The sequence below is a fragment of the Patagioenas fasciata genome, chromosome 1 (assembly GCF_037038585.1).
Source record: "Patagioenas fasciata isolate bPatFas1 chromosome 1, bPatFas1.hap1, whole genome shotgun sequence".
NCBI classification, from domain to species: domain Eukaryota; kingdom Metazoa; phylum Chordata; class Aves; order Columbiformes; family Columbidae; genus Patagioenas; species Patagioenas fasciata.
Window position 1 is genome coordinate 198,620,004 of NC_092520.1, and position 125,376 is coordinate 198,745,379.

General features: G+C 43.0%; 2 protein-coding genes across 5 annotated transcripts; one reads left to right on the top strand and one right to left on the bottom strand.

Moving 5' to 3' along the window:
* Positions 1 to 23,324: 23,324 nt before the first annotated feature.
* GRAMD4 (GRAM domain containing 4) lies at positions 23,325 to 100,075 on the bottom strand. Its single transcript, XM_065843813.2, has 19 exons — positions 99,852 to 100,075; positions 73,727 to 73,937; positions 63,472 to 63,592; positions 50,348 to 50,468; positions 44,053 to 44,114; positions 41,958 to 42,090; positions 41,462 to 41,487; positions 39,427 to 39,518; positions 37,709 to 37,800; positions 36,676 to 36,724; positions 35,763 to 35,834; positions 33,432 to 33,475; positions 33,223 to 33,332; positions 31,833 to 31,987; positions 27,852 to 27,999; positions 27,291 to 27,384; positions 26,156 to 26,240; positions 24,749 to 24,817; positions 23,325 to 23,724 (listed from the first exon to the last, which is right to left on the bottom strand). The coding sequence occupies exons 1-19, from the start codon at positions 99,878 to 99,880 to the stop codon at positions 23,623 to 23,625; spliced, it is 1,815 nt and encodes a 604-aa protein (XP_065699885.2). The 5' UTR covers positions 99,881 to 100,075; the 3' UTR covers positions 23,325 to 23,622.
* Positions 100,076 to 100,214: 139 nt separating this feature from the next.
* On the top strand, positions 100,215 to 120,420 carry LOC136111169 (histone H2B 5-like). 4 transcript variants are annotated; one of them, XM_065855134.2, is made up of 2 exons: positions 100,215 to 100,420; positions 115,440 to 120,420. In XM_065855134.2, exon 2 carries the CDS (start codon positions 115,469 to 115,471, stop codon positions 115,847 to 115,849), a length of 381 nt encoding a protein of 126 aa, XP_065711206.1. In that variant the 5' UTR covers positions 100,215 to 100,420; positions 115,440 to 115,468; the 3' UTR covers positions 115,850 to 120,420. The 4 variants fall into 4 exon arrangements, with proteins under 4 accessions (XP_065711206.1, XP_065711224.1, XP_065711216.1 ...); XM_065855152.2 differs by lacking the exon at positions 100,215 to 100,420 and adding an exon at positions 100,519 to 103,389 and having other exon boundaries at positions 115,437 to 120,420; XM_065855144.2 differs by lacking the exon at positions 100,215 to 100,420 and adding an exon at positions 100,520 to 103,389.
* The last annotated feature ends 4,956 nt before the right edge of the window (positions 120,421 to 125,376 follow it).

A 125,376-nucleotide genomic window follows, 5' to 3' on the forward strand; every position in this document is an offset into this window, starting at 1 on the left:
GTGAAAAATTAGGAACATTGCAGTTTGTCTGCTGAAGGGCAGACAAAAATCTGCTCTTATTTATGCTTGAATAAATCTAAAACAACTGTTGACTTAAGTTGCTCATCTAGATACCCACTGCTGTACCAAAGGAGAAACTCATCCACAGAATGCTCATTTTTTTCCATCATGGCTGTCCCTGCATGGCTGAGCCCAGGGTCCTGATGGATGATGTACAAAGACTTCAAAAAAGCCATTGTCCTCCAGCCTAGACCTTCAGCCTTGCTCTGACCCTTCCTCCAGCCATTCTGTGCCACTTTACAGAGACTCCAAAACCTTTTCCTTGGGTGGGGGCTTACAGGCCATGACCAAGGCACTTAAAGTGCTTCTGCATAAATTATATTGAGGACTTGGCACTCTCTAAGCTTTTCCAGACTTCAAATCATTCTTGCAGTACTTTTCTGAATCCTTTCCAAATTATCAGCATACTCTTTAAACTGGGGATCCAAGAAGTGGTAAGTTTGTTCCAGCAATGCTCTTGCTAATGCCTCACAGAGTGATAATTTCTCTTCCCGCCTCTCATCAGTGTTTTCCTCCCACGCAGCCAAAGATTTCTTTAGCACTTTAGCCACTGGGCTAGACCGGGAGCCCATCAGCACTCAGCTATCCAACGTGAAACCATTTCTTGGCCATTAGTTGCTGAAATACAGTCCTGAGTCCTATCACTGGTTCTCGCATAAAAATATTCCAGCATACACAGTTCCACCCCCAGCAAATCAGCCCAAAATGAAATGGTGCATTATTCAAGGAAGCCCAGACTGCTGTGGCTTCTCTGAAGAGCTGCCCTTCATCACTTGCCACCCTGCTTTTTGCAGCCAGGTCCCCTGGGGTGTATTTGCGCCCTGGTTGCAGGGGATGTTGATGAGAATGGGACCATGAGCAGGCACTTTGTGAAATCCCAGCGAACACACTCCACCGGGAGACTGGTTTCTCAGATATAATTACTTTCTGAGATCCACCCATTAGCTGATTTCTGAGCCTTGTGATAGGGGTTTGTATTGTCTTGTGTACAGAAATGGTTATTTTTTTCAACAAAATGTCATGCGTTATCAAATGAAATGCATTACAGTGTTGGGTTTGGCAATGCTGTTACTTTTATCAGTCAAACTGCATCTCAAAGAAAAAGCAATATCAAATTTGACAGAAATACCGCTCTGCACTCATTTGCCTATGCATACAAAAAGGCAATCAATCTGCAAAACCTCAGCAAATAAGAAAATATATTCAGTTATTTAAATTTTCAAAGGGAAAATCTTCAGTTCATCCTTTGCAATATTCCTGAAAACAGAAAGGTTTTTACTCCTTCCTGATATTCAGCAACTCCCATAACATCTGAGACAGCTAATTTCACTCTCAAGCCATTTAAAGCAGATGGATTGTAGTCATGCACAAAACTCTCTAATGAATAAGTAAAACTACAGTTACTTATTATATTATATAATAGCCATTTGTAAAGAACTGATCATTGAAGCAGTTGAAGTTTTCAGTTTCTCTCTGCCTTGCTTTATTTAATTGCCTTTGTCTGCCTCGGTTTTGTTGTGCATTTACTGCCATCCAGTGCTTCTCTGAGATATGACTCCACCATCCGCTGTGAAGAGCAAACCCAAAGCAAGAGCATTTGGCTCTTAACGAATTCACTGACCTCATTTGCAGAAGTGCTACAGGTATTTTACAGCAATAAGCCACCGCATTGCTCCACTGTAGCAGTGTTTTGAAATTATGCGGTATCTGACTGTGCTGACAGCTACGTAATGATGGGACTCACATTTTCAGACCCTGCGGGTAGGGCTCTGTCTGCCCAACCTTGGAGGGGGCTGATTTGAGCTGCTGTTTTGCAGGTGTCAAAGAGAAGAGGTTTCATGATGAGTACTTTAAATAATGGTTTGCTTTGATTTGAAGATATTAATCGTTTGGTTGGTTCTTTTGATGGATTTTTTTTTCATTTCCTACACAGGATGTGATTTTGCATTTTGTAGCCTGCAAGTATTCAGAAAGTCTGCTACTTCTGCTTCCCTGAAAGATAAAGCTCAGTACTTGAAAAGCAGTCATTTTACCAGGATGATTTTTTTTCCTTTTTGGACAAAAATCACACTTCACAAGATCACATTTCATACAATGTCTAAGAAAGCTGAAGTGGTAAAGATTTTAATTTTAAAAGATTCAGATTTTTCATATTTTCGTGAAATATCAGGTGGGGTTCATAATGAGCAGTCTGTGTAGCACAAAAAAAATGGTAGTACCACATTATATCCATTTTAATAAGTCTGAATGTCTTCATTCTGTGAGGAATAAACTGTCTGGGGCTTCAGAAAGTCTAAAATTGTTATTCAAGATCTCTTGAGGAGGTACAGAGAGGATGGAACTGGTAAAATGAGGAGTGAGCTGTGAGCTGGAGAATCAGGCTCAACCCTGATCCTGGACAAGTCATTCAGAGCATGTTTTTGATGCTCTGTACGCACTCCTTGGTTTGGGTAGGTATGAGACACCTAAATAGCTTTATGTATCCATCTATCTTCTTTGTACTTCCGGGCTTTCCTGTCAGTAGCATTTTCCATATTGCAATGATATAATACATTGTGCTGAAAATTTACTTAAGTACTATTGTATACTTGTGTATTTAAACTGATGTCTATTTTGCCATTGCATGGTGATGTAAGGTAGCCAGAACTTGTAGTATATAGCACTTAAGCACTTCTGGTTTAGTGTGTGGGAAGTCAAACACTGCAATAGGTTGCCCAGAGAGGATATAGGGTCTCCATCCTTGGACATATTCAAAACCTGGCAGGACATGGTCCTGGGCAACCTGCTGTCACTGACCCTGCCCTGAGCATGGGGTGGACTAGATGGTCTCCAAAGGTATTTGCAGCCTCAGCAATTCTGTGGTTGCATGGGACAATATATAGATCTGCCCTGAAACAAATTATTATGTCTATGAAGGAAAATATTGTACACCAACTCTAGTCAAAATCATAGTTATCAGTTTAATTACGTTCATGAGCTAACTACTTTTCATTTTCTATTAAGATAATGAACCTCTAATGACACAGCATCTCATAATAGCATTCATAGATATTACGTAATTTAATTTCCAATATAGTAAAGTGTTCAAGAATGTGCTTAAGTATCAGAATAACCCTACTGTGATTCACACCCAGGCTAAGCACCTGTTAGATGAACACATAAGCTTTACCTTTTAACACATCCACTCCTCTGGTGTCTGTCTCCCAGACCATGGAGCTGGCTAATAAGGGGCAAAATGAAGGTTTTATGTATACTAGAAGTTGATATGTGTCCAGGTGAGATAAAAATGAGCTGGGAAACCTAGACCCCAGGGAAGGGAAAACCTGAAAACACTTTCTGGTACAACCATAAGTTCTCCGTGTAAAATTTCAAATGTATGCAGCTCAGCTGCTCCACATATCCCTGCTAAGTTTGGTCTCAGACTGGAAATATAGGGAATTTGTTCTTCTGAAACTGTATTTAAGCAGGAAGACTGGTAAATGTGAAGCCTCCCAGTTGTCCCGATGCAGTTTTCCTGATCATCTGGTCCTTGCCCAGCACAGCACCCCAGAGGTCACCCCATCACCAGGAGAACATATCCCGGCAGGCACAGTGCTCCATGAGCACCAAAGCCTTCATCTCCCCTTCCATGAACCCACCCTACATGTACAGTTCCCCCAGCCTTCCCTTTCGCCTTGAGCAGAAGAAAAAAGGCCTCCACAGCTTTCACCTGCATGGTATGAACCCCCACATCGCCGCACGCACCTGAACAGCAGTGCCGTACTGTCACTGATAACGTATGGGCTGTTAACGTAGCTCTTTGCTACGTTAACAGCCCATATCAGCAGGAGGCTACAAGAAACTGCTGAATGCCACATTTCAGTATTACATTTTGTGCTACAGCATCATATTTTACTTTAAAAATCATGTTAATTAAAAATCTTTGCCTCAATTAATCTCCATGGCTTAGAGAATTTTGACTGAAGCTTTAAAAAAACTCACTTCCTCTTTATCATTGTTTCTAATTTTGCATTTCTTTCAGAGTGATGATTCAAAGAGGTTTAATCTGATTCACTTTGGGTTTTCAATTGATTCCAATTCCAGTTTTACATCCTTCAAATGTCTCAATCAGCCATGGCAGGGAAATACAGATCCATTCTAATAACAAAAAAAATCCTGTCCTGAAGATTTCCATCCTCATCTAAAGCAAAGCACCAAAAGCACAGTCATGTCAAACAAGACTTTGTTGAGAACCTGTATAGGAGACTTGAACCCTGATGAGCAAATGGTAGGTTTTTAATCCTCAGCAGAAAACAGACCAACTTATTACTGGGATATTTTTTTTTTAATTATTATCTCTCTCTACGGCTTATAAAGTATCACAGACACATAAAACAAACAGCTTGAGGTTTGTGATTCACAGGAGCAGGGGAGGGACTGTTTATTGGACTCACTTTCTTTAACCAAAAGGTAGAGTCTGATCCTACGGCTGGTTCCCCCAGCAGCTCTTCCACCGCTGTTGGCCCATATGTGTCTGAACGATGCTCTCAATTCTCACCTGAGCCCAGATTGTCCTGAATGGAAGTGCTGAGATCTGAATGAGCTTTAACACTGCTCTGCCCAGGGCTCTAAATGGAAGACTGATCATTGAAGCCTATTTAAAAATACTGAAAAAGAATATGGAACACACTGAATGTTGAAATCACAGCTGAAGCACAGAAAATAGGTTTGCTTTTGAAGCAGCAGTAGAATGGGTTTGGTTCTTTTCACAAATATCTGTAAAATTGGTCCAAGAGAAACCACTTTGCCTTTTCTGGTCAGTGATATCTTTAGAAGACCATTTGATATGCCAGTTCTTACGAAGTTTTACCTAATCTTTTCCCAGATGCCTGCAATATTGTTGTCTCAGCTCCCTATTTCACTGTGGCCTAGCCTGTTATTCATACTGTGAGGTTTGTCACAGTATCTACCCTACCTGTTCTCACACTTTGTTTTTTCTCCTACAGTCTCTGAAGAACTTTTGACCTTATACACCTGTTGAAATGAAAGTATTTACAGGTTATGAGGCTATCCCATCAACATCCCTTCCTGTACTGCATCACACAGAGTTTCTTCAGGAGCTCCTTCTTATGTTGCCTAGATTTTAAATCCCCTTTGACTGGCACTTTTCCTATGCTTTTAGAAACTCTGCGAATCATGTCAGTCCTTCTCTCTGCATTTTTAATTTTGTTTCTGGATTTGAAATGAGCATCAGCAGGTAAACATGCAGTGGATGCTTCATAGCCTTGGGCATTTAAACATCTGAAGGAAAGGAAAAGAAAGGAAAGGAAAGGAAAGGAAAGGAAAGGAAAGGAAAGGAAAGGAAAGGAAAGGAAAGGAAAGGAAAGGAAAGGAAAGGAAAGGAAAGGAAAGGAAAGGAAAGGAAAGGAAAGGAAAGGAAAGGAAAGGAAAGGAAAGGAAAGGAAAGGAAAGGAAAGGAAAGGAAAGGAAAGGAAAGGAAAGGAAAGGAAAGGAAAGGAAACCTTGCTTTGACTTTAGCCATGAAGAACATTTGCTTGCTTCCTGTATGATTGTACCCAGAAATCTCTCTAGTCACTTTGTGGTGCCCAGTTAGACATAAAAACTGAAAAACCTAAAAATATTAATTGGGCTCTGTCTAACATGAGAGCAATTTGGAAGTCAACACAGCTTCTGAAGATGAGAAGTTCATCATACAGAAATGGGGTGGCTTGCATGATTCCTCTTTTTGAAGTGGTGAATTTGGGGCTAATACCAAGCAAGTTTACAAAGCTCACAAGAAGCTTTTCATCAAAATTATTTTTTTTATTTAGCATGATTGTGTGTAAACAGTGGGAGACATAGTTCCACCAAGGAGAGGATCCTCGGGGCCTCAGCTCTTCATATGTTCTCAGGAGGCTGACAACAGCCGCAGAGGTAAATGAGAGAAAGCAGAGCAGGTTGATGCCTAATTCCTTCCTCAGTATTTTTGGCTGCGACATAGAAAAGTCACAGGGGAAAATGGGAACAAGGAGGATCTAAAATCATACCCCTGCAGACTGCAGCTTCAGGGACATGTATGTGCTATAGGTTGCAGCTTGAAGCAAAAACATTTAGATGTTTCCAAATTAGATGGGGTTTTTTGAACAATTTGTTCAAACTTTCACGTGTGCTAACACAAATATTCCAGCCTGCATCAGAACAAAACAACAAATGTTGAAGAACTCATTTTCTCCCGGGGATGAAAAACCTAATTTCTGCTTGGCTGTGGAAAATAAACAATCCACAGTAGCTTAGAGGCTTAATTAAAAGCAGACTATACCTGTGGTAAGAACTGGCAAATATCGACTTTTTAATGGCTTCTGTGAGCAATCAGAAAAAGAAAACCAAAATCTTGTTTGACTTTGCAGCATAAGGAAAAAAGTAATTCTGAAGAGCAGCCAGGCTTTTGGACCCCGACCTTTGTTGGTGGTACCCTCAGAGATGAACAAGACTAAGGCAAGCACTTAAGTGATGCACAGAATAGAAAATATTACCTTAACAAGATGTATTTTATAGAGCTGTGTGTTTTTACTACAAGGCCGTGATTAAGTAGTAATGAAAAACAGAAATAGAAGTGCTTTTGAGATGATGGAAACAAAATTTATTACCACCACTGGTAGAAGGGTGAAGGGATCTAAGCAGGTTTCCCAGCACTTGCTGTGCAGACAGGGAGCCACTAAGAAGCGATGCAGCCGGCCACCTTGTGGAAAGTGCAGTAACACGCAGCAGAGATTACACAGGCAGGATTTAAAAAAAAATACACTAAAACCTGCAGAGTTCAATTTTATTTTATAGGATTGTTTACTGTGAACCTTCTAAGACCTTCACTTGCTCTAAAGGCAGGCTCACAAGTAAACAAAAAGCCGCCATTGCAGAGCTGAATAAGATTCAGCTGTCTTTAATACATGTAACAAGAAGAAATAATTAATAGCCTTGAACTGGATAGCAGATGAACTGAAAGTAGTTCCCATCAAACTCTCATCTTTGCCACCGTTCTGAAACACACCCCAAGACTCCTCCCATTTATGTGAATGGTTTCTAAATGGCCGATTTGTTTAAAAGTCCCTTTTTGCTGTGTCAAATCTCCCTCCTATAGTCAGACAGCCACATTTCACATCAATAGTAGTGCTGCAGCTAGCAGACCCCCTGCAAGCACACGGCTCATCGCTGCTGCGTTCACTGGCCTGCAATGAAGTTCATTCCACACTGATTCATTACTAGGATGAAGATGCAATAGCAAATTCTTTCAGTCTTGCTGACTTGTTCATCTGTTAGTCAAATAACAGAGGGAGAAGCTGGTTAAATTGGTAACAGGAAGACTTTCCTCATTGAAACATCACAGGCAGTAAATAACCATTCACTGAGTTTTCATTTGTTCCCTTGATTATTTCATGTCTGTAACAAAGAGAATTCATCAGGTTTTATGTTTAAATGAAGAAAATATATATATAGTTATTCGTACTGAAGTTGTATGTGGCACATATAAGATATTTGCAGAGAAAGCATATCATGGAAAATAAAACACACACAATTTACTACCAATTTTAATCCTTTTTCTTCTTTCTTTTGGACAAGCTCATTACAGAGGAGAACTGAATTTCTGCAGTAGCTGCCTTTGCTCACAGGCCTCTGATGAGCAATCAGCATTGTGCACTGAAGCATGAGCTTTATATCTGTACAGAAATTCACAGTTCAACAAATTCCCCAGATCAACCTGGAGACGGAATAACAACAGAATTAGATGTGTTATTACAGATAGTGACCCAACACCTTCATTCTTCATCTTTCATTTACCTTTCCCTTTGCCTGCATCCAAAATGACAAGCTGAGTCTGTCTTCGCTCAGTCACTTCTGTCATAAAGTGTTTGATGAAATCTCTGCAGGCCAAAAATATTATTCCTTTCTTTTTAATTTTGATGTTGTTTTTCTTATGTTGCTTTTCACATAGAAGCCACATATGGATGGAAGAGATAAAGGAAAATGTTACATTGTATAGGCTTTGAATTAAAATAAAGTACTTGCATTCCAATTTTTTCATGTAGGAAAACACATTGTCCTGGTTTGGCTGGGATAGAGTTGATTTTCTTCCTAGTAGCTAGTACAGTGCTGTGTTTTGGATTTAGTATGAGAATAATGTTGGCAGCAAACTGATGTTTTAGTTGTTGTTAAGTTGTGCTTGTACCAAGTCAAGCAATTTTCAGCTTCCCGTCCTCTGCCAGCAGGGAGGTGCACATGGAGCCGGGAGGGGGCACAGCCAGGACAGCTGACCCCAGCTGGCCAAAGGGATGTTCCTCAACATATGATGTCAGGATCAGTATATAAACTGAGGGGAGCTGGCCAGGGGGGCTGCAATTGCTGCTTGGGCACAGACTGGGTGTCAGTCAGAGGGTGGTGAACAATTCCATTCTTTTATCATCATTATTATTATTTTCTCTTTCTTTACTGTCCTATTAAACTGCATTTCTCTCAACCCACCATTTTTACTTCTTTTTCCATGCTCCTCCCTGTCCCACTGAGGGCAGACAGAGTGTTAAGCAAGCGGCTGTGTGGTGCCTAATCACCGGCTGGGGTCAAAGCACAACACACATGAAAGATCCTACATTTCTTCTACTTTTATAAGAGCAATCACTGGGTGATTTTGTCTTTGCCATTGAAACCAGCGGCAATTTCAAACTGCAACAGGTAGGATAATTTTAGTATCTATTGTTGACTACAAAGCAAACTTCTCATTTAATTGTACCTCCTTCCCACAAGCCTGCCACTGTGTCCCTGGTCATTGTGCTCTCCAAACGGCAGCTCCAGCTCCTCTGTGTGGCAGGAGCAGGAGCAGGAGCCACATCTCCACAACACTGAAAAGAGGAAGCCAAAACACCACTGTCTCTGGGCTGCCCCAGTGCCTATAGCCAGCACAGAGGACAGAAAACTGGCTTCTGTCAGGGCGGGCAGTGGTCTACTGGGATAGGTAGATACCACTGTTAAATTACAAGGATTTATTAGCATTTTTAAGGTATCTCGGCTCCCCTTCTTCAAACTAGTCTTGCAAAGGGATTAACGTCTTTCTGTGGACTGGGGAGAAGGACATCAGTGCTCTTACGGTTGTGGAAAGTGAGCCTGGAATCCATGGGAGCTTTTTTGAGAAGATCCATTCTTTTAATACAAGGCAAAGTATATTATACATATATATGTGTGTATATGTAATATTCTGAGGCAAATTCAAGTATATCTCTATGGAAGATGGACCCAGGAGCAAGTCTTGCATTAGTGAGGCATTGCCGGGCCACGAGTGACACTGGAGGGGTTTTCGGGAATGTGCTGCCCAACTCCCAGCTTAGCAGAGCCTGTTTTCTAGGGTGGCGCATCCCACTATGCTTCACATGCTGCCAACCAGGCTGTCAGCACTACATGTTCATGAATAACTAATATATTTAGCCACAAGTAAAGGGAGGAAAGTTGGGAAAAAGGAAAAAAAATCAATATCTAGCTTTTTTCATTTTCACATAATTTATTACAGCTGGGACCAGTGGCAGACAGAGCCTAAAGCCAGGTGCTGGAATAAGAGTATTTCCAGATGTACCTCTTGCCATGCAAAGGCCACTGCAGCAGCTGTAAGCAGCAGCCTCCTGCCTCTGATATCAGAGTTTCCTCACTTGTTGGGTGACCCACGGTATTACAAGATCCCCATTTTCAGAAATAAAAAAGGATTTGGCTTTGAATAGCAGGTAGTATTTTTATATTTCAGTTTAATTTTTTTTCTAAATAGGCAAATAGGAGGGGCTTTTAGATTTCAGGTGCCTCATAAAAATACTCATAGTAACTTTAATAACTGCTGTCTGTCATATCTGGGATTTCAGACTCCTCTTGCCTCAAACAAGTCTTAAGCTAAAGTAACATCAGTGACATCAGCAGCACAGCATCTACCATTTCATATTGATTTGTTTTGTTACATTAACTCTTCCCCTTCTTCCTTCCTCTCCCTGAGCTGGCCAATACTTTTAAGATTTGTGGTCATTAAAATCTCTTTTATGTAATACATATTCCATTAAACATGAGATTTTGGAGCCAAGTCCTTGATGTATGAGCTTAGTAAGGCTGAATTTGTGATGGCCCTGGTTTGTCAGGAAATGACACTGCAAGGTGCAGCCATCCCCAGATCAGATCTGCTTTCATGTCCCACTTGCTGCTGGTCTAGGGGTGATGACTGTCACCTGCCTGTGCCACCCAGATCTCACTGGTACTGCATACGGTAACATCTGTCCCCATCCAAAGCCTGTCAGCAGATTGAGAGCATCCTTCCAGCTGCTGGAGGACATCACAGCTCCTGCTGGCATCTATTACCATCCTTCATTCACTGAAAGGATAAATACATTATCATATTTTGAAACAGTCCCCAAAGGACTAAAAGAAATGTAGTTGTGTCTGGGCAGCACCGGCTTCCCCCACTGGCGTTGTCTGAAGGCTCCTCTCCTGCTTCTGTCCAAGTCACCTGCCTGGTGGATCAGCCTCCGTGCCCTCCTCCGCAGCCACCAGCCCTGGGGAGCTCACCGGGCCCTCGGCACCAGCATTAGCGATGCCTTTCACTCATTTAAGTCCCCTAGCACAGACGTATGTCCTGACAGGCAGAGAGGTGACCTGTAGAATATCAGGTTTTTCTCCTTGTCTGCTGCCGTTTCGAGCCCTGAGGTTATGGTCTCCTTCAGCTCTGCTTCAGGTCCCCCAGTTAGCTTCCTAATTCAAAGCTACTGGCCCACAAGCACAGCATCACTTCTGCAGTTCTTCAGTTGCAGTGCCAGGGGTGGTGGCACACAGAGTCCCACCACTCAGCTTTATGGCTGTGAGGTCTTGGGGGGTCCAAAAAGTTTGGGAACCAGGATAACAACTTCAGAGGTTTCCCTTCCCTGGTACTGCTGTGGTGGGGCCAGATTCCTCACTGAGTGTGTTTGATGTTGGATGTCCCTGAAGGTATTTTAATTAGTTCAAGCTGGCTTATTCTACCATGAGGGAACACAAAGGTCCCGTAGGTTTATCGTCACAGAGCTCTGAGCTGGTGCATCTGATAGCAGCCTGCATCAGATCTGTCTGCCATTAAATCATTAGCAGTCCATAAAAATTGAATATAAATCAGGCTACTATTCACCAGACTATTTTCTAATCTCATGAAACATATGAAAATAGCTATGCTAATGACATGGTTATGAATCCGGTTTTCTTGCTCATCATTACCATTTTAAAGTGGCTTTAATGGACTAGTAATTACCATAGCAACAAAGCAGCAGTCAGGAGGATTACTGTCAAGAGAATTTGGTGTCTTAAAAGGGAATGTGGGTTTTTTACATCTTTTCAATGAAACCTGGTTTCTTCTATTTTGAACCTGATAACAGGCCAGAAAGAAACAGGAAGAAAATAAAAACATTCCCATGAAAGCACTGAATATCCCCAAATATTCACTTCTTAGTTATTGATTCAAAATTAAAGAGGCATAAATAGAGAAGCAAGGAGGAATTAGTATATCAAGAAAGATCTAAGTATGCATTGGGGTAAATAAACCATTTCAGTAGCAAAAAGGCAATGTTGCACCTAGGAAAGCAAAGAACTGAGGTCTGGAGGAAGAACAGAGTGTCTTGCTGTACCTCAGGCTTCAGGGATTTTTTTTAGAATGATTTTTCCTGCTTCTGCCCCTTCCTTTACCAATGGGTAAACACTCACAGAACTTTAAAATGACTTACCACGGTACACATCACAGCCTAACATTGTTATTTTAGTTGTTCCTTAAACACTCACAACCACAGCTAATTGTATTAGAGATGAGATATAAGATTCTTTTTTTTTAAAGTGTCTACTACTGCCTGGCTTTAAAAGTTCAGATCTGTCTACCAAAAATAATGACAGTGAATTAGCTATCGTTGTCTATTGTCTCCCTGTTTCTGGAAGACTTGGTAGGTCTCAGAAAGAAGCAAATTCAGTCAGAGGGATGTAACAAAACTGTTTTAAACCCTCTTTTTTTTTTTTTTTTTTTTTTTTTATTATTGAATCATCTCTGCACAACGAGTCCAACGATGTCCAACGAACTCCCTGGATAAAAACTCCTTGCATGAAAACTGAGCCAGCTGATCTGAGGTCAGAGCGCTGGGATGTTCCTCTGCCACCAGCCCTTCACCAGCACAGGGTAGGGAGGCTGGAGGCTCTGGGTCCTGGGCTGGGAAGCTGGGATGAAGCCAGAGGCCAGTTTCTCATACCCCTTACTTACATGATCCTGCCAAACCACCAACCACAGCAGGGCTCTGGGCTTCCCAAACAGATAGCTCTTCCTCCCCAAAATGCCTGACAGTGGCTGTTCTATTTAGGCACTAAATAGGCAAAACAGAGAGCAGGTACAGGCAAGCTACCTGCCTGCATGCAGGTATCATTCAGCAGCCTTAGGGGATGGGGTTTTGCAGTGCATAGTCCTTTCTGACCTTATAAAAAGGCCATGGTGAGCATTTTCTGCCCTGGAGAGTGTCTCCCATGGCGCGCTGCCATGCCATACACCATGGGGATTGTGCCCTGACAGCCAAGGCATGGAATGGGTGTACCCTATGGGGTTTGGAGCTCAGGAGTGATACGCTGGGCAGCAGCAGACAGCTACCCCAGCCATGCTGGCCAGCTCTGGGTTGCTCACATTGTCAATTAAACACAGCAGACATCACACCCTGATAGGGAAAGACTTCTTCCCAGGTAATTCCAGTCTGTTTGCCTTGCTGGAGCCTGAGGAAGCCGCACTCATCCCGCTGGAGATGAAGCCTCTGCACCCCTCCCCACCCTGCCTAGAGCTGCCAAACTTGTGCATTGGGAGGTGTGAGAAATTAAGTTACTTCAGCCTTCAGTCTCCCCCTTGGCACAAAAGCATTTCAGTATTACAGAGCATGTGGATGAATTCTGTTGCTTCTCTTCTTGGAATCTGTAAACATTGTTTTCTTCTTATAAAGGGCTTGGGTGCGTGCCAAGAACTTGCATCCCGATGCCCCTGTAATCACGAGGTGTGGAGGCCTTTCCCAAGACCTGCACACTGATCTGTAGCTAGACGCTATTTTCACCTCACTGCTGATGAGCATGTCGAAACTGTTGATGAGGAGATCTAAAGCAGTACACTTCCTTCGAGTTCCTTTCCTTCATTATTAAACACCTGTAGACAGACTCAGCCTCAGGCTGTACCCAGCCGTGCCCAGGGCTCGAGGAGGATGTGGGTTGTCTTCAACTGTGAGCTGGATGCAGTGGGACACACCAGGTGAGAGCTCACAGGAAAACACTGGCTAAAATACCCATCCCAAAGGTCTCAGAGGTGCCCAGCTGAGTAATGCTCTGAGCAATGGAGACTTCCAGCTCCAGCACCGCAATCTTAGTACCCCATGGGGACAAGTGGCTGTTCCCCATCCTTCGCACAGCAGCACATCATCTCTGCAGCTCAACAGGCTCCTGCATGTTACCCACTGCAGCAGCCAGCTGTCCTGTGCTGGTGACAAAGGTGCCTGCTGCTCCTTAGAAACATAGCAAATCAGACAGATTACAATGTAACTCTTCCTAAAGAGACCATCAAGATCAATGTCTGGTAGATGTACCTCAGCTTCCTCGCCTGCAAGGGCTTCCTTTGAATTGGTTAAAAGTCTCACTCATCGACTGCATTTTAGCAACAAATTAAGAGAGGGAAAGGGTTTTTAGGTCACCTCAGTCACAACAATAGTGAAAGGAAACAGAAAGGGTCCCCCTGGCTCTGCTGTAGATGCTTCTCATCTACAGACTTGGCCTCCAAAAAGCAGAAACGAGGTAGTTCCCGCACTTCAGGAACTACACAAAACAGTATAAAACCAGAAAAAAAACAGTTACCCTAATAAAAGAGGATAAATGACACAGACAGGTGAAACTCTCCTCTGCAAGGGTACTCCTCTCTCCGCACCAGCTCTCTTCACCTTCCTCCTCTGCCCATCCAGCCCGGGGACTTGGGGACATACCACTTGCCAGAGGTGCAAAGCCCAGGCGCTTTGATCACTTGTCCCAGCTGGGACGAGCTTGGCTGTGAGGAGGGTGGCGAATTTCCCAGCCAAGAGGAGAAGAAAGCAGTGACTTGTACCCAGCCAGGAGCTGCAGAGGGACAGCACTTGGCTCCCACCGCTCTTTGTACTGGGGGGAAGTGAGCTGCTCCCTTCACCTCCCCGTACAACTGCAGAGGAGCCTGGAGCTTGGTACAGGCACCTCCAAACAGTTGCCAAAGCCAGAAGAGCAGCATAAGATGGGCTTGGAGGAGTCATCCAGCTTGCAGGAGCTGTAGGTGTCCTCCGGACCAAAAAGCTTCAGCCAGCTCTGTCCATTTGGATAACTGCAAGTCTGAGTGCTCACCAAAGAAGCTTTAAAGCACCTACATTTGAGATTAAATGCCTCTTGGAGATCCAGCCTTCCCAGAAATCATAGGTCTTAGTGAGTTTGTCACCACTATTCCCGCCTGTCAGTGTCCTGTTTGTGCAGCATGTGGCATCTGCCAACAGGTGCTCAGCTCTTCTCTCATCGCGTGACTTGTTTCTGAGCAACCTGATGCGATTGCCAAAATGACACTGCTGAAAGCAGGGGGAAAGTGTCTGTCAGCAGACAGGTCCTAAAACCAAGAATAAAGACTTAAAAATAACTGAAACCAGGCATATATTCTGGTTGTATATTCTCCAGCAAACATGTTAGCAGCAAGGAGGATTATAGTACAGTGCTATGAAGTATCTCAGCCATGGAATGAAATAGATAGCTTAGAAAGGAACTTTTGTGATGTGTTTCCACATGGAGCTCACAGGCCAGGCTCCCAGAGCTGTCACAGGAACCTCTCAACATCGCAGTCCCTCAGGCCAAGTGACCAGCCGGGCACGTCAGCCACAGCCCAATGGTCCCCACTCCAGTCTGGTGCTGGTGAGCTCCACGGCTCGGACTGCTGGTATATTCAAAAAGCAAGGGGGCAAAATCAGAAAGACAGCGGCAAATACAGCAAATGTTGAAATTGCTGGCACAGGTTCAGGAACACAGATCTGGGTGTGTTTAATAGAGACACTGTCTTCTTTGCAGACTAAGGGTACAACAGCATAACAGGAGCAGGACATACTGCATCTGAGAATGTGGGTTACTGCTGTCTAGGTTTTAAAAGCATTAAGTGTTAGAAACTGTACACCTGAGAAAAACGCTCAGGCAGATGTGGGCCGAGGGGGGCCTGGGACACCCAAGCTGTCCTGCAGCAACCACATCTGGCACAGCCAGTGCCACGTCTGCAGGCAGCTTATGAGTCATGGATCAGATTTGCAAAGATTCAGGACACCAGCACCACCAGCAGCTTCCTTGTCATGCAGGTTGACCATCTGATCCTGTATCTGCTTACATTTTATACCAAGTTGTGTCTGAACTTCTGTAACTGGGTCAAGTGTAAGTCTGCCCACGTTGCATTTTAAAGTGATAATGAGCACTGGGCATAGGGGAAAACAGGGACAGCATTGTGCTTCCTTCGTGGAGCTGCAAAAAATGAGATAAAAACTATTTCTGCCAGTTATTCTCCTGACTCCCTTTTGCTAAAGGGGGCACTGCAGCTTTCTTCTGCCAAAAAACCTCATCCCAGACCCAGCCCTCTAGAGGCCAAATTTCCCAGCAGATTTAACTGAGAGGTGATTAAGCAGGTAACGCAGCAGGAGAAATCCCTATCTTGCTGTATCACTGATTCCAGGTGATGCTCCAGCAACAGGAGCACCTGAGCGGTGCCACCACCTCCTGAGCCATGTGGTGGCCCTTGGCCCCTGCAGAAGGTGGCCAAAGGCAGCTTCAGGAACTGAAATGGTGAGAGCTGCAGGAGCATGATGGCTGAGTAGGGGCTAAGGGCCTGGATAAAGGAGGTCTACCTTCCTGCAAATGCATCTGTTGTAGTTTTTGTAAGGTTTTGGCCTGTTTCTCAGCATACACAGCTACATGCTCACAAACAGATGCAGAGAGGAGAAAGTAAGACTGGAGAGTGACGTGGGTTTCAAAAAAAGAAAAAAGAAAAAAAAATCCTTTTAAATTTCAATTTAACAACACCCAAGATCTTCAACTGTGGTTTTTAGGAGGAGAATGCACTGCCCCACAGATGACAATTCTTCTGTTCCTCCTGCACGGGGGCTCCCAGAGAGCTGCCCCCACCTGCCCCCAGCCTCAGGAGGGACCAGCCCGACTGGGCGCAGCGATTCCCCGTGTGCTCAGTGCGGCTGGCAGAGCCGCAGCCCCTTGGATAACACGCTCAAGTGGAAAGCCCATGACATCTCCTGGCCGTGCTTCCTGGTCCCCCACACCCACCCCTGCTCTGATGGCACTGACCAATAAACGTAGACAAGCAATGACTGCAAGTTTTGAGAGAAGGAGAAGGGGAAAAGTCAGTACTGGAAGGAACTGGACTGAGCAGATGAAATGTAGCCCTAACAACAGCACACCGACTGTCTAAATATTTGCACAATCAGCTTTTGTGCAGAGTTAACTTGCACACACAGACATTAGTGTTAGCGAAGTTTCTTTGCATTATTCGTTAATATTATAAACTCGGTACCAGCCTTCAATGTTTACCCAAATTATATTCAAAACTTACCTCTGAAATCTGATGAACATTACAAAACTGAAAAGGGGAACGTAAAGGCAATTGTATACATCAGCTCTGTTAAGGTCACCAAAAACATATCTGGGGCTACAGATCCAAGGGTGGCCAAGCCTGGAAAGGGAGGCACGCACTGCTCTTCTCATCATCCTCAGGTCCTCTGCTGGGTTTCTGCCATTTTAGGAAGGGCTGGTGAGCCCTCGTGCTGGCATAAAGGAGGTGGCAGGAGCTCTTAGTTTCCTGTGAAACCATTGTCAGCTTAAAATGCTCACTGAAGCACAGGCCAGAGTTCGGGCTTTTCAAGAAGGTGTTTCCCCAGCTGGACCTGCAGCCCAGCACACGTGCAGGCAGAGGCGTTAAAGGGTTCCCATCATTTACAGGTTAGGAGAAAGCCACATGGTGCACAGCAAGGCTCTGCTGAGCAGCCCATATTGCCAGGAATACAAACAAAGAGCTACTGAAATATTAGGAATAAATCTTAGACAGAAAAAAAAAAAAAAGCAACTTTTCTTTGGATGCAATTCAGTTTGAACTTCAGCTAGACTATAAGGTAAAGGCCAGCACAAATCACTAAAGGAAGTGGGGATGAAAAGAAATTTCTCATCTAGACACTGGTAGGATTTTATCCATTCACGAGATCACTCAGAGATGAAGTGAAGAGCAAGGGAAAAAGAAAAGGGATGCAGCAGGCTAAATGGGCCAAGTGGTTTTGGAGGAAAGTTTGTATGTACACATGAGGAGAAGCAGGAAGGAAGCACTAAGGAAAACATACAGAATTAGCAAAGGGTAAGGTATAAGGCAGAGTGTATAGAATAACAGAAGTTAGTAGTTAGCAAGAAAAAAACATAGTGAAAAAGGAAGAAGTCAGGTATTTAAACACAGGAGGTATTTATCTTCCCCTCCTCTTCCATGTCTGCCAACCAGATCCAACCCAGCCAAACACAGCATCAGCGCAGGCCGCATGCCACACCAAAGACACGTTCACAACTATTGATGCAGCCCTGAGGTGTCACATTAAGCTCACTGGACTTCTAGAGCATCCACAGCCCAGCGAGGACACTGTTGCTCCAAGGGACCGTTCCCTTTGCAACGCCCTGACTTCTCTGACACAGAAAAGGAACTCTTTGTATCTTTAGTCCCTTTTTTCTCCTGATGTAGGAAAAATATTTGAAGGTCTGGAAGGTGCCAGTACTTTGTGAATGAAACAATTAGCCTTTCCTAAAACTACTTAGAGAGGAATTTAGTGAATCCAGGGATTCGGTCGACGAACTTGGACTTGAAGATTACTTAAAAGTAACGGCAAAGAAACCCCCTCAGCTTTTCCGAGCAGAATGCTGTAACTGTCCCTCACTGTTAATCCTGGTCCCGCACAGGCCGTGCTTTTATCCGCTCGCCGGTGTCAGGCGGCGTGTGACACTGACAGGGCGCTGCCGGCATCGCCTCCTTTCCCAGCACAGGCATCAGTTACACACACAGCAGGTAAATTGCTCATTCAACTCAATTCTACTATTTTCATGGGCTGCTAAAGCAAGCTTGAGAAAGAAAGTGCTGTTTTCAGGAAGACTGTCCCCTCCTCCCCAGTGCCAGCAGTTCAAGGCCAAAACGAGCATTAGAGGCTCCGCACTCTCCTTCCACCAGGCTTCAGGCGGGTAGGGCTGAACGCAGCCTGAGTCCTGCTGCAGATGCAGCTCATCTTGTACAAATATTTAATGAGAAATGCATTAAAGTAGAACAAGTGAGAAGTTACATGTCCTCAGAACACATAAAATACCAGCTTAGAAGCACCATCGCATTGCCAGATGCATTCTGAGAATCGTAAATATTGAAAAAGAGAGCAGCATGCATTCAGGACTGGAGGGTCTGTCACAGACTGAACTATTTCAGCTGGGCCAAACACAGAAAGGAGCATTCTAGAGGCAAACAAATCAGTCTGCATTAGATGACCAGGCAGCTCACTCCTGGGATTATGTTCCTAATGGCAGACAAAGGCCAGTGCACCCCGTGAGGCCAGTGCTGGGGAGCGAGCCCCTGGCACAGCCCACAGAGAGAACAGATCTGCCATCAATCCCCAACAGGGTTACTTATGGGTTACACCGAAGCGCAACCAGAGGCTGAGCAATGACCTACGTGTCGGTGTGAGCCAGCAGCTGAAGTGATGGGCTACAAAGATGCTGAGGGGCCTAGAGCATCTTTCTTACGAGGAGAGACTGAGCGAGCTGGGTCAGTTCAGCCTGGAGAAGAGAAGCCGAGAGGGGATCTTATTTATGTTTATAAATATCTCAGGGATGGGTGTCAAGAGGAAGGATCAGACTCCTTTCAGTGGTGTCCAACGACAGGATGAGGGACAACAGGCACAGACTGAAGCACAGGAGGTTCCATCTGAATATGAGTTGAGACTTCCTTACTTTGAGGGTGCCAGAGCCCTGGAACAGGCTACCCAGAGAGGTTGTGGAGTCTCCTTCTCTGGAGACATTCAAACCCACCTGGACACATTCCTGTGTGATCTCCTCTGGTGAACCTGCTTTAGCAGGTGGGTTGGACTGGATGATCTCCAGAGGTCCCTCCCAACCCCAACCCTTCTGTGATTCTCTGTGATGGCAGACACTGCAGAAGCACAGCCATTGTACCAGGCTGTGAAATGCCACTGCTGAGCTCACCTCCTGCACAGCTCTGGGTGGGAAAGACGCATTCTTACCTTTGTGCCCACCAAGCACAGCCCACAGCTGTCTGTGCCGTGGAGGAGCTCTGGCAGACGGGGTTTGTACCCCGCAAACAGCCTTGGGTCACCCTGACCTCCTGCAGTGGCAGCAGCTTAGAAATCACTGGTTCCTTTTTCACCCCTTAAATTAACCATTTGGGTATAAAGTGACAGATGTACTTGCAGACAAAGATAAACCAAAAATATACGTGCTCTCCCCAATACATTAACAGGATTATTTAAAATAAAAGCCTTTTCCTTGGGCTCCAAAACAATGAGAAACAAAAGCCACCCGCCTCTCCCCAAGTGGGGGACCTGAGGTGGTGATGAATCTGCCGAAAAGCACTAACTCACCTCATTTCAGGAAATCAGGCGTGGTTTTGATAGATAAGTTATTAAAGTTTGTAAAAAGTGTTAGCACAAAGCATTTTTAGGTTTATTTAAATAAAAATTATAATTTATACAAGACTTTTTAAATAAACAAGATTTTCTTAAAAAATGTACAGGGCAAATCATTTCATTATTTCAATTCTTTATACAGTATAAGTCTTTTGTCATGTCAAACAAAAGTTACACTGATAATGAATTATTTACAACTTCAAAATATAGACTCAAACTTCAGACATAAAAATTTTAACATCCATTATATTTCAATGATTAGTAGAAATCAAACATTTGCCAAAATGTACAGAATTCAATAAAAACTACCAGTGTTTTTAATACAAGTTTAAGTAGCCAAAAAAAGTACATCCTTTCATTTCTTCACGATTGGGTAAAATCTCTTCTCTCTCTGCAGGAACAAGGGTAGGGGTTTGCTGCTGGCATCCTGTGTGATGTCGCTACTAATAAATAGCTTGTGCATTCAATCTTGCCTCACAAAAGCTACAGTGCACAGAAAGGCATGATTTCATATTTCTGCTTTTTTTTTGCCTTTTGAATTTAAACGGTCACCGATAACGAATTAAAGCAGTCAGTTTTCATCTCCCTTTTTTTATCTCTCTTTAAAAGGGACTCAAACTGACCAATGCACTTCTAAAGAAGTTAAATCCAATTACACGTGAATGATCCAGCAATGAACCACAGACATCAGAATTGCAAATATAAACAGCAAACAGACAGACAGAATGACAAGAACATCACTTTCTGCTATTAGAAAGTAGCACTTTACATGAAGTGGTACGACCCAGCCTGTTACTGAAGCACATCAGGGCACACTGCGAAACTACGTAGGAACATTGGAATTTATCAGGTAGATATTTACTCACTGCCCGTCCTCTCCTGCCCTCCAAAGCCACAAGGGAGCAGCAGGAGGAAAACCAGGAGAACCTGTGAGCAAACACACATGGGTTATCTCCGGGTGTCTGTGATGCTACGTGTGCCAGAGCAGCTACGCTGTGGGAACCTGGACAACCAAATGTAAAGTGAACTTTGCAACACGTGTACACACTTGTTTGTCAGTTATATTACAACTCTATTAAAAAAAAAAAAAAAATCCGATCTGTTTTCTACATATTAGAATGAAACAACGTTGCATTGCAGTTTGCACTACGTTTACTGTTTTAAGAATTGCTAATTTTTACCTTCACGCTGTGGATTCATGTCAAATGGCAGCACATTAGATTCTATAAGAAGTTTCTAATTTTTTCGTCCAGGAAAAAGAAAATCAAGTGCACGTTGTACACACAGGGCATTTCAGTCTAGTAAAAGGATAACGATTTCTTTCCTCCCTCTCGGAAGCCCAGGTACGGTTAATGGTCCCAGCACCATCAGCACAGGATCTGTAGCTCCTCCAGGAACCAGAACCTTGGACAACCCTGCAGACTGGGCTCAAACAGTGGAGGGTGGGACAGGGGAGAGATAATAAGTGCAACTCAACTGGTTTCCTGCTGAAACTGCTGTTATGATCAGAGTGAAGGTATAAATTACACTTGAAAAATGATACAAAAATAAGAAAAAAAGCATGCTCTCTGTAAAAAATATAGTTTTTTGTTTCTTCAAAAAAAAGGGATAACCTTAAACACACCCAAAAGATTTTTTTTGTTAAGACAAAATGAATCTGATTTATATTTATATAACATTAAGCTATTTTAATGCCTATTTGTTAGCCATTTTCTATTAAAGGAAGCTTCTAGAAAGGAAAGCTAAAGGATAATACACAGCAATTGCAAAAGATTAATAGAATTTAAAGTAGGTTCGATGAGAAAAATTTAAGATGAAGGATTTTTACTTAAACATAAAACCTACATGTGTAAAGCAAAGAAACCACAAACTGTCATCTAGTATGGACTAGATGGTGGCAAAATGGGTTTCCTATCAGCTTCACTTATATTTTTAGCTGTGAGGCCCCGATTTACACCGTACCTAAGGAGGTGTTAGAACTGCACCCCCTTTTCGCGTCCTGTAAAGACACGTTCAAGTGCTACTCTAAAGGGAGAACTCCAAAAGAAAAAAAAAAGCATTTTAGCCATTACGGTGGATTCTCCCCGGTTCCTGTTCACATCTCCACCCAGGGCACAGAGTTTTACCCTGTCAGGGTTTCACTTTACAATACCCAACCAAATTCACAGTATTCAACAGCATTTCTTCATATCAGGTTCATATTACATTCTTCATACCACACCTCTCCATGGCCAGACTGAAATAAGGTTTGTACAGTTCGACTGCCACCTTCTCCATCACTGCTGCATTTGCTGAGACTTAATTAAAACCCGTGTTAAGAGTTAAATACCCTTTAGTGTTTGTCTCCTCTCACCCTCCTTCATTTTACCCCTTTTCCTATAAATAAAGAAAATTATTGTTTTGGTTTTTTTAAAAATAATCCATGAATTTAAATTCCATTTTTAAATAGGAATTTGCATCTCCATTGGTTTTTCTGGGGACATTCATACAGTATCTGGAGATATCCATACTACTCAACCCAAAAGACACGGCAAAGGAAAAGACATACTGGAAGGCTTGGCATAACTCCTACTGTGCTTTCATGAAAACGCAAATAAAATTCTAAACCTCTCAGATGGGTGCTATTATATAGAATATAAAATCTCTCTAATATTAAAGACAAAGGTCAATATGTGCTTTGAGGCTAGAAAGGCCTGAGAGAGTTTAGAGAAGGAGCACAGCCTTCCTGTTTTACCTGGCAGTTGGGTTTAATTGTCACTAAATTTTAATTTTGCAACAGGAAAGACAGCAACATACCAACGCCCCCCAAACTATGCTTTGAAAAGGAATTAGTGCTTTCACCTGCTATATTACAGTGTTATTTAATTACAACGTAACTCAAGAGAAAAGCCAAATTAAAAAAAGAGTCCTGTCTCAGTTTAGGTTAATTATTCCCACCTCCCCCAACACAAAAAATCTGCAAGTCTTTTATGCATCAACATACAAACACCTTGTACATACAACATGTACAATAGTTGAGCCCTTCTATGGCAAGTATCTACAGGAATACAAATATACGATGCCTAACATTTTAGGAACAACATTTTGGTGCCCTCTTTTATAAAAAGTATCTGCCTGTCTTCCTTCCCCTTACTTTGGTTAATTAAGAAAGGAAGATATAGTTATAAACTTTCTCCTCCAATTCACTGTACAAGCAATTTAAGTGTCTACGCAGGAAAAATCAAACCTAACCAAACCAGTAAAATATCCTTCTGCAATGCAAGAATTAGCAAGGAGGAGTTATTTTAAGTGCAGTTATAAATATGGAAAGACTAAGATGACAATACTTCCTTGGTGTTGTGGTGTTGCTATCAGTTTTAACAAAGAACCCAATGAAAAACTCTGAGCTGAAGAAAGAGACTTCAGGTTGCTGCAGTCGTCATTCTCACATCTCAGGGAAAAATAACTAAGATAAAGGGACAAATCTACCCCTAGGGATATCAGTGGAGTTAAAGGGACCAATCTGTTTCACTTTGTTTACTCAGTCAAGTTCTCCAAGTATCTTCTCAGCTTTTAATGTCAGTAAATAAACATTAAAAGTGCTTAATGTGCAAGGCTAATAGTGATGATAGCACTTTCACTCTTTTGTTTCATTTTGTTTTTTGTTTTGTCTTTTTTTACAAAAACCTTAAAAACAAACATGAAGGCATATATAAAATACACTTGATTTATGTAACAGATAGAATATAAACCACCAGACAAGAAAAATTATTGCAAAATAGATGAGGATGTTCATTTTTTTCACTACCAAGTCGTAAAATAAGAAATTTTCCTTTAGGTCTTCTAAGATAAGATACTAGCTCTCACTGCTTGATGATGCAGAGGTTATTTTCACATATTGGTTGAAAATCGTCTCAAAAGCTTCATCTCTGTGTACCATGGCACCAAACACCAAAGGCTAAAAGGAAAAACAAAATCATGTCAGTCCAGAAAAGAAAAATCTTGCTCTAGATACGGTTTTGGTCAAATCAACAGGAACAGGAAATGAACTGTACTTTAAGTGCTTTAATAAAGACATAAAAATCCTTTTCTCTACTAAATCCTTGGATATATGGCAGAGTTTCTGAGAAAAAATTCACTTCTCCATCTTGTTCTTAAAACAAACATGGAGTAAAATGCATCTGCACAGAGCATTAGCAGCGGAGAACACTTCAGCTCTCTTTCCTCTCCATCCGCTCCGTGTATGATGTTTTCCTGATCGAACTCTGCCTCATTAAATATTTCTAAAAATCTTTATCAGTGCCTTTTTGTTTTGACTCATCTATATTCATTTAGGTAGATGAACATTTTCAACTTTGTAACTGAGAAGTGCTTCTCAGTATCAGTCAATGAGCAGAAAGCCTGGTACAACAGTCATGTGACTCAGAGAAAAGTTATTTACAAGTGATTAGTTTAAAATAAGGTTCAGTTGAATGTTAAGAAAAGCTTCAGTCACCCAGAGGGTATCTGAGGTTTAGAGAAGCTTAAATCTTTAGCACCATAAGACTGAAACATGAAAACTGCATCCAAGGGTCAGGCCCTTCCACCCCAAAGCCTCCTCACCCACAGACACTCTCAAGACATCAGCTTTTCGTTCCAGACTGCACTGCAGAGCAGCCCCGAGCTCCTGGGGAAAGACACTGAGGGAACCGTCAGTGGAGGTAACGAAATAATGGAGCAAAAACGATGGAGCAAACTTTCTTAAGTGTTATAGTCAAACAGTGCAGATGCAGTAGAACAACCTACATGTTTAAATCGTTAATATTCTGAAGGCAAATCTACAGAGTAATAGACATGTGGGTTAAAAGTTTAAGAAAAAAAAAAAGCCAAACACTGGAATAAGGGCAGGGGAGGGAAAGCCTTTAGGTTGGTGCCAGCCAGAGAAGGAAGACAAAAAGGGCATGAGGTCAAACACAGCAATACACATACAGCTAGGTACTTACTTTTTGTGTAGACGGTGTTGACACAGCAATACCCATCCCTGATCCCGGGAGAACAGAGAGCACTTTGTACTACAAAATAAAACAAAGACATAGACCAAAGATGTCCTGTGTACTGAACGACTGCAAAAGGTGCTGAGAAGGTGACAACACAGCTCGTCAGTGGTTCATCCTCCCAGCCACAATGGACGGCTGCCCCACATGTATATGCCTACCTGAGAGTGCCTGTGAGCATCACCTACAGGTGTCCCTACAAGTAACATTCACTAAAGGAGTAGCAAGCAGACCAGAAAAAGCTTATTTTTCAAAATTAAATAGATAACCCTTTTTTAAGAAGTCCGTAATGCTAAGAAGGAATACAACTTGCTGAACTGAGCAATATCCCCAAGGGGGAACAGACCCCAGGCCTGACCTGTGTTTCCCACCCCCAAATAAAACCAGGCATGGTACATTTTTACACTTGGCTGCACGATCCCTTTCCCATCTTCACTGAAAAAGCCACACAAAAGCAAAAGGACCTTTACGGCAGTAAATACCTACTAAACAATGAGCCAGCATTACTTCAAGTATGATGTTTAGAATTCATCAATGTGATTTATTAATTCCAGCAGGAATGTTCAAGTTGAGCAAAATTTGTCTGCTGTATGGACACATGATTTAAATAGAAGGAATTCATTTGGAAATCTGGAGGTGCTTAAGCAGCAGACACCAGGTTAAGGTATTTCTTTGCACAGGCTGTGGTAGAAAGCAGGGGGTGTCTGTGTTTAAGAGTAAGACAAGTTCAGAGAGGGTAACAAAAAGTGTCATTAAACATCATACAGAATGATGCAAGGCACCAATAAAGCCACTGGTGATCGCAGGCTGATAAAACTTGCCCGGAGGAAGGACCACCTTGTACTTGCTGTGCTTCCTACCATACACTTCTTGGTGGGTGATTGGATCCCAGACAGATGAACCTCCAGCCCAATCCAACCTGCCTGCTCTAATGATTTACCTTTCTCCAGTCACAACAATCCCTCGTCCCTCTGAGGCACCTGTTTTTTAGATGGTGCATCTACTGATATCGACACCCAAACTGAAGTTAGTATTACACAGTTTGTGCTAACAATACATCATCTTTAACCCTACACAGCTCTAGTCAATGCAGGAGTTATGAAACAACAACACTTTAATTTTAAAATAATTCAGAAGTGTAAAGGTTTTGTGGTTTTATGCTCATAGTGAGTTTGCACGTGGTGAGTCCAAATGGCTAAACAAGCAGTTCTGGGAAACATTCTTGATCAAAGAATTACATTTTTCTTATAAAAATTATCAGTGGAATCCTTTTTCAAAATGAGCAGAAAAGCAAAACATGACTAGCTGAACACAAAACCAGTTTTCTCCCCCATTTGCAACACAAAACAGACATACCTTCTGAATATCTGTTATATCCGTGAGCTTTATAACTTTATTTCTTTTAGATGAGCCGGATTTGGAGCTTTCAAAGCACAAGTAACTGAAGACAAGGAAAGAAAATGCTCATTTAGTTACAGTATTCTAAAACAAAGCTTTCAATATCTCTCCTGTTAATTCTGAAGTTTGAAATCTCACAGGTTAAAATCAGCTTTAAAAAAAAAAAAGAAGAGGCACATGATAGGCAAGTCGGTTATGGTTTCTAATTTAGAGCAAACACCCATAAATTCTAGCAGCTGGTTAATATGTGTGAAAGTCCAGAACATACACCATACACGCACACCAAAAAAATCTTGTATTTAGATTACTGCACTGAATTGTTGAACCTGACAAGCATTTTTAAGACACAAGAGGCACATACATCCTTAAACAGCTGAAATACCAAAACTCAAAAGGCTTGTAAATCTTTTACCATCTTAAAAGAAGATTAATGGAGAACACTGCATTAGTTTCACGTTATTGTGATGCAGATGAAAGCTCACATTTCTAAATGCTGGAGAGAGGTCTCCATCACTAGGTGACATTGCATGCAGATGAGCTTTACTTCCATTCATTACAGTCCAAAGGAATTTCAGTGCAAGACCCAAACAGTAGTGACAATAGTTATTGAGCCCCAGGAGGCTGGGGGGTAAGGAAGGATTAAAACCAAAGCTTGAATTTCTATTTTCTTTTTGTTGCACATTGTTTCAAGGAAGCTATAAATTCAATTTGCTTCAAAAAAAGAAACTTAAGAGTATTTGCCAAATAACCATTGATAACAACTCTCAAAATACACTTAGCTTTTAGGTTTGTTTTTTAGTATATATATAGACGGTATGTTATCCACATGAAGAAGTGCAGCTACTAACAACTGACTACACAGAGCCACTCTCCATTCCTGTGTGAGCCTTTCCAAGGCAAAATCACATTTCTTAAGCGTTACCACACTCCGGATTCAGGTCTCCCTCTCCTATGGTACTTTCTTGGGGTTTTAAAGCACCATGAAAATGCATTTTTGTTTCAAAATATTGTTAAAGGATTACTTTTAGATTCAAATTTTTAAAATGTCTGTTGCATTTCTCTCCTAAGAAATGTGTGGAGGACAACGACTCACTTTTCTGTGACATAAAGAACTCCATTCCTGATGTAGTCCGTAGGCATCTTCCTATCTCTGTTAATCAAGCAACAGCGCCAGCCATTTTCACACACTGAAAAAGTCATAACAAGAAATCTTACTTTAAGAAAAAGAGAGACAGGCATTACCCTCAGCAGTTTCCTTATAAAACAGCATAAAACACTGAAAATTACACTTTAGATACCTAAAACTAAATGTGTTTACAAATAAAAGCATAAAAGAAGGTGCTTTTATACATCACATCTGTTTTAACACTGGTTTAAAGAAAACACCAAAACAAAAACCACCCACACAATTATTCCCTTTAACTTGACTACTCCATTTGCATTTCCACAAAAGGCAGTGCCAGGCTGTGCCTTCTTTCAACGAACTGCAAGGACTTGGAATGAAAGAGAACGTCTCCATTCATCCTAATTTAGAGCAGGTCTTTTTAATCAAAAGTCTGTATTGGTACACTGCACAGAGAGGGAATTCAACTTTAAACTATCCTTGGCTTTTTAGGAAACACTCTGCTAACGCAGCCTTCCTGTCACATAATACCTGCCAAAGGACGCTCGTTTTCTGACAGGTTAAAAACTTCATGGAAATTCCCCCTCTTGGTGGTGTGAAAACGACTTGTGTCTTCATCTTTGCTTATCCCCGTCGGGGCACTCGAGCCCACGTAACTTCTGGATGCTGCTGTCTGAAGCTGCAGAAAAATAAACACGATTCCAAAATTTGAACAGCAACATTTAAGCTGTGGTCTTTAACATAACTTGGCTAACTATTCTTCCTAAAAATATCCGTAATGCAACAATATTTGTCAACTGCTTACATAAAGTTAGCTTTGGACTACTGCACTACACTACTGCCATAGCACAAAGATCTAATGTGCTCTCTGAAGATGACTTTTGAAAGTGCTGCCCTTTGATGGATGCCCTTTGCAGGGGTGAAAGCACATTGTGCTAGACATATCCATCTTAAAATACCACTTTTCTACAGTAAAGGGCACATCTGATTAGATACAACTAGGTCACTCCACACAACTCCAATCATTATACTAGTAGGACTAATAACAGTTAATATATTATCGATACTTGGCTTGTCTTCAAGAGACAGACCAAGCACAAAATATTATTGCACAAAACAAGTTTAGAAGGAAAAAAGAGCAAACAAAGTCACACAAAATCACATCAGCTCATTAGGAACACATATGCTGAAACTGAAAGGAAGTTTTCCACGCTAGGATCCATACCTTTTCATGCCCTGACAGCTAGCAGGAAAAGAAACAAACAACACAAATGTGACAGTGACAAAAGAAAAAAGTGAAATCTATTTAACAGTATAATACATAGAATAAAACATGAACCAAGTGAAGCTGCAAGATCTTGCTCATAAACCAAGAGACTACACACAATGAATGCAATTAAAAAAAGAAGAGTTATCAGTGGTTAGAGCACATCAGTTCAATTTATTCAGGTTGTGTTAGAGCCATTGATCTTTCCTTTGCTTTGAAGATGAAGTGAATTTTGAGAGTGTTGACATGTGAAATAAAGTCAGAATGGTTGTCAGCATCCTCGGAGAGGTGGGTAAGGTAGCGTGGAGTTCTCAAAACTTGAGTTTACTTGAGTAAAATTACTTTTGCACAGAGCTCCTGAACCACCAGAGGCTGCCCTAGCAACCAAGCCTTGCTTCTGGAAGGACAGTAGGCAGTTCCTTTTGAAAAACTTGTTGCGTTTGCTTTTTCATCTTGGTGGGGCAGCACACGATTCCAAAGGTTGGCTTTTGCCATCGAAGCATTAACAGCTTCGTTCTCAGCCCTACCGCACACATGCAGTTAAACAACTGGCAAACTGACAACATGCAAGCTCAGGACTGAGCCCTTGTCTGCAAGGCCCGAGCTGCCGGAGGCCAGCCAGTCTCCGCTGCCTTTTTTTTGTTTTGCACATAAGTTGGCAGAACTCGACATTTAGCAGGATTTAGCGCTAACAAAAGAAATCCAAAGCAAATGAAAAAAACGTGCACTCAGTTACTGAGTACAAACCAGGCTGACAAAACAGGCATGACAGAAGGTATTTACCATCCAGCTTTTAGGGTAACTGTAATACAACGATGCCTCGGGGAAAAAGAATAAAGAAAGTTGACATGGAAAGCAACTGGTTGATGATAATTGTACTCTTGCTTCAGCTACTGTCCCTCCGCTGTGCCCTTCGCAACGATCAGGCCCCTGGAACCAAGGGAAGCACCAGCTTCTCTACAGAGTTGTGTGCACATAAAGATCACAAGAATTTTTGGAAGGCTTTCTTAAATAAGTTATTTGGCCCCATACGCACATAACAAGGTGAAGCGCCATGTCCCAAAACACACCAAGCCAGAAGTCTAATGCTTTTTGCACTAAAGTGAGGATTATTCCTGCTCTCTGCTACACTGCTTCCTACCTACCCGTTATATAACGAGATTTTTAAAAGGTGTTTAAAATTCCATGGCTGAAGATGTGAGAAAGTTCTGCTCTTACTTCTAGTCCTTCCTAAAACACGCAAGTATTTCCCCTACCCTTAAAAGAAGTGGTTAATTCATCCATAGCCACTCAGGCTTCAGACAGCCTATGGTCTATTACTGAAAAAGAAAGCATTGCAACCGATTCTGATAAGCCTTAAATCCAACTGGAAGTGATTAGATTTGCAATGCTGGAAGAGCCCTGACTGAAAAACATCACCAACAACCTGACGGTATTCCTTTTCACTTGATATGCCATCAGCTTTTGACATACAACCTTTACCCATCCCAAACTGTTGTCAAGATTGTTCTATAAGGACACAGGGTCAGAGTTGTGGGATGGGCAATGAATACTGCATTGTGTCTTGGTTTACAGTGTCTTGTATGTGGCTTAATGATAAGAAGCCAAAGCAAACGCACATACGCTGGCACTACGTGCTTTTGGCCTCTGTCTTTTCTATGAAAAATTGAAAGACATATTTGGTTTTTACCTTTTTGTACAAAAATCTATTTTTTTATACTATGAGGTCCCCAGAATTCTCTCAAAGGTAAGAAAGTTTGTCTCAAATTATTGAGACTGAGTTATCCAAGACATTTGGAAGCAGATAACGCAGCCCTGCACATCATTTCCAGGAACACAAGCCAAGACCATCAAGTCAGACAGAGGAGTACGAAAACCTTGGTCTTGTCAAAACTTAAGCCATACGGAAAAGCCAGAAGGGATAGCTACTCTCTAAGTATAGAGATTCAAGTTCAGCAATTCAGAGCCTTTCCACCCCTAAGAGAGATTAGAGGGACGCAGCAGAAGCTGTCACCACCACCACCACAGTATGTGACTGATAACCTGTAAGCTCCAGAGGCACAGAAAGTGTTAAGCCCATCTTTTGCCAGCAAGAGAAATACAGACTAAGGATGGCTCTGGGTGCTCATCCACCTCTCTCGTCCCTCGGAAAATATAGGAGCAAAAGACTCACTTTCTGTCAGAGACCATCCTTCTCCTCCACTTCCTTCTGAAATACTCACATTATGCTGCAGGTCTTTTACCACCAATTGCTCCACCACCCCCAGAACCCCATATTTCTTCTTCTTCACAGGTTAACAACCAAGGGGTTATGTGTTTGTCCCTTTTGCTCTCCAGGTGCGTGCCAGGCTGAATTACTGTTGAGTGCTGCACATTTTAGTCAGGGAGTTTATGACAGTACTCAGATACTCCATGAATGCAATTAGATATTGTGATAAGACACATGAAGCAAATGCTAAAATGGGATTAGACTGAAGTTTTCTTACAACTACTTCTATTTTTAAATTAATAAGCATTCACAAATTCAGGGATATGGAAAAGCATTACTTGCTTTTCAGATATCGCGTCAGGCCACAAAACAATTTCCAAAGATGCACAAAAGGCAACATTTAAATATTTAACTATGAGATATTAACAAAAGAAAAAATTACTGTTGGAATACCAACATGGTGAAAAGTCACTTATCACCACTATGCTAAAAGGTCACCTAATACAAATAACCACAAGACATAATGCCTTAATCTGTAAACTACTTTATTACCTCTGTTAAGCTTATCCCGCTAGTAAGCTGCATATTATACTCAAGCCTTTTTAATTTGTTTTTTAACTAACTGTTCTTCAATCTATACAAACATCAGAATTTCCACTGAAAAAGAATGTCTGAGAACAGAGGAATACAAAAAGACTAAATTTTGACAATAAAATCACACAGAATGTATGTTACAGAAGTTGATATGAATGTGGATGGTGTTATTTTTCTGTGGTTAGCTTCATAAGACCTCCAGTACACATATATATCTCTATATACAGATTTTGATAACAGATTCCTTCCATAGAAGAAACAGCATCCATATAAAAACTCTGTGGATCTTCAAAATAATAAAAAATAGAACTAGCATTGACTATTAGAATTTAATTAACCTTCCCTTTAATGTGCTCTAGTCACAGGAGAACAGGGAAAGGGAGAAAGGGATCTGGTTTTCAGATGTTGGAAACAGAGGGACAAAAAGATTTATTAGCCTCACCCGTCTCGACACTGTAGCATTAGATCTTTCTTTGAGCTGAGGATCTGTTGGGAGACTTGTCCAGATGATATAAGGAGTATCATACTTAGCTCTTAGTCTGGGGCATCGTTTGAAGATAAAATCGATAAGGAAAAACTTGATTCCAGCATAGAGTCCTGAAAAAAAGGTCACTTCAGTAGGCATGTTGAAGGGGCATTAAGAACATCACTGTTTTGATCATGAATTACACCAAATGCTGTATCTGCAGTCAGAGTGCTAAACCATTCTCTGTGTTGTAACATTTTGATTCTTCTTCCAGAGACAGAAAATGATTTTTCTGTTCCTCCCCTGCCCAGATTCCTTCCTTCCCACTCCCAGTTCTTTTAAACCACTTATGTAGCTTCTTGTTATACAGAAGAACATTAAAATAATTCAAACATACATTCCTTATTACCAGAAGTATTCTGAAACATGATACACTTCCAAGCCAGAAAACATGCCAGAGCATTCAACTCTGCAGCTCCCTGCAAGAACTTAAATGGCAACAGAGGGCTCTCACGTACTGCATTAAACTCTACCTTTCAATCCAGTAAATCCTCTTTCTTATACAACTTATTTCTTTGCATTCTGCCCGATTAATAAGGGCTTGAAATACTCCCTCAAAACATTACTGAATGCAATTCAGATCACCTTCTAATAGTCAGAGTGAAAATAAAAAAAAGAAAAATCCTCACACATCTAATTCAATTGCCATGTCAAGCAAACCTATGTTTATGTTCAGGCCGACACAATCTGAGGTTCAGGGTCACTAAAAGTGATACTCATTTGACTACATCATTATTTCAACGAAAAATGAAAATTCTTGGTTCCCAGTAGATGGCTTCACATCTTAAAGACAGTCTCATGCTGTAGCAAGAACCCTCTTTTCCCAGTTCTCAGTTGAGACTTTATCTGCAGCTTCACCCCCAGTAATCTGCTCATTCTGTCCAGCCTATCCCCCAAGTTTTACAAGTAGTCCCATTAACCTTTACATTTTTTCCAACCCTGTCAGCTTTGTGCCTTCTATGTGGTCCTACATAATTAATTTGCAAGGATGTATGAGTGAAAACAACGCAAAATACAGGAATTCCCGGAAGCCTTGCAGCTGACAGTGTGAAGACCTCTGCTAACAGCTAATCTTAAACTTCCCCTCTTCAAGGAGGGAATGCATTATCCCATTTTTTTCTATTATATTATGTATTCAGCGAAGGTTTTTCAAAATGCACATGACAAACAATGCCAAGCACAATGAAAATACTTTAAAACGCTACATTATTTATTAATGCAGTGTTTTCTCTCTTAAGTTCTAAATTCACTGTGTTTTAGCACATTAAGTCTAGACTTTAACAAGTCAATTATTTATTGTGTTTACCCATTGCAAGCCCAATAATCCTGTAGGGCAAAAAGCAGGATGCAATAAATGCTGCCCATAGAGTAATGTAGAGCTTCTGTGTTATTTCTGGCTGGACCCACATGAACAAGCTGAAAACAAAAAAGAAACAAAATTTTATTACTAGTGTTCTAGACATTGGTCAAGTCTTGTTTTAAGAGAAAAGAAAATATTCACGTCAGAAAACTTACTTTTTAATTTTTTCCAGTATGTCTGCCATCTTGCCAAAAAGGTTCTGCATAAGAAGCAAGAGAGTTAAACCTAAGACCTACATTAACTTGTTTTTTTCTCCACATAATAGAATCACAGAATCACAGAATGTCAGGGATTGGAAGGGACCTCGAAAGCTCATCCAGTCCAATCCCCCTGCTGGAGCAGGAACACCCAGATGAGGTTACACAGGAAGGCGTCCAGGCGGGTTTTGAATGTCTTCAGAGTAGGAGACTCCACAACCTCCCTGGGCAGCCTGTTTCAGGTTCTGTCACCCTCACTGAGAAGAAGTTTCTTCTCAATTTTAAGTGGAACCTCTTGTGTTCCAGTTTGAACCCATTACCTCTTGTCCTACCATCAGTTGTCACCGAGAAAAGCCTGGCTCCATCCTCCTGACACTCACCCTTTATATATTTGTAAACATTAATGAGGTCACCCCTCAGTCTCCTCTTCTCCTAATGAAAGAGACCCAGCCTCCCCAGCCTTTCTTCATAAGGGAGGTGCTCCACTCCCTTAATCATCTTTGTTGCCCTACACTGGATCCTCTCCAGTAGTTCCCTGTCCTTCTGGAACTGAGGGGCCCAGAACTGGACACAATATTCCAGATCCGGTCTCACCAGGGCAGAGTAGAGGGGAAGTAGAACCTCTCTCAACCTACTGACCACCCCCCTTCTAATACACCCGAGGATGCCATTGGCCTTCCTGGCCACAAGGGAACAGTGCTGGCTCATGGTCATCCTGCTGTCCACCAGGACCCCCAGGTCCCTTTCCCCTACACTGCTCTCTAATAGGTCATTCCCCAACTTATACTGGAACCTGGGGTTGTTCCTACCCAGATGCAATACTCTACATTTTCCCTTGTTATATTTCATTAAATTTTTCCCCACCCAACTCTCCAGCCTGTCCAGGTCTCGCTGGATGGCAGCACAGCCTTCTGGCGTGTCAGCCACTCCTCCTCCCAGTTTGTCCAAATTGTTGATGAATATATGATGAAAGAGTAAGATAACTCTATTGGTAATAACTAATTCCCAGAAATTTATATTTAACTGATTTTTAGCTGTCAATGTACTTCACAACTGAATAGAGAATAGCAATACTCTGACTTCCACCTCTTTTAACACTCTGTTCTGTAACTTACAATTTTTTGTTAGAAGCGAAGAAGCTATTTGACCCCACTGTCACAATCAGAAAGTGTTTACGTCACTGCAAAAATTTTAATTTAAACTGTCAAATCTAAAATTTAAGAGCTTCTGTCAATAGGTAACAAAGTGGAAAGTTTCTTCACATATTTTGAGCACTGAAATTTCAGGAAATAGTTACTGAGTTCATCAAGTGCGGGGTGTTAGCTTCTTCGGAAATACACCACTATCAATCTGGTTCTACTAACGTACCCTGGGAGTTACTGGATTCCATGCAATTCCAACAACTGTTGACCCCTGCTCAGAACTAAGCGGGTTATTCAGTCATGTTCTCTGACCTATCCTTGCTGTCACAGCACCCATAAACTTCACCTTCCCAAGGTGTTCATACAAACGCATGCATGGCCACCGGCGGAAGGCAGGAGACAAGCGCACCCAGGTAAGCTGCTTTTGGCAGCGGCACAGCATTGGACACAGCACAAGGCTGCAGCTCAGCTGGGCGATGGAGGCACAGAATCGTAAAACCATAGAATTGTTTCAGTTGGAAGAGACCATTACGATCCATCGAGTCCAATCATAATCTAACCCTAGCACCCAGCTGCCAGGCCAGCTCAAAGCAGTGGAGCTTGGAGAAAACCTCCCTTCACCCTCTCCCGCACAAGCAGCAGATTTCAAGGCTGGTGGAGGAGGGTGGTGGTGTTTAAAGAAGTCCATTTTGCAGATGCTGTACAAACTGTTGAATTAACACAGCTAAACAGACAGTAACCTTCAGATAAATCTTGAAGGAATAGTTTTGCAATGAGCAGATTTGGCATGTGGATCCACACTCCAGCACACTGGTAAGGCTCATCACCCGATCTATGTTATCAGCAGCTCAGATGCACTTAATACAAACAAACTGTCAGAAGCTGCTTCTGCCCCCCTGCAGATCTCACTCAGAGCCATGACTGGAGAACCTCAACCACTTCTCTGAAGCACTGGACCATTTCAGAACCTCCAGGAATCTTCCCAAGATCTCTGCTGTTCATAGGTAAAGATCCCTATGCAAGAGAAGTATTGTGTGTCTGAGTGTTTGTTTCCACATGCTGCATAACAATGTCCTTTGACCACTTGGACTATGAACCTCTTTGTTTCTAACGAAGCAGCTGGAGAGGTCCGAGAGCAGCACAGTACCTGCGCCTTCTGAGCCACGTCTAGAACAAGCTGAAACTTTTCAGACACGGTCAGGTCTTCTTTTGGGGGTTCCTTGGGCAAGAAAGAGACAAGCCATTAATTTTCAGCTCAGCTGAAACTGATATTTTACAAAACTCCTCATGACAAGGCGATCTCTCAACATTCTCGGTAATAGCCCTCTCACTTTAAAAAGCCTCTAAATTTACCAAGTTCTTTCCTTGTTTCAGATTCACTGTTCGTATCTATGGTTATCTTTAGTTCTCAGTGCTTTTCCTCCAGGGTATATGCAAACATATTAATATAAGGCTGTGAAAGACACAATAAGCCTTTGAAGCAGTGTGGTTACAATGGCTGTCAGTCTACAACCACAAGCTTAAACTGACCTATTTCTGGTCTAGCACAGAACTGTCATTTTTTTAGAAGTTTTACATTTAGAACTTCTATATTTATTTATTTAAATAGTTTATTGGCCTTTTAAAAGTAACAAAACCATCCTGGAAGCAAGACCTCACTAAAACTTAGTGAAAAGTTTGAAATTCAAAGAGCTCCATTTTACATTAACACTTAAAATCCTTCCTGCTTAAAGCAGGACATGCAAACATGAATTTCAAAATGTTACAAAGAAAACAGAAAGCCTGAAGACCTCACAGGATCTAACTTGTCCCAGGCTGACATGTTCACACTGAGTCTAGAAATACGATTCAAGCTTGGAATATTTTAGGGTGAAACACCCAAATCTGAGAGTGCCATTAGTGAAGATTTCTAAGTTGCAAGAAGAAGAAAAAAAGCTGTAGTGCCTTTATTTGCACCTCACTCCTCTTTCCGCTTACAACTACTCACATAAACACAGAGGAAGGCTTTAAAGGTGCAACTTTTAACATAGACATAGAGGTCAAACCGGCCAGAGACCTACCATGGGTTCAGAAACTTCAGGCACAATGCTCCACTGTATTCTCCAACCCCTAGAAGTTATGGAAATAGTTAAAGAGAGCAAGTACTTCTTCTCCACCTGCCAACACGGATTGTTTGTAAGAGGTTAAAAAATAGTTTTCCGCAACAAGCTATGGCTAAAAAAAGTATTAAAATAATCCCCAAATGAATGAAAAACCTACAACATAAGTACAAGTGGCCAACCACAGACAGCTTTAAATATATATACATAAAAAAACCCAACTATGTAGATACTACACAGAATCACTGCCTCTGGGTTTTACAACAAGAGTGAGCTGTGTGCACAGAGTTAATAATTAGTAATATTTTTTTCTTGTTTTTTTTTTTTTTCATGTGAACAAAATTAGATCAACTTATTCAGAAGCCTATTTGCTATGGGTAATTTTCAAAGAATATAGTGTCAGACAGTAAGTATCAATTAGGAAGTCAGAGAATCATTTTAAAACATGCACATTAAAGTGCTTTCCACCATTTAAGGGGGGAGAGATCATCATCCTAAACCAGCATTTTAAAAAGATCCTATCAGTACACAAAATGTATATTTTTCAACAAGTCTTAATTTTTAATAGCGACTGAATTTACGAACGGAAGATACTTTGGATAAAGTATGCTAAGAGCTACTGAAAAAGGCAGAACTGAAATGTCAGGCCTAGGTGAAAACTCTCTCCAGAAAAAAGCAGGAGGCTTCAATATTTAAGGTGATGTTCTCCAACTACTCTGAATGCTGTAGAATTTTATTTTAGAATTTTAACGTGCTGAGGCATTTGTCAGAGAACATGCAGCATCATTTATAATGACCCAAGTCACAGGATATGAGGATAATTCCTTAGAATAGTCAAAAAACATAGAAAGCAATGAAATTAAGGATATTAGAGTTTGAATTTCACTGTTAGACTTAACTCAGAACATTAGAAAACAAGCTTACAACTCAATGCAAGAATAATAAAACATGTTTTGAGCAAAGCATTACAAGAGAATAATATTTAAGTAAATACCTGGCTATGAGGTAATTTAGGGACAACCTCAAAATTGCTAAAAATAAGAACATAGGAATGGCCCAGCCATGCCATACAGCATTCATGTAAATCTGCAGATTAAGAAAAAAAAAAAAAAGAGAGATGTGGATTATAAACTGGTATAAACTGAGATGCATGAAATATTGTTCCCACTGTACTACTGGGTTCACAATCATGTAATTCAGATCACAAAAATTACTAAATTTTAGTCACACTATGACCAACAATAGCACTGCATTCATGAATGCAACGTCAAAAACCGAACCAAATCTCGAGAGACTATACTTAACTAGTTCTCAACTGCTTGAGAGAGAGTATTGAGTATTTCCAACACTGTGACTACACGAAGACATAGGAAAAAGTAAACCCTAAAGTCTGTGAATCCGCTCTGTGACCATGATACGGTCCAACCTCACCCAGGGCAGCTGAAGCACCGGTATAATAGAAGAGTTGTAACTATTAGCCCCACACAGGGCAACAGGATAAACTCTCACTCTATTATTACAGGTCAATTAAATCCCATATTTTTTACCAAGCCTAAAAAGATTGCAAGAAAATAGGTTTTGTTTTACCTAACAAGTACAAATACTAAGTGCTTCAAAAGGTATTTGGTCCCTTTCCCATCTTCTGAAAATACAGAGACTTCAGCCTCCCTGCCAAGAGACAACAGACTTTTCACTGATAATCCCAAACCAAAGCATCGCCCTGGCTCCGAGGTCCCAGAGCTTTCTGAACAAAAGTTGAAGTTCCTTCTTTCAGCTTTTATCTGGGTTTGTCAGGAGAGGCGAGAGAAGAATCAGTAGATCAGGAGAAGGGACAGACACACATCACTAGGAGGGGAAAGTCTCCTCCTCAACATTTCTTCAGCTGTGCTGCGCAAAGTACCATTAAAAAGGGCTCTATAACTTACAGGGAGGGATCTTTTAATGAAAAGGTGTGTGACATTTTCACCAAATTCATTCCGTTCATTCAGCTACAACTACCAGTAATAATTTCCATCGATATAAAAATGTTTTATATGCACCCTAACCAAAACAATGTAGATCATTTAATTCACAATTAGAAGGAAAACAAATCAAAACTCCACTAAATAGTTCTGTCACTGTGTGGCATGCAAACCTCCTTACATAGCATGGGAATGCTTGAATTTAGCTCACAGATTCGATCTTTGCACACTAAATAGTACTCAAATCACGGCATTTTGTGTGATCCTAATGAATGGCAAAGAGCACTGATGGTGAACGACAGCTTATCACACATGGTGGCTATCAGCATTTCAGCCCTTGACAACAAGAGATTTGCAGAGGCTGAAGCAACCATTAAATTGAAGGACTGGGGGACAGGAAACAAGAAATCGGAGAACAATGCCCAGATTGTTGTAAGTTATTTTAAGTTAGAAAACTACGCTACAATAAACCCAGAATACACAATTGACGTGACTTTGAAATATAATTGAAGTGACAACTACTGGTATTTTGTGTTAAACGAAATTACACTATTTGATTTGACTTAAACTGTAGCACAACTCCTACTCAGATATGGCAGTTTCACAGTATCACAGTATGTTTGGGATTGGAAGGGACCTCAAAAGATCATCTAGTCCAATCCCCCTGCTGGAGCAGGGGGATTTCAATGAATTTCAGTAAATATTACATTTTTAAAGTTCTTACTACTCCCGGAGGAATAAGATAACTTACAATAAAGGCAATAGCAGAAGTGTAGATAGAATACCAGTCTGATAAGGCAGAAAGATTCTTCACAAAATTAGTAACAGGTTTGGCACCTCTCTCTAAACACAAGTGGAGAAAAAACACAAGTGTTAGAATTAGCTGGCAGTGGTTAAATAACTTGTAAATGACAAACAACCAAATTAGAAAATGAATAGGAATATTCAAGACATGTAATGATAAAAAGGCTTATCCAAATTAAGAAAAAAGTAAATCCATAAATGTAACTGAACAATCAGTTAAGGAATGCATTTTCAAAAACTAGTGTTATTCAAGACAAAGGTTATGTCTAAGCTTTTAAGTGTAGAAAAAATTATACATCTATGTCCTCTACAAGAGCACCCTGGATGCTGCCAGCAGTCTGTTCTGAGCCCTGTACAAAGACCCCTGCCCAGCTCATCCCACTGCAAAACAAGGCCAGCCAGCCTGGCTGGACTGCAGACACTGAGGAACAACTTGCTGCTGCTTGACCAAGTTAGCTTGAAACCAGGCTGGACCTCTCCTGGCCATGTTTCCACAGCAGTCTGTTCACTGACACGGGGACACGGGACCTTGCTGCCTCAAGAAGTTTGTTTCCCACCTTTGCAGCCCTTTGCTCTCGCTGTCACCGAACAGGAGATAAACCTGTGCCCGGAGAGGTGTCACCCTCACACACAAATGTCCACAGCCACGCAGAGACAGCACCAGGAGCTCTTCCTCAGCTCCCTAAAAACCACTTGTCCTTTACTCTTCCTGTTCCTTTAAGCTCTTTACCACTTGGGCAAACTAGCTAGGGGACACAAGAGAACAGGAGAGGACTGCTGCAAGAAGAACTTTGCTTTCTCTGCTGGAATACATCAGTGCTGCCTTCCCTGAGAAGACTGAAGACTCTGCTTGGACAGGAAGCCTCAGAAGCACCCACCCTCATTTGCAGTTTGCAGCTCACAACTTTGAAAGCTTTCCTCAACACAGGCTGTGACTTGCTGTTCCAATTTGTCTGGCTTGAAATTCAGCTATCCTTGATGCATTCCTTATGGGAAGTAATTAAACAATTAGGGCTAGATTTCCTTGAGCATCAGTGGCACAAACAAAGCAGCAGATGCAGTGGAAGGTGATGCCCAAGGCACTGGAAGAGGTCATGGACTCAAGTACTGCTCCACCATCCTACACTGAACCCACAGGGAAGGTCAACACCTGGAAACTGCTGGTGACAACAGTGGTCTTGAGGAAAAACAAGGTTTTGTGAGCTCCATGAGGACAACAGGGATCAAGCTCCCCTGGACAACAGGGATCTAGATTTTGTGGCCCAGCTAGTGGAAGTTAAGAGTGACTCAAAGCTTCAACTTAATACTGCTTTCTTTAAATCTATTCTGAGGGCAATGCGTGTCCACCACAGAGAACAGGTCACAAGTATTCTCCCAAATGAAACTAGAAGAAATACTGGTATTAGAACAAGGAGAACAAAACTGACTTTACATTAAGACTACAGACCCTGATTTCAACTTCACATTTCCCCCTACAATAATTTAATAATTCGGAGCACAAATCAGCCATTTTTTTTAAGCCAAAAATTCTGTCCTGCACAGAACTTTGGGAGGGCTTCACTACTTCGTTTAACCTGCCATCTTGCATTCTCCACCTTTCAAAATAATTTATCTGCTATCCAAGAGAAAGAAATGCAAGACATACATCATCCAACCCCTCCTTCTTGTGACAGCACAAGCAAGAGAACTACAAGAAGCTCAGGCATAAGTGTATGAACACTACTCCTTTGGCCATTGGACAAATACTCTGTTCTCATTCATTACATGTTTTAATTAACATTCCATAGGGTATCTCTGAACTCAAAATGCAATTCAAGATTAAAGGCAATACTCCAAACACTAATTCAGGATTTCAGAATAATTTCTGCTTATGAACTGGCAGAAGTATTTCAAAATGCTATATTTTAAAATGCTGCAATACTTCCAGTGGAGTCACTAAAACCTCTTTTACTTCCAGAAAATAAACACTGCTAAGTACTTACTTAATCTTCTCATATTTTCAGTCAACCTGAAAAATAATGGATAAAAGCAACTTGTTAAAGGCAGGTAGTGCACTTTCGTGTACATATGGTGCCTGAAATACTGCTCAGTTATGAAACTTGATGCAAACATCCAGTTGATTCTTGCCTGTTATGAAAAGTGTTTCTAGTAACTAACACAGCCGACCTTGCATCAGACCAAAAGTTGAAATGTAAAAGCTCTCCAGCCTAACTAAGACTTTGTCAGTTTTTGAGAGGCGTATGATGGAACCTGGTAAATAATGTAATTCTTTCTACCTCAGACAGCAAATAAACTTCAAATTTCATGTTTTGGCCAAAGAACTCACAAAGCTTTTGAGATGGTTCTGTATTTTCAGTTTCATTACTTGTTATACAAACACTTGCTTAAACCATGTAAGAGGTTGTAAAGAAAGAAAAGAGAAAAAAAAGCAGCTCATAGATAACCCAACAGTTTCTCACAATCATGTTAGAGATTTACCTTCTAGCACTAAGTGGCTCTTCTGTTTCCACTGTATTCTCTTCTGGTTGAAATCTGAAGTCCTCAACGTACTCCCCAAATTTGTCACAAAACCACTTCTGGAGTCTCGAACTGACTGTGTGACTACGCTTATCTATAAAAAAGAAGCACTAAGTATCAGGATAATAGTAGAAGACATCTTCATTCCAAGCCTGCCCCTGTTCCCGCACGCCACACATCGCTGTGAAGCAGAGTTCGTGCAGCTTTTCTGCCCTTCAGCATTACTCTTCACAAAAACTCACCCTGCAATTTTCTTCTGCTGATGCAAAGAAACCCTGACTGCACCAGAAGGGTAAAATAAGACTGAAGGTGACTCCTGCTTTGCTCTTAAGAATAGCACAGGGAAGCATCTTATTAACAGAAGTACACAGATTACTTAAACATCCTAACAAACAAGAAATTTGAAGAAACACTGTAAAAATGTTTTCTGGTTTAAGAGGTTCCCATAAACAAAAAAAAAGGGACATAAATCTCAGTGCTCCTATTGTGCTGAAGGGTCACCTTGAGAAAAGCCAGAATAAAGCAAAACACTCCTGAGCAGGGTGCAGGACACCACCGTGCAGCCACACAGACTGGACAGGAAAAGGAGCTGGAAACTGGAGTAAGATTCTGCAAGAGGCATTTTTACTACCACTGTTCAACCATTTTTAGGCTGTAAAGATGTGTGTGTATCTCTGTGTGTGTGTGTGTGTAATGCGCACTTCCTTTTTTCTAAAGCCAGGCTACAGAAATAATGCTGCATATGCGACTTTTTATATATGGAATATAAAGTCATAATACTGCCTGGAAAGTCTTATATGGCAAAGGAACACAGTGATGCACGCTTTCTGTATGTCAGTTCCAGTGGAAAAACATAACAAATATATGGGTATATGGAAGTAATATAAGGGTAAAAGCCTTAAGGTAGCGCAGGTGAGAACAAAACAATCACCTTCTGCTTTACCTGTAACTCAGAAGATCCCTGTCTAGAAGGAAAAGACTGACTGTTCTTTGGAACGGTAGGTCACAAAGAGGACACAGTCACAACTATTCCAGGATCGCACTTCAGTACAGAACTCCACAAAATTAAGATATGATTAAACAGAGGCATGAAAGATTCATCAGCCAACTACAACAGCCAAAATGGTGCTTTTAAGCACATGAGAAAAAGCAACTGGGGCTCAAAAAACAGAATCAAACTATTAATGAATGGCAGTAAAACCTAGGAAAAAAAAGGAATTTAGTGGCAGTTTACAGCTGAAATAACACTTATGTTTGAAAATAAAAAAATATGAAGGCACTTCCCACACAGTAATACTTCAAATAGTACTGAGAAAGAAATTTTCAGTGGACAAGACAGAAAAAAATGGCAGGTTGTAGTTCATATAACAGAACAAATTGACATTATGGGAGTACAGGAGGAACAACTTCAAATTTCATCTGCAGATTTAAAAGTCTGAGTGGTTGTCTCAATCAAGAGGTGCAGGGAGGAAAGCTTAAGTGTACTGAAAGACTGAGAGTCTGCCTGTTGCCTTAGTTCTTTCAGAAATCACTATATTATTGAATTCATAATAAGCAGCAGCTTGATAAATGTAGACGACAGTGAAGGTATCCAAGAAAACAAGTAACTCTTACGCTTATTCTTTCTCCAGAACATATTTTCTTTTAAAAAAAGGAAGCAGTATTACAGTTAATGACATAAAAGAGCTTTTGCAGTTGAGAACAAAACAGAACACCTTTTCTATGTATTACGCCTGTTTTCTGGTACGCTCAGGATCAACAAAGCACTCACGAATTATGATATCAGGTAACAGGTGGCATTACACTCCTAAACATTTTAAGATACAGAAGAAATTCCTTGCTCAGGTGTGTAAAGTCAACTACAAAAAGTAAAAGCAGAATCATGTACAGAGAGGTAAGCAGCTGCTCAAATGGTCTTTCCCAGTCGGCTTCTTCAGAAGTCTTGTTTAAGGACTCAGCAAGTTTTTCAGCAAGGTTTGATCTTCTCAAAAACAAACGGAAGGGGTAAAAAATTCTGACTGAACCATAACGCTAGTAGAGATCTGACCAAGATTACCTGTCCCATTGGCTTGTGTCTGTGGCTTGGCAGGTTGCTGAACTGCAGGTGCCTCTTCTGTCCTACAAAGAAAATGGAAACAAAGTGAAATGCTACAGATGAAGAATTTTTTTCCCTTTGAGGTAAAGGGAGCACTGGTACTGCCATGGTTTCCATAGATGAGATAATACAATCACGACAAGAGAAAAATCCAACTTATGCCCTTTCGCAATATTCAAAATATTCACTGCACATTGCACTTCGGATCCAGGGAAATACACCCACCGGGAAGAGGGGCGCGGTTTAGCCATTTCCCATCACGGACAGCTCCATTTCATCTTACAGCTACTAAATAATTTAATATTAAATTTGTTGCATTGCTTATGCCTTTGTGCTGTATATTCACTGCAATGCCTGCCAGGAAAACTCTTCAGAGCCCTGACTTTTCCCACAGTATCAAATGAAAAGGGATTCCATATAGCAAGTTGATAACCACAATACTAGAACAAAACCATGCATGAACCTTGAATTCTGCCATCATCACTAGAGTCAAACACCACTCGGCTTCACAGTGAGTGGAACAGGTCTCAAGAATCACTTAAAACGTTACGGTGTAAGCTCTTGAAATGCATAGATACCAACCAATTTTAAAAATATCCTTTGTAAAATTTAAATAACGGTCTGAAAAACTGAGAGAAAAATGTTCTAAAAATATATGGCAAGTAGCAGGCATCACTGGTCTCATCTTTCAAAACAAGTCAAGAATAATATTCTCATCCATTAAAAGTGTACAGTTTCTAGAGAACACAATTGCTTTTGCCATTCTGCACATGTGCAAGGCTTCAAATTATATTTGCACCATCCACAGCCTCCGGCTGTCTTGAGAACACCTCGGGCTTCAGTCCAAAAGTCTTCAGCCATCCATGTAGATATTCTACAGAAAAATTTCTCTAACAAGGCAGCAGCTTTGACAACATAACACCAGCCACAGCAAGCTTTACTTGACAGGGAGTTGTATGACTGAAAAGATTACTGCTTGGAACAAAAACATGACGGCCATGCAATTTCATTATCACTCATTTATCTGACAACGTAGGTGCTTTCAGATGTTGCTTTCATCTTCTGTTCCTCGGGAAAGGAACCAAGTGGGACACTGGTCAGCAAATGGAGAGCAGGAAGAGGGATCTCACTGTACTGCGCAGATCGTGTCAATATAGATGGATGTATAGTTCTCGCTCTTGCTGTTCCTCTAGAAAATACATCAGGGAACGATCTCGCTGTACTGGCTGCACATGGAAAAGGCCATAATGAATTTGTGCAGTCTGAACTAGTATGACAGAGAAATACAGAACTAATTACCTCCCTTCCTTCCTAAGCACTCCCATGGCTAATGAGCTTTCCACATCCTCATTCATTTCTAAAAGGAACATTTAGAAATAATTTACTGATTTAAAATTATAACTGGATATCCATCAGTGTGCAGTAGCCAAATTAAATGGTTTCTACTTTCAAAGCCACTTGCTGCCATGCCTCTTCAGGACTTATCCAGGCGTCTTCTGTATCGGCAGCAACTCTGCTTTTCAAAAGCCACCTGAAATGCCACCAGTTTATTTTTTCTAGCTAAACTTTAACTTCAGTTTCTGTGCTTTTTTCCCCCTCAGCTTCTATACAAACCACGGGTTCCCCACCTAAAACCTCCTCCTCTCTTACACTTTCCCCCACATCCTTGCATCTCCTCCATTTCCAGCTCTGCCTCTCTGAAGACAGACAGCAATTAATGTGATCAAATTTGTACAAACTATCATATAGCATTGTCTTATTCTCCTCTATCATCAGGTCAGACGGTTATACCATATAGGTGGGCATTTTCATCCTCAATCTGTCACTGCCACCATATTTCATTGAAGCTGAAGACACATGTTGGAAGAAAGGAGGCAATCATCCTTCAACAGGTTGACACAGGCAGGAGCCCGTTGCTCAACTCACTCCAGTTGTGTGAAGGTGCTGGGAGGGTGTCACACCTGAACAGCTCCAGTGACAGAGCCGAGACGGGATCCCACCACCACCAGAGCCTTCAGGCTGGGTCTTCCTTTGACATGCTGGGATTTATTTTCAGAAGCAGCACAGCATCATTACTCCCTGTGTGTCTCGGGACAAAATCCAAAAAGTCTCATCAAGCAGCAGCTCTGGATAGCAGTCTCACTGGGCTCCATCAGGGGCACATAACGGTTTGGCTTTGGCCCTTCTTGGTGCTTCTCTGTTTCATATTTTGGCAATGTCTTACTTGCCATCTGCCTGTTACTCCTTCCCTGTGAAGAACCTGACCTTTACGAATCATCAGGTTAATGACAACTCATTACTGCATCTGTGAATCAGGTTATAATTAGCCACTTCAGACAGATTCGGGCCAGGAAGCTCAGAATTCATTGTTTAGGCTTGCACACCCACTGAGAAGCTCAATCCCAAAATGAGGTCACGTTGAACCAGCCAATACATCAAGACCACTGACAGAGGCGAGGAATTACCTTTCCTACTGCTTCTGAACCACTCTTCATGCTAGAGATCAGCTAAAAGGCTGGTGAACATAAATGGTCCCCAGAACAATACAAAAGGTTTTTCCTAAGCACATCCCTTAACTGCAGCCTGCACCACAGAAAACAAGCTGCATGAATTCCTCTGGGACCAGGCTTTCCATCCAACAAATGGTGTGTGATTGGTAACACCAATAGATGCCCAACCTGAGGTTGGGTCATGCTTATGCAACTAGAGACTATGCCCATTTAAAAGCACAGGCTGATTAAAACAGATAAGAGCAACTACAGCTGATGGAGAAGACAAACATGAACGTGCCAGTTTTAATGTTTTTAATATATACCCAAGTCAGGGAAGCAGGACTGTTAGAGCTGTCCATGATTAGCAGACGTGTAGCATTCAAAAACGACCAGCACACACTGATGCAACGTCCACTCAACGTTGCCCCACAGAATAGTGCCAAAGGATTATTTCTGCAGCGGCAAGTATGACACAAAAGTTAAGGGAGCCTTGACGTTGAGGGTCATTTACCTTAGCTAAACATTTTGGGTTTGTGCATCTTTGGCCGTGAACACAGTCACGAGCTGAGGCACCTGCGAATCCACAGACTCTCCTCAGCCAAGTGTGTGAAGATGGGACTCAGTGAACACAACAAACCAAAAAAAACCAAACTCTTGACAGGAGTGACTTCACCTGTCACCAAATCTAATAAGTTAAAAATAAAGGCACCCACCAAGTTCAGCCAACTGGGTAATGTCAGCAATCCCACATGTACGTCAGCAATCCCAGCACAGCAGTTCAGGCAAGAACCTTTTAAGTCAGGTCTCAGGTTCACACTACCTGTGCAGAGTCCCAGCCCGACAGGGATCCTTCCCGCAGGGAACGCCTCCAGCCTCCAGACCGACAAATTCCGCCACGCGCAAAACTTCGCATGTGTGAAGACACCGTCATTTAACAAGAGGCCAGGAAGAGTTATCCAGGATAAGTGGTACAGAAGGAATAGTGGCTTATGCAGAAGCATTGCCTATTTTCTCCTCTTAAAAATAGCTCACAATGATACTAATAAAAAAGTTTGCATAAAACACAGCCTGTTGGTAAACGCTGTTGCAAAACTACTTTTTTTGTTTCTTTTCTGTGTGATAGAGCTAGCTCACAATCTATAAAATAAGGCCGTAACCACCCACAATTTACACTAAAGAAGCACTGCTCACACAGACTATTTCACACTATTTCTGCATTGTTCCATTAGCAAAATGTCATAAGCTTCAGCTGTTGTACCAAATGCTGGGCTGTCCCAAAGCGCGTTTATGGAAAACTTCAGCTGAGGCCACCATGCCTCTGAATACTCGGACAATGAACCCTATGACAAACAAAACCACTATACATCCTCTTCTTCCACTCCTCCCTCCTCCCTGGGAACAATTCAAGGAAAGAAGCCCATGTTCTTCACTAAAACAAGCAAACGAAAAAAAATCTAGATTTTTAGCTCACTGTTTTATCTTTGGTGAACACTCTGCAGCATGTATTTACATAGCTATAGGTATTGATCTACTTCACACGTACTTTTGAATGCCGCAACTATTAAAATAATTTCTTCCTTCTTATAATACATCATAGCGTGATTTGGTTTTCATTAGCAGTTCACTTCTGTAAGCAAAAAGAATAGTATATGCCAACATGTTTATATGAATATCTATTTAGACATCTTATGAAAAATTAGGTAACTGAGAAGCAGGACAAACTTGGTTTTGTTGACATAAGCAGAGATGACTTTCTGCAGTAACTTGCTTAATAAAATTAACTTTCCATCAGGCATAAATTTGGCCTATTATGCATTTGTGTCAGCCAACACTTGGTCTGTAGTCCTAATAAAAATATTTCAAAACACATACAGCGAAGTGCAAAAAGTTAAAAAGAATTACAGACAATGGAGCACAAGGGAAAACCATAGGCAAACCAATTTTTCTTCTAGGTAAAAACTAGGAAAATCATCTTATATACACCTGACTGTCCCAAATAGGTTGGAACTAGCAAGACTAGTTAGAAAAGAGTTGGATAAAGTGGATAATTGGCTGAAGGTAATCCCCCAGTGCAATAACCAAGCTAAAGGGCCTAGTGTAATCCTTAGGATACCTAAATGGGAATACAGGGTTGGAGCAGACAGCTCATGCTACCTTAATTTAGCAATGGCACACCTGCTAGAGATTTGCTGTTGTCCACAATCCAACAAGACACAGATGTTAGCACTAATATTGATAAACAAAGACCTTCAAACTCTTTTTTCTACAAAACACATGTACTCATAAGTCATAGTGGGCCATATCAGATCCTGGACCATCCTCACTACTCTGAAATAGAGCAGGATGATGGGTGCTTTCCTGCAGAGGAAGGCAGCTCCTCATCCTCCTCCAGGACCCCCAGCAATAATGGGATCACTCTCCCGATTCTCTGGAGCGTGACCTGGAGCCCAGGCACCAGGGAAGGTTTAGACTGAACATTAGGAAAAAACTGTTCACTGAAAGGGTTATCAAGCATTGGAACAGGCTGCCCAGGGAAGTGGTGGAGTCACCATCCCTGAAAAGATTTAAAAGATGTGTAGACATGGTGCTTAGGGACATGGTTTATTTGTGAACTTTGCAGTGTTAGGTTAACAGTTGGACTTGATGGACTTAAAGGTCTTTTCCAACCTAAATGATTCTATAGGAATAGGAGGCAAACAGACCACAGAAAGTAACCAGGCTCACATTTCCTGTAAATGGCTCCTATTTCCATTGCTACAGAATACCAGTGGACACAGACTGCTGGCCTCACCAGAAAGACATTTCTATACCCAGGATGAGTACAAAAGGAAGCAGCAGGCTGGAAAGAGTTTGTATAGCATTGGGAAACCTCATATCCATGCAAAAACATTTGCCTGTTCATTCTTGCTTGTCACCTCTAAGTAACTGGCAGTGCTTATCACGTGTGATTACCAACTTAGCCTGCACTATCGCCTGATGACAGCAGTTGATGGTGAACCATAGATCCTACTGCTCAGCCAAGTAATCTTAGCTACTGCTGAGGAAGATAACACAGGCAGCTGCATATGCAAGGGGTCTCGACCAACAAGGCCACCAAGCAACTACTATGATCTTAAGATCTGAAGTCCATGCGTCTTAGGCAGACTAAGGACAGACGACATCAAATGTGATGCTTTGCATCATTAAGGTGGGTGTCCTCAAGGCTGAAAGGACTCAAGGATATAAGGAGACATGTTTTCATTCATTGTTGCAGTGACAAGGAAGGTTCAAGCTCCAGTCACACGCACGCATTTCAGGTTGTGCTGTGGTACTGGGATGTCTTTGCTGCTGCTAGAACAGGAGTAACAAGGACTGGGCAATCTGGAGATGGCACAGGTTTTGAAGAGGCAAAAGCACATGCAATGGCATGACAAAGGTTCTGGCACACAGTGCATGCTGACAGCTCCAGGTAGGGGAGATCCCTGAGAGAAGGCATCAGAGAAGCTGAAACTCAGAATATCCCAACTAGACAAGTGGCAAGACATCTCTGCAGCTGGGGCACTATGTGATGGTTAAGTAATTCCAGTGGACATCAGTGTACAAGATGTACTTTAACAGGAAAACACAGAGTGCTTCTTTCTCTGTGAGCTACTAATTTATTTTAAGAGAGCCTAGACTGGAAATGGAGGCTTTCACCAGAACTCAGAGACAGTCAGAGATCTCAAGTGGCTTTCATATTTACAGTGAAGATATTTACCTTACCTTGCTTTAGATATTTCTCTTACCTTGCTTTAAGTACTTCATTGACTCTTTGTTCTAGTTCTAATCTCCTCTGCCGTTCCTTTTCTAGCTCCTGCCTTAACGTTTCAGCATTTGTTTCTTCTCTCAGCTTCCTGAGCTCCTCCTCTATTAATAAAGGGAGAAGAAAAAGATTTAGTTACCCTGAAGTATTTCTATTAAAAAATTAAAACCTAATTATGACAGACTAGGTGGGTTTTTTTAATCTGTGCTATACCGAATATATTCACCACAAAAAAACAAGTAATCAAAGGCTAGAAAGACTTCATAAAAGCACACAACCGTATCATGTACAAAATACTTAGTTACAACTGTCGAGGAGTAGAGAAAAAACAACTTTAAAGTTTTCTTTTCAAGATGCAATGTATCAAAACTAAGCCCTTGGTACAAACTACATTTATCTAAATAAAATGTGATGCACTCTTCCTTCCCCAAAGAAATAATCAGCAGGAAAGGTTGTAAACCACCACACAAAGAGGTACTCACACAGTTATATGATGCCATATAACCCTCTATCCATCAATTTCTGGCACCCCTGTATTTTTATAAAGTCAATTGGCCTCACTACAGACCTGAGTATTTTATAGTTTTAAGACGGGGTTATTAGACAAGGACCTAAGTTCAGATTTTTACCCCTTTCCAAGATAACAGTGTGCCCTACTAATTCCCATGCAATAATTTATATACATACACACACATATATTTACTTACACAAACACATATACACACTCTCACAAGTTTTTTCATGAGAACTTAGTATCAACTATGCATGAGACTTTCTTTCTGGTTAACTAGCCTTGCTTTTTTGTCATTGGCAATACCCTTGTTCCTGACCTTATTTTACTCTAGAGATACAATGGGGTTACTATCACTGATCACTTTTCGTAGATATGTATATGAGAGACACGACAAAAATAAGATTGGGAGCCTCTTTTTTTTATTGTAGGGTTTTGTTTGTTTGTTTTCTGAAGTTCTCTACATTTTGGTCTCTGGGCTGGTTTTTAAGCTCAATCTTTACAATAAATAGTATAACAGCAGGTGTATTTCAAGCTTAAAGCAAACCAGAAAAGAAAATAATAGCCAATTCCACTATCAATGCAGACACAGGGGTTCAGGCTTTATGTCATTTTACAAGATTACTATTTTATATTCTACCCTCCAGCAATCTCTTCCATTTCTTTTCATATATTGCCTTGTAAATCTTTGATAATCAGACAGTTAATATCTGAGGCTCTCTGACACCGATCATTAAGTGTTTTCAGGAGGTCTGAAGCCCTAGTGCAAATATCCAGAAGAACTGATAAACTGTCACCCTTGTGCCGTCTCTCTGATCATTTTATCCACTGTGCACGTTAGGTGGTGGTAGATTATTCGTATTCCTGCAGCACTAAGAGGTTTTGAGCACAGAATTAGGAGAGATGGAAAAAAGATACATGAATCAAGAGGACAGCTTCCACCATGAGGTTACAGGCTGAACTCCACCAAAGTGAACCGACTGCCATCATCTCACAACTGATGCTGCGTTAGCAACCCCAGAACGAAGAGTTGGAACACAGAGACAAAGTTACCCTCCAGCAACTAACACTATTCCCAACGGTAGGGTAGGGAACTTTCACTGTTGCAACAGGTATTGTCTCTCCTGTAAATAAATGGAAAGATATGGACGTAAGGGCATACCCATACGTGCAGTTGTTCCTAATTACGTGTCCACAAAGAATTTAAATCCAACAAGAAAACTATGTTTATAATGAGCTTACCCTACTTTCAGGGGTTTGCCTTGTTCCAGAACAAAAGCACGCACACAGCTGAGGGGAAACATCTGTTGCACTTCAAATGCACTGGAGCTTGTGCAATATCATGAAGATATCACAAAGCGTTCGAAAGCTTCATTGGGATGTTATCTTCTCAAGACCATTAAAGGGAAAAAATTCTTCTTTAAGCACTTTTTTTTTTCTAAAAGGGAAGTGACTATTCATTGTGAATACACAAGAAAACCACAAGTAACGTAAACTAACATCAATGCCCCCGAGAGCCTACTCAGATCTTCCAGCTCCCTTAATTCCAGTTGTTCTCATTGCACTACATCTTGTTCTATCAAAATCAAAACAAAACCCCCATAAGTTTGAACACTAGGAGGACAAGAAGTGCCACAGATGCAGAATTTATTTATGCAAAGAGGCACAGTTAAAAGGTTGACAACAAATGAGACAGAACTCGTATAAAATAAAAATAACTTCATCTCATCGTTAAGGATTGTCACGGTTTTACGTTTCATGGCATTTCCTAACTTTGAAGTACACAGCTTTGCAATTTAAATCCACCCCACTACAACTGCTCCGGCCCCTCCAACTCTTAAAGTGTTTGTTGCTACTTTGGCAGCAGTGTGGTCTGGCATTGTAAAACCCCTGTGTTTGGTTAAATACATTTGCTAAGCAACGGAAACCACGGATGGGGGGCGGGGGAAAGAAGAAGCGTTCTTCCTTGCTCTCTCCCCTGAAATAATCTGCAATTTGGCCAAGCTGAACTGAATCTAGAGAGGACATTTCTCCAGCCCTGAGGGGTCCCTTCTGCAGAACAAGTGAGGTTGGCTACAAAGAACAGTGGTCACAGATCCTTGAAAAGAGCTTGTAAGACCATTTCACCATGGTGTCTATCACCTGAGCTTTACAGACGAATATCCTCCTTGGCGATGAGAGCAGAGTGCTCCTTAGATTTCATCTTCACACAGTCAAAATTCAAACATCCTCCCCTCCACACTCACACAAAAGAGTCAAACATAAAAGGTCAAGCTTCAGGTCCAAGATTAACCAGCTTCCCTGATTTCCCTCCCAGGTATATCAATCTCGGCTTCCTATCTCCCACTGGGCAAGAAACTTTGAAGTATTACAAGAGGTTCACTGCACATCTTAACTGGACGTGCAGGTGATGTGGCAGCCATAAAGGTGACCTGGTTAGAAGGGGAAAATTACTGAACAGAAGAAAACGTCTGCTGAAATGCTGACAGAGACAATGCCCACCAGTCTGAGAACCAGAAGCACCTCAGAAGTACACAGCTGGGTACCTAGAAATCAGAGACATCCTGCGATAACATTGATAAGCACAAAACCAAGGAACTGTAACAGCAACTTACCAACTGAAAAGGTGAAAAATAGACTGGAGAAAGGAGAAAACATCCTAAGAAAGAAGGAATTGGTAAATGACTCTGGCTATTTTATCTGCAAGAAAAGGAAAACAGCCTGGAAAAATAAAACATCAACATCTATTGGCTATTCCAGGTGAAAAACAGAAATTAACAGCATCTATTGGTTGCTGAAGTAGTGGTATCTCATGTCTTCTTATTTCTTTATGATAAAAAAACAACTTAATTTTTATCCAAAATGAAGCTTCTCTCTGTGAGAACTTCCTGTGCAGCACATACTTTTCCCTTCTGAAATAGATTAAACTGTCTGCACAAACTGTCCAATAGATCTTGAACCCTTGTTGGGGCAGGTTTGGTTTGTCCTCCCATTTCTGGTATGGTTGGATCCCCTGTGGGATCAGTTTGTCCTCCCCTCTGGGATGATTTGGCAACTCTTCAGATCTGTCTAATAAGCTTGATACTGATATTACTGTGAACATATAAATACATGTGCATGTGCAGTAATCTATCATAAATATTTCTGCTGCTATATTACTAGTTTGCTTCACTAGTGATAAGTTTGTAGTAGCCTGTAATAATATACAACTACTTGATTGCTGCCAATAATTTATAACAGTTTTATATACAGATATTTTCTTTCACATATATATTCACTTTACCAGTCACAGGTAGAGTTGCTAGTGGGGATTTTTGAGGTATTGGGGGAAAGGAATGTTTTGATAAAAAGTTCTTAAATAGCACAGCATCTAGTTCAGGTGAGACTGAGCAGTATCTGAGTGGTATTTAGAACAGAGGGATGATACACCAGGCTGGGCAAGCCCGGCAGCACGTTGGGTTTCTAATTCAATACTGCATGTGCAGTAAATCGGATGTTTCCCTTAATACGGGGATTGGAGGTGGATTAGGGAGTCTCCTAGCAGCTGTTTTACATAATAGCATTCCTCCACAGGCCTACAGGTATGCTGCAAAATCCCCTCTTGGGACAAAGTGATGAAAAAAACAATATCTTTCAGAATATAGCTACAAACTGCAGACCATTGTTTCCGGCTACCAAATCAGCTCAGCGTTAAATCTAAGGAAGATATGAGTTGAAAACTATAAATGCCAAAAAGCATACATGCACTCTGTCATATTTACATGGGGAAACACCAGTGCTTAACATGACAAAAATAACCCTTCTACATCTATGTTAATTATGGCAAATCTCCCTACCACCCTTTGAACATAACCAGAGTCCAAACATGTTGTTTAATTGATACTAAACACACCATCCCAACCACACACCATCAAACTGGATCTTGCCAGCCACAACGACACAGGGAGTCTTCTCCAGCACAGGCAACTTCTACCCTTGCCAGACTCCCAAGTCCTACAGAAAGCTAACATTTTAACTTTGTCCCAGCTAAACAACATTACTAGCAAGATGTCTGGAGTCTGAAAACATGTCTGTTTTCATAATCGCAGACACTGAAGATCTTCCAGTCTTTATCTTAAACACCAGCAGCAAATGGCAGTGCTGTGAGAGACACGGAACGGCTCCACCACTTGACTGTCCAACCCTTCCTCTGTCTTCTGTGGACAGGTAGTCGCTTCCCAAACAGACACAAGTCGTTTTCTTCACAGCTCTTCCCGTGCTGGACAACAAGTAGCCTGGAGAGTCATCCCAGCTGACAGGCAGCAGTGGGAAGAGGGTGGGAGATGCAGTCCAGCTCTGGCATTGTCTGATGACAGGTTTAGAAGCTCCTTCCTACTATAACAATACCAGATACTATTACCAAAATGATACAGTACAACACTCTAAACTGACCGCATTTTAAGCAAGAGTTTTTCATGATGTTTTTTCTGGACACTGTCCTCACTTTCTTCGCCAAAAAAGTAGGAATCCACATTATTTTGACTTTAGGTCCAGCAACCCTTTTACACCAACAGACTGAAGTCAGCTTATGTTCTCACTCTGTTTTTTTTATTTTTCTATGCCCTTTAATTCAGAAAAGCCATGAGTGAACTTGGCAAGGCATAAAGATGGGTTGCAGCATCACTGATCCCTCTTTGGCCAAGTGCTTCCTTGGAATCTGTTTGGTAATTATGTTTTATGTGGACTCAATACCACACCATTTAGTTTTGAAAAATAACTAGATTAAGGAAAGGTCCTGTTAAACCGAAGGCAGACACTCTCAGACTCTGCCTAACTCAGAAGCGGTTCTTTCTGACAACTCAGGCACAAAGATGAGAATAATTCTTTTTCTCTTTATCTTGCTTATTTTATGAAGCAACATTGAGGAGGCTAAGCATCACGTACAAACCTTTAGCAGCTACATCACATGAAATGGAAGAGGCACTGAGCCCAGCATCCCATGTGGTGCTGGTCAGGAAGAGCACAAGCAGAGGGACTTGTGGTGGTCCCCTCTGAGCACCACCAGCCTGCGGCACAGGGGCTGCCTCTGTACCGTGCCAAGGAGCGGAACGGCCGCCCTGTTACAGCATCTCTGACACTACTACACAAAAACTATTCCCAATACATCGCAACTACAGTTACGTCTTTCTAAGAGCACAGTTTAAGGTGGCAGTGAAAGCATTAGCTACTTAGAAGGAACAGAGCCATCTCCAAGCCCTGATTCACCTCCGTAACCTTCGGCAGTCAGTGTCGTAGTGAAATTTCCCACAGCAAGAGAACTTCTGTCACACTTGTATCAAACAACTGATTTATTCTGTGGTGCCAGTCCTAAGCGAGCAAAGAAACCCCTGCACGGAAAAACTAAAATCAGTGCAAAAAGACAACACCAAACCACTCCAAATCCAACACCTCTACTGCTATATAGGGATCAAAAGGAGTTGTCCTCACATTCAACTAATCTTCAGTGAACTCTCATTCCTCCTTCCTCAAAAACTTACTTTCTTATTGTTCAAAAAGACTCATCATGAACTACTTTATCTTTAGTTCATCTTCGCTCAGCTACATTGTGTGAAAGAAAATAATACTAAAAACATGCGAAGATTTTTTAACCCAGCCACTCTATGGATGGGAACAAAATGTAAGACATCCAAATGCTAATCAGGTAAGGAGAAAAAAAAGAAAAAAAGTCAGCAAAGAAGGAAAACTAAAGGAAGGACTATTCATGGGGTTTTTTGCATTTGAGAACACCTTGCTTTGTCAATTTAATGGTTTTCCCTTGTGGTCAAGCCTCTTGCTTGTTTGCATGAGTCTTTCGTACAGGAAAAAAGGGAGCGAAAAAGATTTTCTAGTAGGAATATTGGTAAGCAGACAGAAACAAAGATGAGGTACATCTATTAAGGGTCTAGCTTTTCCTCCTTCCTATCCCATTTTATATATGCATTTTGGTAGAGTGGAGAAAAGACAACAGTTAAATATAAACCAAACATTTTCATTATAACCTTTCTCCAGCTCAGTCTGGATTATCAAAACTCATCTGTCATGTTTGGAAACAGTCATGCCAACCTGCCAAACCCTAACACAGGTCTGGCAGTTAAACAGTCCCCGTTTGGCAGTTAAACTTTTCTTTTTGTTTCCATCATTCTACTGTGCCTCTCTTTGCTCTTCCCAAGGCAGAGCTCCTGCTCCAGTACATACAATAAGCACGGCTTTGGAGTCTCTGTGCATGTGCCTACAGGGCAGGGAGCAGCGTAGGCTGTCTAAGCTGATACAGAGAACACACCAACTATGATCCAGAAGCAATGGAGAGAAGGTAAAGTCTGAACCACCATCCTGCTTCTCAGCACAATTAACATTCCCCTGGTACTATTTTCCTCACCTCAATAGCAAAGTTTCATGTGATATGTTCTTCTATTTTATGTGATAAGGGAGACTGATTTACAAAGCACATCATATTGGACAAGATTTTTTTTTCCCTGTGCAAATTGGTCTGGCCTCCTCTCTTAACATTCCTCTTCACTTCAAGTGGGTGAGGTTAGAAAGAATTAAGATGTCATTACTATGGTATGTACAAAATAGTTATGCTAACAACCAATTAGTAACTTTACATTTACATGTAGCGTTTTCAGTGGAGCTTTGCTGTGTTATAACAGACACAGGATCATTTCCCCTTCATTACTAAAGGATTTTAAATTAAGCTCCCTCAAAAAATCTGATCTTAAAAAGCAACAGTTTACTGAGACAGATCTCCTTCTCAAAACATAAGTGAGAAGTTTTCTATTGTTAGATACACTTTTGCCAGCTTAAAAGTCATGAAAACACTACTGCTCTATGAACTTTTCAGAAATTTCAGAGATTAAAAATGCCAGAAGAGTTACGGAATCCATCTAAAATAAAGGGAATTGCAAAAATGCTGTGATTATTGCAGGAACTGTTTTCACTCCTTGGTTCTGGTAGAAGTAAAACAGGCTATAAACATTTCAACGTCTGGCTTGGCAACTGCAGCAGGGCTGTTCCAAGGCTTTTATGTTAGTAAACCGGGAAGCACAGGTTCCCCATGGGGCTTCCAGAGTCTGGTTATACAAAAGGGAAGGGCAGAGCAGTGCCTGAGCTTTCACAACAGTTCCACAATTCATGATGCCAAGTTGGGCACCCAAAAAAAGGCAGAAGCAAGAGCACACCCCACCTACATAACGTGATGTGTAGGGGACATCTGTCTGAGCTAAAACAACACGTCTATGTCAGCGCAGTGCTGCTCTTTGGTTAATCAGCCCCACAAAAAGGCGACGTGACAGCACATGATTCTCCTGGCTTGGGCCCTCCAGCATCCTGGCATCTTCACACCACCACCGTTCACACGCTTTGGCCAATGATGAGGGCAGATTGCACAAGCTGGGCCTGGAACGCTGACAGGCCCAGGACTCTGGGCTGGATTCACACCCTTTCCCCCTCCCCTGGTCTCAGGAAGCTTGTGGTCTTGGAAGCCAAGTTGAGAGTGATCAAGAGCACAACCCACCCTCCACCAGTCAGAGTCCTTGCAGATGAGAAATGGAGGTCTGAATCCTCATTTGTCTATACTGAAGCCTCCTAAACCCCAGACAAGTGCTCTAACCTGCCCATGATCACCTCTTCCAACAAAGCATCCAGGAAAATTGATACACAGCTTTGGAGGGGTTTTTTTTGTCCAGGAAGGCTAGACATGAACTCAATGTACATGGTATATGCATCTGTGTTCAAGCAAAACCTTTCTTACACCTCTTACTAAATTTTCCCTACTTTTAGGAGAAGCCTCTCAGTCAGACCTAGAAAAACTTCTGAGCAAATTTGTTAATGCAAGAGAGAGCAGTTCTGGTGAACAGACAGCTCTGCTGTAAGGCCTGGACTCGTCTTTTTCCTGCAGCTTCTCTGGGTGTCCAGGGAAAACATTCAAGAAGATGCCCCACCAATAACAATACGTAAACCACAGTCCTCATCAGAGGAACTCCACAAGGGTGAGGGACACGTACACATCTCCCAAGAACACCCAGTTAGCATCTGAGAGTCCAGGATTTTAAGTGGAAAGAAAGGAGGCTTGGGAGCAGAAGTAAAGGGTGGGAGAAGCTCAGGGTGAGCTTCACAGCAGCCTTGGTGCTCACCAGCATCAGCACATGCTGCATCCTCAGGATCCCTTGACCAGGGTTGACCATCTAGCAAGGAATGGCTACTGTAGCCCATAGCTGGTATTTGGGTGCCTCCACTACACATGGCAGTTCCTTATCTCTTACCGGAGTCTTCATCTGCTACGCAAATCAACTCTTTATTCTCCTTTGAGATTCCTGAACCAAAGGTGACTACAGGCTGCCAGGTCGGTATGGAGACAGCAAAGCCAACGCAGTGGAACTGTTCTTCTGCTCTTCTCCAGCTCAGCTACTTCAGGTGTTCCACCCTCACGTCAGGAGAAATTCCACCAGGGGCATTCTGACAGAAGGTAATCGGCCTCTGAGTCAGCTTCATAGCCAATTTGTTGCATGCAATTATTAGGGCTATTCGAGGAGGTATTAGCACTTCTGTACAGAACAGGATTTTGTCTGGTCACAACCACCACCACACACTTTGCCTCTAAGGTTTAACACTTTCTAACACCCCAGATCTGCCTGAGCACTATATATGTTTTTCTAGAGCTCTACTTTCATGAGGCCTGTATTCCCCTAGGTCACTTTTCTAACAGAGAACCATCTGGTCATTTACACCAAAAAGCAGAAGCCAGAGAAAGCACTATGGAGTTAATCACATACATGGCGTGAAAAGGCACATGAGAATGAAGAGTGTGGGGGAGTTGCAATGGGAATGAAATATGATCCTGACCTTTTTTGTAATGCTGGTATGGAAATCATAAACAAAACCAGCAGTTTCGAGAGCTCCTAGAGACTCCTGCCACAGCCTGCCAGACAGAGTGGAATGCAAAGCCCTTGTGGAAGAGGACTTCATGTCCTCCTAAAGCTCTTCAGCCTCACATGGCATTTCTTCAGCTTACCAGTTCATGACTCTTCTCTAACAGCCACCTGGTTTGTTTACTCTTAGCTGCTGCTACCACCCACTCCTCTTCCCTGAGCTGCTAAAATCAGCATTTCAAAAGGCTCCAACATCTTTGAATGAGAATTAGCTAACACTTCATGTAAACCATAGGATGCACACATGGTTACAAAGCACCTTGTAGCACCAGGACCAGAGTGCTGATATCTCCAAAACTGCCCTCCATAAGCAGCACAAACAGTAACGGGAAGAAAAACAGGACATGCACCTCAGTGCAGTGCGAACCCAAGCAGATATTGCCTGTCATATTCTCTTCCAAATGCAAGAACAGCAAGCAAGTTTTTATGCCTTGTTTGGATGCAACTAGGTTTTGAAATGGAAGCACCACAAACCACTACTAACCTTAGCACATTAATCTAGCTGCCCCAGGACAGTAGTTGCTTTCCAAAGCTGAAGCCTCAGCCAGCACCACAGCAGGGTTGACGTGCATTAAAAAGGTTATAGTAATACACAGTCCTTTATCCATGGATGATTCTGATAGTGATGGCTCCAAGATAAAGCTTGACCCATCCACATATATTCAGAGGTCCAGCAGACTGAGCTCTTCACACTTTTAGTTCAAAGCCTTGTTCTGCAGGAACCCACCCTGATATCACAGTGCCTGCCAGTCCCAACATGCATTGAATGTTTTCAGCATTCCTGTACTAGGGCTCAGGCGAAGTCATAAGATTAGAGATTAAGACCATTCCCACACAGACAGGAAAAGCAACTTTAGCCCTTTCGGCTGGAGGAGTCAGCTGATCCCTCCCTTGCTTAAGACATCATTATCCAAGATCCCTTCCTCCACGTGCTTCATCCTCCTGTCAGTCCACAGTTTAAACCCCTCACATTTCCAGACACATTTTACGTGCGTTTACAGCTACGCAACATGCTAAGCAATTCCATTTTCACCTCTCCAGATGTTTAGATTATCTCTTTGCTAGGGAGGAGATTCATCTGGCATCTTAAATGAAGATATTCTCCTTTTACTGACAACTGCTTCTCTCCAGCAGCTTCTTGCTCCAGATTTCCTCTGCAGCTTGTAGAGGCTACAGTTCGGTTGGGATGTGTTTCACTGAGCCAAACCGCACCGTTACTTGTGCCTACTAATAGCTGAATGGGGTTTAGAGAAGACTAACAGTTTGCTGTTCCTTTAGTCAGGCATTTGCAAATACCAACCCACACCAACTTGTAGCTGTGTTGTTTATGTGTACATTAAACACAACATATAGCTGGGAGGAAATATTTTTAAACCTCCTAGCTAATAACACACCTATACAAAGAAGAGCTATAGAAGAGGTAAAAATAAAGTGACACGATCAGGCTGATAGCGATTAGAAACCCAACACATTAAAAAGCAAATCCATGGAACTTTAAACATTTCCCCTACATTCTGGCAGTTGCTTTGATTTTTGCACACCTAGATGGGGAAAATGGAGTAAGTGACAAATGGTTTATGTAAAAATACAATTATAGCAAAGTGTCCTTAAAGAACGCCAAAATTTAAAATAGTATGCAAATACAGCTGAGTGACTAACCTTATTAAAAAAAACCCTATTGCAGCAATATGATTTAAAAAAAAATCACCATCAGACTTTCTTTCCAATGGTAAATTAAAGCAAACAAACAGTACATGTTAATGTTTTTCTGCTCACCATCAGTTCACATTTGGGAAGAAAAATAAATAACAAACCATTTCTAAAAAGCAAACAAACAAAAACCACAAACAAACAAATGTTCCATCACATACACCTCAAAGAGAAGAAGGAAGAAAATAGAAGAATACAGGAACCATACCCAAAAAGTGAGCTCCTATGTCACGCTAACTGACACAGTTACATATTCCAGCCCAGAATTTTGAATGGGGTATAAGGGAATAAGAGATAACCTTTAATGCGCTTATTTCTCTACCAGTTTTCCATTCTCGTTTTGTTTTTACGTAGAGAATTACAACCAGTTTGTCAGGACACCACTATAATTGCAGTTACAGCAAACCTCAGGCTGTCTGGACCTGGCAGCGAGGGCTGGAGACAACCAGGACTGACCCACATCGCTCAGCTGAACCGCCCCGATGGCCTGAACCTCCAACCACCTGCCCAAAGTTTACGAGAAAGGGTGAGCTTTGTTACTCTTTACCGTGGAGTGTGCTCCCTCAAAATATGTGCCCCATGTAGTTACTGTAACCACATATTCAAGACTGAGATTGGATTCACCAGCCATGGAAGAGTTTGGGAACCATACCATGGTTTTATAGCAAAAAGCACATCCTATTTCAAACCAGAAATCTGTTCTGGAAAGTTCTACTGTTTCTGTCACACATCAGATTACATCAGGAAATCACAAATGTCTCATCCTGGTAACAGGAGCTTAGGTAATATGACTTGAGGAATGGAAGGAGTACACGATAGCTGTACTGCACAGTTAAATAAGAATTCAGACAAATCACTGAAATCAACAAGGCAAGTCAAACAGAGCTTTCAGTTTTTGTTTGACATTCCAGTCATGATACCTCTTCCAGATACCAGCAGAAGCTGATAGCAGCTCACTATAAATCCTTGCCCAGTCTCCTTTATCATGCTTTCCTTTCATACACACAGGAGGAAACAAAAAAAAAAAAAAGAAATAATAGAAAATTAATTTTAAATTCTTGAGAATATGCTGAAGATAGAACACAAGTCTTGTTGTTAGATTATAACCTAGAAATTGAATAGAATCTATAGACTTGTTATTTCTACCCCTTGGAAAATATCTGACATGCTTCGAACACATAAAAAGCAACTCTCATATTCTGAACTTCAAAAACGACCCATTAAAATGACCATGTTGGGAAGCAACTGAGCAAGAATTCTTGTTGATTTATTACAGAGATCTCTACTTCTACCAAGTTAAAGAAATGGTTTTAACTACCCTGTTTTACCAGTCAGCAGTTCAGATCTGCTGAGATAAAATCCTAAAAGTCTTGAGGGTGCCTCTAGCCATGAACGACAATTTTGTCTCATATAGACATATATATACACACATACATACACACAAACCAAACAAGTAACACTTGAAATCTACAGATACTCTTATCTGCATTCCCTGTACCCCTTACCAGTAATTTATTTACTGTTAAGAGATGTGTTTTAAGACATACAGTTGAAACAGCTGCCAAGGAGATGCACTGATCACTCCTTCAGAAATTTCTTCCTTCTTACAATTACTATTAAACAAAAAAATGCCTAATGCAACCACATTAAGGTTGAGTTAATTCTGAGATAACCTGAAGATGTGAACACCAAGATTTCAACTGAGCAGCTTCTGTCATGTAGTGAGAGGTATGTTCTGAGGAATGCAATGAGGAAAAAATATCCAAGTGACCCAGAAACCTTGGGAATGCTTTTCAATTCCTGACAGAGAAATGTCAGCCCACATGCTATCTGCGCATCAGCCCACCTCAAAATTCTGATGCCAACTTCTTCAGTTTAGAGAAGCCTTATTTCAGCAGACTTAAGCTATTCCTTACCACAGAGCATTAATTTTATACTTACGTAAAAAGTGCTTTTCCAGTAAGGCTATTTCCAGGTGACCTTTGATCTCATTCAGTCTGTCAGATTCCGTCCTGTTAAAATCCTGCACTCCTGAAGCCATGATGATGGTCCCTGGACCAGCCTATAAGAAATCCAGAGCACAATGACAGATCAGAGACACTTCTGGTTTTTTCTTTTTGTCATTTAAATACATCAACTTACTTCTGGGGCAGTAAAGAAACAGCCAGGTGAGAAACTTGCAAGTATCAACAACTCTTCATTCCTCTTATTCACCATTAAACTACCAAGATGAGTGAAAGCTAATCAAATGCACAGCATTTCTCCCATAAAACGCGCTTTTGCAGACCAGAGGGAGTTACAGAAAACAAAGATGATTTCTTTTTCTCCCCCTTAGCAGTTCATCACTTGGCCTTTCTTCCGCTGATTTAAAGGCATATTTACATTATCTGTCTTCTCTTCCCATTCAATGAATCGTCAATGCAACATACTTGACATATAAAATTCTGAAGCTAGCAAAAATAATACTTTTCCAGACATTCACTGAGTTATCAGAAAGCACATATTGCATATTTTAATATCCATTTATGGAAGTGTAATTCTGAAGAGCACAACCTCTGCAAGGAAGATGAGTGCTGCTCCTCCAGCTCCAGTGCTGCCCAGTTTCTGCTGACGGATGTGTCTGGTGCCCAGAAGCTCATCCTGGCAGGCCAGGAGAGGGGAGAGTCTGAAGATTGTGTGTGTGGGCTGATTTACCAGCACCCCTCAAAAGAACTCAGCACCAGCAATACTGCAGAATGCAAGAACTAAAGAGTGACCTGATTAGTCAAGATGAGCAGTGACAACTGTCACCTCCAGGAGGGGAACACAGGAAAGCCCCAGGCTTTCTCCCAGGAGCAGAAGGCAGGTGACATTGTCCTCCTCCCATAAAGGGACATTTTCAGACAGCAAGAGAAAGGGTGGCTGAGGGCATCTCCCAGCTAATAGTTGTTCAGGCACTGTGTGCAGTCCGCATCACGTACAAAAAGTCTGTCAGTGGGAATTATAGGAGCTTCTCCAACAGCTTATACTCAAAATCGAAGTGCTAGACTACAGAAGAAGACATGAACTCAAGACAAAAAGGGATTTATTTACCTATCCTAACCTTCCCCTATCCCTTGTTTGAGCTCTGAAAAACACAGGAGATGTATCGCTTTCAAAAGTCAGCTTGCATACGTTTAACCATGACAGCTTAAATTACATACAAATATAAATTATACTAATCTACAAGAGAGTTAATTAATAGAAATTTTCTATCGCTTAGGAAAGATGTAACGAAAGCTCACTGACAGCAAAGTACTTTTACTGTTGGGAATGATTTGCACTTTTAAAATAAAACAGTGTGGAGATACCTATTAAACATCTGTTTTCTTGTTTGAGCTGAACAGATGCTGAGTTTAAGCCTCAGAATTTGTCTATACAGGCAAATTAGCACTCAGTAGGCATCTACCGCCTGGCATTTACCTGGTACTGACTCCCCACCTGGGCTTGCTCAATACAGTGGTATTACAGTGGAAAAAGCAGAGATGCTACTTCCAGTCCTGAAAGCAGCACAGTGACACCCACGCAGCTCTGTGCCAGGGCTGCCGGTCCTGATGAGCCGCAGCAGCCATGAGCTGCTTCCCATTCTGGAGCGAGCACCAACCACAGAATCACAGAATGCTAGGGATTGGAAGGGACCTCAAAAGATCATCCAGTCCAATCCCCCTGCCGGAGCAGGAACACCCAGATGAGGTTACACAGGAAGGTGTCCAGGCGGGTTTTGAATGTCACCAGAGTAGGAGACTCCACAGCCCCCCTGGGCAGCCTGTTCCAGTGTTCTGTCACCCTCACTGAGAAGAAGTTTCTTCTCAAATTTAAGTGGAATCTCTCGTGTTCCAGTTTGAACCCATTACCACTTGTCCTACCATTGGCTGTCACTGAGAAGAGCCTGGCTCCATCCTCCTGACACTCACTCTTTATATATCTGTAAACATTAATGAGGTCACCCCTCAGTCTCCTCTTCTCCAAGCTAAAGAAACCCAGCTCCCTCAGCCTTTCCTCATAAGGGAGATGCTCCACTCCCTTAATCATCTTTGCTGCCCTGCGCTGGACTCTCTCCAGCAGTTCCCTGTCCTTCTGGAACTGAGTGGTCCAGAACTGGACACAATATTCCAGATGTGGTCTCACCAGGGCACAGATGCCACAGCAGGGCCGGACAGAGCCCCGGGCAGCCCTCACATGGGGAGTTGCAGCGCAGCATCCTCGGCGTTGGTCTCCAGAGCCCCCATTCACACCTGTCTTTAACCAGAGAGGAGCAGTAAGATGCCATCTGCAACCACTCCAGCCACTGCTGAAGAGTAACAGCTGTCTGTTTTCAGAAGAGCACAAGATGGCAATTAATCTGTGTTGATTTCTTACCTACAGAGTTAGGTCATGTTTATTTATGCCAGAAGATTTAGCATTATCACTTGCCGGACACCTGGAGAGCCCCAAGGGTGAAGACGTGACTGAGTCAAATAGCAGCACCCTCACAACACACTCTACAGATAGGCAAAGGGAAAGCATTATTAAAACATAGATTGCTGGCCAGGTGCTAAAGCATGGCTTTCTATATTGTATATCCACATCTGGTACAAAGGGACAGTCACTGCTCCTAGGGGTTCATATGGAGCTGTCTAAATAAATAGTGCCACTTTTCAAAAATAAGTAGATAGATAAATAAAATCACGTGCAAGATGCTGTACTCACAAGGAGTGCTCCTGGGCTCTGCGCATGTATTGGGTTTGCATGGCAAAGTTTTGGTAGTGGGGGGTCTACAGAGGTGGCTTCTGTGAGAAGCTGCCAGAAGCTTCCCTGTGTCTGAGAGAGCCAATGCCAGCCAGCTCCAGTATGGACCTGCTGCTGGCCAAGGCCAAGCCATCAGCAACGGTGGTAGCACCTCTGGGATAACACAGTTAACAAGAGGAATAAAACTGCATAACTGCAACTGCAGCTGGAGAGAGGAGTGAGAATATGTGAGAACAATACCTCTGCAGACACCCAGGTCAGCGAAGAAAGGGGGAGAGAAGGTGCTCCAAGAGCCAGAGCAGAGATTCCCTTGCAGCCCGTGGTGCAGCCCATGGTGAGGCCACTGTCCCCCTGCAGCCCATGAAGGTCCATGGTGGAGCAGATTTCCACCTGCAGCCCAGGGAGAACCCCACACTGGAGCAGATGGATGCCCAAATGAGGCACCTCACACTGGAGCAGAGTCCTGGCAGGACCTCTGACTCTGTGGAGAGAAGAGCCCAGGCTGACGAAGGTTTGCTGGCAGGACTTGCGACCCCAGGGAGATCCAGGCTGGAGCGGTCTGCTCCTCAAGGGCTGCACCCCGTGGAAGGGACCCACGCTGGAGCAGGGAAAGAGTGTGAGGGGGAAAGAGCAGCAGAGACAACCTGTGATGAACTGGCCACTACCCAAGGCAGCACCTGGCTCCTGCCCAAGCCATCCCTGGTCCCCAACCCTATGTGCTGCGCTGGAGACCGGAACACAAAGGCTGAGGAAAGGGAGGAGATGACGAAGAAAGGGGCTAGAAAATATCTAAGACATATTCAAGTTTTCACCCTCGTTGAAGATACTCAGGGTATTTCACCAAGAGATGAGCTACACTTCAGAAATACATCTAGAGAAGTAGCTCCACTCTTGGTTCTTCTGAAATGTGTAAGTCATTAATTAAAACCCAGAATACCTTGACTGTGTCTCTTCACCAGCAAGAAAAAGCAAAAGATGACAAATACTGGGGAACGAATGACATGGGTGAACAGAATTCTTTCTGAAAGTTTCCAAATGTGTGTTATCCACTACAGCACTGGACCCAAGATGTGTGACATCAGTGAAAGGGTTAAAAATCAGCAGGTACACATCATTAAACTAAGCCCAAAAGATTACAATGAGTGTTACTGAGATAGAGAAAAAAGAATAACATCTATTAAGTCAAAGCATAAGGCTGCTTCCTAAGACTACTAGGAGCAAGATCATGCAATTATAATATAATAATAAAACAGTTTAACCAGGGTAGTAAGATACAGTGACACAGTTTGGTAGAAAACAAAGTACACAATTTCCAAAACTAGGGACACTGTAAGGTATTAATAAATACAACTTAGAAGTGTTCAGAAAACTGAGCATGTCCAGGACAGCGATTTGGAAGACATTTAAGCAGATGCTTCTATTGTCCCAGGAGTCTCTTTCCCACACCAATTCACCTCATTGTGTCAAGAGGTGTTAACAGGCTAAAAAGATAAGATATAAGGTCTACACATTTGTTGGAGGTCATCTGCCTGCCTCCATATTCAAAAAACACGTCTGTCTGAAATTAGCATAACTAACTAAACACAAGTTAACAAAAAAAAAATTACCTTGTATTAATTCCAGCATTAACTGGGTATTGTTTTGTTTTTCTGGGGTCTCTGCAGGCTAGTACTGGGACTTGAGCTGGATTAACTACACTTTTAAATTAACTACAGATGCCCTTTCTTTCTTCTGACTCACAGTAGAAGCCTTGAAGCCTTCCAGAGATTTCTGCTTTTCCTTCTGCCTCTCTAGCTTTGCCAGTATTTGACACAGGAGCCCTCTTAAAATGTTGGCAATCACTATGACTTAGCAAAGGCCGTGCACAAGGCTTGGTGGTGCCTCGGATGCCAGCAAAATGCCAGAGTTGAGCACGAAGGGTCAGACACAGAGGGGTTAAAGGAAGGTTTCTGATGACGAAAGATTGCCTCTAACCCACTGTCAGAGTTCACAGTTGCTATTCCAGGACACATCCAGCTCTGGATCTGAAAAACCACATCTACCCACAAACGTGTATTTCAAGCCATCTGCAGTTCAGGCTTTTCGTAACAGCATCTCCTAACCTGAGAGCTCTCTGCCTTCCCTCACCCTGCAAGCCCTGGGATTTGGTTTTGTGCTCCGAGCACCAACACCACCTTCACTGTACAGTCATGGAAAAGGTCTAAGTCACTTCTTAATAAAGCAGATGCAGATCTGTCCTCTCCATCTTCGCATCTTACAGAAAAGTAACTGGCCAACTCCATCCTCCTTTTATTTTACATGCATACATGGATCATTTTTCTCTAGGAATATCTAACAAAAAGCTGCTCTCATTTCCAAGATTTTAATTAACTTAGGAGCAGTTCTCAAGCACGGAGGATGGGGAGCAATGAGGACACAGTGTGCCAAGCCTGGGGGTACAACCATCCACCAAGTCACTTCTCGAGGTCTGGCAGCAACTGGGAAACGACACAGAGAAGACATAGCTTAAAATAGAAAATCTTAACTTGCCTTCATTTGAGCAGCAAAGAGAAGGGGAAGTCAGGTAGGGCCTGAAGTGACAGGACAAGGAGTAATGGTGTTAAACTAAAAGAGGGGAGATTCAGACTGGATACAAGGAATACATTTCTTTTACGAGGAAGGTAGTAAAACACAGGCCCATGTTGCCCAGAGAGGTGGCAGATGCCCCATCCCTGGAAACATTCAAGGCCAGGCTGGACAGGGCTCTGAGCAACCTGATGGAGTTGAAGATGTCCCTGCTCATTGCAGGGGGTTGGACTAAATGACTTTTAAATGTCCCCTCCAGCCAAGCTATTCTTCAGTAATACAACACACCACAGAGCTTGTCTGTAGAGGTCATAGTCTCCTGAGTTTCTCAGCTGACACTTCACATGCATTTTCTTATTTCAAATTACAACAGGGTTCTGTGTGGCTGATGCACTTACCTGCTGTAAGGAATGGGAAAACGCAGTAACACTGCTCAAGAAGAAAAGCATCTGCGTGAACTGCTAATCTTTAGCAGCAATTCTAGGAAGCATACCCATATTGGCAAACTCCTAAAACACAGCTATATTTCACAACAATTAATAATATTAATAATAAAAAAAAAAATCTAGTTCTAGCCAGTTTTAGAGACTTTAATATCTTAACAGCAATGTTTGCATCATGCTTTATACCTTTCAAGCATCATGCTTTATACCTTCCAAACATTGTAAACGAGGTGATGATACAGAAGTGTTTAAGGGTTCAATTGACATGTTTCAGGAAAAATCAAACTGTACTGGAACTGCAATTAATGTTTTCTGTATCACAATAACTCAGATTTAATCCTAGCACACCGGTCGGGAACTTGCATAAGTAGATTGGACTGCTTTCAGTACAACACGTCAGGTACAAGAGAGCTTCAATTTGCAATGCTCACTGCCAGATTAGTGTAGAACCTTCACGGGTTTAAACACAAATTTGTTCTTTCCCCACTCTGTCGAAGGGGGCTTGATCCTCCTCTGCACCGAGTTCATTCATACAACTGTACGTAATACTGAACATTTCCTCCCTTTTATATAAATGTGACATTTGTCACATTAAGAGTACATAAATTCATTTATAGCACAAAGTGATGAGACATAAGTTAAAATGAGGCAAATCAAGCCAGAACTGGCAAATACAAGGGTGATCTAAGATTTTCAGGGCACAGTCCCTATTCCTGAACATTTGCGTCTTAGCAAATCAAGTCGACGAAGCAGTATTTTAAAGATTTGTAAGTTCTGAATTGCGGTCTAGCAGGAAGGAACCCATGTTGCATCTAACAGAATAGGAAAACATGATTACACTGAATAATGGTGACTTTAGTTACCGAGCAAGCAACACTACCTGAATTTCCAATGTCACAACAAAACAAATTCTGATACAGTCACTATTCAGAAATAGGAATGGACCAAGTTAACCCCTCTACCTATTTTATGATTGTGGTGTTTTTACAAAACAATGTAGAAATAACAGTGCTGCACACAGTATTGAATGCCCTTGCTTAAAAAAAAAAAAAAAAAAAAAAACCAAAAAAAAACAAAAAAAAAAAAACCAAAAACAAAAACAAAAAAACCACCAGCCAACCACATATGTTAAAGAGGCAAGGAAGGAAGAAATCAGCTATTCGGGAACTTAAAGAGATGCTTAGAAAAGAGTTAATTTGTTAACCCACACGTCTGTCTTGGCAATGATCTGATATCAGTGTCTAAGTATCCAGAGACCTAGGGAAATACCTGCTATCCATGACATCCCTGGTAGTCAGGGCACATAAATGAGAGGCAGAAAAGTACCCACACAAGCAAACAGCTTCCCTGTAAGTGGAGACCAAACTAGCTCAGATTAAGAGTCAGATGCCTCATAAACAAACAGTCTCAGAAACCACTGAGGAGAATTCAAAGGAAAATAATAAATCCTTCCAACCTCAGGCCTCTCCTACCAGGACCTAGCTGTATGCTTCACCCAAACACAAGTTAGGATGTTTATTATTGAACTAAACAGGTAAACCTCACAGTTTTAAGATAAAGAACATAAGATGACCTCATACAGTCATCCTTTCTGTACTTCTACAGGCTGTATATTTTGCACATGCTACTTCAGTAAGACATGTGAAGTGTTGGGACTAAGTCCCACCACTGTATCTGTTGTGTGGGAATGAACACTCCACTTGTCGGAGGTGTGCAACAGAGGATGCTCTTCTTTGCAGATGGTCAGGGCTCTGCAATCACAAGACTTTTTACTCTGAAACTTCAATTTGTGGTAAGTTTTTGCATATACTTGTCAACTTCAGGCACATACATAACGTGCACATTTCTAAGGGCACTAGATACCCTTGAGGCACGGTACAGAACAGCCTTTCATTCATTCATATTACTGTGCTGTACTGTTCTAATCGACAGAGATCTTTCTTTAATGGCTCCATAATGATTAATACACTAGAGTAGAGAGAAGGAAAAAAAGAAGGAAAACAAAATAGAAGAGAGGGGCAGAGATGAAGCCTCTGTCAAGGGAATGGCTGACAGCAGAGTCAGAAATATCCACCTATTGAAGATGCAGATAAGGGGACCAGGAGTCAAATTTTGTATACCTATGCTCAGTTCCAAGGCACTAATCTTGCTCTTTCAAGACCACTAGTTCCGTACTTGGATTTTAATAAAAACAATGAACCAGCAGCAGTGGAAGCACAGTACAGCTCACATGTATCTGAAAAGACATGCAGCCTACCTTAAGCACAAGACTTGCATTCACTTTTGCATGATTTCAACAACTCCCAAAGATACTAAACGAACAAGACTTGATCTTCTCATGACCAGTGTAATAACACTATAATACTAAGTTGCTCACAGAGCCTATTTAAGAAAACAACCCTGTATAAGCAATTTAAGATTTGACTTTTAGTCACTGAATTAAAAACAATTCAGGCACAATGCAACCATATGATCTCAATAAGAAACAGAGACATAATTCAGAATCACCCTGTTTACACAATCTCAGTCTCTATTTTAACATTGACTCAAAAATACAAACATTACTTTCTCTACTCCTGCATCTCTGCAGCACAGGGGATTATTTCTTTTCCCTTCATTTTATGGATGGGCAGTAGCACTTAGTGGCCAGATGTCTGTGAGGGCCAAATGCTAATGCCCTTTCCTCATACAAGTTTCCTTATTTCGCTCATACCCATAACAGAGTTGTTGCTCTTTGACTGTTCCAGCATCACACTGGGTTTGAAGCTCCCAAACACCAGGAGCAGGTCAAAACAACAAGTCCGATGCTGTTGCTGATCTCTTTCCTCTCTCCCTTTCTCTGTTTTTTAAATAACGATACCCAACCGTTTCCCAAGACCCTTGATCACGAAAGCACACTTAACAGTATGTAATCAGCCAGAAAGCAAAGTGCTTCTCTTCAGATTACCTTCTCAGCACACAGAGCTCAATAATGTGAGAAAACAGAGACCATCTCACTGCAGATGTGTAGCTGTATGACTTTATAGCTAATCGAAGCTGTGGGTTTACCTCGCTATTCCCTCAGCCACACCATCCTGGAGCTACTATCCTCCTGATGAAACACAGACAATAGCATTTAGGGTTTAAGATCGATCTTCATGCAGCTTCTAGCTCTGTCATCCAGACATTCTGATTAGATAAAAGGGTATTCCCTGCTCTCCACACGTAAATGTAATACTTTAGGTTCATGAAAATAAGCCAGTATTTACCCACAAAAACCTCAGCAAACACCATGTTGGAAAGGCATCAGCACAGATCAGTGCCTGTATACACAATACATCTTAACAAATGACAGATGTCTTTAGCAGAGTAAGAGCAAAGCAAAGGCATTCCACAGACCTTCCCTGTCTGAGGAGCTTGAGGACTTTCATAAAATAGACTTTTTGTGAATGAAAAATGTTCTGTCATTACCACTTGTTTGTTCTATGATCATAGCAAAAACTTCTAGCAAAATAGTTCCATATATACAGGATTGTATGTGATGCTATACAAGCCCAGCTAAATTTAAAAAACCTAACATCTACAGAACGGGATCCAGGCTGCCAACCCCCAAGGAGATGCTTAAACCTATACAGTTCAGAGTCTTTTAGTTTAACACTTGTGGTGAGCAAGCCCTGTGCTTCTAGAAACGAGCTTTCAGACAACAGCCTGACCACAATTTGGGGATAAAAACTGCACGGTGAGTTTCCAAATAGGATGGTACAAATTCTGACTTCCAATTCACATTCTAGAATACAGTTACATGGATTAATCATAATTTAGATGGTGGCACTCCAAGCTCAAGGATCCACAGCCATTTTTTAACAGTTAAAGCAGATTTTTTTTTTTTTTTAATTTAACCAATATTTAACTTTTTCTGAAGCACTCTAAACGGTAGGTCTATTTGAGTGCTTTTGCTTACAAGTACCAAAAAGTTTTAGCACGTGAAGAGTCTTTCTCACCTTCTGCACGGGTTTAAATCAGCTCTACAGCATGGAAGCATTACTTGATACAACACGGCAGTGAAGAACAAGATGGTGTGACCCTTTAACTCTAATGAAGCCACCAGCCCTACAGTCCTGCCCAGTGCCATTTGAGCAGATTTGAGCTGCTCAGACTGAAAAGAAGTATTTCCTTCAACAAAACAAATAAAAATCAGACAGTATTCAGAAGCACATCCAAAGTTAACAAGCCTGTCAACCCACAACATCTAAAATTAACAACAGGGACAAGGAACTCTAATATGAAGAAATTAATCTGATATTTCCACAAAATGAAAGTCTATTACTAGAAGCTTGTTTCCTAGTCTACGAATCTTCAAGTCCTAAATCCAAAATACAGGTACAAAGAATTATTAATTTCTGTTATTTTTCTGCCTGATAACTATGTAACATAATATAATGATACTTAAATCAAGTACTTACAGGGTCTCTCAGCTCTTCATTGTCTCGAGTTGACGTTCGAGGTATTTTCACTGGGATTTCATCTCCACATTCAGTGTCTGAAGCATTTGGAGACTCTGCTAAATCAAGGAACTCATCTCTCTTGTGACCTCTGAACCTTATTTTGTCCAACTTCTTTAGCATGTTCAGCACTGCACTTTTCTGCTTTACCTTAACATGACGGTTGGAGTCCCTGCAAGAAACAAGACATGAAGAGTACTTTAGAAAGCTTGCAATAAGCCTAAATACACACACTCTAATCCCTAAATACTTCTAACCATCTTTCAAGGGCCTTCCTGTCACCAGAGGAAAAACATGCTGCAGCTTAGCTTTTTAACAGACATTTTTTTCCATAGTGTAACAGATGCATAGTTTGTTTTTCAGTAGTTGATGATTTACCATCTTCCCACACTATTATGGCCTCTTTCTCATGGCTATTTTTGAAGCAAGTCAGAATGGGCACAAGCTAGCAACCTGCACTCCAAAGAAAGATTAGGAAGTCAGTTCCTAACAGGCTGCTTGAAACAAGAAAGAGGTGAGCTGGTAAGTCCAAATTCTTCAACTTGCTGATACTCCCAGTCAAACATGGAAATCCACCAAACTTCACAACCGATCTTTAAATTCGTAGAAAAAATGAAGCAAAAGAGTAGTGAGGCTATCGCATCTTCCTACTGCTTCAGGCTACAAAACCAGGAAGTACCAAGGGTCTGTTAAAGAAAGCCACCAGACAGATCCACGCAGAAGATCCCACCGAAAACTAGAGACTGTTGAAATCAACCATAAACCACATTCAAATGCACTGCCAAGATCTTTAAAATTACCACAACTGACTCTGCTACATTTCTTTTTCTTCTGACTAGCATGACCAAAACCTTACTGTAAGATAATCAATGCAGCCAGTATTTTTGCAGAATGTGTTGGTGCCATGACATCCAGAGGAATGAGAAACGCCCAGGACATTTCACTTCCAGAGAGAGGTTTTGACATGAGCAATACTTTAATTATAAATAAAACTGGGAGAAGCATTTTTGCTTTTTAAAGACAATAGAAGGAAGCTTAATTAATGTATGATTAATGTATGATTCTATGATTCTACGTGTGTAAACTCATTGTAATAGTAGCTTTCCAAGACACTGGCCTGCATCATTTCTGATGTAAACCAGACCTGACAAATCGCTTAAATTCAATGCTCTACATATATCACAAACTGTAGCAAGAGGTCCTAAGTTCCACCTTTTAAAAAAATTTTTAGAATAGTTCCTTGATCCTGCCACTTCAGCAAGTTACTGCTCTGGCAGTTTATAACAAACCAGACACAATTTTTTCTCCTAAAAAACTCCGCTCCTCAGCTCAGAGTGCTCCCTTTGGAGGGTGCCGCAACACTCTCCCAAATGGAATTCTGCAGGGGTAAAAATCTATTTTGAGGCACTCGTTCCTGTTACTATCCTTTTTTCCTTACGGTCAACATTGCCCGCCTCTTCACTAAAAAACATGCTTAGGTTCGTGGCACATCACTGCAGGCGCTGGTGTGAGATGAAAAAGCAACAGGCAGGTCTAGATATGCGTTGCTTCAGGCGTAGAAATAAAGATCAAGAAAGAGGAGCCCTTTGCTACCGGCTTTGCACTTGAGGCAATCCTCACCTCCAAACATAAACCTCTTTTCAGCAGAGCTCTTCGCCTTTCCCTGCGGATTCTCTGCTTCCCCTAACACTTCGGCAGTGACTATTCACACCAAGTTCAAACCAGATCGTTCCCTTCAAAATCTGCCTAACTTTGCCCCTCTGCCAAGGTTTATTAGCACCCTTCACTTAAACACGGAAGTTTGAAACTAATACAAATCCCCTACAGTGCAGCTGGAAAAAAAAAAATAATCCACAAAACTCCTCCTTTATCAGAGACACTTTGAAGCTGCAGCACTGCGTTTAGTATTTCACTTAAGAGAATCATTTGTGGTAACTCAGACCAAGGTTATTTTCTATGAACAGCTTTTCTTTGAAGTTCTATTGCTTGTCAAAGCTAAGTTGAAAATAGAAACACTTCTTGCTCGTTCATTGACTATTTGACGAAGAAACTTGTCAGCTATCACATCCAGAAATATATCTAGGCCCTACTATTAATAGCAACTAGAGACCAAATGCTAACAGAGAAGTTTAAACCTCTGATAAGCACTAGCACAACTGTGTCACGCTCTCCCCGTCTCAAAGGCCTCCGTGTTCAACCAGTTTTACATAAAATGCAAATCAGACCTACAGCAAAGCAGCTGTAAACCAAACCTTGTTTCTTCATCATTCATGTCGTCAGTGCTAATGATATAAAGCTATACGAAGAAATAATCAAGCCAGTTGAGTGTTACCCCTGTGCTGGCGGGCACTCACCAGCCCACAGCAGGGGAGGACAAGCACAAACCCTGGGCCTTTTCCATCCCTCTTACGGAGCGAGTAGCTAACCCAAGGCTGCAGATGAGCATTGCTGTCCTGGGCAGAATTGGGGAGTCCTCAGCGTTCTCCTGTTAAAGTCACATTTATCTGCCACTCTGCCACTCCAGGGCTGGATCTGGACCTCTTTTTATAGCCCCACATATACAGCACTTGAACGGACATTTCAAGATCCAAATTCAGTTTTCCCCTTAGAGCAGACTCACGTTCACTCATCACACAAAACAAGTGAGAGGCAACAAAAACATCTGAGACAGAGTAATCTCCAGCCCTTCTCTTCAAGTTTTACCTTCAGGCAATGAAGAATGAATCAAAGATCTGAGCTGGAACAGACAAGGATCATTGTGTCCAACTGCTGTCCCTGCATATGACAACCCCACAGTTCACACCATGTGTCTGAGGGTGTTGTCCAGTCTCTTCTTGAACACTGTCAGGCCTGGGGCTGTGACACCTCCCCGGGGAGCCTGCTCCAGTGCTCCAGCACCCTCTGGGGGAAGAACCTTTTCCTAATGTCCAACCTAAACCTCCCCTGGCTCATCATCCTGCTGTTCCATCGAGTTCTGTCACTGGTGGCTAAAGAGAAGAGTTCAGCACCTCCTTCTCCCCTTGTGAGGAAGCTATAGCCACAATGAGGTCTCCCCTCAGTCTCCTCTTCTCCAAGCTGAACAAACCAAGTGACTTCAGCCGCTCCCCACACGGCTTCCTCTCCAAACCCTTCACCAACATTATAGCCCTCTTCCGGACACTTACTAAGTTTTGGTTTGTTTTTTTTTTTTTTACCCTGCGGTGCCCAGACCTGCACCCAGTGCTGCAGGTGATGCCGCACCAGTGCAGAGCAGAGCGGGACAATTCCCTCCCTGCCCAGCTGGCAATGCTGTGCTGGATGCACCCAGGACACCCTCTTAGCTGCCAGGGCCGCTGTTGGCTCATGTTCAACTTGCCATTGACCAGAACCCGCAGATCCCTCTCCACAGAGCTCATGAAAGACCCATGGGGTCGGTGAAAAGGCCCAGCAGTGGAACTGCCTGGGTTGGACACGGACTGGGAACATCAAGTCCTGAACTCCAGCCTCCTCCTAGGACAGTTCATGTATCTCAGCCCTAGTCACAGAATAACCTGGCCAACAGATGTACCAAGGAACACATTTACGGTATATTCTACTAGTAAAACTGATGTACCTGCCCTTAAGTGTCTTACCATCAGCTCTTTTTAAAACGTAAACCTTCGTTTAAAGCCCTAACAGATCACTCCACCAAACACAGCTTAAATTCTGTAACACAGAGGCCAGCAAAACCCGATGTCACCGGCGTCAATATGTTTAAAGTATTATTCAGTAGGTTGACCATTAAAAGAGGAACTAGTAAAGAATCATGTTCCTAGGCATTTTTAAGCGCTGTAAGTACAAGAAGCTGTTATATAAAAATATCTGCTCAGTTATAATTTAAAAATAATAAGATCTTTTTGTCTAAAAATTGTTTTGAGTGTACCAGGCTCCCAGATTACTTACAGCTACATTAGATTAACCTAAGAAAAAACCTAAGCTTGCCAACAAGCTCCTATAGAAACCCATCACCTGGCCTCCAGCCAAATACGCGATCTAAGACAGGCTTTTTATGTCAGCAGCCTGTTCTTGCAACTAGCAAAATTTTTTTAGATACAGATCAATAAATATGGTGACACTTAAGCAGTTTCAAGCTCGCTAGAAAAAAAGCTTCTCAGAGACTTTGTGTTCCAAGTAGCTTGAGTCAAAGGTAGATAAGCTTGAGGGAGCTTTTGTAAAAGGTGAGAACAGAATCTGACCTAGAATTAGCTTTATTGTAAAACAGAGTAACTAAATATCAAAAACACTTGCTTCACCCTCATGGCTATTCACCCCTCACCCATCCACATCTTGGCCTCAGCTGGTCAGCTCAATAATTTTCAGGCTGTTTCTAGTGCTTCCCCACACCAGCAACACTAAAACCAACATGCAGTTTTGCACATGCAGAGCTCAGAACATGAATGTAGACCCACATCTCCTTCTGCTTTCAAACTAACTATAAAAAAAAAATTATGAAATTATAATAAAAATAGAACTATTTTAATTCCATGCGCTGCTAACACTCTAATTTCCCAGCACTGTCATACAGATGACAATAATTGTTCTCACTACGATACAACAAACAAGCTATAAATAAGCATTAAGACTGGTGTCATGCTTGCAAATTACTAACTTGAGCAAAATAAAAATCAAATCCATCCTCCCCAACCAAGTTTATTTCAGCATACAAACACCCTACCATTAATGCGAGCAACAGGGGATCTTTCCCACATTCAGTGCTATAACAGAAGTGCTGCAGAGCACAGTAAGGCAGACGCTGACTCTGCAAGACCAATTTAGGTCCAACTTTGTTGCACCTCAGCCAGATCTAATAATACAAGCAGGTCCTCTGCCATAATATAGTAAGGATATCTTACATTAACGTGCTTATAAACAAGGCAATTCAGGCACCCAGGTTTTTAAGGAGGTGGCTTTTATTTCTCTTGTTGCAGCAGCAGAGGTGAAACCAGCAAAATTAAACAGCAGCCTGTAAAAATTATCTTCAAGTTCCAAACCATCAAGTAAAAAACTAGGCAACAGTTTAGGTATACAGGGCTTGATTAGTAAAAAGGGCTCTATTTTCCACATTACAAAAAAAAAAAAAAAAAAAAAAGCCAACAAAAAAAACTAAACAACAAAAGCAAAAACAACAACAAAAAACAAAAACAACCACAACACACCACTAAAATAATCTTTAAAGGTGCTTTTTTATTTTCCATTAATATCTAGTTGCTAAAGCAAATCCTTCAAGGCTGAGGTATTACTCCTTTTACAGAGGGCCAGAGATGACTTTATTTAAACCTGATACGAAAACCATCAATTAACCCCTAAACAACTGTCAGATGCTCAGTTTAAGTGAATATATCAAGACCCCAAAATCCAAACCAACATATGCACACATTCCAAACTTAAGTAAAGAAAACCCAAATTTTCACAAACTTTCACGTGGAAATCATAAGGAGATCTAGCATGGCTTTTCCTGCCTGTGTTTACTGAAAGGCTTCAGCAAGGAGACAACCAGCTGTTGGGGACTGACAAGAGCAGGCCTGCCAGCTTAGTCTGAGGGGGTTTGGGTTATGGGGCTCCTTCCTATGGACATCATCCCCCCACCCTCTGTGCCACTGCTCCCCCCATGCTCTGCTCTGGCACAACAGGGAGGAGGTTGGGATGCGGAAGGGAGGAGAGAACTCACGGAAGGGCAGCATTCAATGCATCGCTGCATTCTGAAATCCACCTCAACTCACCCCAGAGTCTCCTACAAGTGGCTTATAGGTTTTAGTTTTCTGTTGTTGCATCTAGTTCTTACACAAGAACATGCTGAATCAGTGGCCTGGTAGACCCGGCAGAGATTGAACAGATAAATTTTCATGTGTGCTTTACTGGAGAAAGGACTCTGCTTCACAACACGGTGATTCAGTTTTCCTTGGCTGCTAACTAAACACAAACCAGCTACACAAAGTCAAACCTCTTCGCCTTAGTAAATGTTCATCTGGAGCCTGAGGGGAAGAAAAAATAAAAAAAGAACACATTGAAACATCATAGATGAATTTCATCTTAGGTCAAAAAGGCCACGTGAGACTATGACACAGCAAAGGAAACTTCAAAGCACCTGTGTTCTTTGGGTAGAAAAACAGTGTTTCAGAAGACTGAAGATGACATTCGAGTTGAAGCAAATCTAGCACAGCCCTGAGCTCTCATCCTCCCTCCCCATCTCCTTTATATTCTCCTCTTCATCTCCAAACGCCTTCTGCAGAAGTTCAGGGTAAGAGCTCTGGTACCCAGGAAAAGCCAAGCTCTGTGTGTATGAATAAATCACAGACACTGTGTCAACACCAGGATGTTTCGGTCTTATCATGAAGGAGGGGCATGCAAATCGAGGGAGTGGACGGTATTATGACTACCTTAAGTGTTCATTACTTCTTCACTGAAATTCTCCTGGGTGTTATTTCTAAAAGAGCTGACAAGAGAGCAGGAACACAAGATGACACACTCAAGGTCATCCACATACCAACTGATACTGAAAAAAAAAGCTTGGTCTGCTTTTTTTTTTCTGGACATCTCTAACTAAAACTGGGAACTGCAAGGAGTAAATCTAAGCTTAAAAGAGATAGACGGTCCAGCTCTGAACTGCTCTGTGCAAAAAGTTTCCTCTTGCTACATGAGTACTTCCCTCCCAATTTCTCATCCTAATGGACAGAATCTCAAGTCACTGTCAGAACATTTTGTACTTATTAATATTTAAGAAACTAACTGGAGAAAGATCAACTGACTGCACTTGAGAGCGCCTTCTCTGCTCAGCTTTTCTTTGCCCCGTACACACACTTCTCCCAGTCTGCAATCCAGAAGGCTCACATTTGTGAAGAAAGCCAAACCTTATCCACAGTGTTTCTTCTTGAACAACAGGGAATGGTTTTGTATAGATGAAGTTGGCACCTTTCAATAAAACTTTACATTGAGTTCAACTCAACAAGATGCTGAAGCACACAGAAGGCACACAAACTTCATTCAACGCAGCCCTTTCATGAACGGTGCCCACATGAGACTTATATCACCCAGGACTATGCAATATGTTAAATTACCTGTATGTCTTCTCATGGGAAAACAAGAAACTGCAATACTTCGGGCCAAATATCCAGCTGAACTGGTCAAGAGGAGCTTACAAACGCTCCCCAAAAGTTCCAAGTGTTGCGCAAATGCCCTCAACTTCTGACATCAACAAACACGCAGAGCTTGACCTTCAGAGCTGAGCTCTCCCCACACTCAACCCATCACAGGTTCATCCTGTAATTAGTCACCACCTTAGCATCACAGCCTGGTAAAGTGTCCCTCCAACTACGTCACCCTTGGCCCCAGGGGCACCACATGATGCAATGCATATAGCAAGCAAATTGCTTTCTGGTTTTGAGTAACACCTGCTACAAGCTCCCGACCCCTTCAGGGTCAGGCATCCTTAAAACTCTAGGGATAGACTAGACTGGATAGGGACAGACTAGAGGGATAGGTATTGTTGTGGTTTTTTTGCATGAGAGTTGAAGCTATAAGTTAGGCTACCTATGGTGTGGAGAATTACTATGTTTAGTAATTCAGGTTTACTTTGAGTTTAAAGGGAGATGAACAAAGAAAATCCCACCACAATCATCTCCTATGTGTCACAGACTGCTGGCAGAACCAACACTCGATTAACACAGGTCGGAAACGAGCAGGAAACTGTGTTTCAGTGTTGTAGGCTTAATTAGATGCAGCTATTAATTAAGCATCAACTATGAAACAATTTAAATTGTCCACTGACTAGAGGGAGGAGGGGAGGGAGAAAAAAAATGTGCAAAGCTGTGTATATGCACTACGGTAGAACACGGGGACTGGAGACAGAAGTTCAACATACTGATCTTGCCTGCCAGCGGTGAGGTTGTCACAGCAACCATAATGCAGCTTCATGAATATGCATTACACTAAAATCTATTTTTTTCCCAAAAGAGACAGACGTGTCATTCAGCTCACAACATGAAGCTGCCTGGGAGATGAATCAGGGTTGTACAATAAAAGTGCCTTGTCTTCAAAACCATCAGCTCAGCTGCCGTAGGTAGGAGAGGCTGGGGGAAGAGGGAAGACACAGAACATGGCAGCAGGGGGCTGCAGGACTCTCTTCTGCACTCGCCTCAGCCAGAGGCTACTTAAGACATATCTGGCAACATTTTATATCAGAGGTTCCCAAAACGAGCTGCTCAGTCCCTGCAAAGTTTCAAACCTGTGCAAGGCATCAGCATTAATCCCCCAACCACCTGGAGACAGGCCCTTCGGCCAGCCAGAGGAGGAGGCACCTCCAGTGACCCTGCACAGAGGGATGGGAGCTGGGGGAGCTGCTGCTCCCACTGCCAGGGGCAGTGCCCAAGGCAGCTGGAACTGGGGTGCCTTGGCTTGATCACCAACTGCGGGTGGAGGGACTCGCTTTAAAACAAACAAACAAACAAAAACAAAACATGAAACACACACACATGTACCTGTACAGGTCACACCCCAGTGTGTCAGGAAAGAAACCGAAAGCAGTGACTATTTCAGCTGAGCAGCTGTACTTCATACTTAATCACCCACTTAATATTACACCTCCAAAGACAAACCTCTTGCACAAACATGTTGACATGCTACACACCTCTGTTTCTCTTTCATAACAAAATCCAAAAATTAGCAAGTTTTGTTAAATTAATTCTTCTGTAAACTGGAAATTTTAACTGCCAAAACAGGAAGATAAAGCTCACTTTCTCCTCCAGACACCTGTGAGGGAAAAATAGTGAAACATTTACTATGTCATCTGGAGAGCAGCACCAAAAAGCCCTGCAAGAAAAGGGCTTTACTTGCAGAGGGGAGCTCAAGCAGCATGGATGGACTGGAGGAGCCACCAGGTCAAGCCATGGGGCAGTGAGTAGCTGCTCAGCCCTGGTGTTCACCAGCTGCTCTGCCCGGCAGATACCCTGTGAGGGTCAGCATGTCACGATATTAATAAAAGCCTATTTCCCTCCAGGTGGAACCCTCCTTTCCCCATCACCCACTGTGCCTTCCCCCACTACATACCCATCCCAAGCCCAGCCAAGCCTGAAGCCCACTTGATCACAGGCTGACACCAAAGGGAGCAACCTGTTCATTTCTGCCATGGCCTTCATGTCACTTGACCATTCATGCAGTTTATCAGCTCATTGCTGATACAACTAATTTTTGTGTTTGTTTTCTGGCAAGGTCAGTCTAACTGGAACAGACAGCTATGCAGCCTCACTCACTCATGGTTGCACAAGTTGTTAGAGCTCTTGTGCCTCCTGAACAGAAAACGTTTCCGGGCAGAGGGAGAAAGCATCCTTTTACAGCAGCCACCTGCACTTAAATCAGGTTAAATGACTGCAAAGTCTCACCCTAAAGACAGTGTTTATGAAGCTGCCATGAGGCACATTTCAGAAACCAGTCCCACGACAGAGCTTCAGTCTCTCCTCTGAAGGACGGGAGAAGAGCTTGTCACAGCTCGGCATTGACAAAAAAGCTTTCTTCTGCTTCCTCACTGTGAATTTTGTCCATGGGTGAGGGCAGCTGAGGGTGAAGGTGGGAAGATGAACATCACCAACTCAGTAAGAGCCTCTCTATACAAGAAGGCTCAGGCAGCTCAGGTCTAGCTGGGCTTCAACCAAGTCAGAAGCACAAGGGAAGCACTGCCATAAGCAAGCACCACAGTTTCTGCCTGTACACACATAGAGACATGGGGGTGATGGATCAGGGGAGAAGGATGGGACACAACTAACACAGGGTGAGATTAGGCCATCACTAATTGTATCTCCTCTTCCACTGTTCAAATGTAAGTGTAAGAAGCCTAGTTTGACATAGCACTCAGAACAAAAGTTAGCCTTTTACAATCGGCTTTAAAATAAACATCTGAAGTCAGAAGTACACATACTGGCATGGAACATCTTATTCAGACTAATAAGTTTATTATGGAAGGTGATCACTGTTTAGAAAGTGTGAGCCCTGCCAGCCCTGCCAAAGATTTTTAATTCTATCGTCTCAGGTAAAAAAAAGTGCAAGTTACTGAGACCAATGCAGTTTTATCTGTTCAATGCTGTTCATCATCCATGGATATATATAAAGATATAGATCTATAGATATAGATATATCAGAGGATGGGGATAAACCAGGCTTAGTGAAAGACAGCTTGAGAACAGCCTTCCAAGGGCTATGCAGAATGGCTTGGACCTAGCAGATATTTCTTTGAGAGGACCCTCAGCAGCGGGCAAGCACTTCCTCAGCTGGCAGCTCACCCAGCAATCTTCAGAAACAGAACAAAGGTATATAACATAGTCTAGTTTTGAAGAATGACTTTTTTATTATTATTATTTTTTAAAAAAGATTTCACCTTGCTATTTACTTAAGAGAACTAAGAGGTACACATCTGAGTAGGACACAGCTCACAGCCAACGACTGTAGCCTGATTAATCTCTGCTGAGCTCCATGCAGTGCATGTACCTCCATGGAGCACAGCTGAGAGCATGAAACTCACTGCCAAAGAGAAGCCGCACCAGCCCTTACGAACAACCATCTGCAGCACCACATGTAGCCAACTTGCACACATGAGCAACGCGTCACACGGTGCCAAGAAACCCATGCATTATGATTTCTCTTACGGCAAGACTACAGAGAAGGAACTGCTAAAGCTATCGGGCAGAAGACCACAAAACTACAACCGCTGTGTGACATGTGCAGTGATAAAATGAACTCCTCTACCTTTTTGTTCACAAAACAACCACAGAGCCACGTTCATACTCCCCTAATCATTCACCTATTGGAGCACCTCATTGAGAACAAGGCTAAGGGCCAGAGTACAGCAAGATGGTCTATTTTAAGGGGCTTCCATCCATTTAGGGAGACACTTCACCAGAAGCCAGCATTAACATCTTTGTCTGTGAGTAACAAGATTTCATGAAACCATCTAGATGCAAGTTTTCAGCAGAAGATTCCTAGGAGGCGGTGATTTTATGTACAGCACTTCACAACTTCCTTCTGCAAGCTTCAACTATTCTACCGCTGATCTGAGAATTCATGAAGCCTCTAAATTATCTACGTTGCAAAAACACAGCACACCAAAACCCAAGTGTTTCAGATGTGCTGCCTACAGAAACCAATGACAGGCAGAGGCAACGAAAGGAACTGAGTATTCTTCCAAACACCGGTAGCTCTCCAACCACCACACGGTCATAAAAATAATTTTAATGACTTAGAAGTTTAACTTTTCCCCTCATGGGTAAATAAGTTCAACAGTGCTGGTACATGAAGAACTACAAAGACACAGCTAGCACATGACAATTACAACCACCACTACAATTAAGAACCTTTAATTTCCTTCCTATATACTAGCCTTGAGCTTACAAAGAACGTGTATAATCCCCAAATCCCACACATTTCCATGTGAGAAGCAGTGCTGCTGTTCATTCTGTTCCTTTTCCCTTCCTCCCAAAAAAAAACCCTGAAAATGCTGCTGAAGTTGGTGCTATGGGCACAGAACAGACAGGGCAGGAAAAACAATCAAAACACCAGGTAGATTATGTCAGTTTGCAATGCTGAAATTCCTCATCATGTCAACTTCTAAATGAAGTGGCATGAAGTATTGTGTAAAACCTTGCATAAATAATATGTAAAAGGACACTGTGTGAAAGACGGTTATGCTGCGCAACACACAAAGAAGAGATTTCTCCAACTAACCTAAATGAAGGAGTAAGAGAAACAGCAAGTTTCAAACGAGGTCTGACTTGAGGCATCGGCTTCATTTCTGGCACGGTCTACACTACACAGCCACTTGTAAAAGCCTTGTAAACTATTCCTTGAAATCTTATCACGAGAGTAAAAACTCAAGGTCAAGCTCCCACCAGCCTGACAGAATGTGAACAGCAGCTCCACAGGAAAGCAGCACTCTGGAAAAGAGCCTCCTCCATCCCACCCACACAGCCCAAAGGAGAAGAGGGATGTTTTTCTCCACGTAGCAGAGTTTGGAAACAGCAGAGGAAGTTGCACAACATGGGCAAGCACCAAACTCGTCCTCTAGGTATAGAATCGTAGAATCATTTCAATTGGAAGAGACCCTCAGGATCATTGACTCCAACCATAACCTAACACTAAACCATGTCCCTAAGCACCTCATCTACGCACCTTTTAAACACCACCAGGGATGGTGACTCAACCACTTCCCTGGACAGCCTGTTCCAATGCCTGACAACCCTTTCCGTGAAGAAATGTTTCCTAATATCTAATGTGAACCTCCCCTGGTTCAACTTGTGGCTATTTCCTCTCACAGACCCCTCCCCCATTTCTTCAGAGCACAACTCTTTATGTAAGTCCATCTGCACCCTTGGCACATTTGCTATAAAAAGTACTGAATCACTGCACCCGAAAGACAGGTTTGATATCTGAACTGCCATTACTTGTTTAAATAATTTGGCTATTTAACTGACTTCTCTTAACACAGTGAACTGGCAGGCTTAAGGCCAGAAGGCCCTTCTGTTCAAGGTAATCTCCTCTAGAGGAGCAAACCTCCATTCCCTCACATTTCAAAATGCATCATTCCCTCAGTAGGCAGAATATCTGCTCTTTGTCCTCATGCTTACAATAGTAACCCTGAATTAAAACAACAAACCCAAGCTGGCATAGCCACACCAGGCAGCGGAGTATCCAACCCTACAAGAAACTGGAGGGGCCATAAGGAGTATCATCACAATCCAGCAAGTTAACACTTTTGTCTAGCAAACTCCTTGGGTGTTCTGCCATAACTGCAGATCTTGCATTTCACATGTTGATTTGAACATGCTTTGAACAGCATAAATAAGTGGAAATCTTTGCTATTAAACGTGATTCTTCCAAGAAGCACATGTAGTCTGAGCATCTCCTCCATACTCTTTCCCAATAACCCCTGTACGCAGTAACAACTACTGTTAAAAAAGCCAATTTTGTTGATACTGCTAACTGCTCTAAGCTGAGGATGGATGACGGACACCAGTTCAGCCCAGGAAAGGGCTCAACAGTTGTGACAGTTAAATAGGCGACTGGTGGAGAAGTATCAGGGTGAGGTTGAGCAGACACGTGCCCCCACCCCCCAGCAGTTACAGATGGGGGATGACAGCGTGGGGCCTGTGCCGGAATAACCTCAGAAACAATGACAAAGCCCACGAGTCAGACACTCGTAGAGAAAACAAAACAACACAAACATTATTCCAGTTAAGTTTCCTGCCTTTTCTCTCAATTTTTGTTAGTTCACAAGACCAATTTCATTTTGCAAACAAAACCAAAGTAACTCATCACTCAGGACACTCAACACTGCTGCAAATGAACTTGGCCCGGCAATCGCAACCCACACACCTGCAGACACAGGCGGCAGCTCAGCTCCCCCCTTGGCACACGCGGCTGCACGCGTGACCCACGGAGCAATGGGGAGGAGAAATGGGGCTATGCAACCATATTCTATGAGCAATTTTGAGGGCTCCTTAAAGTATGCATAGAGTTGAGAAAAAGCAAACAAAAAATTGCATCATTTCAAGAAAGCACAGAAATGACACATTACAGAAATCTGTAACAAAGGTACAAAGCTTCATCCTAACAAGTAAACCAGAGAGCTTAAGCTATTACCATAAACTAGCCCAGGTCTTACTAATTGAGCCATATTTGTAGGAAATTAACATTTTAACGGCACTTGTTATATCCTATTGCCTCATAACTGCAGGTGGCAAAAGAAAATATATAGACAGCAGTTAACAGCTACATTTTTGAAGCTGCTTGAAACAAGATATCTTAGAGCAAGCCTTTAAATAAACAGGGCACATCTACACACCCAGCTGCCCTCCTCTGCCGAGGGGGCCCTGGTGTTGGCAGCACCACCGCAGCGTAGTTATGTGCTAAATGGCACTTCTCCAAAACGAAACCAGCTCCTCTCTTCATAAAGCCATATTAGTAAGGTTTCCACTGTATTTCAACATTACCTGTACTGGGGGCAAGGAAGAGGCAGAAAAAACATCTCTGCCAGTTTGGTTTTCTGATCCCAAACATTGGGTAACCTATGAATCCAATGGTGTTTGCATTTAGTGGATCAGATCTTTGGTTTATCAAGCATGCCTGTACAAGCACTCTGATCTAACATACTTTTTGCATGGTCTATTTCAAAACAAAGTATTTTCCTGTCTCAAAATGTCACAAATACATCACAAAACCTGTCAGGCTGCTAAAATGATATAAACACAATGACAGTAAATAGCAACCTGGCACATCACTGAGCCTTCAGACCTGAAATAGATTTAAATTAACGCAAAGCTAGCAGGACAAAGAGTTTAGCAATGAAATGAAGAAACCATGGGAGAAGAAACAAGATTATTTCAGTCATCATTTCAATCAGACCAAGCAACTTGAAAGCCAGCTACAGCATGGCATTTCTGTCTGCCTCTAAGACTGGGATGAGGGCCAGAATTACACTACTTGAGCTGACGGGTTTATTTATGCCACGATGACACTTCGGTTAGCAATGACAAAAGGTCCAAATGTCAAAGTACTTTAAGAAAAAGAGCCACATAAACACAGTATATCTATCTGAGCAGTATGGCCGGGGTGTGGAAGGAAGGGGTAGGGAGCGTTATTCCTCACTTGCACCCACCTTGCGCACAAACCACTGTAAAACCATTTCAGTGGGGACCATTTCAAACCTTTCTAAGTTCACAAAGAAGATTTCTGGAGCGATTCCACCTTTCTTTGTCCAGCTACTCCTAAGAAAGGGTTTGTTTTTTCCAGGTCGAAGCCAGAGAGAAGCCAGTGGTGCCTCATGGCAAAGTTGAGAGGCCGTGTCACCAGTTGAAGCACAGAGAGCACCCACAGACCTCAAAAACACCTCCTGAAAACTCCCTAAAAGATCTGCAGGAAGGACTAGAAACAAAGGCAGAGAGCAGTGTTTTTGACACTTCGTTTGTCTCTTAACCAGGACTAAGATTCTGTGATTCTGTGACTTCTTCCAGCTCTAACTTACTCCCAGTCAGTGCACTAATAGTCACATATTTAAATCTTGGAATTTTATAAACTAAACTATGTATTTCACTTTTCAAGAAGGATCCTGGAAGTTTAATCACCAATCAAGCTCAAATTCTTGTTTGGGAATATCAAGCCTTTTGTTTACACTGCACAAATGTTTTAACAGATACAGTCTCTCAGTATCATGGAAACTCAGAACTCCCAGACTTCCTGCATTAGTGGCAGAAGTATGCTGAGGATTTCAGGACATGATCAAACCACCAGCTAGCACTGAACTCCCACTAACCTCTGATTTGGTTGGATATTTGCCGTAGACGTTAGAAAATAATATCAATTTCAAAAATAATTATGCCACATTATTCTTGAATATTTTAGGGATTCCAAGAGGCTCTCATCTGTGCTCAAAACCAAACTACAGAGCATCAAATTTACTGACAGAAAAAAAAAAAAAAAAACACAAAAAGAATATTACATCTTTGGATTTCTTTGTTTTAAGCATCTGGGACCTTCATCCAGCTACAAAATCTAGGCAGGCTGACTAAACTCGAGCAGGGACTTGGCTGGCTGTAAATGGGAGTCTGTTCTAAGCAAGACCTAAGTCATGGGAGATGAGATGACAAGAAACAGGGACAGGCTGTCTAGGGTGAAAAGACAATCTCTAAACACATAATTAAGGAATAGTTCCTATCCTACTAACATTCTTGCCAAACCCTTATTTTATTGGATAGTACAAAGTCTTTCAGAAATTAACCACCTGTTTTAATCAAGAACTGTTCTGGGTTTTTATTGCTGCCCCATAGCATACCAGAAGCATCAGGCCCCTGAGGGCTGTTGTAACAAGGAGAATAAAAAACACACCCAGCTACAACCTCTCCTTCAGAAGAGGTAGCCACACAACCCAAAAGACATCAAAGGAAGTTTTTATTGACTAGAAGACCGTTTTCCAGTAAGTAGAAAGGTTTCTGGGTGCCCAGGAACCAGAGCAAACATAAGATGGGAAAGCTGGGCCTGATTAGTGTATAACGAGCCCTAGGATCTTGGCCTAAGAGCTCACATGTGTACGAAAAACAGTATTTGGTTCGTAAGTTAAGGCTACAGAAGACATCAGACCACTTCGTACTGGTGTTCCCACACGAGGCTGTGTACAAGAGCACATGGGGGATGAAGAAGCTGTCCCGCTCCAGGAATGGCAGGATGCGATTGAACAGCTTTATTTAAAGGTGCTTTCTTCAGCGGACTGGTCACCAGGCAAGCTTTCCTTTTCACCTTGCCAGGCAGAGAGCTTTGCTCTCCCCACGCCCCAGTGACAATACTCATATTACTAGTTATGACTGTATTTTTCCAAGAACTTTAAGAGTTTAATCTACTGGTTAATCTTTAATAAAGAGTTGTTTCAAATTATTATCAACTTGTAAGAAAGAAAAAGTGCATGCCAGCAGTTAATCTACTTCAAGAGCTGGTGTCTGGCATTTCCTCCATGGTTCGGAAACACCAGCAATGAGTGTGTTTCCTAAACACAGTTTCTCATTTCAGATAACGAGCAACCTGTGGTCAGACAGTCATCTTCAGCATCCAACCCCTTCTTACTGTTTCCAGGAAGCATATATGTCTTTACCCACTTTTCTTCTGACATTTACAGGAATGCAGTATTAACTTCATAGCAATTAAATCACTGAATTAACAAAAGCTCCAGAAAATGCCACTCTGTATGTAAACTACCAACACTTGGTTCAGCTGAAACTTTTGAAAAGGGAGGAGAAAGTTAAAAAAGCAAACCACTGCCTTTAAAGCAAACAGACACTCTTTTATGTGTTAGTCCATGTAGTGCTTCCAAAACTCATCTAACACAATTGTTCAATAGTTAAGTACACACATGATATTTTTTTTTGTGCAGTGCAGTCTGCTGTACTTTCATATTAGCTCTCAGATATTATGATGAACTTTTAGCCAGTTGAGAACAAAGCCACCGTCACGGTAAGATAAACAGTTGTACTTTGCTTCAGACAATAAGGAATACAAACTGCATGGAAAGATTTTTCCATGATTTAACAAAGACAATAAATTGTCACCAACAGTAGACTAATGAGTCACAGACAACAGCTTAATACTTAAAGCTTATCTCTAAAGAAAAAAAAAATGCATATGCAATTTCAAAGTATTAACAACAAAACAGAAAATGAGTTTTTAATAGATCCCATAGTCTCCAACCAGAATAGCTGTGTGCATCCAAATGAAATCCAAAGCGGATACTCCACACAGCCAGGCTTGCATTCCACCCAGAAAACCGGCCTGAGAATGCCACTCATTGTTTCTCATTCAAACAGCATATGCTGTCCCTGCTCTGCTTTAACAGGGGACTGCCAAGGGCCAGAGAGCTTCCCCAGGCAAAGTCAAACTGCTGGGCAAAGCGAGCTCCACGTTCCTCCTGTAGAATAGTCCAAGAAATGGCATTTGTGCCTCGCTGGTTTTCAATGCGGGTTGTAGATGGATAAGTGATCCAGCGTTAGAGGAAATCATTGCTGGCAGAGCCCTCAAACTGGGGAAAGGTTGCTCACGGAAGAAACAGGAAACCAGAAGCAGCTCAAGAAAAAGTGTATTTGCTGTAAAAATGTTTCCTAACACAGTTTGCTGAGGAAGTCAGAACTATCCGACTTTGGCTGGTTATTCACATAACTGAAAGTAAAAACAAGATCTGTTGAATCGTACATTGTACATCTGTTGAATGTACACTGATCAGCCCCATCAGCAACCCCACCGGGGAATGAAAGCAAAACTCTCGACAATAGGCCCAAACCCTTTTATAAGCATCAAAAGCTTTACATTCAGAACATTCCTCCAAAACAAAACAGGGCTAGCTCCAGATAATTTGGAAGAGGCCACAGTCCTCATTTCTGCAGCGTTTCGCAAACTCTTGACGTTAGTTTTAATTACTGCAGGTTTCCAGGAAGCTCTTAGAGCCGCAGAAAACCCTGGGAGCACAGCGCTCTGCGGCAGCTGGCAGCTCTCCTAAAGGATCAGTGTGTCCAGCCAGACACTCCACGGCTTGTTGGGAAGGTCATTCCACATCACACAATCCCAGGTGAACCCATACAGCTGCTGAGACCATACAGGGTTCTACAAGAAACCAAGCCACACTGCATCTTCATACAAAAGGTGATCTCAGACACTCGGGGATATCTTTTGGGTTGCTTTGTAGATTAGCCTTTAAGAAGGGTGTGAAGATCTTGGTTAAAAGCCCTGCAGAAGTGTCTAGAAGTGGTTTAATGCCTTGAAAAGTCAGACTACGTGAAAAACAATAGTTATACAGACTCCACTTACTCCTGCCTCTGATAACATGATCCTTGCAAGCTGACACAAGATTCAGCAGTCTACTGAGCTGGTTCTTACTATTATCTGATGATCACAGTCCAAAGTCACGCTGATATTAGTCACATGAGGATGCTTTGGATGTTTTGCTGCTGCCAGGTCCCACGCTTCACAGGTACCTTTGCCCCACACCAACAGGGTGGCAGCTGCTGGGAACTGAACCTGGGCTACACGCAGCACAAGGAGCAGCCAGGATCTTCAGTACATGCAGGCAACTCCCTCCACATCACTCTCTATCTGACAAGGGAAAAGGTGAGGAAGAGGAAGGATGAAGAAAGCCCCAAACCTAAAAGCGTGTTCAGAGATATTAACAGGATACCAAACTACAGATCATCTTGCAGCTTGATTTTGATTCAGGTAGCCAAAATCATATTCATTGAGGGGTGCATTTAGCGCAAGGAATACCACATTGAAGGCACACTGCATTTCAGCTTTGGGTGTTGAACACACTGTTTTTTTCCTGTTGTGACATGGCATCTTGTTGCAATAGTTGTGCATCTTACAAAATGCTCAGAGACCAGGCTAATGGTCCCTCCACCCTCGGTGAAGTGGTTATGCATATTTTCAGACGGGTCTCTTCTCTGCTGCTCAGCTCTCTAAGGCTCCAATCGGGTATGCCACCCTCTCCAGCCAACCCAGAAAGCATAAACTCACTTTTTGGCAGCATGTTGTCCCTGGAACAAAATCTACTACTGATGGTGGTCCTACTACTACAGGAGTGTCTGGAGAAGCTGTGGCTGAAGTAGACAACTGCATAGTGCCCAAGACTCCGATCTGGACTGAATTAGAGTAAATTACAGGGTTCACACATCCATGCCAGTCCTAACATCACTAGGAGGACCCTGAAGCTGTACAGCTTGAGCCATCAGCTGGCTCTACCAAAAGCAAGATGAAAACAAGACACCCTTGCCAGGCTCATAACACAGCATCATGGACTCATGGCCTTCAAACTACATTTTAAGCGTTCCTTCTCTAGAGGCTTTGCATTTCCCCATCCTTACAGCTGTGACACTGTTTAAATACTGCTGATGGCTATAAACCCACACACCTCTGCACAGCGCAGGAATTGCAACGCGCTGTTAACCTTGAAAAGTGCGGCAAGGTATTTTAAAATGAAGTTAATGTGCACACCTGGGAACACATAGGTGAGATCTAGAGAGGGGAAGAAAAACACACAAACCATTTCCTGAACATAGAGCCTTGGGTAGCAAAATCCGCAGTGAGGGGCTGGAGGACTTTTTTCCTGAAGGTCACTAAAACTTTTAAGAAGTTCTCTTTTACATACACATTTCTATCCTGAAACCACTTTTTTTAACCTTTAAGCTAATGAGAAACTTCAAGTTACGAAATAACCTCTGCTTTGAGCACCTAAAGATGTCTGTGTATCCTTCATTGCAAAACCTGGTACTAATTTTCAGCCTCTGAGAATTGGTTGGTTTCCAATCCAGTGAATTTAAAGTGTTCTATATATGAGTAACCTGATACCTGAAATGAATATTGAAGGAACAAGTGGCTTTTACAACATGGTAGAAAAATGCCAAGCATTAATAATGCCAGATACTAATACAAACTGCTGACAGTTCTATCAAGAGCTCTGATAAGACAGTTTTAGCGGTTGGAAACTAATTGCACTCAGTCACTAATTGCATACATCAGGCCAGCATGGAGTGCATGGCTTTGTTCTCTTTAATTAAGATAAGTATAGACCTCTTAAGTTGTGCAGTTATTTTCAGGGGAGTACTATGGAAATTTAAAATGCATCTATTAACCATTGTATTTGGACACAGAGAAGGTAAGCTACTGCTAACTGCTTTTTCATATAATTTTGCCATATTTTTAAGAACCTTAAAAAATATTTTAACCAACCACAACACACCTACAGATGTCCCATCCCTGGAGACACTCAAGGCCAGGCTGGATGAGGCTCTGAGAAACCTGATCTGATTGAAGATGTTCCTGCTCATTGCAGGGGGGTGAACTAGATGAGCTTTGAAGGTCCTTTCCAAGGCAAACTGTTCTATGATTCTATGATATACAGGAAGAAACACTCAACAGTCAAGAAATCAGTGTCCCCTCCCACCAAGTTTGATGAGAATCACAAGGATGAACTGATATTTTATGCTTTATGCCTTTTTCTTCTTTTCCTCTCTCCCTCCTGCCATGAGTAGTGTTACCGGCATTGCACTAACAGTTTTATTCTGCACCTGAAGTGTTGACCTAAAAATAAAAACCCTGTTTACAAATGCTATATTTAACATCAACTACAGTTACCCATATAGGCATACAAAACAGCTGTGGTAGAATACAGAAGCATCTAAACCATTCTCAGATGAGTGTATACAAGAGATGCTCACCTTCAGGCACATCAGTGATGCAGAAAGTGCCCAGGGAGCAGGCAGGTCACCTCAGTGGAGCACAAACCAGCATGGGATGGCTGCTGGAGAACCAAACCAGCCCCCAGCAAAGATGAGTCCTCACAAACATAAGCAAATATTAACTCAAAACTGAAACCAGCTCTGTTTCAGGCAGCAGTTTGTATGTATGCACCCCAAGAAACACACGTACCCCAGTGACTAAGGATCTAATGATGACACTGGGCATGTGTGGCCAGCCAACCTAGTCATAAATCCCTTAATCACAAGTCAAAAGAGTTGTCAGAGCCTGTATTGATGGCATCGGGGAAAGAGGGCTGAAGTGTCTGGGTTTTCTTTAACAAGAAACATCAGCTCTTATGGAAGAGCAAAAGTACTCAGAGAAGCTGTATCGGTGACTTTGAGCACCAAAGTGATCTCTAGGATCTGCATCCTAATTTTTTTTTTTTAAAAAAAGCTCAAAATTTACTTTAGAAGTTTCTTATTTTTACAGCATACTGTGAAATGTGAGGTCACTGCTGGAGTACTATGTCCAGTTCTGGGCTGTGCTGTACAAGAGACACATGGGGAGACTGGAAAGAGTCCAATGAAGGGCCACAAAGATGATGAAGGGGTCGGAGCATCTCTCCTGTGAGGAAAGGCTGAGAGAGCTGGGACTATCCAGTCTGGAGACAAGAAGGCTCAGGGGGATCTCATGAATGTACATAAATACCTGAAGGGAGGGTGCAGAGAAGCTGGAGCCAGGCTCTTCTCAGTGGTGCCCAGTGACAGGACCAGAGGCCACGGGCACAAACTGAAACACAGGATGTTCACTCAGAGCATCAAGAAACACTATTTCACTGTGAGGGTGACCGAGCAATGGCACAGGCTGCCCAGGGAGGCTGTGGGGTCTCCATCCTTGGAGATACTCAGAAGCCACACGGACATGGGCCTGGGCAACCAGCTCTAGGTGACCCTGTTTCTAGATGACCTCCAGAGGTCCCTTCCAACCTCAACTATTCTGTGAAATAAGAAAGACTAGATTGCTTCAGTCACTGATGAGATGCCTAGAACAAGTTTTACACTAAGTTTGATGTCTTTGTGTTAAGATGTATATCTAGAACAGGCAATGTGGTCTTCACAGACCACCACAAAGAACTTGCTGAGTTAACTGGTGCTTTGTACAAATGGAATTTCAGTTTCCTCTGAGATGCAGATGTAGCTTTTAAACTAAAACAGACAATTTTAAGTATTCTGAAAGCATGTTTAGAAAATACTGCCAATGTTTTTTTTCCCTCATTAGCACAGGCAAGTATTAAACACATATGGTGACCCAAGATGCAAATATAAAGGATTTTTCAAATGCAACTGAACATGCTGGGAATCTTTATCTTCCACTATTTTCAGAAGCAAATAACTGCATCTTCAATCATTTAAGAACCTCTGAAGATCTTGTCTCTTAAGTCACAGAACTGAATCTATTAATACTGCTACCAAAGTGTGCACCAGGAGAAAAGACTGTGTCTTAGAGAAGGGGAAGAACAAGCAAGAGTGCTCCTAACCACAAATACGGCATTTTTAGTTTGCATCTGATAACCGCTCTTTCAGTTTAGTCAAGGCAAGAAAATTTACTGTGCAAAAGAAACTGTACTATTAAGGTGAAGAATAAACATGCAGACTTACTCTGTGTGAAGACTGCAGAGCCTGCTAATATTTATGAAGTCTGAAGTGGCTTCAAAGAATTCTTACTTCATTTTCCTATGTCATAACAAAAAGCAGCACTAGTTCATTAAAATATAAGGTGAGTTCACCACTAACCTATAACTGTTTTAATAAATTCTGATCTTCTAGGAAGAGGCACAACTTCTTTGTTTTGTCCTCATCCCTCATATCAACAACAATGACCACAAGATGAAAAGAGAAAACCTGCATTTGTTAAAAAACTTGAAAGATCAAAACACTTAAAGCCTGGAAGCACCCAACATTATGACCTAAAAGCTACATTTGATGGCTATAATCTTGTGCACAGATTATTTTATGGATTTACCTGCCACCATGCAAGGCCAGAGAGAAAATATTTTTTGGAAGCCCTGATCAAGCACTACTGTCAACAGCTTTTACTCCAATTAAACTCTGTGTCACAAAAATAACAAATTAGAGGAAGTCATCTGTCCTCCCAGCATGGATGCTACCATGCAGATATTATTTAGCTGAGAAAAATCCATGTAAGAAAGAAAAGTAAAGAGTGTTATAGGATAAACCTAGAAAATTGTGTACTTTATTTGGGCCTGACACAGTCAAGTTTGGACAAGAGAGCCTGCAATTCAGGATGGCAGTTTCTTCTGCACATAACACTGGAGTATTTTGGTAATAGCCAGGGCTTTGGTGACTTCAAAAAGACTATCACTGCTAAGCCTGATATATATTGGTGGAAGGAAAGAGAGGAAGAGACCGGGATAAGCCATTGAATAGCCACATAACTTTAACCCCGAAAATTCAGCAAGGTACATGTTGCCCTTGACTCAAGCATGCCTATATAGCATTTGTTTTCCAGACCTATAAGAAACAAAACATCAGTATATGTGATCTACTACATCTTAAATAAAAACATATTAATCATAAAACTGTTAATGGGACCATATACTACACAAAACACAATTTCGTATCTTCAAGAATCTTTATGGATTTGGTGGTGACCGAGTCAAAACACAAAGCATGATTTTTCAGCAGACAAAATGAGGTGAAATGAGGTCTTTGCTAATTTTCCAATAGATCTGTCATGGCTTTGGAGGTTAAACAGTTAATGTCCCTCCTTAGCTTTGAAGTCTCTGTAGTAAGGCCTGAATACTCAAGTATCAGAATGATGCTGAAGACACAACATATATACGTAGTATATGCATGTATCTACATCATATACATCCACAGACAACATTCCACATCCCAGAAGTATATCTGACCTTTAACAGCAGCACTAATCACTTCTCAGACACTGCAGAAGTTCCCTTACCAAAATAAAATATTAAAGTTATTTGGTTTGTTGTTGTTGTTGTTTTTCTCTCCCCAGATCTCAAAAAATATTGAATCTCTTTGGCATCTAATATTGCCCAGCCATTCACTCTTATAATGAACTCCAGCTCCTACAAGCTTTGAATACCAGACAGCGGGAGGAGAAGGGGTAGGGCCAAGGCAGAGCTTCTGCACTGGCTGCCTGCTGTACATCACTGGGAATTAGTTCTCAGTCAGGACAACAGCAGGGCTGTGTGTCAGCCCCCTGATTTTGCCTCCTCAGTTGGGATCTCCCGTCTGCCATCGCCTCCGAAACCAGGTCCCACTGAAGCGCAGAGCCAGGACAGGCTTTTCCCAGCTGCTGCCCTTAATTCTTCCCTCCCCCGCGGGCGCTGACGTCAGGTCACCAGGCCACAGCGATGCTGGCAAGGCGGGATAGGAGGGAGGTCAAAGCCTGGGTGATGCCTTCACCCAGAGCAGAAGCCGTATCACACAAGGAGAGGAACACATATGTTCAAGTAGCACCAGCCCCGACGTGCCTCCCAACAGCCACCCCCTGTGACCCCAGGATGTGCTGAGCAGACCAGGTCTCAGTAGTGTCACAGAAAAAAAAACAAACCGATCAGTCTGACACCTAAGCTCAGGTTAGTCGCACCTGCCACCAGCACAAACCACCTCTGAGAGCTTACCTGCAGAGCCGGAAACATGACATGGCTCCTCTTCAATTTGGTCTGGCACCTCAGCCCAAAGTCACCTTTATTATGGCACAGGGATGAGCCAAACATACTTGTGGCCACCATATGAAAAACAGTGAACATAACTCAGGCTTTCAGGGATTTTTGCACAGTGTGGTATCATAACACCATCAGTTAATTTTACATTTTAGCAGCTTCACAGCTAGTACTTTGAATATCAGCTTCAAAACACAGACTAGGACTAAAAAAAAGCTCTCCTTTTTGAATAACTAGTTAACTAGATATGGCATTAAAAAATGCTTAAGACAGCACACACCTCTGAGGAACAAAACTACTTATTGCATCTTAAAAACTAAGGCAGGATACTGTCAGATAGTGCAGAGCACAGGCGCCAGGGATCCCTACTTGATTAAATATTTCCCCTACCCACCCACGCCTCACCCGCCACTGGAAACGCAATACCTGAGAACTTGTCCATCATTCATTCCACATACACACAAGCTTAACAGTACCACATCTACTCAATCTAAAACTCTGCAGCTATAGTAATGAAGCATGACATGAAAACATGACAGAAAGCTGTTATTGTCACCTGTTTGCCCCATACACGCGTTCAAGCCCAGCAACAACTCACAGGAGGCTCACGACACGTGCACACCTATCAGATCTTTTCTGAAGGAGCCTGGTTTGACAGCTTGGACTGTAAACCAGCCATTTGCCCAGCACCATGGCCCTGCCACCCTCTGTCTTGTAACATCAAGCTCTCCAGCAGTGCTGCTCTGCTCCTGCTCCTCCAACACCACCGTGCCTCATCACTTCACATTGAGATACATCCAGACACCGCATGATTTGAGGGACGGGTAGATCGCTGGTTACTATGTAATATGAACATGTGGCCGGCCCCTAGTTCAGCCAGGCTTAGCTAAAGCTCAAGAATAAAAATTCATAACACAGACAACGTTACCAGGTCTTATTTCCAAATCGGATGCTCCCCAGACGCCACTCCGTCTGGAGGGGGCAGGAGAGGGTAACGGTGGGTGCGATGCAGCTCGCGTCTGCATGCCAGCGACCACAACACGGTCCCCAAGACACCAACGACTCGGAAGACCAGCGAGGACGAGCTGCGTTTGTACACAAAGATGTGACCTTTACCAGGTTCACCGCCACCCCACGTACGCGGTGTTTACTACAGCCTGGCTCCGCGTTTCACCTGGACGGTGGCGGTGATACACCCCTGTCCTCACAGCCCTTCGTGCCGGAGGGGAGCGGGGAGGGGAGGAGAGGAGCTCACCCGCCCCGGGAGGAGCGGAGCGGGGCAGCCGGGCAGCCCCAGCGCCCACGGGGACTGTCTCTCGTTTCCCGCAAACGCGTGAAGGCCCAGAAAGACTGAACCACCGGGCGGGCTCCCGCCGCAGCCCCCGGTCCGCTCCCCGCCGCCCCCTTCGCCCTCCGCCGGGGTTTCCCGTCCCTAGGGCAAGAGGGCGCGTCTGTCCCCCAGCCCGCGGGACCAGCAAGTCCCCGCCGCCCCGGCCCGGAGAGGTCGGCGCCGAGCTGGGGATAGAAAGGTTTGGACAAAAAAAAGAAAAAAAAAAAAAAAAAAAAACAAACTACTATTTCCCCAGAGAGGCGGCCCGGCGGGGCACTCACCCTGCTCGTAAATCGGAGCAAACTCTCATTCACGCTCCCCGCGGTGCCCAGGCCGCCGGAGCCAGGCGACGCCCCGAGAGCCGCCGGTCGCTGGGCTGCAGTGGGCCGGGCGCCGCCGGGGCCGGGCTGGCCCGCTCAGCCCCGGACAAAGCGCGGCGCCCCTGCCCGCTGCGGGCTCGGGCAGCAGCAGGTACCCGTCCTCCTCCACCGAGGCCGTACCGAGCGCCCTGCGCAGCCGCCGCAGCTCCCGAGCCGCTCGCCGGGGCCGCGCCGAGCGCCCGCCCCGCCCCCGGCGGCCCCGCGGCGGGAGCCCGCAGAGGCGGGGGCGGGCGGGGCCGATGGGCGGGCGGCGCGGCCTGGCCCGGCCCGCGGGAGAGCGGCGGCGGCGCAGAGCGAGGCGTCCCGCAGGCTCCGCCGGGTCCCGCGGTCCGCCCGGCGCGGCGTCCGCAGGTTCTGCGGGGAGCGGCAACGAGAACCCCCCCAGCTCCGCCGCCGCGCCCGGCGTGCACCTGCCCTGCGCCGCACCGGCGCCTGGTGCTCGCCGGCGGAGGAGTCCAGACGCCTAGCAGGCAAGATCCTCCATACTGTGCTGGCTCTTTATGGTGCAGTTTGTGCCGCCCTCTGCTATGTGCATTGCAGCGGGGATTGCGCTGTGCTGTCATGCAGCCTGTACCGTAGTGCGATGTGCGGGGAGCGGTACCGTGCATTGTGGCAGGATCGGGGCTTCGTTGTGCTCCGGCTCGATAAATGCACAGACAGGGCGGTAGCTTTGCCCGTGCTTTGCTGTGATCGTAACTAATTGCGCTCCGGTTAAGCGGGGGCTGGAGGCGAACACGTGCCCGAGCCGGGTTGTGCCGGGGGCCGCGCAGTGCGGGGCTGCAGCGGGACAGCGGGGTCGGGGCTTGGCTGGCGGAATGCAGCCTCACCACGCACACTGGGAGCCCAGTCTCTCAGGGTCATTCCTGCGTATGGACACTTCTGTGTCAACACTATGCATGTTTGGTAGTTATTTAGTAGACATATAGGGCTGTGCACCATTGCTCACGCAATGCTGTGTTTGGCACTGCTTTTTGTTAACCTTGATCTCTTTTCTGTAGCTTACATATACAGGGAGTATATGTTTTAAGAAGCCCTGTTATTTCTTATTGCTCTTATGTCCCGTTGTCTGGGTTTGGCAATGCAGGGACTGCCTAACGGAGTGGCTGTTGTGCAGCATAAGCAATATTATACAGTTTTGTAATAGATTTGTCTACCTCAACGCCTGGCTCTAGCGCAACGTAGAGGAGCCGTGGTTTGCTGCGGAGCATCCTCCAGTGAGTCCCCGGCAGGGATGGCCCTGGCTCTGCTGCTTTGCTCCAGCACATTTGTCTGTCTGCAGGGAGGTGACTGATGGCACGTTCTCCGCTTGCCAGTGTCATCATATTTCACATCATCTCATGCCCTTTGCATGCTGGCTTTGTAACTCTTTATTTTTTGAGATCAAGAATGTATGAATCAAAAGATGGGGGAGTGGAGCCATGTGGAGGCTGAGTCAGATTGTGAAAAAGGAAAGCCAAGCGAAAACGTGCAATTGCATATCACATTTACAAACACCGTTTCATTCATCTCCGTATGTTCCTCCTGTTACTACTAATAAAGCTCTGATTTCTCAGACTGGTGCTTCCCTGGGAACACCATTTGACCTTCCTGGGGTTTTTACTCTGGAGCTTCCACAGCAGTTGTGTTGCAGTGTGCTGTTTTCCCAATTATGTTTTTATTACACTGAACACATGTTAATAACAGAAAGAATCTGATAACATTAATGTACTCGCCACACTGTCCTCTTTTAATGTGCGGAAGAGTCACAGAGTATTTACCAGCAGCAGATTTTTCCCTCTGTACTGGTAAGATTTCCTAATTATGAAAAACAAAGCCTTTTCCCTGAGTGTACACCCCTGTTTGCTTCCTCTTTCTTTCCTCATCCTGCTCATGACACCCAGCTCCATCGTGGTAATTTTGGACCTGCAGGAAATCTACTTTGTCTACTGAAATATTTCTACAGAAGCCTCTATAGGCAAAGGGAGCCAGAGAGCAAGGTCTGCTTTAGGCATAGTGGTGTCTGGGGTTTTCTTCCCTGGCAGGGAGGTATTAACTGTAGAGTGTACAGTAATTAATTTAATTCAACATTGTGAGAGAAGGAGGATTATACTGGAAAAAATTAGGGTTTTTTTAAAAAAGTTTCAGATGTAAAGTCTTAGTGGCAATTTCAATGACCTTCAAGATTTCTATGTTAGACAAAAGGCAGCAACCTAGTACGAAGGTATCGTTTGTCTTCTCCTGGCCCCATCCTTTGTTCTCCTTGGGTTTAGCCTGTCACTTCCCACAGCTTGACTGTCCCTCGTTGGGGCAGCAGCACCTCTCACCCGTGACTCTCAAAAGCACTGTTCTGGCAGGTGATTCTTTTTCTCAAACTGCTTGTTTCACATCTTCTCTGGTGAGCAAGGTCTTTCCATCTTCTAATGACCCTCCACCTCTCTCTTGTCTGTGTCTTATTTATGCTTCAGTATTTTTGTCTTTCTAAAGATTATGCTGCTTACTTTACCTTCTCCCTTTCTCCCTTCTTTCCACTTTTTCTCCACTCACACCTTTTCTCTCATTTTTGTCCTCTTTCATATGTCGTCTTCCTTTTTTTTTCTTTCTCCTTTTCTGTCCTGTTTTTTATACCGTCTTGCTCTCTCCTTTCTGACCTCTCACTTCAGTCCACTACCTTGCTGTACCTTCCTCTTGAGAATTTTTCCCCACACTTTTCCTTTGCTCATTGTCCTCCTGCATCCTTTCTCCTGACTTCCATTTGCACCCATGTATGTGCACACGTGTCCCCACTGCAGATCTTGCATTCTCCAGCTGAAACAAAGAAATAACTCATGTTGATAGTCTGATCCTATTGCATTCCTTTCTCATCCTATTGCACCTGAAATACGCAGCTCCTGCCCATCCTCAAACACACGCATGGGGTAGACTAGAGAATTAAGTATGTGGAAAATATTCCTAAATTCAGAAGTGAGAAAGCAGCTCACGCAGGCTGCACTGTGAACAGCGCAGTTATTGTGCTGCCACTGACAGTCCCAGAGGAGAACTGTAACCCCCTGAACTGCTGGCATTTTCTTCGCATTTCTGACTTTCTGATTTTTGATAAGAAAAAGTTTACAATTTTAGGTAAGGGACACAACCATCTATTTGAATTGTCCAGTGAATCCTAGACTGATCTAAAATAAGGCCCCACCAAATGCTTTTCTTTTTGTCCCCATTGTTTTGTTTTGTGCGTCTGTTAAGCCCCTTTTTGCAGCTATTGGGAGAGAAATGCTTTCTTCCTCGTCAGAGATAAGCTCTGCCTCTGAAAAGGGCTCTGTGTGGGGCAAGACTGGGATCTCTGCCGTCAGCTTCCCTTTCTTCTGGAGCCAGAGGGAGAGGAGAGAGCTGTGACTGCAGGATCATATGCATCGGGTGGGAGACAGAAGAAAAGATGCATAACCCAAAAATGCAACATTAACCTCAGGAGGTAGGGAATGGAGTTGTTTAATATTATTTCGCTTTCCCTGACTACAAACAACATCATTAGGGATCAAGGGCAAATGTTAGATCTTGCTATTTAAATAAGAGTTTTAGTTTAAAAAAAAAAATCTGATTTAATTTTTAAAATTTTTTTTGTCTTTCAAAAAGCATACTACTAACTGGCTGGAATGAAAACAGCTCCATCCCACGGATTCCACCTCCGCTTTCAGGCAGCTTACCTGACTCATAAAGAGAGTGGGGAATTTTATATGCTGCCTACATCAGCTCAACATTTTCCTTTGTGGTGAGAGTTAATCACCACCCTTGTCATATTATTTCACCGACCCTCCTGAAGATGTGACCTGTCAGGCGGATTGTTTATCTTTCAAATCGTCCTTAAAACTTCTTGCATAATAGGTTTTGGGTTTTTTCCTGAGTTTGGTGAAAATAGACAGGTGGTCCATTGCAATAGGGTTTTCTGTGTTATTTGCTAAAGTCTGGTGTTTAGCCCAGGATCAGGGAAGAGGGAGTTTCCATTTGCAGGGAACTGATCTCTGACATGAGGTCAACCTGGAGGGTTGAGATGCCGTCAGCTGAAGGTAGAGGACCATCCTTGAGGTAATCACTGCAGGGGGTGTGCGCTGAGGAGAAAACTGGAGTTGTAGCCGTGATGATCAAGGGTTTAAGAGGGCGAGGTTTTGTCGGCAGAGGTAATGTTCATATTAGACCAACAGACAGAATCAGGGCAAAATGGACATGCTTTTGGGCACATAAGATCTGTCCTCATAACCTGTTTGTGTAACCTGTATGATCCTGTCTCTTGTGAGGAGTGAGATTGTATGTAGTAGACTGAAAATTGTCAAGCAAAAAATGCTACATGAAGGAAGACAGGAAGATGGGAATGAGAACAATGGTGGCAATACAGTAGATAGGGTGTGCGCAGGAGCTGAAAGTGCTCGTCCAGGAACACTATTGGGAGTCACAAAGGTGACATGAGTTACCTTGGAAAGTGAGAGGAAGCTTGGGCAGAAAAGCTTGTGACATGTTTGCAGAAGATATTAACAAAATGAGGTGTGGGGAGGAGGAAAGAGCTGAGGCCACTCTGACGCTCAGGGCTTAAAGAGAAATCTTTGTGTGAAGGAGAGCTAGGGAAAGCATTTGATAAGTCTCCACATTTCTGTCACGAGGTCAGGCAGAATCAAGGAAGGAGAAGGAAGAACTGGGAAAAAAAGAACTGGAGTGAGCTGTTGTCAGATATGGATATTGTCAGAAGGGCAGAGAAGCTGCTGCCACGTTGGCAGAAAGGGAGAAGTCCTCCTTGGGTCCTCTGTGGGTACCTGGAAAATGATTGAATAACAAGTGGGGTGCTACAAGACAGGAAGCAGGGAGCATCCCATCAGGAAGGAGCTATCTGACCACAGCTGATATAAATATGGCTTATTTCCATTCTTGATCTGTATAAGCCTTAAAATGCATTTCAGATACAGCAGCTCTGCCCTGAAGATATGGATGCTGCAGCTATCTCCCCTTCCTGTCACACCTCCCTTTTCCTCCCACACCAAAATTAATCTCCTTATTCTCTCCTCTCCTGCACTGTGGGTTCTCAGCCTGGCTCTGATTGTCCTTCTCACCGACTGCGCCTGCCTGATAACCAGGGCACAACTCGAGATAAGGACTCAGGAGTCCCTCGCAAAGATGTGCTGCACCCATGCACTAACGAGCTCTGCTGGGTGAGCGCTGCTAGAGGCACCAGCAGGGAGGAGAACAAAGGGTGAGCACTTCATCTGTGACAAACAGGCTGGGAGACCGTGGCAGTGGGGAAACTAAAGGTGTGGAAGCCTCCAGAGGAAAATGAGTGTGGGAGGATGGAGCCACAGATGGCTAAAAATAACAGTGTGGTACAGATAATGTGGCACTCTGCTGACATTTTAAACCTACTGCCTTTGAAACCCGCCTGTGTTTTGAAAAGCAAGCCTTACATTCGAATGTTCTAGTTTTTGCTGACCAGCCAGGACCACTGGCTTATTGGGGTTGTCACTTTGTCCAGGAACGCCCATGTTCTTCACCGCTGGTCTGGTGGTTGCACCCAAGTCTTCAGCAGAGAGCTCTTTGCACCCTTGCCTGATGCAAATATTGACATATCCCTAATTATGCTTTGATTTCTCTGGAAGTGGCCTTTTTTGGCTTGTGTCAGTATAGTGACTAGCACACTGAGTCCATGTGATAATGATGTTATCACAAATTAGAGCTAAATTAAAACACTCTTCACAGGCAGTTTGTGTGGTGTGGAGTTTGCACATGGGCTAACCTGGCTTGAAACACTTTTATGTTTCTGGCAAACTGCAAGTTTTTCAACCCCATGGCTGGTTATTCAAAGATATGTATTAGTCTCTGTACAAATATCACATGTGGGATGAGACCAAGTGGCAGCAAACTTCCTGGGGATTTCAATCTCCTGGCACTTGTAATGGGTGTGAGAGAAAGAAGGAAGGAGCAATAAAGAAAAAAATAAAGGAAAGAGAAATGCAAAGTGAAGGACCTCAGTGCGTTTTGAGAATAATTCTTCAGTAGCACAGCAACATACAACAGTGGCGTCTGGTTCATACAGAGCAGTTACTTGCTATTGCCAGAGCCATAGGCTAGCAATCCTAAAAAAAAAAAAGAAAAAAAAATCTGGCTTTGTCTTTGAACTATGGAAGATATGGGTTTCTTCATTTTTCTCCCCCCCTCTGTTGCCCTCATCCTCCCACGTCCAAGTAAGAATGTGAGGTTCCTTCTTCTCATCTCCAGTGTAAGTTTATCCATGAACATTTAAAGCAGTTTACTGTCAGTGCTTGTGCCAGCGTTTACTTTTGCCTTCATTAACTTTTGTGTCCGTAGTGCTCACCCCTCCTCTGTTTCTGGAGTGCAGCCAGCTCCCCTTTTCAGCGAAGGGGCTGTCCCAGCCACGCTGTTCTCTGTCCTCCCATGGAGCAGGCTGTGTTTTCAGCTCGGTGCAGAAGATGACCTCCAACACTCAGAGGACTCTCCGTCTGTGGCAGCGTGATCTAGTGGCTGCAGCAGAGGAAGGTGTCAGCAGTCCTTGATCCTATTCCCGATCCGGTTATTGGATGATGTGAGCTCTGGAGAAGGACATTTATCTTTGTTTCCCCACAGGCTTCAGTAATAGTCACGCATCTCCATTTTACAGTAAAATTGCTATTACCATGCCAAATTAATTATTTAAGCACACATTACAATATTTTGAGTATCCTGTAGCAATGAAATCTGACTCTGCTACCCGCTGCCCTCTAGCTTGTGGCATGGCATGATATGCAGTCCTTCTGGATGTACCTTTGTGGTACCCACGCTCCTGCAGTTACACTCTGCTTTACAGCCATGATAAAGCAGCTTTCACATGTTCCTGACTTTTTAATTAATTGCGTGCTTTCCACTAGTGTTTTTTGTTGGGATTTTTTTAATCATTTTCAGGATGTGCTGAGCTGTGAGTAATGGGAAACAAGTGAAGTTATAGACTCTCATTTAGGAGGAATTTCAGTTGTGATTGATGGCAGCTGCACACATCATGCCCTTCCTGCCTCTTCCTCCACATGTAGGAGGAGAGCTGGTGGTGCTCACTGCCTGGGTCTGTTGAGCATACATGCATTAGACCCACATACAAGGTGTGAAGGTTGTTAAAAAAGTTTTGCTGGACTTCTTTCACCCCTGTCATTGACAACACAATAATACTTACGTTGTGACGTACCTATCACATCACCCTTAAAAGCCTTAATGACCTTGGTCTGATCTTCAGTCTAATTTGGTAATACAGCTTTCCACTTCAGCATGGTCTTCTATCCATGCGTATTATTCCCAGTCAACATGCTATGGCCAGAGTAAACATTTTGGTGTACAGCTCCTGTTGGTGTTTCTTCTTGCTACACAAATTATCTGCAGCACTGGAAAAAGTCACAGAAACCTACTGAAACCTGGGGATGGAGTGTGTGGAAGAGGTGCCACATGTGTCTGCGTTGGTTCCTGCCTTGACAGAAGCAGCTCTCATCTCCTGGGGCTTCTCCATCTCCCACCCACATTCCCCTCTTGGCCTGCAGGTGTTGGGCTGTAGCTTTTCATGGGTTTGGCCATGGCTGAAGTAACACCTTTTAAATGGATGCCTGTTTCAGCACCAATTAAAATAGTCAAGAATTTTGATAATTCTCCATTACTCCATAAAAATAATTTGCTTAAATGCCATAGCAGTTCTTTAGTTGTATTATCGTTGCTAGTTTAGAGACCGTAGCTCCGTTGTAGGAGGAGTTATTTAGATCTAACAGACTAAGTAAGTATATGGTCTTCTGCTTTCCCAGAGAAACTGAAATAATGAACCCAAAGATCAAGTGATTTTCATTTTTGTTAAGCACAGAGCAATTTATTTTGAATCTATGCTTTTTATCTTCAGTAACACAGGATGTCTTGTAAAGCAGCTTTCTGATGTGTAATGGGTCACTAGTACTACAGACCCTGGCCACCTATGATTTTTGTTCTCACACCCGTCTCCAATCATCTGTACTTTGAAAATCACAGAGATTTGTAGAGCTTGTTATGCTGCCAAGTAGCTGAGCTGCTGTGATGCCTTGTGTGCTTCTCCTGCCCAGCAGCATTGCTCCCGGTCAGCTGGAGATCCTCTGCCTGTAAGTCGTAGCAGGCTCTGACCTCTCCCTGCCTTCAGAGCAACTTTGCTGAATTAGTCTAAGGACAGGAGCTAAATGCTGCACCAGGACACAAAGGTGCTGCTGACAGGTTCACCTCCGGTGGGTCTGATTGAGTTGAAGTGGGATACCAAGGGAACAGAAGCCTGTTGCTTATAGAAAGAATTCATGGCAGCAAGTCGTGATGACTGTGACACTTGGAGAGGAAGCTTGTGCTGAAGTTTATGTTTTTATTAAGGTTTGGACTTACTGATAAAACCTCAGGAAGGGAGTGAGTCTGGTTGTGTTCCCTGTTGGCCTGTGTTAGTGCTGAGGGCTTTCTGAGGACAGCTGGGATAAACACTGGCAGTCTTTGAGGGAAAGCTGACTGGAGTGTAATTGTAGCAAATTCTGGTACTGGGTGTACTCTCTTAAACATTTAACAGGTATTGATCTACAGGAAACATCATTTCTCCTTTTTGCATTTATTGGGTCCTGTTGGTCAAGCATGTGGATCAGAGATATTCCAAAGCAGGTGGCTAATGAGCGTTGTTATAGAGAGCAGATAAAAGTCATGCTAAAGCTTAACTACTCAGTTATTCACCGTAATAAAACCCTGATAACACGTGGAGTCTGATTTTTATAAAGTACTGAGCCTCCTGGATTCCAGTGGAAATCAATGTCAGCTGTTGGTGCTAAACATCTCTAAACATCATACTTGTGGTTTTATAGACAAGTTAAACCCTGTTGACTTCAGGTAGTCCTTTAATCAGAGTAAGAACAGTAGTTTTTAGCCTCCTGACAGTCATTCTTCTTGCAGTACTGTGTCCCTCTGTTACTCTGCTTGGCTCCTGAATAAGATTTTATTTTCTTTAAAAAATAAGTGTATGTTCTCTGCTGGGAGCTGTGATTCAGGGTGCTGCTCCTTACTTTGTACATAAGCCTCTCTGATTGATACCCCCACAAGACATACTTGCAGCTTGGGCAGAAGTTGCACAGTTGCTGGTAATTAAAGATCTAGTTTCTAAAATCATAAATGGAAATTCTCAAAAAGAGAAAATAAAGGGTTACTGCAAGGATATCCTGTACTGAACTCCCAAGCAGTGTGTTAACACAAGCCATGATAAGAAGAGGTAGCACCCAGCATATCTCAGTGCTCTCTTCTCCTTCTATTTCTTCTAAAGTTGTAGAACATAGTGTACCTGTGTCAGGGGGTGAGTTTGTAGCATTTCTTTATATGTTAATGAGGAGAGGACATCTTCAATTTTAACGTATTTTCATGGTTCAACACGTAAGCATAAATCTCTTCACTAGATGAACTGCATGTGTGCATCCAAAGTTAAAAGTTAACCATTTAAATGATAACTTTACGGGAGCAATCATATAAAAAACAGGAGAACATATGGGGCCTTACTATCGATCCTGGATTACCTAGGAGGACATCTGGCATCCCGGAACTGATCTCTGTGCCCTTCTACCATGAGAAGAAATCAGGCATTTCAGACTAGTTTACTTTATTCTAGGATATTTTCCTCCTCATTACTTCAGAAGAAAGCAAATTATTACTTCATCATCACATGCTGGACAACATACCAAGAGAAAAATTATTTTCAGTCCAAAATATGACTATCAGTTTTTGCACATGAGGCAGCATCACTGATGTCTCACGGTGACTCATCACGCTTCTGGTCTGCTTTACTGCCTAGGGAGAGCTTGCTAACAAACAATAATAAAATATCTGCTTGTTTGCTCAGATATGACTGGCACCTGTAGGATGAACAAATTCTTGTTTAATAAGTTCCAGGTAGATCACCATACATTATAAAAGGGAGGGGGTTTGCAGTCTGCACAAATAGCTATTCCAACAACAGTCATTTGCTGACGTCTGGAAATTTGCGGACTGTTTTACCAGATCTGCTGTCTGTGCTCTTACAAGCATTTTGGAGCAGACGAAGCTATTAGAAAGCCTTTTCCTTTCAGTGGAAACATTGCTTAATTTGTTGCCCTTATTTGTGTTTCAGAGAGAGTAAAACAAAAAGCAGCAGCTTTTTATATTAAATTATATAAAATTATATATATTATAATATATTTATATTTTTATTTATATAAAATCATAACTTTGTTTCTTGACATGCAGGATTAAACCCAAGTTTTCTTTATTTCATACAGCAAGAGAAACTAAAGAAAGGGACAATAATTGCACAGAGCTAACAGGGCACTCCTATGTAAGGGGCAGCAAGATCCCCTTAGCTCTCATTTACTCTACCAAGGATTAAAACAGATCATCGGAGGATTAGCAAATATCAGATGTCTGAAAGACAAGAGCTTGAATGTTTAGTTTTTCATCAAAACATCCTAAGAGCAAAGTGCTGGTTATAGAAATGTAACTTTTATGGCTGATTAGCAGATTACAGCAAGGAGACAGCCTGGTGGGCCTGGGGATTTACAGGGGATGCCACAGAGCTCATCAGAGCAAGGACAGCTTTTAGTAGGAAAAAGGAATGGTTCAACACGTAAGCATAAATCTGTTTCCAGCCCTGCATGAGGAGGGGTCGGGAAGGCCAGCTCACAGCCACCCGTGGTCACCCATGCACACTGCTGGCTCCACTGGCTCTGTAGACTCAGCAGCAAAGCCAAAATTGAACAAAAATGCTGTGGGAGCTTCCCTGGCTGTGTCTCTCTCCATCAATGTATCAGGCCTAGGGAAAACAGAGGCAGCTTCAGGCTTCACGTGGGGCTTGTCAGCGGAGCTTCTCTCCCATCTCAGATCTGAGAGACCGTGGTGATTTGTGTCTTTGAATGTGTTTTCAGTTCATTTTCCTTTTAATGATGCTGAAGAAAGGGGTGTCAACACAAAGGAAGATGTATCTGTCACTCCACACTGCTCTGGTTTCCAGCAGCAGGCAGGCTGCTGCTTGGAGATGATGCGAAATATACTCTGGTTGGTTTTGTTGTTGATTTTCTGAGGAAGGGAAAAAATGCCAGCACCGATAACTGATGGACTCAGAGCATACAAAGCTGTAAAGAAAAAAATGTGGCCAGAGATTTTTCTCAAAAGCCTGAAACCTTCCAAATTTCATTGTGATGCCTCAGAGTGCCTCCTCCTGCACGGCCATACCCTGTGTCCCAGGGACCTGGGTGGCTTGGACCTGGAGACCAGCACCGTCTCCCCTCCCTAGGGGTCCTCGTGGAAGTCTGTGGCTGCAGTGTCCCATGGGAAGTGTCATAAAGCATGTTGTGGCTGAGAGGTACCCAGCTTCAGGCTCCAAGAGTCACAGAACGGCTGAGGCTGGAGATTCCTCTGGAGAACATTTAGTCCAGCCCATGCTAAGAGCAGGGCCGGCTGCTGTGGATTGCTCAGAGCCACATCCAGTTGGGTTTTGAGTATCACCAAGGATGGAGACCCTGTGACCTCTCTGAGCAACCTGTGCCAGTGCTTGGTCACCCTCACAGCAGAGAATTCCAGCAGGATGGCAAACACAAAAATTAATAGTTATTAACCTCTTCAGGTTTTTATTATTTTGTTTTAATGAGGGAAGAAAAATACAACTATTTTCATAAAAATAAACTATTTTTTTAAAGATCACTTGGTTTTCCCTCAGGAAGATCTCCATATGGACACTTTGGGAATAATCTCACTTCTTGTGTCTCTATACTAGAACAGCACCTGCCTGTGGATTGTGTTGCACCGTTGACAGAAGGGTTGGTGATACTGTTGGCCATTATTGACATTATTTATTTAGCACCTAGCAAACACAGTGAGGCTCCTTGTGCTAGGCACTGCCCAAACAAACTGGAAGGAAGACAACCTGTTCCCAAAGAAGCTGTTATTTACCTGTTAAACAGTAGGCTGCAAAGAAACGGGTGGAGGGCCACAAGGATGCTGAACCTTTTGTGCCAGTCCCTGATCTTTATCATCATCACCTTCCTCATCACGGCTGTACACAGGAGGAGAGCGAGATCCTGGCTATGCTACCCAAGAGCGTTAGCCAGTCAAATGGACAGAGATGTCCTGTAGGTGTGACCTGTTTCTGGAGACATAAAATCACTCTGGTGGCTTTCAAATGCTGTATTCATTTTTTAAAAGCTGCAGTATGAGTGTACTTAACAATTAAAATCAGCTCAAGAGAGAAAGAAGCAAGTGCAGAGTTATTTCTTCTCTTGGAAAAATGCCTTTCCATTGAAAAGACGTGGTTTTGAGTCTGCAAACAAGAGCGGTAGGGGATTTCTTTTCCTGATGTTGCTTCCCAAGTAGAAGAAGAAAAATCACAGTTTCACAGGAGGAAGTATCTGCAGTGGTTAAAAGTGCAGGTATCAGTTTTGAAGGGTGTCCAGGACTTTGAGGGCAGTCCAGCACGTGCCTTTCCAAATGCCTCCACTGGGAAGAATGCCCAGAAAAATTAAGGACATGAGGTGGCAGAGTGAAGCAGATAGTTTGGAGAAAATCATCTCTGGAGACTTTAAAGAAAAGGTGAGAAGCTGATGTAGGAGGGCGCTCCTGGGCACCCTCAAAGCAAAGCGTCATTGTCCATGGTTTTCAATGTGGTCAGTGCACTGGACCATGAAGCTTTGCCAGGGCTGAGCTCACCTGAGGGAGAACTACTCTCACAATGTGAGAAAAAATACCCTGTTTTTAACTTTAAAAAGACAGCAAAATATGTTAGTTTATGATTACCAGGTATATAAACACATATGTTATAACCAGAGGTTTCCTGAAAGTAGGGAAATATATTAATGCTCATAAACGAAAGCCAACTAGAAAAAAGCATCAACAACTTTCAATGCATTTGTTTGGGGTTTTTTTTTCTTTTATTTTTCTTCCTATCCTCCATAGTTGATATTAGGTTGCTAGTTATTCCAGGAATTTGAGAGAGTTTTATATGCATTTACCCATCTTTTTTTTTGTTTTGTTTTAATATTTGTATGCTTTAGTCATGGGCAGTTTGAGGTTCTAGTGCAGCAAGGAGCTGGTGGTGTTCTTGCAGCCTGTTACATGACATTTTCTTGCACGCTGGCCTTTTCCAGCTAGTTAGACAGCATCCCATTTTGGAATGACAAAATACTTCTTTTTGCAAGATGAAGCAAAGTAAACTTGAATGAGCCTCTCAGGCCTCACAAAGGCAAAACTCCCGTTAATGGCAAGGAAGAAACTGTTTGAGGAAAAGCTCAGTGCTGAGGGAGAATCATAGAATCATTTCGGTTGGAAGAGACCCTCAGGATCATCGAGTCCAACCATAACCTAACTCTAGCACTAAACTATGTCCCTAAGAACCTCATCTAAATGCTTTTTAAACACCTCCAGGGATGGTGACTCCACCACTTCCCTGTGCAGCCTGTTCCAATGCCTGACAACCCTTTCTGTGAAGAATTTTTTCCTAATATTCAATCTAAACCTCGCCTGGTGCAACTTGAGGCCATTTCCTCTTGTCCTATAATTTGCTACTTGGGAGAAGACGCCAACCCCCTCCATGCTACAGCCTCCTTTCAGGGAGCTGTAGACAGCGATAAGGTCTCCCCTCAGCCTCCTGTTCTCCAGGCTGAACAGCCCCAGTTCCCTCAGCCGCTCCTCATCACACTGGTGCCCCAGGCCCCTCACCAACTTCGTCACCTCCTCTGCACTCTCTCTAGTACCTCAATGTCTTTCTTATGGTGAGGGGTCCAAAGCTGAACACAGGATTCGAGGTGGGGCCTCACCAGTGCCCAGTACAGTGTCACAGGTGCCAGCTTTCACCTCTCGCCAGGCAGATGTTTGGGAGGGCTGTGGTGGAAACATTCCTTCCCTGCTCCCTGGCATCCCACCAGTGCCCACCTGCCCTTGCAGTGCTCAGTGCTGCCCTTCGCCCAGCACAGAGCACAGCCCAGTGTTGGTGCTTCATAGGGCAGGGCAGCCAGCAGCAGCCCTGGTGCTTGCTGCAGGCAGAAGGCAGCATCTCACCTCCTCAGGATTTGGAGCCACGGAGGTTTCTCACATGGTTTGGAAGCAGGAGATGGTATCCATCAAGATGTGGGCTTGTAAATCCAGCCTCAGCACTGAAGACACCTGCTCCCACAGGGAGCAACCACCAACTTCTTGTAGAGTTGGTTACAACACAGTTGTTGTGTCTGGCTTTGGCCACAGACTTGGGCACCAGTGGAGAAGCTAGGCCAGAGGGTGACATCTGACAGAACCTGAGGGAATGGCAGGAAGATGTGCCAGGGGAGGTTTAGGTTGGACATTAAGAAAAGGTTCTTCCCCAGAGGGTGCTGGAGCACTGGAGCAGGCTCCCCAGGGAGGTGTCACAGCCCCAGGCCTGACAGTGTTCAAGAAGAGACTGGACAACACCCTCAGACACATGGTGTGAACTGTGGGGTTGTCATATGCAGGGACAAGAGATGGACTCGATGATCCTTATGGGTCCCTTCCAACTCAGGACATTCTATGAATCATTCAAATCTCGCTCCTTCCCAAGGAGGAGAGGCAGGGCTGGGCGTGCAGCCGTTGCTTTGGCACAGGCACCGTTTAGGTCCCTCTCTGATGCTCTGTGTGTGCAGACCATATGTTACAGCCCAGCTTTCTCTCTCCTGTTTACTTCTATCCATTTTCCCATGTGCCATCAGCCCTGAAGCTCTTTTTTCTCTTTCAGTCTCTCTTGGTCAGCAGACTGTAATTCCTGGGTCATCTTCAATGGAGGCACAGCAGTAAAAGCCCAAGCCCTGGGGTGATGCTGGAAGCTGATCCTCCAGCAAAGCCTAAAGAAGCCTTGTTTTTCAAGGGAGCTCTCAAACACCCTCTGAAACACAAAACCATTTAGCAGGTTACAAGTTATTCCCTCAACCCACACGGTAAAACACATGTAAACCTGTAGTGTAGAGGAGATACCCAATGTTATGACTATCTTTCTGTTAGCACACTAACAGACAAAAGCAGTCAGCTGTCTCTTGGAGCCAGTAGTCAGAGTCTATTGGAGATTGTAATGACAGTAAACGATTATTTTGTCCAATCTCATGTAAAGGTGGTTTCAATGATACTTTGCAACAGTCTGCAGCCCATTCCAGCAAGATTTAGTTTAATCCATGCTGCAGTTAGTGCTTTCTTTGGAACAGCAATGTTCTTCTCAGAAATATGTTCACCCTCAGCCCGTATTTACGAAGTAGATGCCAACCAGGCCTGGGTTCAATGATATTTACAAGGCCAGTGTTAGGGGAATTTAAACAGAATACAACACAAAAACATGCACAAAACAGAGCAGTTCTCATTGGCAGTTAAAAAATGTTTTCACAGGGTCATGGGGTGTTTGTCTCAGATTCAGGGATGTGGCTTGTCTCCAATTCAGACTCTCTCATCTGTCAGTAAAACCACACTATAGAAGAACAAAAAGTAATTTGATTTTTTGGTTTTCTTTCCAAGCAGCTCCTAGACACAGAGAAAGATCTCTCAGGATGCCGGAGCCAGCGAAGTCCACCTCTGCCCCAAAAAAGGGCTCCAAGAAAGCTGTTACAAAGACCCAGAAGAAGGGTGATAAGAAGAGACACAAGAGCAGGAAAGAGAGCTACTCCATCTATGTCTACAAGGTGCTGAAGCAGGTCCACCCTGACACTGGCATCTCCTCCAAGGCCATGGGCATCATGAACTCCTTCGTCAACGACATCTTTGAGCGCATCGCTGGAGAAGCCTCCCGCCTGGCCCACTACAACAAGCGCTCCACCATCACCTCCCGGGAGATCCAGACAGCCGTGCGCCTGCTGCTCCCGGGAGAGCTGGCCAAGCACGCCGTCTCGGAGGGCACCAAGGCCGTCACCAAGTACACGAGCTCCAAGTAGCCAGACGCCACCACTCCAACAGGACCATCAAGCACCAGACCCTCTGTGCAAGCAGAGGTAGGCAGTCACGGTCCGGATAAACGTCACAGCTATTATCCACCACAATTCACAGCTTTGGGATGGGCATGAGAAGCTGTCTAGTGGAAGAGAGGACGGTGATCTGGATGTCAGCTGATTTTCATAGTCTGTTTGGAACATGTGATGGTTTCTGCAAGGCTGATGGAGGAGGCCTCTGCTTTCACATCTCATCCGAAGGACTGACTGACTGCAATATATCCAAACTCTCCTCTGTGCTTGGCAAATATGCATGTTTGGCGCTGGCAGGGGAGACTGACAGCAGCAACACAGAGAGGCCGTCTCTGAAGTCTTCCTGTTTGGCTGCTCTCTCACAGTCATCCAAGATGGTCATCGAGGAGTCAGCGCTGGCCTCCGCTCCCTCGTAGCCCAGATCCATCCTGGTGTGCAGCAGCACAGCCCACCCCGTGCTGGCAGAAGTGGCATCGACAGCTACTGGGCACAAGCTGTAGAATAAAATCCAAATTGATTCAACAGCTTTCTGTGCTTGACAGCCTGTTTTAGAGAGCAAGCCTGGCAGGCAAGCAGATGCCTGGGCTGGTACCAAGCGCTCTTCCTCCACATCACTCCTGAGGGATGAGCCATCGAGCAGGCTGAGGCTGCCGGCCCTGGAGCTGCCTGCTGCCTCCCACCGTGTGCCAAGGCAGGCGGATGGACAAGGGGGGATGTTGGGACTGGGTCACTACCTTCCCTGGCTGCTGCTTTGCCTGCTTTAGGACTTGCTTTGATGTGCAAGACCTTGCTAATTCTGCTGCTTTTCAAAGACTTTTCCTGCCTCAACACTGCCTGGGCGCTCCCTTCCACCATAAGCATGGGCGAGATGGGCTGATGCCCAAGGGGTCCCTTCTTCTGTGGGCGCTGGGGTGGTGCAGGACAAGCAGCACAGAGGTGCTTGGAGGGGACTGAGGATTTGGGAAGGCATCTGGAGTGGGAGCAGAGGTGGTTAATGCAGCCTGGGGGAGAGGCAGCTGCCGCAGAGATCCCGGCGGGCAGCTCACCTGGCCCTGCCTTCCCTGCTTTATTCACCGGCTAGAAAGCAAAAGCAAAATGTGGGCTGGGTAGATATACAGGGACACTTCCTGGCATCCCAGTGATATTTTAAAGATTAAATAATTTTAAACTACTTCAAATATACTCCCCACGTCTTCCCAAATTCCACAATAAGGTAAGCAATAATAAAATGCTGATAAAAGCCATAGAGATTAGTGGAAGGATGTCTTGGTTGCAGGTTTATCTTCCCAAACTGCTGGATAGCAGAAGAGCATGTGTAGAACTGGTGTGAAGTTGAAGCTTCCTACTCAAAACACAAAATTAGCCAACGTTAAAAACAAAATAGCAAAATCTGTGGTAGGTAGTAGCACTCAGAGAAAAAATATTCATGTCAAAAAATAACAACTGCTTTCTGCAGTTTATTCTGCAAATAAAAAGTGCAGCAAAGACACAGGATCCAGAACTGAGTGCAGGTTCTCCCCAAACCCCAAGACCTTGCTTTTAATTGAAAGGTAAATTCATACCCTGAAATAGCAACATCTCTCGCTTTCCCCTACCTTTATCTCTACGTTGTTTCTTTACACTTTTGAGAGTGATGTGAAGCCTTGCCAAATTTATGTTGCTTTTGGAGCTGAAGGTCTCTGCAGCTCTAGAAGATTCGGTTATTTCTTGTTTTTACAACAGCATGGCAGTCATTTTCCAGCTGGTCTGAGGAAAGCACCGTGTGGACCTGCTCAACCAAGAGCACCCCAGAAACCTGAGAGCAGCGTGGGGTCTCATGTTGTCTCTGTGCGAGAATGAAGGTCATGTTGCTGATGGCCTGCTCCCATCCTGCTGCTTTGAATTTGAACACCCCACACCTGAAAACAACCTTTCCTCCGATACTTTGCTCAGTGATAGCACACAGCCATGTTTCATACCTTAATGGCAGCAGGAATGTCTGTTGATCTCTTTCCGAAAGAGCAAAAGCCAGTTCTCCAGGTGTCAGCACCCACAATGAGCAGCTCCCGGCAGCCATACCTGTACTCGGTAGCATTCGTAACCTTTGGAGGTGACAGCTTAGCATTTCCTTTTGTTTTCCAATGAAATAGTCAAAATCAGATACCAAAGATGAAAATGTACCAGAGGTGTGCCTGGAGCCACCATCCTCTCCTACCATAAATCAGCAGATGATGCAGAAGGGGAATATAGAGTGAAGGGCTGGCTGGCAGCACTTGATGGAGCTTTCTCTCCCTCTCCCTACGACCTGCAGGTCAGAATTCATCCCCTTGGGAATGGAAGGTAGGAATTCAGAGCAGAATAAATCTGCTCCCATTCAAGCAGTGTGTGCGAGCCAGGACACCCATCTCCCAGTATCACCTGGCAAAGCCTCTAAATCCTTACTCTTTCAAGCAGAGTCGAGTCCTGCCCCAGTCTCTGCAGGCTGCAAGAAATCAGGAAAATAAAATGAGTCATTGTCCCTCCAGAGACTCCTGGGCAGCTCAGGGAGCTGGGAACAAGGCTGGGTGTTCAGGCAAGAGCTGCTGGCCCCATACGCATACTCACAGGACTGGTCTCATTTTCTTCTGACACTGTTGCCACTTTCCATTATTTGAGATTGTTTCAGAGAGAGCAGAAACAGTAATTTAAGGCTATAAAAATACTTGAAGGCTTAAAGATTATTTTTATATTGTCTAAAGCCAGGTGACCGAGAGTGGTCATCTCTATCCATTTATAGTTTAGGCTGTCATTTCACACATCATTTGCTCTTCACTTTCCCATTATATCACTTTTTTACTTGCCCCTGACAATGCAGAGCACAGGATTGAGGAACTGGTCTAGGTTAAAACGAACCTTTTATTTTTTTTTGTAAGCTTCATTTTAACTCAGTTCTGGTGGCTGCTCTGATCTGTCACTGTCATACAGACACTTGTGCCAGCCAAGGGAAGGGCTGATCCAGGAAAGGCAAGACTGGCATAAGTTAGGACTGCCACAGAAAGCAGTTGGGAAATTAACGGCCTTAGCGCCAAAGGAGAAATGAAGAAAGGAAACCTGTGTTTCCTGCAGTGGTCCAGTTAGCAGAACGGACGTGGCTTTTAAATGCACTGCTAGAGCTGTTACCCTTGCAGTGTCCCACAAGCAGTTTCTCTAACAGTCCTGACACTGGAAATCAGATACATCCCATTTCTGCAGATCGCAGAAAACTAAAGTGTTGCATAAGGGAAAGGGGCAGATTGGGAAAAGGACTCTACTCCCCTTCAGCCACCAAACCGTAGCAATTGGAGGCTCCTCATTCAGCAGGCAAATAGCATGTCCTTCCCGCAAACACCTGCTGCTGTATAGGCACATGCTCACAGCAGTTTAAGAGGAATTATTTTGACTGTGATGATGTAGACTGAGCCTTAAAAGTAGAGGCAATAGAAAATGGACTAAAAGTTCAAGCATCAGGTGTCCATTCAGTCAACTGAGGTGTGGCATATTCCACAGTTCCCTGGTAAGAAGATTTGCTGCAGAAAAGGGGATCTGCACTTCAGGACCTGTTCTTTTAAAAAACCTGTATTTTCAGCTCTGGACCTGACAAAACATTTTAAAAATTAAGATAATATAATGAGCCCTACTGACCCTACCCCTACTGAAATCCTAGCAGCATCTCTGAAACTTTCCTGTGTTTGGCCAGTTAAAAAAAAAGATCAACTGCAGATTGGAAGTTGGAAAAGGAAGGTGAAATTAGTGATATAGCCTTGATATTAACCTCATACTAACCCCATGGAGATCACTGCAATGAGTTGTTTGTTTTCATGTAGAATTTATGAGAGAAAATTAGCTGCTATAGATCTACTCCTGATTTTCCACCCTATTTCCCTAGAAGGCCTTACAGTCTATCTGCCTTTCACGGCAGACCTCAACCTACAGAAGAACTGGGTGGCCATGTGCACAGAAGTTTGCTCCTGCTCAGGACAGACAGGTCGTCAGTCAGGCATGGGGAAAACAAGAGTAGAAACAAGTGTGGAGGATGGTGCCTGTCCTGGACACCGCAGTGTCCTGGGAAGGGATGCTGAGCTGGGCCCACGGAAGAGCCCTGCCCAGAGGAGCACATGGCTGTGTCTTCTTCTGCCCGGCCGTGCGGAGGGAGCCCCAGGTCCTGGCCACCCCTGGCATCAAGCTTGGCGTGGCCTCTGCACAGCCCTCAGCATTTGTCATAGCGTTTCCTGACTCTTTACATCCAGACCAAATTGTTTATAGGGAAAGAAAGAATGTCAACTAAACCATAAAAATCACTTGTTGCCAGAATTTTGGAAGTTCCCCAGGCCAAGGACCTGGGGAGCAATCTCTCATGCTTACTCTCCATGCATGGTATTTTGTGAGCTTATGTACACAGAGTTTTTCTGACATAAGTGTTACATCAAGTATGATCTGTGTTATATTACTGCTGGTTTATGACTTATCTTACAGCTAATTACCTGTTTTCTGTTAAATGTACAAATAAAATGTAAATGCCAGCCTGTTGAAAGTCAGGCAAGACCCAGCTCTCAGGCTGTCTTCTCTTCTGCCGTAACACTGAGGCCCCAGAAACACTACATTTTTCTTTCTGCATTGTATTTCTCTGTGACTTGGGTTGAGAGCAGCTGCCCTTTCAGCAGAGTCGGAGCCTGGCTGCTCCTGGCAGAGGGTCAGTCAAAAAGCCCACCACCAAAGGGATGTCGCGGGTCCTTGTGGGGTGTCACCCCAAACATGGGCACAACATGAGTGTGTGTGCGTGTTTAAGCCTTTGCAGCGAGCTTGCCCAGGGCAGAGCCAAACCTGCAACCTGTCCTTGCCCCACTCCTGTTTGGGGTGCACTCTGCCTGGCACCCATCCTTTAACCCCCAAGGGGCAACACTTTTGGCTTGCACAGACTGAACACTGTGAGATTCTGTGGCTGGAAAAATGGTTTATACACATTCAGAATTACCATTTATCTGAATTAACAATTGCTGCCGCTATAAGCATCTTCCCTTGTACTAGAGAAGTTTATAGGCAACAAACATGGAATAAGGTGTAACACCTGAAAATCCCAGGAAGAAAAATACCTTCCTCCTAAAGAATGATTGGAAAATACACTCAAATGAAACCCTGACCTGCTGGACATCAGCATGATAATGCAGTCACTGGAGTGGGAAATGCATGTGGCACACTAGATGCTGTGAGCTGGAAAAACAAGCTAAGGCTTCAGATAGGGCATATAACAGTAATCAGAGGTTAAAAGATTTAGTCTCTTTAAAGACAGACTCATAAGCTTAACATAATTGGGAAAAAACCATATGTGGATAAAAACCCCCTTATAACTAACTGACCTGAAGTGTTTATTTCGAAAGAAATAAATTATACTACTTCTAGTGCCGATTTCCATTTTGATACCTCTTTGCAGAGCAGCACCCACAATGCACTTATGTAACAGAGGTGATACCTAGGCCTTGGGAAAGCCCAAACCAGCTTAGAAAAGGTAGAGTGTAACCTATGGTCATGCTCCTTCAGGATGTTGGGAGATAAGTAATTTTGTTATTTATTTATTCAGTTATTATTTATTTATTATTGTCTTTAATTATTCAAAGACTATTAGTTGGACTCAGATGCCACATGGCTAAGGGTGTTGGCAAAACCAGATACAAAAACTCAGGAGCATAAAAGAAACTAAGAGAGAATGAGGTTCAAAATACATAAGAAGGAACAGCACTTCATGCGACAAATAGTCCACCAACGGATATTGGAGAAGTTACAGTTTGGTTCAACAAAAAATTGAGAGATTAATGCATTGAGAGTTGCTAAACACATATAAACTATGTTGAAAAGGATTAGAGGCTGTGAGAATAGGGGGAGTATGTTATTATATGTATCTGCTCTATTACTACAGTCTTTCTTGCCCGTTCTTTCATGGCCACTGCTGGAAACAAGATTTTGGGTTGATCCAAGTTGTCTACATAAATTCATGTACTCTCTCCCTTGTACTACACAGGAACTGTGGAGGATTTCGGGCAGTATTCTTAGGCCTCTGATGCTTAGAAGAAAGTACAAAAGGCAGCTTTTTATCTTCCTTTCCTACATGGCTCCTGCACTTGCCTTGATGGTTGTGTGGATTGTGTTAGCCTGGTTTACATGAAAGATGTAAGAGATGTTTTGTTTCTAAAATAGTTAAGAGTTAATAAACACAGATGGCGTGAGAAAGGGAGAGGAGTGGAGCTTCTGCTTTCTCACATAAATGAGAGCTGTTCTCAAACATATTTCTCATTTTCTCCTTTGAAGAAGTTGATTTTGAAAAAAAAATACACAATTTTCTGCCTTTTAATGTCCATAATTATAATTCCCCCAACAAAATTTTCTTTCAGAATTCATTCAGAAAAAAATTCTTATAGATTTAACTTTCTTCTAAAGACAGAGGAAGATTATAATAGTAAATGGGAAGACTGATAAGAATGGGGAGGGAATGGCAACGGCTGGGTGTGAGGCACCAGAAGGGACCAAAGGCAAGAGACTACAAGTGAACACTGAAAGAGTGGCAGGCCCTGGTGGGACCTCGATGAGGGGCACACCAGGATGCCAGCACACACAACGTGCAGGAAACCAAGAGCAGGAGAAAATTCTGGTAACCCCCAGAGATGGAGCAGGATGGACAGTGTAGGTGCTGCCAGCATGGCATATCCAGAGCCAGCGCGTGGTCACCAGTCTAAGGGGAACCCAGGAAACGTGATGAGGACATGATAGTACCATCCTCCATCCTCAGAGTTGTTGCAAAGATGGACACATGCCTCCTGGTGTCTACGTGCAGGACAGATGGCTTGGATACACCCATCTTGTGAGCATGTGGCTACGAGAATATAAACATCAGTGAGTCAAACCAGTACTGCTTCAAAATAAATTCACCTGCCTGTAAGGGGATAAAGTCATCCTCCTACAGGGACTTGTGTTGAGTTTGCTGCCACTGTGGCTACTCATAGATTATTTGCATACATCCAGCCTTGGGTCAGGAAGAACATCTCATCTTCTGTGCACCTCTCCAGTTTATTGCCAATTGAACCTCCTCCTGTGCAGGCATGGGAGAGCATTCTTTATATAAAGTACATCCATATTTACCAACACTGGAGAAAGCGTCGAGCACAACTTTTTGAATAAACCAGAAGATGCTTCTGACCTAACTGGCCCCATGTGCTAGGACACATCCTGCTGAATACCAGGCTGCCTCTGAAAAGCATAGCTACAGACAGGAGAGCACGAGTGCTGTCTGTATAAGCACCCACTCTCCTCTCTTCACCTGAGAGTCTGGGAAGACCAACAAAATAAGGGAACATGAGTGCACCACATCCAGTTTCACTGAAGTGAAGGAAAATTAAAGGCTCCTGTTGCCATTTCTGTAGGCTTGCTGGTTCTTTGGAGTGCTGCAGTATTCAGGGGTTCCCAGGAAGCTTGATTTCTTGGGCACTAATGGGCTGTTGAACTGCTCCATCTCAGCAGAACCTGCCCTTGCAGGAAGCTTTCTGAGACATGGCTCAGTTCTAGCTAAGTGGGAAGCCTGCAACAGCAGGGGCTGCTGGTAGACGGCTACTTTCATTGGGAGGTGACTTTGTTGGGATGAGTGTTTATCCCACTGCCAGTTCATTTTCTCGTCAAGGTAACAAAAACCCACATCCAAGTGCTGACTTTGGAGATGCATCCTCCTTCCCTCTCTTCTCACAAATACCCTGCAATGCCAGGCCTGTACAGTCACATGCGCATGAACTCGTGTTAAGCCCATACTGCTCCCATACTGACCTGCACTCCGGCCCAAACTGCGGCTTTAAGTGGACAACTCAGTGGGAGAGCAAAATAAGAAAATAAAAATCCATCCCTCCACCTCTTTTGCAGCTCACATTATGGTGAGAGGACCCAGACACCTCTCGCTGTAGCTGATCTTGGCTAACAAAAGCTGGCTCCGGGGGTCCACCAGCAGCCCCTGGCCACTTTGCAGGAGACAGCCAGGGCTCTTTTTAGCTCGGATGATTCAGCACAAAGAAGCCTTTATAGCTCAGCAGCAGGCATCTCGCGCCTCTTCTCATCACGCCTCTTCTTAATTTTTAAATACAAGGGGACAAAAGTTCTTACAAACCCCTGATTCTGTCAGTTCCCTGAACATATGCCTGTAATGCTGTTTCTGGCATTTAAGTATCTTTAAATGGAATAGATAGAGCTCTTAGGAATCACGGGACACTGTGTGCACCATCTCTTTTTCAGAGCCAGCATCTTCACTGGCATGAACTGATCACTACTTCTGATATTCTGCATTTGTAGGGCAGGATATTGAATAACACTGAACAGCAACAGAAGAAAGTTTGATGCAAGCAGCTGCAAGCCATGAAGAATGAACACGAGGGTCTCCATGCCAAAGGGCATCACAGGAACTGAGAGCTCAGCCACATATTAAAGGGATTAGAAATGCATAGATGGCAAGAAGAATTTTGATAACAAAAGGCTGAATAGATGCAAGTTTGCAAGCAAGAGAGGCTCTCTGCTTTATAACGAAGTTACACTGGTCACAAAGGAGCAGCAGGAAGAAGCCTTATCCCACCCTGGCAGCTGCAGTGAGGCTTGCAGCATCCCCACAAACAGCCCAGACCTGCTGGCCCCTGCAAGGAGACTCTGACAGGTAGTGGCAGAGCAGAAATTCATGCCACAAGTGCCCTGTTCATGTGAGTGAATTCTCAGCTCAGACTGTTCAGAAAGGAATACTCATTTTTGGAAGTTTTCCCTCTTTTTTTTTTTTTGTTTTGTTTGTTTGCTTGTAATTTACCATCTGGATCACATTTTTCATATTTTCTCCAGAATTCCAGGGCTTAGCTTGCCTGTGGATAACTTTAACACCCAGCTACACACCTGCCAAGGCCTGAGTGGGCAAGAGCTCTGGAAGTGACCTGAAAGAATGTGAAGTCAACCTAAATACCTGCAGCTTTGCTTCTGGGCACAAAGATGCCAAAGCATCTGTGCCTATACAAGGCTGAACCACTTCGTACTGATAACTTAAGCCTGATGTTTTTCCCATTTCTCTCTAGTGAGCTGTCTTGTGAAAAGCAAGAGTACTGAGCCACTGCTCACTTAATTCTACAGCTCAGAAACAAAAAATCCCTGATTTCTTTCCTCTCTGTTTCCACAAGTGGGAAAGAGGGCCTGGAACAAGGCCACCAGCTATCAGGAGGAGCACAGGAACTGCTGGCTGTAGGCACCTGCTTCCCAGCTCCCAACCCCTGGCCCTGCAATTACTCTTATTCCTAACCTGGGGCTTGCTGATTTGTGCAGATTTTTGGAAAAAAAAAAAAAAAGAATCAGGGAAAATGCATGAAAGAAGTGTCTCTGAAGTAAGGAATAATAGGTCAGTACCCTAAAAACTCTTTGCTGTTATCTTTTAAATGCTTAATGGAAAAGGTACAGGTGACTTGGAGCAGGAGTCAATTCCCCAGTGATTGCCATCCCTTCCAGGC

What these genes read in the sequence shown, in the direction of transcription:
- LOC136111169 (XM_065855134.2), top strand. Translation starts at nt 115,469, where the DNA reads ATGCCGGAGCCAGCGAAGTCCACCTCTGCCCCAAAAAAGGGCTCCAAG.
- GRAMD4 (XM_065843813.2), bottom strand. Translation starts at nt 99,880, where the DNA reads ATGAGAGTTTGCTCCGATTTACGAGCAGG. An exon ending in TGAAAATATGAGAAGATTAA is followed by an intron (nt 39,519 to 41,461) that starts GTAAGTACTTAG and finishes ACTTGTGTTTAG; the next exon opens with AGAGAGGTGCCAAACCTGTT. An exon ending in CTTCTGCTATTGCCTTTATT is followed by an intron (nt 37,801 to 39,426) that starts GTAAGTTATCTT and finishes CTTAATCTGCAG; the next exon opens with ATTTACATGAATGCTGTATG.